Source organism: Gavia stellata, chromosome 5, assembly GCF_030936135.1.
Source record: "Gavia stellata isolate bGavSte3 chromosome 5, bGavSte3.hap2, whole genome shotgun sequence".
Classification (NCBI taxonomy): domain Eukaryota; kingdom Metazoa; phylum Chordata; class Aves; order Gaviiformes; family Gaviidae; genus Gavia; species Gavia stellata.
Genome location: NC_082598.1, coordinates 20,561,636 through 20,688,370, shown reverse-complemented (window position 1 = coordinate 20,688,370; position 126,735 = coordinate 20,561,636). Strand labels below are relative to the sequence as shown.

The 126,735-nt window shown below is 42.0% G+C and overlaps 3 protein-coding genes across 3 annotated transcripts; 2 read left to right on the top strand and 1 right to left on the bottom strand.

Annotated features, from left to right (window-relative positions):
- The first annotated feature begins 10,904 nt into the window (after window positions 1-10,904).
- LGI2 (leucine rich repeat LGI family member 2) lies at window positions 10,905-29,664 on the top strand. Its single transcript, XM_059817557.1, has 8 exons — window positions 10,905-11,098; window positions 11,193-11,264; window positions 14,152-14,223; window positions 17,463-17,534; window positions 18,323-18,394; window positions 19,512-19,681; window positions 24,876-25,040; window positions 27,643-29,664. Exons 1-8 carry the CDS (start codon window positions 10,905-10,907, stop codon window positions 28,458-28,460), a joined length of 1,635 nt encoding a protein of 544 aa, XP_059673540.1. The 3' UTR covers window positions 28,461-29,664.
- A 36,464-nt stretch (window positions 29,665-66,128) lies between these two features.
- Window positions 66,129-121,584, top strand: CCDC149 (coiled-coil domain containing 149). Its single transcript, XM_059817573.1, has 14 exons — window positions 66,129-66,197; window positions 75,219-75,380; window positions 75,924-75,962; window positions 86,676-86,783; window positions 92,353-92,469; window positions 93,959-94,131; window positions 95,613-95,685; window positions 97,015-97,099; window positions 98,360-98,504; window positions 107,611-107,687; window positions 109,045-109,077; window positions 112,771-112,878; window positions 117,457-118,050; window positions 118,666-121,584. The coding sequence occupies exons 1-13, from the start codon at window positions 66,150-66,152 to the stop codon at window positions 118,047-118,049; spliced, it is 1,761 nt and encodes a 586-aa protein (XP_059673556.1). The 5' UTR covers window positions 66,129-66,149; the 3' UTR covers window position 118,050; window positions 118,666-121,584.
- Window positions 121,585-122,501: 917 nt separating this feature from the next.
- SOD3 (superoxide dismutase 3) lies at window positions 122,502-123,892 on the bottom strand. The gene is made up of 2 exons (XM_009818940.2): window positions 123,830-123,892; window positions 122,502-123,379 (listed from the first exon to the last, which is right to left on the bottom strand). The coding sequence occupies exon 2, from the start codon at window positions 123,361-123,363 to the stop codon at window positions 122,650-122,652; it is 714 nt and encodes a 237-aa protein (XP_009817242.2). The 5' UTR covers window positions 123,364-123,379; window positions 123,830-123,892; the 3' UTR covers window positions 122,502-122,649.
- Between the last annotated feature and the right edge of the window lie 2,843 nt (window positions 123,893-126,735).

The window sequence follows — 126,735 nt, the reverse complement described above, 5'->3', positions numbered from 1 at the left end:
GCAGATATAATTCTTTCTCTCATAGCAGGCTGGGGATCCATGAGCAGGGTTCAGCCACCATGCTAAAATCCCATTCAAGCAGAAATGTCACGTTATTTAGTTACTAAAACAATGCTCTTATTACAAAGACGTGTTAGGAGTGAAAATATGACAGCGTCTATTTTAGGTTGTCATTGATCTTTAATTTGCTGTGACCTGAAGGTTTTCTATGTAGTCAGTGCTTTTTGGCCGAAATATATGACTGCAGGAAAATGAGTAAATGAGTGCCAGAGATGTTCTTTTTTTCCTATGAAAAGACTGAAATTGCTTTGTGTAAATGTGTGGAAAATGCTGATATTTTGTTTCTATAAATACTTCGCCTCCTGCGTGCTGTATTTCATTTGTGCTGTTTCCTAGGAGTATTTGGCTTCTTATCACTTTTACGCAGGGTGCTGCATACAAATGAGCTACGGTTTACCCAGCAACCAAGCTGTGGAGCATTTGTGACTCTTGTGCATTTCCCGAGCAAGAGTAACTACTGAATGAAGCAGATTACCCTGTAGCTTTGCAAAACACTGAGGGTTATAAAACATGCATTTAGTGGATAAATATACAGAGGAAAATGCACAGACGCTCTCTGTTTCTATATATACAGATGTGCATGTATATGAATATATCTGGGTGATGTAAAAACCCCCCTGAAATAATTCATAATTTTTAATGAGAATTTAAATATAGGGAAGGCAAAAAAATTCAAAGTTGCATTTCTTATTCTCAGTGACACCACCTACAACCAGGCTCCTTGTTTATGGAGTCTATAAACAAGGCTCCATTACCACAGACTCATGAGATCACAGGGTGGTTCAGGTTGGAAGAAACCTCAGGATGTCGCCAGCCCAACCTCTGCTCAGAGCAGGGCCAGCTCTGAGGTCAGACCAGGTTTCTCAGGGCTTGACACACTTGTTCCTTGAAACCCCCAAGGGTGGAGACTGCACAGCCTCCCAGGGAAGCTGCCCCACTGTCTGATTGTTCCCTTGGGGAAAACCTTTTTCCATATATCCAGTCTGAAACTCTCTTGTTTCATCATCTGTTGTCTCTCTTTCCCCCACCATGCATCTCTGCGAGTGAAGACCCTGGCCCTGCCTCCTCGATGACCTCCCTGTTGATGTTGGGGGGCTGCTGTTAGGTGCCTCCAAGGCCATCCCTTCTCCAGGCTGGACAAGCCCAGTTTCCTTCAGCCTGTCCTCACAGGGAAGTGCTCCAGACCCTGGCCAGCCTGGGAGCCCGCTGCTGAATTCAACCCAGCTGATCATCCTCTTTCTTTTATTTGAAGGGGGCAAAACTGGACGCAGGACTGCAGGCGTGGTCTCGCTACTGCTGAGGAAAGGGGTTTAGTTACTCCCTTGGACCTCCTGGCCATGCTCCTGTTAGTACAGCCCTGGTTGCTCTTGGCCGCTGTTGCTGCCAGGGCGCACAGCTGGCTCAAGCTCAGCTCGGCCCCAGTTGTGTCATTGCAAGGGACTCTTCCTTCCCGAGTTCGGGACATGGCATTTGTCCTTGTTGAATTTCAGGAGATGCCTGGCCCACTCCTCCAGCCTGCCCAGGTCCCTCTGGATGGCAGACCTGCCCTCCAGTGTACTGACTGGTCCCCTCCGTTCGGTGTCATCCATGGGCTTGACGAGAGTGCACTCATGGTGTCATTGATAAAGATGTTAAACTGGACAGGTCGCAGGCACCAAAGTTAGGCCGACTGGCTCGTGTTCCCCAGGCTGTGCTTTTGGCTTTTTCCAAAGATAGGTGCAAGATTTGCCTTCCTCCAGTTTCTGGGGACCTCCCCTGCTTTCCAAGCCCTTTCAAAGGTGACACTGGCCTTACAAGGGCAGCAGCCAGCACTGTGAGCCGCCGTGGATGCAGCCCGTCAGGTCCCACAGACACCTGTGGGCTGAGTTCTCTCGAGGTCCCTGCCTTGATCGTAACCCACTGCTGGTCATCTCCTCCTCCAACCCTGCCTCTCAGCGCCAAGGCTGGCGTGATGGCGGCAGCGGGGGAGTGCCAGGGCTGGTCTGGATACGCTTTGTGGGAGCAAAGGGAGGAGTAGGCAGATTGAGGTAACTCCTGGCGCGTTCCGGCAGTGGGGTGAACGGAGAGGGCAGGCTCCCTTTGCTGGCCAGGGGACAGGCTAGGCGAGCCGAGAGGAAAATCTCAAATCTTGTCAAGAACATTTTGGGTGAAAAGCCTGGACAGCTTTTAAAAAACTTTTTGAACAACGTCAGGAAGCTTTCCTGAGTTGGGTAATTAGCCATGGGCAGAACAGGGGTGGGAAAAGTGCACTTGGAGTTACGCACCTGAAGTCATCACCCAAGTCAGTTTTAGCTTTCGCTCACTCAAAGCCCGAGTGAGGACTTTGCGTTACCTTCAGAGGGGAACGGCAGTGTAAGCGCTGAGCTCCTCAGCCCTTCCCATGCGTGTGCCACTTCTTTGATTGCTAAAATACACACATGGATATGCCCAATCTTGTTACACGGGAATGTTTGTACTGCCTCTAATCCATTTAAATGAGTCTTGCTCAGCCGTTTGACATAGGTAATATAGACGGACTTGGCAATTTTATCCTTTGCTTAAATTAAACTTTAGTCTGTGATACAGTTTGCCAAATTAGGCAAAATGATGTTATGATTATTGTAAGCTAGTGGTCTCCATATCATGATTTCCACCTACTTCAAACTTGCAGTTTTAAACCTGCTGCCTTTGCTGTCTATCATACATTGGGATAAGCTTTTCAGTGCACTGGATGAGGTTGTATGTTGTAGTAAAATATAAATAGATTTTATAAATATAAAACATATTTTAACATAATGTAACATCATTAAACACAGAATATACTTAGTAAAAATACTACTTACACCCTGTAGCACAGTGGTTACCACACACGATTTTCATGGGACTGGGATAAGAGAAAATGAAGGCAGGGACTCTTGCATGGAAATGAGCATAAACAGCACTGGAAGAGCTTCCTTCCATGCTGATGCTCTCCACGTGGGCAAGACAAGTGGGAGGGCATCCAGCGATGAGCAACCCACCTTCAGGTAGTTGCTTTATGAAGACAGAGCTGGCGAAGGGGCAGAAACATCTACAAGTATTCCAGTGTACAAATATTGTGGTGGAAATGGAGCAGGACAGACTTAAAAGAGAGAGAGAAGAGCAGGCAGGGCTTGACAAGGCCCCTTCCCCTTCAGTCAGCACTGCCCCCTTCACGCTTCCAGCAGCATTTAGCATGCCCAGGCTGCACAATGGCCCAAAACCACACAGAAATTAGAAGGAAGATGAGAAAAATCTAGCAAAGATGGCACCAAATGCTATGCTGCCAATATACCCAAGCTGCTCTGCATCTCTTTGGGTATTCTTGGAGTGTTCTGCCTGTCCTCCTTTGTTGAGAAAATCTGGTTTGACTTTCCTGAAATTGAGAAAATATCACAGCACTTTCTATGATAAATAAAGCTGTGTCAGACTAAGTCTGACTACTTCGAATAAACCTGGTGTTTACAACTACAAGCTGAGCAATGTCTGTTGTGTGACAGACAAAATCTTCAGCTTCATCTCAAACGTGCAGAAGCCAATGTGGGGTCATCTTCAGGGAACTAGGACTGCAGAGAACTGGTCCTCTTCTAAAACCGAGTGACTTTTTTCCGTAAGGGTGCTGTACCCAGCAATGCTGGTTTGAATGGCAAGGTTTGAAGTAGTTCAGTGCACATGAAATCAACAAGCGGAACTGGGGTGAAATGGTCAGGCAACTGCAGCTGATTAAATGGCACTAAAATTTGTTAGCTGATTGTACAATTTGTCAGTAAACAGGTATATACAAGGCAAAATCTAGCCGCCTTCATCTTAATAGTCACCTGACATGATTGCCACAAAGCCTGCTTTCCTTCTCCCACAGCCTCCCTGTCTCTTTTTGAGGGCTATTTGAAATTATGGGTTATGTATGGATTTCTTTTCTAAGTGGCTATGCTTTTGAGCATAGGTTACCTGAGGTTACCTGCAGGTTACCTGAGCTTTGTCCGTACATTGAAAAAAATACAGTAATTCTGTTTCATTGATTTCAAAGGACATAATCCACCCAAAAGTGGACCACTTTTTCTATAGCCAATGCTGTAGATATTCTGTCCTTAAGAGCATAAAGGATGAATCTTACTTTCATTTACAAGTCCAATTTAGAAATATTTTTTTCTGAGTTTAAGGTGGAAAGAGAAAAATTAAAATTCCTTATTGATTTTTTGGGGGGTTAGGTGGTCAAATAGCATACCAAATTTCACATAGCAAAATAGTGAAATGCCATTATCCTGCAAATATAAAAATCTCTTGTTCTCGCAGAATTGTCATCCTCTCTGTAGGGTTTTTCTTTTGCCTGGTGTCCTAAAGAAATGAGACTTCTGTTATTGCACTATCTGTTTGCATTCGGGTCTGTTTCCCAGAACCCTCTGATAACTTTGAGCTCATTCGGTTTGGAGAGAAGGATGGAGGACGCAGAGGCTGTTCCCACTGACAGCCGGTGGGAAGAAGAGATGAGGGGCAGGCAAGGAGCACTCGACGGCTCCCCGTTCTGCTCACCCTTCGCAGTACCCAGCGCTCGGCGGCAGTTCAGCACACCCAGAGCACTGCTCCAGCTGGAGGTACTTCCCAAATTCTCGCCCACCTGGCAGGCACAGCGATGGGGCACATGGATCTTAGGAAGGAGGCCAACCATTGCACGAGGTCGCTGAAACTGGGGTAGCGGGAAAGTGCAGATCCCAGGTGGGCGAGGATGCTGCAGTGAGGGGTGGCACGGGGCAGGGATGTGGATATACAGCCTTAGGGCAGACTCCATTCATTTTGCTCTTCAAGGAACAACTTGCAGCTCCTTTAGTGTCTCAGGCATTCACAAGTGAAGAAAGAGAAAGGCATGTGGATTGTTATGTCTGTTAGGTTTTTATTCCATACATGGTGCTAATATACTACTAATACCTTTTCTCAAGAAGACTTACTGCAGGGTAGGACCGTAGGTGAAGCTACATGTGAAAACCTCTGGGGCACCCCAATTTATTCTGCCTGTTCCTCTTTCCATAGCGAGTCCTTTCCAGATCTGGGGGTTTGGAGCCACCATGAATCCCTGCTTAGGGGCCTTTTGGAAAACATGAAAGCGAGGACAGTATGTGTGACCAAGTCTTCTTTTTCTTGTGTAATGTGAGAAACACCTCCACCACACATGGCACACAGCACACCTCTGGTGTAAGAGATCGGGGCTGGTGAGCAGGGTGTCACTGCAGAGGACTTGCCAGCTCCCCCAAAGTAGGATTTGGCAAGCTGTACTTTTGTTTGATTTCTGAGAACATTTTTTTAACATAGTTTTCATGAAAGCCTATCTTGCAGGGCTACATTTCAGCAAAGAAAACTGCTTTTGCGCTTCTTTAAAGGAAAACTGCAGTAACATACCAGGTGTGCGATCTGGAATAGAAATCTTCAGAAGTCAAATGCAAAGGACATTTAATCCTGACGAAGCAGACTAAACATTTGGTACAAAAGCTGGAGAACATTCAAGATAATAATAAAGTACTCTGCATGTTTCAGTACATCTCCTCTAGCAGTTGGAGTCCAAAAAGGTCACATCAACCATGAGCGAAGAAAGAAGGAAAAACACTCAGCAAGATGAATATTGCTCAGAGCATTAATTTTCCCATACCTTCTTCCACAGCAGGGTCACAAGCAATTAAGAGTCCTCATAGTGGGAACACTTCTACTGACATACTTTCCTCTCACCCACCGTTTTTTTCAAATTTCTTACTTTGGGCAGGTGGTCGGTTGTGATCCAACAAAACTCATTTTTATTTGCAAATTAACCTAGAAATTAAATTTTCTCAGACAAAAGGTTGAAGTGTTCTTCCCTTCTACACTTCTCATTTTGTATGAGGTGAGCTGATGAGCAGCTTTCTGTCCACTTCTGTCAAACTCCTGGAAAAATACATTGATATATTACATTACATTACATTGCATTTACATTAATATTATACTCAATAAAGCAGGGGTTTTATGAAAAAAGTTTGAGAAGCAAAAATGAGACTATGTGAGAAATACCTTCCTGATCTTGAAGAAAGAGAGCTGACAACTTTCACATCAGTGTATTTATTTTAATATTTCTGTGCTCCTAAATGTTTGTCTGATTCCATTTCTCTTCGCAATTCAAGATAAATATCCGAGATTTTGGAAAAGAGAGTCATCATGTTAGCAGGAATGATGGTGTTAATGTAATACATCAAAGTGACAAGATGTCTGAACCGTAGTCACCTGGGAATCAGAATATTTTCCATTTAACGTCCACTTGGAGGATCACGTGCACTGTTGTACATATCTGCACTGGAGTACATGCGGTGTCCCAGGGGACCCGCGTGTTCCCCTGCACGCTTGGTTTTGGTGACTGTTTAAAGACACGGCATATCCTTGCACCTCACGTATCTGTTGGGATTTTTACATCATGCTGTCTGAGTGCTTCTTTGATTGTGTTACCCATTTGAAATGCCATTTTATCTATGGGTATCTGATAGCACAATCATTCATATGCAGTTGACTGCATTTATTTGTGGCATGACTTAAATGGATGCACCTGCAAGTCTACATAAAAAATCACCTGAGTCTATGAACTGAAATTTGAAGGAAAGCAACAGAATGCACATTTCAGTGTTATTTCTCGTTATTTGGCGCTCTATTTCAATGCCTTTTTTCTTCTCGAAGAAGAGAGAGGATTTCATTTTTATCCGGGGCTGTGTGGATACAATAGACATTGCTTTTTAAAACAAGCAAATTTTTGATGTTCTTTTAAGGAAGCATATACATGTGTATGTATATGCATATTTGTATTTCTAACCCCCCCACACACCTGTTTTCTGTCATTTGAATGTTCTGAAACAATTATTCATTTTTAGTTTCAGCAAGACAGGGCCGTCTGCTGCGTCCTGCTGGCGCCCCAGGCTCTCTCCTCAGCCTCTGACGAAGCCTTCGCTCTCCACGCCAGCTCCCTCCTGCGCAGTACCCTGGCCCTGCCGCACCTGCCTCCTCTTCCACCTCATCCTCCTCTGGCTCACGAGGAAGGCTCCTTGACGTCTCCGAGACCCCGGCGAGTGCGGTCTGTGCCTGGCTGCCCCTCACTGAGTGAAACAGGGCTGCTGCAGGCGAAGCTGTATGGAATGCCCCAGGTGGGGAGAACGAGAGAAAACCCTCCTTCCTCTTCCCCAGGGAGGGGGAGATGATTGCCAAGTAAATGGCAGTTAAATAAGAAAACACCCTGTCTGCAAAATTAATTGTGGGCAGTGATATCAGGCAAAGAGGCTTCCCTTCTGAAAAGTGCCCTGAGATTTTTAAAGGTCTGCACGAAACAGCTCACCACAAGTAAAAGTTGCAGAATCGAGTCACGGAATTGGGATCCTAAAGGCTTCGGGGTGAAATACATGTGTATATTTTAGAGAAGGTGCTTTGCATACCAATATGGCATCTGCAGACATTTAAAACCTTGTAGCAATACCAAACCCCAGACTGCGTTTCCTGACAGTGTGTTGAGTGCCACTTGAAAAGGGTGGATGCATTAAAGGCTTTCCAAAGTGACATCCCTGGGTGGCCACAGCAGCCATGCCTCATGGAGAAATGTCTTGTCTGGTTCATGGGAACATCACAACTTTGCTGCCGTTTTGGGTAATTATTTTTGTTCCTTTTTTATTTCATAGAATCATAGAATATCTCAAGTTGGAAGGGACCCACAGGATCATCGAGTCCAACTCCCTCCTCCTCGCAGGACTACCGAAAACTAAGCCATATGACTAAGAACGTTGTCCAGATGCTCCTTGAACTCTGACAGGCTTGGTGCCATGACCACTTTCCCTGGGGAGCCTGTTCCAGTGACTGACCATGTTCTCGGTGAAGAACCTTTTCCTAATGTCCAATCTGAACTTCCCCTGATGCAGCTTCATTCCATTTTCTTGTGTCCTGTCATGGGTCACCAGAGAGAGCAGATCAGCACCTCCCCCTCCTCTGCCCCCCTTGAGGAAGTTGTAGACTGCCATGAGGTCACCCCTCAGCCTTCTCTTCTCCAAGCTGAACAACCAAGTGACCTCAGCCGCTCCTCGTAAGTCTTGTCCTCGAGGCCCTTCACAGAATCACAGAATCACTAAGGTTGGAAAAGACCTGTAAGATCATCAAGTCCAACCATCAACCAACAAACACCACCATGCCCATTAAACCATGTCCCACAATGCCTTGTCCATACGTTCCTTGAACATCTCCAGGGATGGTGACTCTACCACTTCCCTGGGCAGTTTATTCCAGTGTCTCACCACTCTCTCAATAAAGGAATTTTTCCTAATATTCAGCCTAAACCTCCCCTGGCACAACTTGAGGCCATTTCCTCTTGTCCTATCACTCGTCACTTGGGAGAAGAGACCAACACCCACCTCTCTGCAACCCCCTTCCAGGTAACTGTAGAGGGTGATGAGGTCTCCCCTCAGCCTCCTCTTCTCCAGACTGAACAACCCCAGCTCCCTCAGCCGATCCTCATAAGACTTGTGCTCCAGACCCCTCACCAGCTTCCTCGCCCTCCCCTGGACACACTCTAATAGTTTGATGCCCTTCTTATATTGAGGCACCCAAAACTGCACACATTACTCAAGGTGGGGCCACACCAGGGCAGTGTAGAGTGGGACAGTCAGCTCCCTCGACCAGCTAGCTATGCTGTGCTTGATGCACCTCAGGACACGGCTGGCCCTTTTTGCTTCCAGGTCACACTGTTGGCTCATATTCAACTTGCCATCAACCCAAACCCCCAGATCTCTTTCTCCAGGGCTGCTCTCCAGACTCTCGTTCCCCAATTTGTATGTATAACCAAGATGACCCCATCCCAGGTGGAGAATCCTGCACTTGCTCTTGTTAAATTTCATACGGTTGGTGATTGCCCAGCTCTCTAGTCTATCCAGATCTCTCTGTAAGGCCTCTCTACCCTCAAGGGACTCCACAGCTCCTCCTAGTTCAGTATCATCGGCAAACTTACTTAATGTACATTCGATTCCTGCGTCCAGATCATTTATAAAACCATTGAAGAGCACTGGCCCTGGGGAATACCACTGGTGACTGGCCGCCAGCCTGATATAATCCTATTAACTCTTTGAGCCCAACCTGTCAGCCAATTGCTCACCCATCGTGTTACGGACTTGCCTAGCTGTGTGCTGGACAGTTTATCCAGAAGAATACTCTGAGAGTATTCTGATAGTATCAAAAGTTTTTGATTTCTGGTTATGTTCTTGTATTTATTTTTGGGGGGTTTACAGTGACCTCAGGATAAAGCACCCGTGACCCAGCTGGGAGAGACTGACAGGAAAATCCAACTGGGCTCACGGTTCACAACAATTTCTGTCTGCTTGCCAACAAAATAAACATCCTGAGACTACTGTGGTTGTTGAATTAAGATGCAGATGTGGTGTGTAATAGTTCCTGCAAAGAGGTGTATTACATGAATCATTAAAATCACTGAAAAGATAAAACCAAGCAAAGAAAACTGGGAGTAACACTGACCACAAACCATTTCTCTGTCTTGCTTCTACCTAATCAGGCGATAAAGAAATGAACCCGCTAACTCAGGTGTTGCTCATGCTTTCCGAATTTTTGCCTCCCAGGGGGATTATGTATGGGTGGAGACGATGAGAATTGGGTCTGCTCAGCGTGAAGAAGAGGAGTCTCGCTGCTGTCTTCAACTACCTAACGGGAGGCTCTGCTGCAGCTGCGCAGTAAACGGTGCGAGCCAGCAGACACAGGCTGCAGCAGTGGAAATTGTCACAAAAACTTCACAACTGGCCTGCCCCGACCAAGGAGAGAGGCTCGGATGCAAAGGATAGCCATACAAGGGTAATGTTTTTGTTCTTGCGCATGAGGTGTCCCATTCAAATTGGGGCAGCCTGAATGCGGTTTTACACACAGTTCTTATACCTTTCAGGCATTCAGATACAACATGATTTGATCAATCGCTACTTAACACACACGCACTACTCTTTTGCAAAGCAACTATAATTCTACGGTGTCATCATCCATCTGCTTCTTTCTTGACCTAGACATCCCTGGAGCTGGTCTTGCTACAGTTACTTGTTTACGACAGCAGATAATCGGAGGGTATCACAGAGGTGTTAGGGGGGCTGAGGGTGCTGGTGTTATCTCAGTAGTCCAGGGGGTATCCTTTTTCTTCAGGGTGGGGGCTGTCATCCTCCTCCTTGCAATGAGCAAGGGGTCCTTTAGTCATGCTTACTTAGGCATGACTATGCAGTATACAATATATATCTCTCTCTCTCAAGAAAGTTAATACAATTTCACACTATAAAGACTAATAGGGAATGGGATTTTCCTAACGAAATTCAGGCTAGCTAGGAGGAAGATAACTCACCCCAGTGACAGTGCGCAACCATGAGCACAGGCTGCCCTGAGAAGCTGTACCATTTCAGCTGGGTTTTTTTCCTTTTTTTTTTTTTATTTTTAAAGTAAATTTTGAATCCCTGCGTAAATACCTGTCCTGAAGTTAAGGTGCGCGTTGATCAAGTGATTCTTCTACCCCCAATTTTTGGGTTTTGGTTTTTTTTTGGATGATTCTGCAAGAAAATAATTGCTGGGGCAGCATCCCTCGGGAGGCAGCAGCGGGGGGCCGCCGACGCGCTCTGCCTCCCGGCGGGGCTTTGCCCGGGAGGCAGAGCGCGTCGGCGGCCCCCCGCTTCGCGCCGCCCCTCGCACCGCCCGGCCGGCGGCGGGACCCCCCGCCCCGCCCGCCCCCGGCCCGGCCCCGCAGCGCGGCGGCGGGGCGGCGCCGCGCTGATGTCAGGGCGCGGGAGGCGGCGGGGAGCGGCCGCCGGCCGGCGGGCAGCGGCGCCGCTATGGCGGTCCCGTTGCGGCTGTCGGCTCTCTGCGCCGCCGCCGCCATGCTGCTGCTGCTGCTGCCGCTGCCGTCGCCCGCCGCTCCGCGGAGGCCGCCGCGCTGCGCGCCGCCCTGCAGCTGCTGGCGGGAGTCGGCGCTGTGCGTAGGGGCGGCCGGGCCGCCGCGCAGCCTGCCCGCCGGCCTGGGCTCCCTGTGAGTGCGGGGGATCGGCGGTGCGGGGGGGAGGCGGCGGTGCGGGGGGTGATGCGGGGCCGTCCCGCTTGACGGGTGGCTTCTCTTTTTGCAGGAGCCTGGTAAACGGGACCTTCTCCGAAGTCAAGGACAGGATGTTCTCCCACCTGCCCTCCCTGCAGCTGCTGTAAGTATGGCACTGAAGAAGCCGACGGCCAGTTAGCGCTTCGCCCGGTCCTCCTCCGTGGAGTTACGGGTGCCCTTGCAGAAGGGGAGGTAACGGGTAACTGCCCCGCTAGTGCGGCCCCGCTGATAGAGCAGCTGTTTCGTCACGGAGGGATGCGTTTTCCGCCCATAAACCACTTCACAAATCGTGCACTGAGTTACTGAAGGAAGACACAATGTTTTCCGATGCCCTAAGTTCCTTTTTTAAAAATTGCAGCTCTTACAAGGTTAGGGCAGAGTTTTCCTCCAGAACCATGTGGCCACTCTCACTCGCGCTCACCTTGCGCCCTGCTGTCTCGCGTTGGCTTTGGGACGTCGTGGGCGCGACGGGGGGTGAGCAGAGGCTGCCGGGACGCACCTCGGAGGAAAGCCTCTGGGCGTGAAGCGCTGGTGTTGTCTGCAGCATGACTGTGCTTCAGCATCCGCCTTGGAGGGCGGCCCTTCGGATGCCTTCTGACCTGATGGACCTACAGACCATCCCGGTCCTCTGTCCCAGGGGAGAGCCGTCCAGCTCCCGGCACTCTGCAGCCCTCCCTCCTTCCTGACCTCGGGCAAATCGCTTGGTTGTGCCCGTGTTGCAGTCAGGTGCGTGCCTGCAGCTCCGGTAGCTTACCCAAACTTGCTTTAATTTGGCTGTCCTGGGAGGCAGTAGCAGGGAAGACACAGAGATACGGGGTGCGGTACAGCCCCCCTGGGGAGCCCGGGTACTCATTTCTCTGGTAGGCTGCAGAGAAGCCATGCCGCTGCCTGTGCCCTGGCTAGCCCAGCGCAGCCTGCCTGTAACGCCTAATACCAAGCAGACCCTCCACACCTCCCCCTGTAAGGACCGGGCTGCCCACAAAGCAAAGACACGCTGCAGAGAAAAATTCGGCAAGAAGATGTGAGGCATGCCAGAAGCCCAGGCTAAGCGCTTGCCACAGAGCTAGGTGTTAAAATTGGTCTTAGCAGGAGATAGTCCCTAAAATCATTTGGTAGCACGATGGCCAGCCTCCTCGCCTTGGGCACCCCTACCTCATTCTCAAAGGCTTGTCTCGCTATCTGGGGGGAGCAGCACCCCATGGAAAACGCTGGGGAGCAGTGGGCAAAGCAAGGGGTGGAGGCTTTTACCTTCTTTAGCGTTGCACCGGTCCCAAACCCAAGTTTTTGTGGGACTTGGGGGCCAGCACAGAGCCCAGGGCAGAGGGCAGGGGGACTTGGTCCACCGATGAATGGGGGCAAACAGCAGGCCTGTGCCAGCTGGGAAGGAAAGGGATGAATCCAAGGGTGGGTTGAGAGAAACCATGGGTGGAAAATTAGAGATGGGGGGAATCTGGCTTGTTTTAGGTACTGGTACTGGGAAGAGGGAGGAAGAGCAGGTGAAGGTTATCCCTTTCCCTTAGCTGTAGTAGGTTTCCAGGAGGAGATGTTGGGGTGTGTGGGGTGGTGGGGCAGCGGTCAATTGTTGAGAAAGTCAGAAGTTGCCCATGTCACTTTATGCGGTAGATCAGACGTGGGAGCGAGAGGGGTTTGTCAGCACCACCACCACCTTGGGCCCTGACGAATTGTGGTGGTTAGTGTAATTTGTGACTTTTCCCTTCAAACATGAGAAAAAAGAATGATTAAATGGCAGAAGAGATACATGCATAATTGAGCACTTGGGTACCTCAGGACTATGTCTAATGTGGCAGTAGCTGTGGTAAAATAGTAACGCAAGGATTTATTTTTGATGGCAGTCTGCATCTTTGTCAGATTTCTTTGGGATAATTTAAGGAGCATTTGTCTAGTATTAGCATAATAACCAAGGATCACAGGGGAAGTTTGCGTTTCATGTTCATTAGTCTTCGAAATTAATTTTAGTAAAATGCCTAAAACCATACAAAAAGAGGATTAATAAGTTACTGTAATAAAGCAATTAGTGCAGACATACTCACTCATAACGGAAAATTCTGGGATGTTCCAAAAATTATTTCTTTTGAGTAACGTTCGATTTTTAGACCAAATAAGTTTAGCTCTTTTCTTAAAAGGAGATCGCTCTCTGTGCTTTTGAACATCAACACTGGAGATCGTCCGCTGTTGTGCTTTGATACAGCAAAGAAGGAACTTTGCTGGCAAAGCCTTTCCGTAGCATCCTTCTCCCTGACCGCCTTGTCCTGCCTCAGGTGACAGCCGCTCCAGTGCAGCTCTAACACGTTTTGTCCCTGAGGTTCACGCGGGAGGGCAAGGCAGTGCCCGGAGCAGGCAGCACCGCCACTCTTCCTTGCTGCCTGCGGACACAGGGCTTTGCAAGGACAGCAGGACTGTCTGTCTCTGGCGCTTTGGGCACGTCTGTGTTTCCAGCTGACGAACTGTCCTCCCACGCCACGGGCCATAGCCCTTCTGCAGGTCAGGCTTGGAGCATGCCCCTGGGAGTGCAGAATGAGCGAGCACTGACCCACTGCGACTGCATAAATGAGAGCTGGTGCTGGTGCTTGGGAGCTCAGGAGCGGTGCTGAGATAGTGTCTTGAAAATTGTCGGTGTGGCTGCAGGGGTGGTGGGCAACTGGGGTCCACACTCAGCAGACCTGCCCTCTAAAGACGGCTTGTCCTGCTCAGGGCACCAGAGAGCCGAGGGCCAGGTTGCATTTAACCGAGGTGAATGGCATGGCGAGCATTTCTCCTGGGGAGCAGTGAACGTTAACTAGCATCACATTATGCCTTTGATTTTTTTTTTTTTATAGACCATCCCACAGTATTTTATGTTTGCTGCATTGGTGGGGCAATATGGGCTCAAGTCAGTAAGATTGGTTTGGTCATGTGCAACAAACACAACGGGCATAATCCAGTGTGTCAAGTTTTAATGTGCTTTCCTAATGCCTGCTCTCCATTTTTAGTTTGCTGAACTCCAACTCCTTCACTGTTATACGAGATGATGCCTTTGCTGGTCTCTTCCATCTAGAATACCTGTAAGTTTGGTATTTTATGTCTTCCCCTGTCCTCTATAAATCAAGATGTTTTGATAAGTTGCCAAGACTCCTGATGTGGAGTCTTAGTCTTTACTGTGATTCCCAGGAGCAGGGGAGACGAAGGATTTATGTTCCTCTCCTGTGCAAATGTTCTTTACAGTGGCTCACCATTTTTCAGAGGTTGCAGAGGATTTTTAAAATATGCTGTAAATGCAAGGTGGCTCTGTGCAATTACAGTACACCAAAAAGGCATTGCTTAGCAAGAGCTTGTCCTGGCTTTCCAGAACAGTGCCACCACTGTCGAGGGGCTTTGAGAAGGAGGTGGGGGAGCCTCTCCTGGCCTGCTGGCAGCCTGAAGAGGACTTGCAGAGGATCCATGTACTTCCCAGAACAACCCTGATTACCAAACTGGTTCGCTTCCCCCAACTTTCCTCTCCAACTTCACCTTTTTTCTGATATCTCATTTATTGCCCGTGGCATTTATCTTTATATTATAAATACTTATGAATATATGAATATATAAATATATATTTCATATTATATAAATAATTGTAATTATTTATATTATTATTTAAATTTATTTAACTTTCCTTTTCTTTACTTAGTTCACTCAGTTGATTTTTACATTACCTTCATTTCCCGATTTTTTTTTTTTTTTTTTTTTAGGTCACCCTTTTTTCTTTTAAAAAAAAGTATTAGCCCTGGTACCAGGTTGTCCTCACTTCATACTCCAAAGGACTGCCATTTCTCTGTGTTTCTCGGACATGAGCTGGTATGTTTGAAACTCTGATATGGTCTGAAAAAATTCCTCTTTCCACCTACCTTCCTGTGCTGAAAGGTAGCTGCGGAAAACATTTCTGTCTTTTTCTAAAGGAAGAACAATGCTCATAAAACTGACTCTTGCTAAAGTCTTGCACGCAAATAGGTATTAAGGTGGGGTACATTGAGGATTGATAGTCTGATACGTGCTGAGCAGCCAACAATGGAATTTGCAGACCAAGAAATAGAGGATAATGGTAAATGGTATATGCTAAAATCCATGATTCAGCTACATCTGGATTTTTCAGAGATAGCGAGTTATCTAATCATTCTCTTTTCCATGCATCCACAGGAAAAAAAGTAATTCGCAATATGTTTGTAAAAAGGAAGAAAAACATTTTATTATTGTTTCATTAATGACTTGCTTTCAAGTGCTGATGAGCTTGTCCCAGCAGCATATGCAGCGGCAGTGGTTGCATTGGTGACTGCAGCCAGACCCCTGTCGAAGAAAAAAAATCCTGCCCCTCCTCAGCTGGTCAAAGGAGACATCTCTGTCCCTGGTTGCCAGCTGCAAGCCAGGGAACAGGATGAAGACTGGTAAAGCCTTACAGTTTCAATTTCCTTTAGCAGCAGCTGAACAAGTGGTCTCAGTTAATGGTTGTGGTCGCCCTCCCTGCCACGTCCACAGAGCTCTTCCTCTTCCCAGCAAACCGCACCTCCACCTTTTGGGAACCAGGTGCGAGCGGCCTTTCTCTGGGTATTTATTTGGCCACGCAGCCAGTAACACCATTACAGCTTCGATAGCTCATGTCTCTCAGTTACCAGTGATGAGACCTTACGGAGAACAAGAAAACCTCACTGGCAAACAAGAGTGACGAGTTTCTTTGTGTACAAAGCAAAGTTTCTGGATGAAGAGCAGATGGGGAGCACCCACAGCAGATACCTATACATATATCTCCAGCTGTGTCCTGCTGTTCTTGCAGCACTGATAATGGCATTCAATGCACCCTTAAACTAACTGGCTCCGTGTGGAGTCTGGGTAAGACAGGTCTGATAAAGATGGGAGCTTTGCTGGTGAACAGAGTGGCATTCTCAGGGTAGCATCCCTTTGAGGCCAGGTTTGGTGACTTGGGAATCTGGCAAATTACTGAGACTTAGGCCAAATTTGCATCTTCTTGCTGCAGCGTGTGCAGTGAAGCTGTGTTTATTTGCATGGGCCGGTGAGCTGGCACTGTGCAGGGATACCAGGTGCTGGTGAGGGTGTCAGGAGGCAGCTTGGCTCTCTGCTCTGCGGATTGAATTCCTGTCCCCAGGCAGCCTTGTAATGGCTGACCGTCTTCTGACGTCTTCCATGTAGACACAATGCTTTCTCATCCGCACCCTTTGCATGCAATCAGGATCCCGGTCACTTTGTGAAGGACTACGTCTAAACTGCAGAACCCAGAGCACTTGGCATCTCCTGCATCCCCATCTTGACTCTCTCAAGAAGAGACCTTCGCTCATAGCATTTTTCCTCTATTTCCCTGGAAGGCAAACAAGGATGTGTAGGAGCAAGGGAGACACTTTTATCTCATAAAACCTTTTATACAGTCAGCATGCAGTTGTCTTCATCCAGGTGCAGCTGTACCATGCAATATCTTGATGGCCACCTGGCTGCGATCGCTTTGCAGGGCTGACGGTGTATTTAGGGATGCGTCCTCGAGTGCTCAGGGGTCAAGATGCTCAAATATCAGCTCTTCCTTTAAATGCTGATGTGCAATCAGGAGAAGCAGCATGTTCCTGAAATCGATACGTGCCTATCGTTATTCCCCCAGCGCACGGGGCCGTGATTTGCCCTCAGCTGGGCACCCTGCAGAGGTGGTGTCTCAGCTGGAGAGAGCTGAACGGCGGCAGCAAGAAGAAAAACAAGGCACAGTGGTCTTGCCATTTATGCAGACTTCGGATGTCTGCAGTTCTCGTCACGGCTCTGTGGGTGCGGAGGAGGCACTGTGCGTGCAGCCACGGGAGCTCCCCGTCAGAGCGTCTGTCTGCAACCTGGGCAGCCCTGGCACCGCTGTGCTGCCCCGTGCTTTTAAGATGCAGGTGGTTTGTGAGAGGAAGGTAGGACTTCGGCTTCTGAAGTCCATCTCAGAAGCCTTTCCTACGCAGGTCTCTTGCCTCACACAACACACCCAGAGGAGATTAACCAACAGAGGAATACTGGTTTTTGCTTTGTTGATTTTGTTCCTCTTTTGCTGGATGTTTGTGTCACGTGCTTTCCCTTGTGCTGCCCCGCACCTGCATCGTTCTTTGTGGTCCACCTGAGGAAAGGGAAAAAAGGAATGTCAGCAGCTCCACCGAGACTTCCCTGCCTTTAAGTCTAAAGGGACTGCCCAGGAACCTGCTGAATTTGGAGACCATAGCTTAAAGCACTGGTGATGCTAATAATAATGTTAATTAAAGTCTTTTAAAATACTTTTTTTGTTTGTTTGTTTGTCCAGATTCATTGAAGGAAACAAAATTGAAACCATTTCAAGAAATGCATTTCGTGGCCTTCGAGACCTGACTCACCTGTAAGTTATTTAACACTTGGTAGTAATTTGTACTTGAAGAAAACTCTTCTAGGGGACTGCTGGTTTTCCTGCCCCACAGAAAACCTCCCTTCCCCTCCGTGTGTCAGCTTCCTCCCACTGTCAGTAACGTGCCTGCCACAAATTAAAAAATGGCCTTTAAAAAATTCTTGCTTGGGCAGCACTGCGGCATGTTCGGCTGCCTGCGCACACCCGCAGCTCATGCTGGGGTGCAGCTGTGACCTGTGGGTGCTGCGCCGGTACGACCGTGATACTACCGACTCGTGATTAACATTCCTGGTTCTTTTCAGTATGCCCAGTGATTGCTCTGTGTGTTACATTTGCACCTGAGCAATAAAAAAGCTTTATATATTTTACCTTTACGTGAGCTTCAAGCAATCTCTGTCTTGAATGAGAATAATTAATATGTGCCTGTTCCTCATAACTATTAACAATGCCAGCGGCTGGACAGTGCCAGGTAATTAACAACCTGTAAGTGAGCTCAGACTTAGTAAGAGTCAGCCAGACAAGAGACAGCAGGGGAAGTTTAGACTGGATATTAGCAAAAATTTTTTCACTGAAAGGGTTGTCAGACACTGGAACAGGCTGCCCAGGGAGGTGGTTGAGTCACCGTCCCTGGAGGTTTTTAAAATAGGTGTGGATGAGGCACTTAGGGATGTGGGTTAGTGGTGGACTTAGCAGGGTTAGGTTTAGGGTTGGACTTGATGATCTTAAAGGTCTTTTCCAATCTAAATGATTCTATGATACTAAGCTTTAACTTTCTTTTCTAGTTCTTTGGCCAATAACCATCTCAAAGCTCTACCAAGGGATGTCTTCAGTGATTTAGATTCTTTAATTGAACTGTAAGTAATGAGAATCTTTCTGTTGACTGCCTGCTTCTGTCACTCTGTTACTCTGAGTTTTAAGTTCTGGGTTTGTGTGGTGCTGTATCTGATATCTGCACAGAAAAGAAACGTGCATTTTGTTGTTCTAGCTTTTCTCATTTTAAAGTTGTTTATTTGGTAGACTCCTCTAAAATAACTGCTGTTTCTCAAATCATTGTTGCTTTTCATGACGCTGTACATAGCTTGCATTATTGTGCTTCTTTCTGATGTTTCATGTAAATTGTTTTTTAGGGAAAGGGAGACAATGAATTTTAAAACTACAATTTCTCTGAACATTTTTTCCTGTTATTGTTGCATGTATTCCCTGAGATTATTTTAGTAAAAGGCATTAATTAAAAAAAAAAAAAGGTTTTTTTTTTTCCTTGTTTTTGTACAGTGGTAGCACATTGCTGACTTACTTACTGTCAGAGTTTTCTTGTATAACTGAGCTGCTAATCAACTTTCCCTATTTTTGGCCTGGCTCTCCCAAACAGCAAAGTGTAGTTGCAAGCCAAACAAATTGCCAAGGAATCGAAGGTACAGTGCTGAAATTGCACATACAGTAGTAGAGGGAGGTTAAATTGACTCCACATCAGCAGCAACTCTAAAAATACAAGCCTTACATCTGTATTTTAATGTAATAGAGAAATGGTACCAGCAAGGCCACTCTGTCAACCAGCAGTACTGGAGTAGTTTAGTGAATGAATGGGATTTATCTGTGTCAGTGGTAGATGGTGGGAAGGAGGCTTGCAGCAGACAACCAGACTGTCAGGATTCATTATGTTACAGTCCTAATCCGATGAAAACTTATAAACATGAGCAACTTTACACGTGAATCACAGTGCTCTATTCGTATGATAATATGTGAGCATATTTCCTAGATCAAAACAGTTTTTCCAAAGACAGCACTCAATGAAGGAGAGTCCATAGTAAGAGAATCCAAATAAAACTTAAATAACTTCCCTGTTCTCAGTTCAAAAACAATTCAAGGCTACTCATATATTTTTAAATTCAGCATGTCAAGGTGATAACAGTTCTGTAGTATTCATATTGCTATCAACCTTTTCAAATATGTTTATTTCTGTGTGTTTTTTAGAGATTTAAGGGGAAATAAATTTGAGTGTGACTGCAAAGCCAAGTGGTTGTTTTTGTGGTTAAAGATGACAAATTCCACTGTTTCTGATGTCCTGTGTATTGGTCCAGCAGAATATCAGGATAAGAAGTTAAATGATGTGACAAGTTTTGATTATGAATGCACCACTACAGGTATTCAGAATGTATATTTCTAAGCGCACTACAAATGGTTAAATATCAGAAGCTTAGACTATACCCTTTCGCTTCTGTGAGCATGACCTGGGGGGAGGAAAGGGTTACATACAAAGCACTTCCGAATACTAGAACAAGCATAAAATGGGAAAATTACATTTCTAAGCCAAAGCAAGTACTGAGTTTTTTATTTGGATTAAGTGATAATGGGAGAAGAGCTGTAACTATTCATATTCCAAAAGACTTGATTATGACTCACTTTGTGACTTAATTTTCATCACAGAATGCTTTCTATTATGTGGAATAAGGCCATATACTTATGGCAGATGAGCTTCCCAAAATCTCTGTATTTCCCAGAAAGCAATGAAAAGAAGTTCAAATAATGTGGCTATATCTGTTATCTTTATTCAATAGGCCACGATTTAATAGCATCAAATGTGGTGGCAATACTGCCAGCAGTTCTTTATGGAACTCCATTAAGTTGGAAAGAAATGTCCAATAATATTCTGACTACTGTCTTGTTTAGGATCTTGATTTTTATTTTAGGTAATGTAAAGCATGCTGAAGGAAGTGAAGAGAAACTTGCATGTGGTTATGCTTATATTTTATGGCCGAACAGCTGCAGTTACCTATCTTTAAATGTAGTCACATCATATAACTGAGAATATCAGCTGCGAGTACTGTTTTTCATCTTCCATGTATATGATGTCAGCACTCTGCATTTTTTCTATACAGTAGTATCAGAAGTGTTTGGTTTCTCATCTGTCATCAAGTCAGCCATCATCGTTAAGAGACAATAGAAAAGTTGATTCCTAGTAATGTAAAATAAAGTTTCAGGACAAGGTATGAAAGGTAATCCAAGGGCAATATGTAAAGGTAAAGAGAATTAACTCAGAATTCAAAAATATGTCAGAAGAGCAGCAGAGGTAAAGCGTGATAATGTGCTAGATGAAGGGATGTCAAAAGCAGGAGAGCAACATAGCTTAGAACAGTACCAAAGGTATGTTCCCATGTCTGCAAATCCACCAAGATGCAAAAGTACAAAGTAAAAGTGGGCTTCACTTCATTTTAATGTGGTTTAAGCAATTGTGCAGCACTAACAGTGTGCGAGAACAAGACTTATCTACCTGCTCCTCAGACCTATACTGACCTACCTGCCCTCTGTCATCTCTTTGTACCTAGAAACCTAACTATAAAGTTGCTACAGCCAAAATTCACCCTTAATGTTAGACTCTTTGTCTGCTGTAAGCGAAATTACACCAAGCATAAATCTAATTTCACATGCTGTAGAGTTTGCTGGGGAGCTAAGGCATTACATGGTGCAAGAATTGCCTAGCTTAGTATTTGTTCAAACGCCATCTCGCAGCACAGCATACAGCTGTAATATACTCTTCAGATAGTAAAGGACGTTTTCAAACCAGTCATACGCTGGCTGCTGCGAGGGAAGGCTGTGTGCCTGACCCTGGGGGAGGGCAGCAGGAGGCTTCCCAGGGCTCCAGTGCGTAGTGAAGTGGAGGGCGCAGAAGACGTGGCGCGCTGTCGTCCTTACAAAGTGTCCGAGAGGGACAGACCATATGAAGAAATGACCCATAAGAGGCAAGCCAGAGATAAGTAGAGTAGAAATGCAAATCTTCAGGAGTGTGTCACCCCTGAGACAGCGTCATGTCCCCGGCACCGAACTGGACTTCCCTTGCTCGAGCTGTAACTCTCTGGTGGCCTTGGCCATCTGCGGCGTCAGGCCACAGCTGCTTTTTCCTTCGCTGCCATTGCCTCCCCCAGATCCAAAGGGAGTGTAAATATGCCCATCTTCATTCCCTGAGGATTGATTAGTCACAGGCTCAGGCTTGTACCATATTTTGAAGTAAAGCAACATACCCTGTAGCTGTATTCTCCTTTCTGACTCAGTGACGGGCAGTGCTCTGCAAACCTCTTTCATTCACCTTAGTCTTTAGTACCATATTTCTCTCCTTTGCCAGGTGTGATCAGACTGTCCACCATTTCTGGTTTCTGGTACTGTGTCGAGCATGACTGGATGTAGGATGTGGTAACAAAGCAGTTTGCTTGGTAAAACGTACATCTCGGTGGCTCCATCGGTTCATTGCGTCCTCTGAACTGATACAATGGTAACGGGAGGAGAGATGTAAAGAGGTGCTGCCATGTTAAAAAAAAAAGCCAAAGAACAAAACACTCGTGTTGCTTATTCACAGAGAAAGTGATTCACAGTGTCAGTGATCTGCACTTTTAACTCTTTCTGTGATAGTATCTCTTTTCCATTCCTCACGGCTTGCATCATGGAAGCAGATTAAGCCATTTCACTTTGTTTCTCATCTTTCTCCCACAACAGCGTGCGAGGGGGCTATGCCGTGGCTGTAAGCACGGCAGGGGAACGTGTACTTCCTTTCAGGAGACTGGAAAACAGGCCTTGCACTCCCACAGGCATTGGAAACAGGCTGTGTGTGTGCCTGGGACCTGCTTTGCTCAGACCTGCCGGCAGGGATCATCTTGCCAAGCTTTGGAAGCTTGGCTTCCTCTTCCTTTACCTAGCTGGGACTGTCTTCTGGAGGTGGTCCTCTCTTTCCCTGCTGGCTGGAGGGAAGGTAGTTTGCAAATTAAGAGTTACCTACTCTGTACTTGCTCCTGTGCTGGAGATCACCTGTGCCGCCATGGTGGCAGACAGGAAAGGATGTCTAATGCTCCCTGACAGCACCTCCAGGTGCTCACCTGGAGTAGAAGTCTCCACCACGGGGAAGAAGGGCCGTGAGGAGAGGGGGACCGACTGGTGGCCAAGTCGCAGGATGCAGTTAAGGAGCTGCTGCCCAAAGAGGTCATTGCTCCCCGTTCTCTTTAGTGTCCTCCAGCGTTCCCCACATACTCCCCCTCTGCCTCTGTGCTCCTGTGTACTGGGATCAGCCAGAGCAGGGGCTGCCGGGAGGGAAATCAGCCCAACAGCAAAAGCGTTGTGTCCCTTATCCGTGGCAGCTTGCGCCAGTTCAACAGCCGAAGGAGCAGAGGCGGAGCGGGCGGCTGGAGGACGGGGGGGACCACCCCAGCCCTCAGCCGGCAGAAAGCAGTGTTAAAACCATGTGTCTTGAGAGAGGGAGAGTGAAACTGTGCATCGGGACGAGAGGCAGAGAGCGACAGGGGCAGCCAGTGGCACAGGGGGGAAGTGAGGGCCGCGTCCTCTTCCCTCTCCCGTGCAGGCTGATCCAGCTTAAAAGAGAAAAATGTTGGGAAACACTCCCCTCAACCCCATATTTACTGTATGAGCTCTTTCTAGCGTTAAAGCAAGGCATGTGGACCTGCCTGTAAAACTAAACCAAGCCCCCAAGACCTAAATTTTTGGCAAGCCTGATGTGGCAGCATCTCTTTACTGTGTAACCGTGTTCCACATTAGAGTCTGGTATTTCCAGCTGGTGCTAAAAACAATGTTTATTGCTTTTTACTGATTACGACTGATTTTGTTACCCATTTTTATGCATCCAGTGACATAAAGAGCCCGACGACAAGTACAAGTAAAAATAGCTGTGTTAACACTGAGTGATTTCTGAACGGGCAGTGGGTTATAACACACAGACTGGTTTGTTTTAATTCACAGATTCCCTCAAAGTGTTTCACAACTGTTCAGATTTCAAGAGATGTCTTCTTCAGCATTAGTTTTTTTGTTTCTTTCTCAAGATTTAAAAAATATTTTGATTTTCTGTGACTGTATCCGTTATTGTTCCATCCTTAGCTACCTTTCATGATTTATCACTTACTTTTACTTTCTGCATACTTCAGTGTCAGTTTTCTCCAGTCCTTTTATTTTCCCAGTGAGGATGAAGATAACTTTCTTGTTTTCCTACCAGCATTTATGAATCAAGCCTAAACTCTATTTATAATAGTCCCTCGAAGAATGGAGACTGCAATTTCTTTTGCAGCTGTAGAATCCGCTCTGTTTGTTTAATGGTAGTCATCTATCTTTATTCTCCAGAAGTGTAACTCCTCAAGGGCAAGGCTTTCAAGCATGCAGAGACGGAGAGTTCTTCATTCAAAAACAATTATTTCATAATGCACCAAAATGAGGGACTCGAGTGAGGACTTAATTACGATTTCACCAAAATCCCTGGATGCTCAGGCCCTTTGAGTGTAGGAGTGCATGGTGAAGGCATGTAGCAAATGGAGCTTGAAACAGAGCAGTGCGAGGTTCTGCAGAGAAACTCCATCATAGCGGAAGATGCATTTCCTTTTCTATATATCTATATCCATACATAACTTCAGTGCAGGCCTTCTGCCACATTCTAGACCCAAGTGCTGGCTTTTCTTTGTCAACTCTGCTATACTGGTTTCTTTTTCTGATAACAATGACCTTGCCCAGCTGTCAGGCCAAAGATCAAATTCAGACCCAAGTCTCCTCGCTTTGCCCCAGATTGGCTTTATGCTGACTGCTGACTTAGCCCAGGGTGAATTTTAGAGTTAAATCTACAAAGACACTTGGATTTTGAGAAGAAATCTTTAATTTTGGAGTGACACTCTTAGTCTTTACAGGTTGCTCCAACTCCTCAGTCTTAGTATCCAGAATAAGTTTCCCATTGGATAGTAATTTGCAGGTTGGTTGTATTTTATGCCTGAACTACTTTACAATGCCCCATAAAACGTTATGTTAACTGAGTTTTTGATTACACCATTTTGTCTATGGTCTAGCCAAAATGGGGTTATCCCCAGGCAAACTTCAGATTATCATTTCACTTTCTGCCTGGTTTAGCATAACACAAATTGCTAGTGATTAAATTTGCATGACTTAAGAAGTTATTGGACTTCAGCTGGAAGTTGCTGTCTCTCAGCTTGAAAGTGATTCTAGCAAGGCCATTTCACTTGACGGGAAAGCAGCTTCCAGCTGTGAGGAAAGAGACTTCTCTCTCGATACCCTGATTTCATTGATACCAGCCAGCTTAGCTGGAAAATCTGATTTCTGCCACTCTTTACCTATTTGATCTCCTTGGCGACTATACTTCCAGAGGACAGTTTATGAAGCCTAAAGCAGGAGAAGCTTTCCCGTTGCTGCATGCCTAACATGGGCACTGACACTTCCATGGTAGTGTTATACAAAATCCAGAGTATTTCACTCATTTTTCTGTGTAAATTGTTATAATCAGCGACCACTTACTCCGTGTTCCAGCAAGGATGTATCCTAACTGTGGTAAATGTATGTTTCTAGATTTTGTTGTTCACCAGATTTTGCCTTACCAGTCAGTTTCAGTGGATACGTTCAACTCAAAGAATGATGTGTTCGTAGCCATTGCACAGCCCAGCATGGAGAACTGCATGGTGCTGGAGTGGGATCACATTGAAATGAATTTCAGGAGTTATGACAATATCACAGGTATATGAACACTGGGATTCCAGTCATTGATGAACTGTTGGTGTTTCACAAGGAGGAGGTTCGTAGATGGGTACCAGTTGATGGGTTTTGTCCCAAATCTCTGTTGGATTGTGCAGATCAAAGTGTGTAATGTTTGGACATGAGTGACTTCATGGAGTAGCACATCTTGTTAATACATGCACATTTAACCTCACTGTAGCACACAAACTAGGCTTTTTTTGTCTGATCTTGTAAATTGTTCTGAAGGCACAAACACTTGCTGTGAATGCCACACCGTGGCCCAGCTTAGCACTCACTGCCTGAATCACACTACAAGTTGAAGTGTAAGTTAAAGGAGCCCTCACTCTTGCCAAAGTGCCTGCAAAATAGAATATAAAAATACTCTACCGCATGTAGAAGCAAATAGGTCTGAAGGATGCTTCTAGGGTGGGCTGGCCAGGAAAGCATGTTTCACAGCTGAAGCTGACGTAGAAATATTTAAACCGTGGTTGTTACCTAAAGAGATGTGCTGTAAAGCTTTCACGTTTACTTTCCATTTACAAACATGCTGAATTAGCATCCTGGCCAGATTACTCATCAAACAAAAAGCCCATGTGGATGCCAGGTGATTTTCTAATGCTAACAACCATTCTGTCCCTAACTGACATAGAGAGCTCAGTCACACCATGACAGCAGGCACAGAATCTTTAGATCTGTTATACACTGCCCAATTTCCCAGATACTTTAAGCTACTGGTTCTGAGGTCTCAGGAGCTAAATTTATCCATGGAGCACCTTTCCCTCCTGTTCCTTGTTACGTGTGAGAGATTATTTTTTTTACCTTGCATTTTGGGAAAAAAAGAGTATGCTGCATCTTCTTCTGGTGTTGTGGGAAGTCTACAAAGGCAGCAAGCACCTACCTCCTCAGATCAGCTGTGTGTGTCCCTAATGAAAGTTTACAAGTTACTACCCCTCTTGTCAGGAAATTTTGGAAATGAAAAATTTTGCTTTTTTAGGTTTCATTGTGTTTTGGTAGATTAGGAGAAAATATGTACCAGTGGATGTAGATTGAGAAGCAGATGGCCCAAAGAGAGCTAGCAGAGCTCTAGAAATCTCTGGAAATGAAGTTGAGAGTTTAGGTCATTTCCAAAGACAGCTGTCTCCCAGGTGTATTTTACTTTCCTGTGAATGACGTGACAAGGAGACACTTCTGCTAGGGACTTACATCCTAGCTCCACACCCAGCATACATGCCCAGACTCATTTCTCAAATGACCGCCATGTGTTCCTGGAAGGCCCGAGTTTAAGCTCCAGACTCTGAAATGTAAGTGAGCAAAAGACTTTTGCCAGGGGACACAGGCATGTCAAAAGTCTTTTGCAGAGCCTAAAAAGTGTTTTGTAGAGCTCAGGAGCCACCTTTGCGCTCCATGGGGAGTTTCATTACTAACTGTAAGCTTGACATTTGAATGTCCGAATTCAGCCCTTTACAACATGGGCTTATGGACCTGAACTAGTTGTCAAGATTGCCTTTAGAGTCAACATGCAGAGAATAGGCGTTGCTGTCCTCTGCAAAAGGGGACATTTACAGGCCAGGTGAAATCTTTTCTAGGGTGCTTTTTGACTAAGTTAGACCAGAAAGAGCCTGGATGATCACCTTGAGCATTGATGTCTACGCTGCAGATACAGTACTTGAGATGAATCCTACCCCTCCTACACTGGAAGGGTGGTAGATCATCCGAGGCTGGCTGTGAAACAACTACGGATAGAGGGCCAGGAGAGGTGTCAGGGCAAGACTCCTGTAGTGACTGTGACCAAGCACGCATAGGGGAATCTGTGCAGTTACAGCTCTACTTAAACTGTGCACTTCGGAGAGGAATTCCTCTCTTCTTCCAACAAAACTTTTTGTAAATAGTCTGGTTGTTACTTTTTTGATGTGGTTCTTGTTTAGTGACTTGACATTCTCAAAACGGACCATAACCCAATCTGATCTAATCTGGCAACTGCAATATTCCTAAATATTTCTAGTTTAATGTAATCCCAAGAATACTTAACAGAAACAACAGAGTTAGATTTATCTTTTTCATCCTGCTGTCAGGTGATATAGCCATAAGATGCATCAATATTTCTATTTACAGTAGCAAAAAGCTGACTCTGGCCCTCTTGGAGCAAGAAAAATAGACTATATTTCATTCTTCTAGTTAAGCTGGAAAGATAGATATTCCAAGAATAAGGGATTTTCAGATTCCTGCTGAGTCATGAGATAACAACTCTCGTTATTTTGGAATAATAAAATTTGGCTTAAATGATTGTTTTGGATATTAGGGGGCATGTGTTTGAACAAAGAAAGAAAGAAAAAATATTCTGGATATAAAGGAATGAGCATTTTAGGGTGCATCATACTTGCACACCTTGAGGGGTGTGACATTTCCAACATTTGAAGTTATCTTTCAAGTTACTGGGGAGAAAAACGCATGAAAAGAAGCTCTGACAGCATGTAGCAGAAGACAAAATTATGAGATGGTGCAGATTTAAAAAAGGGGAGGGGTGATTTGCTAATCTTTCCGTGGTTTAAAGGGTACTTCATACTGTGCTAATATATGTGTTTTTTTTCCCTTTGGGCAATAGGTCAGTCCATAGTGGGATGTAAAGCCATTCTTGTTGGTGACCAAGTGTTTGTGGTGGTGGCACAGCTCTTTGGTGGCTCACACATTTACAAGTATGATGAAAGCTGGACAAAGTTTGTCAAATTCCAGGATATCGAAGTATCTCGCATTTCCAAGCCAAATGATATAGAGCTTTTTGAGATAGACAGTGAAATGTTTTTTGTCATAGCAGATAGCTCTAAAGCAGGTTTGTCAACAGTGTACAAGTGGAATAACAAAGGGTTTTACTCCTACCAGTCCCTTCACGAGTGGTTCAGGGACACCGATGCTGAGTTTCTTGATATAGATGGAAAATCACATTTAATCCTCTCTAGCCGCTCCCAGGTTCCTATTATACTCCAGTGGAACAAAGTTTCTAAAAAGTTTGTCCCACACAGTGAAATCCCCAACATGGAAGATGTCTTGGCTGTGAAGAGTTTCAGGATGCAAGATAACCTATACATCACGCTCACGAGATTCATTGGTGACTCCAGAGTTATGAAATGGAATAGCAAACAGTTTGTGGAGATACAGGCTCTTCCATCCCGAGGAGCCATGACGCTGCAGCCTTTCTCCTTCAAGAACAATTACTACCTAGCCTTGGGAAGTGACTATACCTTCTCCCAGATTTACCAGTGGGATGGTGAAATGAAGATCTTCAGATTATTTAAAGAAATCTATGTGCAAGCACCACGGTCTTTCACAGCTGTGTCAACAGATCGAAGAGATTTTTTCTTTGCCTCTAGTTTTAAAGGAAACACTCAAATATTTGAACATATCATCATTGACTTGAGTTTATGAAATGCTGCTGGAGTGAAATTCATGTAGAATGACATTTATACACAAACAAAACAAAAAGAGACCTTTCCAAAACCAGGGTGCACCTATGGAGTATGATGACATTTTCTGAACTTTTCAAACTTGCATATTAATCAGGGATTGCATTTACTGCATGACATGTCCGTTTTATCCTTTTTCAAAGACACTTTGCAATCTGCAGTCATTCAGAAAAGAGTGCAGTGCATTAGGATTAATCTAAGAGACTGATGTAAATTTTATCCAGAAAACTACCTTGAAATGAACACCTCATAAGGAAAGTAGACTAAGCTATACATAGAAATTATCTTGACTCTTAAACTAACATGTTAGTAATGATTTTAAGATTAGAGCCAGTTCTTCATGGTTGCTGATGAATTGTAAAAGTGAACAGTAATGTTCCAGAATACACTTTACTTTGGTTTCTTGAGGTCTGTCTTCAGAATCTCTCTTTGTGGTTTATAGTAAGATTGAGACATCATTTTAATTCATTGTAGATTAAAGGGAAAGTCAAAATCTATTGCCATTTTTCTTCCATTAATCACTATTTCAGCAACAAATTGGGCATAACAAATAGCTCAGCCCACAGTAACTGGGTAGCCAGGAAAAGAAGGGTATGTCACTTCTAGACTGAGAGAGCTTAACAAGTTAATGTAGACAGATAATAACAGAGGTCTGTTGGGTGCCATGAATGAATTGACTACAAATTCTGTCCGCTTTCTGTTTTAATAGGTATTCCAGAAATCCACCCCATTTTGTCCTAATTCACACTCTTCCTGATGATCCCAGTAGACTCTGGGATGTTTTAACAAGTAAATGTTGTGATCTCTCATTCTAGAAGGCACAGCTTAAATTTAGCCTGAAACACACATCTACAGTCATGTTTTCCGTGCTGTAGCTCGTCTGTACACAATGAGATGATGTATTCTCCAGCGTTCTCCCCTCAGCGCAGCACACGAGCAATAAATTCAGGTTTTGGTCATCACAAGCTGTATTTGGGGAAGCCTCCTTCTGGCTGAGGTCTGAATATGACTTCGGTATCACCGAGTCTTTTGAAACCATGGCAGCTGGAGCTGTTTCAGGCTAGAGCTAACCCTGGCTCCAAGCAGAAGGGTTTCCTCTTGGTAGTTCCAGGCTTTTGCCAGGTTGCCAAGCCATTGAAGGTTAGACAAGAGGATGTGATCAGACAGTGCCACATTGGTGTTTGGGTGGCTACAGACTAAGACACTCAGTCATCCTAAATAGGGCACTCCTGGCACGCAGAGACTCTGTCAGGAAAACAGCAAGGGACCATTTTCCTGGAAAGGCTGTCCACCATCCTTGCCCAGCAATGTTGTGTATCAGGGCCCTTTTTTGTTTACTTACACAATATGTTTCTTTAAGTTTTCACACCACTTAGCATACCACGTTGTTTTATCATGTCTTGCTGCTGCATTTCCACCTTGGATAACAGGGAGGCTTTGCGTAAAGCAGGCAGAGCAAAGGAAACTGCCTTTTATTCCTTCATACTCAGGAGTATCTCACCATCTCTGTGCTGAGTGAGCTTCACATTTTTTCCCTGGACACATAAAACATGGTCTATTATCACAAATAGAGGTGTTCTCATAGGCTTTCTGACATCCAAGATGTGAATAGCGCTGCAGAAGAGGATTATGCACAAGGAGACCCGTGAGGAGTCATAACCTACCAGTGACCTGCCGTATCACAGCCTTCCCCAAATTTTGCCTTGCTGCTATGACATAAAATTATTACTGGTCTGTCAGAGATGTAACTAATTTTATTCTGTTTTTAAATTATGTGTTATTTTTTCTCCTATAGAGGTGCTCATCCTGGTTTTATTTTTAATTACATTGGCAACTTAGCCCATCCAGCCATCTGAAGTATTGAGCGCTGCCCTCCACATTCCAATGTGGGGTCAGTCCTGGTGGTTCAGTCAGACCGGCAGATGCTTTCTCCCTTCACCTTACGAACCAACCCTCTGCAGTAGGTTTTAGCAATACCTCTCCTTGGATTAAGCTAACAAATCCAACAAAACGAAGAGATGATTCATATGTCTGCCAGTGAATGCAATTTCTTACCCTGTTCCCAGTTTATTTTTTAAAGCAGGTATGGCTGGCAAGCAATGTTCCTTTAACCTGTATTGTGGGAAGGCATTTTTTTATTGCTTTTCTGCCAAGTGCACGTGTTTAAATAGAGTCAGATACTCTGATGAGGAGTGGCATTTCTCAGTGCGCCAGCACTTTCTTTTAGGGGTCACTGTGAGTACCATTCACTCAGCAAGGGGCATCAGTCAGAGCTAAAAGCTAGTTTAGAGAAACTGGATCTTGACTTTTTTTACTTGAAGGGCTGCAAGAGGAGGGAGGAAAAGGGCTTGTGTGTCAAATACCAGGAGATTGTACTGTTTCGAGAGCCAAGGGGATTTTGAGACTTGGCTATCAAGTTGAATTAAATTAAAATGGTCTCTGCAGAGACAGGCTTAATAAAGACAATAAAGTGATCCACAGGAGTCTAGCTCATTCACACGGGACCAGAAGAAGAAAGCGAGGGAAATGAATTCTGCGGGCAGGCTGCCGCTTCTGCTGAGTAGCTGTGTTGGTCAGAAAGCCCAGCTCAGCATCCCTCCCGGCTTGAGGAGGAGCCTGGAGTCAGACGCCGGCCCGCCTGTTCTGCTGAGTTAGTGCATAGGAGGTCAAAGCAGCTAAGAGGGAGGGCAAAAAGCACCAGTTGATGAAGAAAAGGTTACGGTACATTTCTCAGGATTAAAGAAAGGCAGTGCCTCAAAAAGAGCCTTGTTCTGCTCTTCCTGCTCCCAAGGAAAAGCTGCAGGATGCAGCCATAACAACAGAAATCACTAAGCTTCAAAAATACTTTCTGCCTTTCCAAATGCAACAACAGTTTTGTCTCCATGGCCTATATTCTGTAATAGAAATTGTTTTGAGTAATAAATAAACTATGCATATCCATAATTTACTGCAAATGTTAGACCATCAGGACAGTGAGAAAGGATAACAGAACATGCCACCTGCTAATTTTTAATGTATTCTAAAATACATACAACTATGTAATTTTTAATGTATTCTAAAATACATACAACTATGTAAAGAACAGTAGTTTATATAAGCATAAATTTAATATAGTGTGCTAGCTACAGTGGGAGCATTTTAAGGCTGTATATACACTGAGCTTTTTTTAGTAAAGAGGAGCTGATGCAATCTATGCTACTGACACATGTATGTACTCTTTCCATGTATGAATAAAATGTAGTTAATAAGACTAATAGTGGTGTGTCGTGCGTGTTAAAATATCCACACTGTAAAGATCCACGCTGCCAGAGAGAACGACAAGGTGGACAAATGAGTCCTTGTCCATTTATGATCGGGTTTGGCTTTTGAAAATGTGAAGGAAGCCATGCTCAGCTTAGTTAAACTCAGTTTCTGTGCCTGAGGTAGCTCGGACCTCCAAGGTTTTGCAGTTCCCTGGCTTTCCCCTTCACTCTTTCCTTACACCCCATCTAGCGCTAACAAGTATGTAATGCAGCCATTACTACGATATTTGGTTCATATTAAACTCAGTTGTTTCCTTTCTTTCTTTCTTACCACAAAACCAAGAGATCTTAATTTTCAAAATAATTTTCAAAAGATGCTTAAGAAACTTAAGCGGGTTTCTTGCATGCAGAGTGGATAGGAACCAAGCCCTAAAATTAATCCCTAGACTTTCAGATCTTCGCTGTGGGGGTCTCTTAAGAATTGCTAAATTTTACTGAATCATTGGCATTTACTCTGAAATTGCAAAAATAAACATAAATCTATCAACAGTGAATACATTTTATTTAAAGCAATCCTTGAGCATTATCCACTGATCCTGCTAGTCACTAATGCAGGGAATAATTCTTTTTGTTTCCTCTTCTTTCTTCAGAAACAGCACAATTCTCTGTAACTAATTATAGGCTTCTGCAATCAAAGACATGTCTGACATACCATAATGGGATGCAATTGCTCCGGGATCATTGCTTTCCTTTTGGGTATTCCACCTTTTTATGAGTCAGCAGCCCTTGTGGTGTGGTTCACTGAAACTCCATCGTAGCTCAAACATCAGCTTCAAATCAGCACCATTTCCCCACCTGCCCTCCCCCAGTTTCTTTGCCCTTGCTAGGTGAACATTTTTTTTTCCACCCATTACCACCTTGTTCAAATCTTCCTCAGAAAGTTTCTATTCCTCCTTGAAAGTCACAGCAAGATACCAAGAGAAAAGCATTCCCAAAGAGCAATGCGGGGATGGTTACTCGTCTGAAAATTTCAAGGGGAAGACAGAGGAGGGTCTTTTTAAAAGGTCAAGCTGAAGGCAGATGTGTAAGAAACACCTGTAAGAGTCCCACTCACCCCCTCTAAGTCCCATTCACTCCTGGCCTACAGACCTGAGCTGCTACCACCACTCCCTCTTGGCGGCAATGCTCAGAGCCAAAAATTACTGAGACTTTTTTTTCACACCCTAACCCAGAAGAAATGGAGCCAAGCTGGTAACACTGTTTTTCTCCCCTAGTACCTGGAAACAACCCTCTTGCATTCCCCATACAGTGCAGTCTACTTTTTGAGAAACTGCAGGCTAGATGATCTAAAGGGCTTCAAAACTGACCTTCAAAATCTGACAAAACCAGGTGGCCACATGGTCATAGAATCAAAGAATCATAGAATCATTTAGGTTGGAAAAGACCTTTAAGATCATCAAGTCCAACTGTAAACCTAACACTGCTAAGTCCACCACTAAACCACATCCCTAAGTGCCTCATCCACACGTATTTTAAAAACCTCCAGGGATGGTGACTCAACCACCTCCCTGGGCAGCCTGTTCCAGTGTCTGACAACCCTCTCAGTGAAGAAGCTTTTCCTAATATCCAATCTAAACCTCCCCTGGTGCAACTTGTGGCCATTTCCTCTTGTCCTATCCCTTGTCACTTGGGAGAAGAGACCAGCACCCACCGCTCTACAACCCCCTTTCAGGTGTTAGATCCTTCACAAAATAAGAGACTGATACTGTGAAAGCATCTCAAATGACAGCTACAAAAACTTAATTCACCCCCCAGCACCACTTCCCCATAAGCCCTTGCCATTCTTGCCACAGAGCTGCGTGATGATTTGCAGAGCTGTTTTGCAAAACCTTGAATGGGAGGAAAGTTGCTGGAAGATGAGGTCCATGTTATGAAGCACTAGACAAATTCTGTTATCTTTAAGTCTGAGTGGATGTCTTGAAGCCATCCACCTACATGGTGGGTAGCTGCATACACTGCAAGTTGGACATAATTCCTTACAAAGCCATGCACAGCAAAATCAAAGTCAAACTGAACCTAACATCATGGCTCCAGGTGAAGAAAATGTTGAAGGGAAGCATCTGGAGTTGCACAGTGCCACCCTGGAATGATTAACAGAGGGGTGTGATGCACTTCAACAGGCAGGGAAGGGAGATATATTTTTTACAATCTGTAGGTTGGGTTGAGAGAGACGATATGGGTCTTCATAGAATCATAGAATAATTTGGGTTGGAAGGCACCTTTAAAGGTCATCTAGTCCAACCCCCTCTGCAATGAGCAGGGACATCTTCAACTAGATCAGGTTGCTCAGAGCCCTGTCCAGCCTGACCTTGAATGTTTCCAGGGATGGGGCATCTACCACCTCTCTGGGCAACCTGTTCCAGTGTCTCACCACCCTCATTGTAAAACATTTCTTCCTTATATCTATTCTGAATCTGCCCTCTTTTAGTTTAAAACCATTACACCTTGTCCTATCACAACAGGTCCTGCTAAAAAGTCTGTCCCCATCTTTCTTATAAGCTCCCTTTAAACATTGAAAGGCCACTATAAGGTGTCCCCAGAGCCTTCTCCAGGCTGAATAACCCCAACTCTCTCAGCCTTTCTTCACAGGAGAGGTGTCCACCCCTCTGACCATTTTCTTGGCCCTCCTCTGGACCTGCTCCAACAGGTCCATGTCTTGTCTGTGCTGAGGACCCCAGAGCTGGACGCAGTACTCCAGGTGGGGTCTCACCAGAGTGGAGTAGAGGGAGAGAATCACCTCCCTTGACCTGCTGGCCACACTTATTTTCATGCAGCCCAGGATACGGTTGGCTTTCTGGGCTGCAAGCACACATTGCCGGCTCATGTCCAGCTTTCCATCCACCAGTATCCCCAAGTCTTTCTCTGCAGGGCTGCTCTCAATCTCTTCATCCCCCAGCCTGTATTGATACTGGGGGTTGCCCCCACCCACGTGCAGGACCTTGCACTTGGCCTTGTTGAACCTCATGAGGTTCACATGGGCCCACTTCTCGAGCTTGTTCAGGACCCTCTGGATGGCATCCCGTCCCTCAGGCATGTCAACCGCACCACTCAGCTTGGTGTCATCTGCAAACTTGCTGAGGGTGCAGTCGATCCCACTGTCTATGTCACTGATGAGGATATTAAACAGTACTGGTCCCAGTACGGACCCCTGAGGGACACTACTTGTCACTGATCTCCATCTGCTCATTGAGTCATGGACCATTACCCTCTGGATGCGACCATCCAACCAATTCCTTATCCACCAGACAGTACATCCACCAAATCCATATCTCTCCAATTTAGAGATCAGGATGTTGTGGGGGACCATGTCAAAGGCCTTACAGAAGTCCAGATAGATGACATCTATAGCTCTTCCCTTGTCCACTGCTGTAGTCACTCCATCATAGAAGGCCACTAGGTTGGTCTTGGGAAGATTGCGTGAGAAATTTCTATAGGCATATCCTTATTCCAGTTTTTTCATGTCAGTGAGGTAGCTTAGATGGAGTTTGGTGAAAAGCAAGTGCCAGAAGTTTAATGTAAGTAATATTGAAGTAGAGATGGTGAGGTTGTAGACAAACGTTTAGTTACCTTGAGGGAAACAAATCGCATTTTCTAAGCACAGAGATAAATCAATGTGAGATCAGGGAATCATGGAGAACAAATAAAGGAAATAAGTAAAGGAAATAAAGGAAAGGAATAGGAGTGACAGCATATGAAGTGTGAGTTTACTTAATTGCTGTGTAGAGAAAGTATCTAAGTGCCTTTCCAAGGTCATTCAGAGAATGCAATCCACATCATTTTCCTTTCCAGAGTCACCCTAGTTTATGCTTAATTAAACTATGCAAGCTCTGCACACTCTAGAAAATGCCCTTTTTATTACATTGTAGGCAATCTGCATTTCTGAAGGGCATTTGGGAACCATTACATCACCAGAATGAAGGGCATCTGGTAGCATTGCTCCCATTTTTATTCATTTGCAATTGTTGACTTTTGTTCCACAGTTCATTTCTATTTCCTGCTTGGACATTAGCACTGGATTGTACAAGAATGCTTATTTTCCAGCTTCAGTGGCTGTTTCAGTTCTTCTGACTCAGCAGCCCTTTGGGGCTGACTCATCCTCCAGCTGCAGGTGTGCCCTGGCAATTAATTCTCCATTTTAGTCCCGTGAATGGGAGGCCAGTGGGTCAAGAAAGTACTCACCACCCACTGCTGGTGGGGTCAATGTGGATGGAGCCTGGGCTGGCACACAGAAGGAGGGAGCAGCACTGCTGTCTGCAGGTTGATTACTTGCTCTCTTCCATTTCTTTCTCTTCTGGTCTTGCCAGTATGGTTAATGGTTTTAACAGAGTTTTACAGAAAGCAAAGTACCAGTGAGGCCAGGATGGTGCAGATTTACTTGGGATGCTTCTGAAGGCAAGCTAGAAATAGAAAGGGGAAAGAGAAGTGAAATCAGCAACTCTGCTTAATGGCATCTGCCTACTATTTGTTTGCAAACTCTGTAGCCCAGGGGTCTCCTTGGATCCCCAGCTTCTCTTGGTTCCTGCTGACAGCATTTTCTGACTCCGCTTTGTACCATTAGCGTCTGGGGAGAAAACTGCAGGCCTTTCATTTTGGAGGAAGGTTCATTACAATGATCTGTGCCTCTGTCACCTCAGGATCTGATTACGGTGCTGGGGTTGAACCTTGAAATCGTTACAATTAAGACTTAATGAAGTGAGTAACTACAGAGTCCTGCAGTTACTCCCCACCAACTTATTGCATCTGCCTCTATCACAGGAATAGCTACCACCTGATTTTTACAATGTTTAAAAAGTGAAACCTCGTATTTGGAGTTTGTCCTATAAAATCCCACATGACTGGGACCCTGAGAGTCTGGGCAGCTCTCCCTCCCCATCACAACACAGGCTGGATGAGCTAGGAGCACGCTGCTGGCTGAAAATGGCTGCAGGTAGGAGAAAAAAAAATGCTCACTACTTTTTGGGCTGGAAAATAATAAGGAAATCCTGGCTGACAACTGTGTGGAGAGGACGGTGCTCACGTCCATGCTGAATCCCAGTCTCACTCTGTGCAGCAGCGCAGGTACAGAGATGCAGGCAGCCGATGTGCCTAAGCCAGCCCACTCCAGCACTGCGGGAGCTCCATGGCTCCCACTTGGTTTATCCCAGTGTGCATTAAGGATGTACTTGGCCTAAGCCAAGAGAATAAAGTGAAATACAAAACTAACTGGCACTTTAATGCCTTCTTGCCACCCTTGGCTTGAAATGGAGTGTACATCTGTGCAGATGCACTTCACAATCCTATGCTGCCCCACTAGTAACAAATAGTGATTGGTTCCTTTGCTTCTCTGAGATACGGATGAAGACAGATTTGGGGCTAGAATGGAAGGTAATAGAAAGTTTATCTCCTTTCAATTTTCTTTCTTTCCCCTTTGCCCCCCATTTATTTGCCTCTGTCTTCCTAATCGCTGGGAGATTATTATGTCTGAATCATCAGACTTGAAGAACCGTATGCCATTTTCCCATAAATGACAGCTGAGATACTTATCTTTATTGTTGTAGGGAGACTCATATCAACATCTGCAGGTCAGATGAGGATAATTTGCCTTTTGATATTTTTGATGGACTATCAGTAAGGGCCAACTGGTGCAAATCCTGGCCCTTTGGTGTGGTGGGCAGAGGAGGACAAAGAAGTTCTTGTAGCCTGTCATCAGGCAGCTCCAGGACCCTTCTTCTCAGTAAAGAGAGCAGCTTCCCCATGGAAGGTGTAGAGGGAAATGCTAAACTACCTATCCATGAAAGTAATGAACTAAAAAGCCTCTTTTAAAAAGATGTTGACTTCAGTGTCCTGCTCCACTCTGGCACATTTTGGCAAATGTGACCAGGAGTTTGAACATGGTACTGATAGCCTCTATGATGTTGCCTGGTACAGGAGTTGCAGGAAGTATTTCTAAAATGCCTTGAGCTTTAGGATAGGCAGAGATTTAGTAGCAAGGGGCAGGAGGGGGATACAGATGGCAATAGGTTACTTGCTGCTGTGTTAACAGCCGCAGGGGTAGGGGATGAGAATTACCATTTCAGTTTGAGAGCTCATGAAGGTGCTGAAAGCTCCAGGCTGCCAAGCGGAGCTGTACACATGCCTTTGTCACCTAACCATAGGCACTGGGCCTTTTGGGGAGATCCTGTTCAGTAAGCACTGGGAGGGAAGAATCCACTCGTGGACAATAAAGAGAGCTGTGCAATTCAAGAAGAGCTCTCTGCAGTGAGAAATGCCGCACCTTTGCTGCAGTCATCACTAGAGGCATGCTAGATTCCTTAGGAAACATTGCAGTTTTTTAGGAAACATGTTCAGTTTTCAGCAGTTATTCAATTCCTTATTGCTGTTGTCTTTAGTGTTTGCTTTCCTCAGACTCCTTCTCCAGGTTTTATTTAGTGAGATGAATACTAATTGTGTTTTCTATGTTTGTTTCTATTCTGTCCATGTTGGTCAGGCCTATGATAGGAAGGATCAGCAGAGACAAGGCATTCAGGTATCGGAAAGGCTGTCAGATCATGACCTGAGCCAAACCAGAAAAAGTCACAGAATCACAGAATGGCTGAGGTGGAAAGGGACCTCCAGAGGTCTTCTGGTTCCGCACCCACTGCTCAAGCAGGGTCACCTAGAGCCAGTTGCTCAGGACCATGTCCGGACAGCTTTTGAGTATCTCCAAGGAGAGAGACTCCACAAGCTCTCTGGGCAACATGTGCCAGTGCTCGGTCACCCTCACAGTGAAAGTTTTTCCTTTTGTTCTTTTTTTTTCCTTATGTTCAAGTCCTCCCTATGGAAGGGGAGCAAAGCATATACCGCTTATAATCACTTGCATAGAAAATCCAGCCATTCTAAGAATATTTAATTCTCAGTTCCTCTCATCCTCGTCAAAATGCGTATAGATGAAATCACTTCCATGTCATTTGCAGCACCGAAGTGTTCCTAAGTATAGACTTAGCTTAGTGACCTTGTAGTGAATGTCAGCAGTCAGTTAAGTCACCACTTAGCACTGACACTGAAGCTATTTAGAAAGTAATGAGTTGGCACAGCATACTAACTTCTGGAATAACTGGGAGCTTGCTAATGTCTGAGGCATGCCCCACGCAGTGGTATAATTTAGGGAAGAGAGTGAGTCACTCCTACTGCTCCCAACTGCAGCCCAAGGCATTAAGTTTGTCTTCACTAAAAACACCTCAGGCTCATCCATGGGTTTCTTCCCTGCTGTACTTCACCTTCATTTGTCTACACTGACAAGTGGCTCAGGATCTTCTCTTTTAACCCAAGAAGACCAACCATCTGTAGTTATCCATGAATACTGTGACATTGAGGTAAACACTGTAAAAATTATCTAGACTCATAACAATGATAACAAAATGGTCTTCCACAAGCCTTCTGATCTGAAGTGGGTCATGAGTTGCTCCCAGGGTCTCCCCGTGGGAGTGGGCTAAGGAGAATGCTTATTGGACCCTCTCTTATTTGTAAGAGCTTGGGTGGCAGGAAAAATCAACCCTCCCCTATCCTGACGGGAGACAGGGTCTGGTATCCCAGTCCTGGGGCTCACCAGAACCCACACTTGGAAATAAGAATAGATAAGCAACCTGCTTTGTTCCCCAGAAATGATGTGTTGTTGTTGGGCACAGGCATTATCCGAGGGTGTGCAGGTCTTTGGGCAAAAGACAGAGTGTTACAAGCACCAGCTCTGAATTTCTTTGAGCAACAGAAAATGGGGACGGGAACTCCTCAGGGAGCAGCTCCTGCCACCTGGAGAGGGCACAGTGTGTGGGAACTGCTCCTGCAGTTTATTTTGTACCAAGCAAGTTTTAGTCAGAAGCACCTGATTGACGTGAACAATTCAGCAGGAGAAACTGGGAGGAGGTTTGCTCCAATTCATAATGGTGAGGTTTGGGCCTTCCCTTCCCTTATTTGGTAAAAACTGATAATTGTTGTCACTAAGAAACAAAGGCACAGCACAAGTTACAAACCCTTTTGTGTGGGAAAGCAGAAAGGACGCCTGGGCGCTCACACCGGCTTTCAGCACTCCCTTCTTTTTGCAACATGAGTAGGTACTTTTTGTGCTTCGAGTAGGTACTCAAATGTGCCTCCTTGGTGTGCTGGCTGGTGAGACTCCAGTTATGGGCACTACCTCCAGTAGGTATCACCCCTGCATAATTCCATATTTTTGTTTCATGTTCTCAAATCAAGACCAGTCTTCCAACTGGTTCCTCTATGGAGATACAGATAGACTCCTGTGAGGAGTACACAGCTTTAATCTGAGGCAGCTTCTGAGCAAGACAGACTACCTCTTCCACTGAGTTTGTTCTCTAGTGCCAACAAATCAAATCTGAATTTGCTCAGTTTAAATATATTTTCAGAAAAATCCACCATCAGATACAACCTATTACACAAGTGTATGAAAATCAAAGGAAAAATTATTAGGAAAGGTTTCTATAGTCTTTTTTTTTTTTTTAGTCTTCTCTCTGAAATCTTTCACATGCAGATCTTGATGGTTTGTCAAGCACACGAAAAACAGCTCAGTTTCTGCAGATGCAAGGAAATAGAATATCTAAGGAAATGGCAAAGAGTAGAGCAAATGAAAGATCTTTTTCAATAACATGCAAGGTTATGGAAAACAAGGATATTCATGAACCTTCTATAATGGAATGCAAAGCAATGAGATTGTATTTACTTTAACAAGAGAGCTTTCTTTTGTCTCTTTGTATTTAACCCCAAATTATTTGCATTGCCTCCCATGGCAACAAATTCAATCTTTTGAAAATGTATTTGCCTTTTGCTAGTAATATCTATTACAATAAAACATATGACATTCACTGTCAAGAGATACAGATGGAAATTCAAGAAAGGTAAAAAAAAGCTATTATACCATGTGTTCAGCACACCAAACTACTTAACCTCTTGTCTCTAGTCTTTCCCTCTTCAGGTCAGCAGACATTTGAAGTGTTGCCAAGATAACATACTCCTTTTGCATGGACTGGAGATTGCTCAGTAGTGACCTCTCTGCCCAGTTAAAGGCTGGACTGAAAAAAGACTGCGTGTCTCTAGGGATTTCTGCCTCGTCCTGCTTGGCTGCATACTGAGGAAGACCCTGCAGGTAGTGATTACCAGCAGGTTGTTAGATGCCTTTCAAGAAATAGCATGAAAGAACGATTTCAGTTGGTGCAAATTCTGTTTGGTTTACTTCTCAGCAGATGGCTAGGTAGATAAACGGAACACCAAGAGCGACGTGTTTGATCCCTGCGATTGCAGCACCGCTGGGGTCCAGGACGAACAGGCGGGCAGGGAGGTTTGCCCATCCAACAGGGGTAGATGGCTGAGGCAAAGTACTGCACCAACATAACACTTCTGGGCTGGTAGACCCTCAGGTGTCCGCACTGCACATGGGTTTATTGCACTGGGCATCATTGCGCTGTGCGCCACTGGAGGTGTGCCACTGTGCTTCAGTGGCTATAAATTTGGTGTCCTTGCCAGAAGCTTCAGAGATAAAGCAGTCCTCCTTTTTGCTTCTGACTCCCTTTGTGATGAAATGGAAAAGGCTACTTCAAAGATCTTTCCTTGCACAGACCACCTATCCTCAATTCCTCTGTTGGCACCTGAGCTTTATGATAAGTGACATGGGGTCATGAGCAGCTCAGGGAGTGGAAAGAGCCTTGCTCTGGAGAGAGAGCTGGTTTCTGACGAGGAAGACCACACGTTGAACTGAGCCCTCTCAGTTCCTCTCCTTGATGCAATCCATGGCCAGAGACAGGACGGAGCAACGATGCAGACCTGTGCCTCTGCAGTGAGAGATGGTGCTGGCTGGGGAGGGCAGCAGAGCAGAGGGGACTTCAGTGAGTGCTCCTCTGTTTAACTTCCTAATAAACTGCATCATTACAGTAGGCCAAGCAGTGACTTGGCACCCTTGAAACCTTGAGACCTGCAAAAGCCGAAGGACTACTGATGCAAATTGCAAGGAGGGAAGAGTGGATGGGGAGGCAGAGTGGCCAAAGAGCTATTATCTACCTGCATGGGAAGGAACTCAAACCAACTACCAAAGAGGGGGAAAGGATGTTTTCCTCTTTATTTGTACATGTTTTCTGCTGTGTTCTGAGCTTCTGATTGCATTTGCTTCCCTCAGGCAAGATATCCCTCTTCATACACAGCTTCAGGGAATGCAGTCAGATGTTCTGGATACCCAGGGTGGGTGCATTCAGTTTTCTGGGGTTTCAGGATGCAGATTTAGTCCATTCTATTATTTCTTAGGTGGCTCTAAGTATCCTGAACTGTAACCATCTGATAGCATAGCAATGTATTCAAACATTCCCAAGACAGTAGTGGAATACACAATAGATTTAGTGGAAACCTCTGTGAAGTTCAGGCATCTAATATTTCCACCTAAAACTTGCATCTTATTTCATTGTGTGGTTGAAGACAATGGAAATTTGAGACAATGTTTTCAGGTAGTTTCTGTTCTCATACTGTTGTTCAGTCCTGAGAGGGTTTTTTACTCTGAACCCTGCATAATCTATGCCCCCAGAGCTGCAAGAAAAATACGCTTAAGAAAAGCCACAAAACTTAGTAAACATGATTTTCCCATGTGATTTTCCTGACTATCGGTCTAGTTTCCAAAGAGCACCCAGGAGGAGTCCTGGCTGTTAAAGCTCCTTTTCTCTTTTGTTCCCTCTTCCTACTGCTCTTTCACCCTACAGCTAGTGTCAGCAGCTAGGCTGAAAGAAAGAGAAAATGGATGGAAGAGAAAAAGATGATAGGCCTCCACCAGGAATCTCTAGCTGATGGAAATTCGAGGTATCTCTGTGGTAAGAGGGTAAGAAGGTGTTTACAGAGGTCTTCCCTTCTTTGTCTTTATTGTCTGTCATGCGTATTACTTGCAGGTGAGTGAAGCAGAACTAAAGTGTTAGTCTGAAATCATTCCTGGGACTAAATCCCTCAAACCGTCACGGGGTGGTAGCATTTCAAAAGGGGCTCACTTTGCCCAGTCTCTGCCAGCCCCACCTCTAGTCCCATTCCCAACACCACTCTGAGCCACATGAGCACTTCTCAGCAAAGTAACCCCCACAGGCACTTATTGCCTGCTCTCTGTTAATTTGATTAATAGGTGGGATTGAGCAGCATCTTCTTCTCAGAGCAACCTCACATCACCAGGAGGGTGCAATGGCTAGTTTCCAAACCACGCAGCGTGGAGCGCTAGGGCTCAAGAGAAGGCTTACAGAATTGTCCTGATAGGCAATGACGAAGGAAGCAGGGACATTAGTCACAAGGAGTCTGGGGCTTTGACAGTGACAGCTGATGATGTACAGCACCTGCATTTGGTTTGCAATCAGTTCATGCTACACTTCAGATGTTTAGGTGTCTTTTTGGTTTTTTTGTTTTGTCTTTTTTTTAGCATATCCACAGAATTATGCACATTGCTCCAGTTGCTGTGTATGTGCCAGACTGAAAAAGTGTTGTCTTTCAAATCCCCGGTGGCCTGCTAAAGCCCCAAAACAAGCAGCAAGGATTAATTCCTCCCCAGATAAGATTTTCCTAAATCCTAACAGATAATTTGTTTGAAGTTTAATTTTAGTCTGTTATTACACACACAGGCCTTATCTTCATTCAGAGTCGTTAGCAAAATTAAACAAGCCTCTTCAAACAGGAAAGGGAAGCGTAGCAAGAGCCCGAGCAAACGAACAAAACGCAGGGCTAATGGCATTAACGGCAGGCTTACGCAGTGCTGGCAAGCCCAAGCCCTCAAGGAACCTCCAATTTGTCATGTTTTCGCATGTGTGACCCATGCGGTAGGGGTACACCCTGCCCTCTGGGATCCCATGATGCTCAAGCCACCTCTGCTGTGATCCATGTTAGGGTACCTATACCCTGCCCCTCCTTCTAGTTAACAGGATGCCTCACTCCATGGTTCCCCAACTCTTGCCCATCTCCCTACATTGCAGCAGCTCTGGGTTTGTTTCCTTAGGCGCCAGAAGAAGTTACAGCAGCAGTGCTCAGTGGAACAAAGAAGAGAAGAAAAACAAGGCCACGTCATATCTTGTGTGATCCTTTAAAATGTGCACTGTACCAGTGGTACCACTGGCTGAAGTCTATCCCAATTGCTTTGCATGGTGAATCCATATCTCCACCAGTGGGCTGAACTCTTGCCCTCTAGCCACCGTGACATAGGAGCCTGGGGAGGACGTCGTCTCCTCATGCACCACTCCGTAAATAGGATTTGGGCCCTCAGGTTCAAGGCGTAGAAGAGTGGCTGAACATGTTAGCACTGCAGTGTGCTCCTGGTCGGGGTGATGTTTAAGGGAACAGCTGCCATTTTTATGCTATTTGACGTCAGTCAACAATGTTTGGACAAGAGCTCAGCTGACCATGTTAGTATTTGATGTATTCTCTTGTCTTTATAAAATACAAGATTCTCTTCAGACAGTGCTCTGAAAGTCTCCCCTCCCCAACTGCAGTTTGTATAAAAATCCCATATCTAGAGAAGAGAGAAAGGGACTAAGATTGCTAGCAACTTAAACCAAGTTGAGAAAAGAGCAATGCTGCTGGTGTCTGCCTTGAGACCAGTTTCCTTCTTCTTTAGCTCTGCTGGGGCCACATGGGCTCCCTCTAGTGAGTACGGGACAAATTCTTCTGCACTGAAGCTGTGAAGGTTACCTGGAGCTTATCAACTTTGGCATACGAAACTGCAGGTGATATAAGGTAGTTAGGACATGGTATCTATAAGATTAGACCTCAGGACAGGATGCTGAAGACCTAAGATGCATTTTCTGCTCTGCCTCCAGTCCATATGGCCACGATCAAGTCACTTAGGGCTAGACTGATGGGAATGTCAAGGGGATGCCAATGCGTCCCTTGGGCATCCAGCCAAACAGCCTGGGGGCTACCCCCAACTCCTTGCACAGCTCGTAGGTAGAGGCAGGCACGTCAGAAGAGAGTAGAAAATGTGGTGGCCATCCACAAACCACTCTGTGGGGTTTTCCCCTTTCAGGATTTAAGCATTTAACCCTGGCCTCCCTGCAATATGCAGATCCCTATTATCAGGAGGTAGGGTTTCACAGCCCAAGCCTCTCCTGGAGCTGGATCAGTGATGAACCCTATGGGCAAGTTTTTGTGGGATGAGCTAGATGAGTGTCGGCACCGCTCCAGAGCACCTTCATGGGTGCTTGCTCATACCCTGCAATAAATGCAGGATTACGCAGGGTAGCTTGCACCTCCAGGAAAGCGAGGAACTGTATGCATCTGGGGACCTATCAAAGGTAAAATGACTTGCTGCAGAGCTGCACCCTGCATCAGCCCATGAGAAATGTGTGTGATTGCTCATCAGCGTTCGGGCTTTTAGGTGGAGCAGAGGTCATCCTTATCTTTAGTAGCTTCTCCTCCAGCACTGCTTTTAAAGAAAAGTGGTTGTGATCACTGTAGATATATCAATTTTGCTCTGAGACACAGTGGATCAAGTCTAGGGGCTTAAATAGAGGAAAGCCATCTGGAAGTTTTTGAACAGACTTAATCATGAGACAGATATGGAGTTCTTCGGTCCAAATGGAAAGGTGGTTCTGACCACATGCACAAGCATAAATGCAGGGGCCCAGCAAACTTCACCTGCAAAACTTACAGTGTCAGCTAGGGCATGGGGGATTGCAGCCCTAGGCAGAACATAGTGCTTGCACTGGACCTTGGGCTGAGACACCTAAGTGTGGATTTTGGCATTAGTCTCACTCTACCTCAGTTCCTAACCTTAACCTTTGATAATCGTATTTCCTAATCTTCCAGATATATTACAGAGGTAGCCACCTAATTTATTATTTACCTATGGGTATAAAAATCATTATGATGAATACAATTATTAATTTTTAAATCAAAGATTATAAGTCAGATTCTCTCTTTAACACAGCTAAACAAAAATTAAGTAAACCAGTCTAGATTAAGGATGTACAATAATCTCCCTTCCACATAGTCTACCTATAAGTTCACTAATATAAATACATTTGTCACTATTAACTAGCAACCTCAGTGGTTACAGGTCTGCCACAGATGTTTTAAGGACAAAGTAGAAGAGTAAGTGAATAACACTAGTTCCTCATATTTCTCATAATCATGAAAAATCTACTTCTACCATAGAAATGAAGACTTGTTAATCCTTGTAAAGGCAGCCTTGAGGCATGGGAAATCCCATATCTGAACACCAATGTTATGCATCCATAAAAAACATTGAATTCAACCATTACCTTCTGGTAATGGAGAATTGACTGTATAATTTAATTTAGGACAGCCTGCAAAAAGAAACTGTAATAGCCAGAAAACATCTTCATTCTCCCTGCCTTGTAATATGGGTAGGTCCGTGTAGAGTTAGATGGAACAGAGAATAATTTTTCTTCTAAGTTTAAGTATTGCACAGCAAAAGGACAAGAGGCAACAGATACAAGTTGCTGTAAGGGACATTCTGGTTAGATACAAGAAAAGACATTCTTCTCAATGAGTATGGTCAAACATTGCACCGTGTTGCCCAGGGAGGCTGTGGGATCTCCATCCTCGGAGATACTCAGAACTTGACTGCACACAGCCTCAGTAACCTGGCCTAACTTTGACGTTTGCCCTGCTTTGAGCAAGGTGTTGGACCAAATGACCTCCAGAGGTCCCTTTGGCCTCAATTATTCTATGATTTTATGATAGATACCAAAGTTCTTTTGACGCATTAATTTACAAGTTTTATTATATAACCAAGAGGGGGTAACACGTTTTAGTTCACACACACATATACACACATATTCTGGAAGGAGGCAGGTTGAGTTCTAAAGGCAGGACAAAAAACACCATCTAGGCTTTAAATACCTACATATAATTTCACAACTTCAGAGAGCAGCCTTCTGCTGCCAGTCTCAAAGACAAATTTTGAGGTCTGCAAGTCTGGCTGTTCCTTAGAGGTCGGACCACATCTTTGTAAAGTGGCTCACAGATGGAGTTGTATAGGTACAAGTGGAATTGAAAATAATTTGACCAAAATGCCATTTTCAGGCTTTCTACTTGCACTGATCTGAAGCCTTTTTTTTCTGGAAAGAATACTACCTCCAAATAGACTAGGTAATATTACGTTCCTCTAAGAGGTCACTAAAATTAGGCCACTTCTTAAGAAGTTATTAACAGCAGGTCATATTTTCAAGTTACTTCTTTCACGATATTTTCCACAAATTCATTTTGAGCTTTTTTTCTTTTCCTTTACAAAATGACCCATTTTGATACCAAAACTATTTAAAAATTGTATATATTCAAGTTTCTGTGAAAACACTGCAGCAAATATGCCAGTGCACGTATGTTCCTCCTCAGCTTGCATAGTCATGCTAGCCTATCTGCTGTAAACAGTAACAGCATGTTGTACCTTCACAATGGGAAGAGGAAAAAACCATTTTCAACAGCAGCCTGAGTAGGATTGTAAACAACATAACAAGCTGTAGAAAGACTAAAATGATGCTCTCTTGCTGAACAAAGACCTCTAAAGACAGATAAGCGAGGTTAAGGTACCTGGGTACCAATATGGCTAGTGCAGATACAGGCTGAATTTGAATTCCTCTGCTAGGGAACTAGGCATCCCCCGTGAGATGCAAAGCATGTCTTTCATAGACTGAAAGCCCTTCTGATTCAGACTAAACATTGTAAATCACTCTCATTAGAAGTGAGTTAGCTAATTTAGATAAGTCTTAGGTAATTTAGATCTCCAAATCCAAGGTTCAAGTGACCAAGCAAAAATCTTCCTTCTTGTCATCACCTTGCTTTCGTACCGTCTCCAAACAGTTTGAAAGTGTGACCTAGTGGAAACTCAGCATCCAGAGACAAGGAGACCAAAAAAACCCCAATGTTGTGACTCTGATGAGCAGATGACAAGGCAGCAGGTAAATTCCAGATATTTGGATTGCCAATGGTCTTGATATCAAGAGTGATTTCTCTTTATTGTGATTACTTTTTATGTCATTGAAACTTTGATTATTTTTTTTTTTAACTTCTGTACTAGTTTAAATTTTGGTATTTTTTCAGTGTTTGGAGATTTGCACATACTCAGGAATGGAATTATGGGGAGTATTCCCGCTAATAGTTCAACTTTACACATTGTTTAGGGTTATAGCTAAGCGGAAGAAGTTTTGTTAGTTTTTGTGGGGAATGGTGCTAGCTGTCATGGTGGTAGGGTTGAACAGTCAACTACGTTTTCTGAAAGCACACTTGGTAAGTCTCTATGCCAACAGAGCTTGGAGATCAATCAAAACTTACATGCTCTCCAAATGAACTGTATTTGCAGACCTTTCAGTTTTATGCAGCGACGGGCACAATCCAAAAGAAAAACTGTGTTGCAAACACCTCAGACATTTTGGGAGGTAAGTTTGAAATTCTAACCCTAATATGGGGTCACCTTTAACAACTTCATTTATGGAAGAAGCAAAATTCTCTCTGATTGAGACCATGGTCCTGAAATCTATAATGGGATCTGATTTGTGTGGTTTGATTTCATCTGGGGTTTTAAGACTGACTGTTCATATTTCTTCATGTGCCATTAATTTGTGTTCCCTGACAGAATAAGCACAAGATTTATTTACATTAATAACCCCTGAGGGTTGAAATGCCTCAATACTGTAACAGAATACCCCACTTCTATTTATTTTTTGTGGCAGTGTTTTTCTCCCTGCTGGTTACTAACTGCTTTTATCCTAATATTATGCCAGTGTAAAATCTGGGAGCTGATTTAAATCCTTTCCCTAACAAAAAAGAAAAATGGTAGCTGTAGTGGCAGGCATGAACCCAACAGACAATGCAACGGGGCGGGGGGGCTGTGTGTTTGCTCGCACATTGGCTTTTGCCGGCGAGATACACATGGTCCAGGTGACAGAAGCAGCTACACAGTCCTATTGACAACGAGGAGGCTGTGGGGAAACATCTCTGGTGCAGCCTGCATGAGGGAGCTCTTTGCCTCTTATGCAGGTAAGCCCCAGGGCAAACACTGTCCTGTGGACGGCTCAAATTCCCGAAGTTTTTCCCTCCTTTTACCACAAATCACCTTTTCCAGTATCATTTGCTAATAAGCTTAGTTATTGTAAAATTCAGTAAAAGTAAGGTATATGTGGACTGGATCCTTGAGCAAAGTATGTATTATGGAACTGCTTCTACTACTGCTGGTTGCCCAAAGCCAAAAAATCATGAGTCAGACCCAAAAGTCACAAAAACCTGCCATTTTTACTTGAAGGTAGGATCACATAACACTGCTGATTTTCTGTGTAGTTTGCACATTGTGCAACTCTGCTTGGGCTGGGAGCTGAGCAGCTTGGTGTCCATTGCCCTCCCAAGATCTGCCTCTCCTCAGCTTTCCTGTACCTCCTTCTCCTGTTGCTTGGGGAGTTGGTTACTGCCTGCAGCCAGACTTGCTCGCTGGTGGGTAGTAGCCTGGTGCTTTGACTCTGCTGTGGGAACACATTTTCAGCCCAGCTTGGTGTTGCCCAAGTTGCTCCTGCGCCCTTTGTAATTTGTTCAGGTGCCGATTCTCTCCCCCATCCCACCTGGGGGGAGTGAGTGAGCAGCTGTGCGGTGCTTAGTTCCCGGCTGGGACTAAACCACGACAGGCACATAAAGAGCTACTATTTTAGGTCTCAGTGACTATCTTGATCTTGCAGCCCTAGGGATAATATTTGCTGTATTACTTATGGGTTATCTCTACAGCACTCAATTCTGATGTAACCATGCCACAGCATGCCAAAACTTTTATACCTCCTGTCTCAAAAAGAAGGATTGAAACGTTGGCCTTTCTAACGTCAATGAAAAAAACTTTATTTCACTTCAGTGTGAATTCAGGATTTCATCTCAAACATGGAGTTTGTTCAATACTGAGAACTCTGTGAACTTAAGGTCATCAGCAAAGCCGAATCTTGGGAGTTCAGGTATATTTTCCCAGAAACTAATGTAAGTTGGCAGGAGTTTCTCCCATTCCTTGTAAGTAGAGAGGCTGTCCCAGAGTTAGTATAAAATAAGCTGCAATTCTTCTTACTTTGAAGAGGAATTGCTCTGTGTGGTATAGCAGGGGCAGGTTTCACAAAGGTGATTAGAAAACAAGCATTTGCACACAGGACTTTCATCGAGGACATTATCTCCCTCTAATCCAAGAATTCTCTCTTTTTTTCCTGGCTTGGGATGTGCAGCACTTTACAGGCAAACACAAGGCAAAACAGCCATGTGCTCTGAATAACTTACATTCAAATTAGATTGACAACATAATGAAAGCTGAATAAAGTTATATTTGGAAGTCATTGATAGAAATCATCCCCAGCTCATATCTTGAGAGGACAGTAGGATGAGTGGTTATCTATGCCTCTGCTGCTCTGCTTCTTCTTTCACAGTCATTTTCTTTTCTCATCTTGCCTGGCACTCTTCAAAAATAGCCTCTTTAAGATATGAAATTTATCTTTATTCTTCTAAAAAAATATCCTCCTAACTTTCTGGATGGACTGCTATAATGCTCCGATTATGTTTTAGAGTTGGTGTACTCAAATCCTCACTGATTTCCAGGATGGGTCTTAAATCACACATTATATACCCTTATCCCCCAGTACTCTGCTTTGGATTTACAGTTCCAGTTAAAGTTAGATCTGTGAAGGAAGATGACATCTTGCTGCTCCCTATCCTTTTAAAATACCAAATCGATTTAAGGGCTTAACTTATTGTTATAGTTTATCCTGAACCTTCTGCATCAGTTCATTGAATTTTAGCTGTAGCTACATAAAATTCTATACAGTGAAATTATTTGGCCATACTGAGAATGGCTATGCCATGATCCATCAATGCCACTAACTGCCACCAATAAAGAAATCCTCCTTTATTCTCCATTCATTTCAGTGAATTTCTAAAACTACTATTGAACACCAGGAGTATGTTTTACTAGGTTTTAATTTTTTTTCTTCTTTTAAGGAGCATATCAATTATATTTACCTGAAATGCACTCCACCATTGAGTGGCTTCAGTAGCTGTCAAAAAGAGACACTGGGAAGACCCAACGAAATACAGACTTGTAAGACTGACTGTAGTAGTGAGCAAGATAATGGAAACATTTATAAGGGAGAAGATTACAATTCAGTTAGAGATGTGATTTAGTAAAGGGAAAGCTGCATGGTTCTGTTAAAAGAAGATCATGTATGACAAATGTATTAGGGTCATTTCAATGCATTGTTGAATTGATAAAGATGAAATTGTTGACATAATTCATCCAGATTTCAGGAAAGTATTTGTTACAGAGTGTACAGAAGATCGATTTACAAGGTCAGAAAGCTGAGCATAGGGGACAACTCTTGAAATGGAATACAAATTGGTTTAGGCACAAGAAACAGATGGTGTCAGTAAAATGAAACAATTCAGGGTGCGATGAGGTACAGATAGCCCTGAATGCGAATACTGAATACCACATGATTCAGGTCCCAAATAATTTGTTGCGCTAGGAATGTGGACATGGGCAGGTCTTCACAGCTTTGGAATGAGAAGATTTGCAAACCTCTCTGGGGTGATTGATTGAAAACAACCATGAAATGCAAATCATGGTGGAGAAACCCATGCACTAAATGCACTTCTGAAGTCCTCTATGGACAGCAGAAAAATGCCTAAAATTCACAGGTGATTAACCACTTCTACCTGCTTTTTAACACCATCTGTGCACCTTGTTAAATACCAAATTGAAACAGATACATTTTCCTGGTGTGTCAGAATCTGCCCAACCACGAAAGCTGAGAAAAATTACAGTGTGCTGTTAGTGAAACCCATGAACAATGCAGAACTGGAGGGCTGGAAAGTGCAGAGTGCACTCTCCATCAGAAGAATGTCCAAGGAAGTGCCTTAACCAGGCTTTGAATTCTCTGTTCTTATTGTGTGGATTTTTTACCTTTATTTTAGGAATAGACTGAGAACAGTCTAGAATTGAGAACAACTATGACTGAGCAAAGCAAGTTCATAGGAGGGTCCTAAAAACTAGCAATGTTCCACCAAAGTCTCATTCTTTGTGTACACAAATTGGCTGCCATCCTACTCGAACATGGAAACACCGAGGTCTTACAGAACATCTTGAAATACAAGGTCAAAAATAAGTGAAAAAGAATGGAAAGAATGGCAAGAAGATACTTTGTAATGAATGCACCTGATATTTAGACATATTAAAGATAAAAACTGTCTCCACTAACTTTCCACTAACTAACACTAATGATTAACAGAAGGACGGATTCTAGAAAAATAGAATAGAGTGCTAAAACAGTGTCCTAAGGTTGACCTGCCTCATTAGAATCTCATTGTAATGTGAAAACCACACCTCCTAGCTAGAAAACACCCCCAACCCAAATAAGCCCCCTACTCTCTGGGCATGCATAGTGAATTAAAAGAGAGCTGTATCTTTAAGATGAAGTAAGAAAGGTACCAACCAATAGTTAGTTAAGGGGTGGGACCTGTAGGCATAACTAACTTTGTTAACTGTTTTAAATACCTGTCATGATTTTAACCCGGTGTGCATGCTAGGAGGAGAAATCCCACACACACCCAGCGCTGCAATAAACCAATGTCGGCTTTCTGAACTATCATTTGGTTTGGAGAGTTTTCTTCGTTACGATTGTCGGTAACAGAATTTGGCAACTCATATGGGACAAGCTCTCCGGAATCTTGACAGACCAGAGGAATCGTGAGGACTCCTGTGCGCACTGGAGTATTTTCAGGGAGGCCCTCCAATTCCCTGGTTGGGTGAGTTTCCGCGACAGCTATCTGGGAGATTAACATTGGTCATAAGTATTGGTATTGGTTGCTTACAAGTAAGTCGTATCTGAATTAAGTACGTGTTGTTGAGCTATTGGTATTGGTAGTGCACTATTGTGTAATCTGTATGCTACTACGGGGATGCCCAGAGTCCAAATTTTGGTTTGGTTTGGGTACACGTATGTGGTAACTTTGTATAATCCTGGGAAATGTACCTTGTGTAAGGTTACATTTGGATTTTTTTTCCACACTCTGGTCTGGTTTCTGGTCTGTTGAGCATATGCAACATTAAAAATTAGTGTGGAGACACTGGTTTGATTTTTGGTACTACAAGAGTAACTTTGAAAAATTGTATAATGGGAGCCAGACAATGAAGGGGCTCGAGGAATTTGAGATAAAGATAGTAATTGGGAGAGGTAATGGGCAAAATATGGACTGAACACAGCTAGAGAGTGGAATGATTGTGGGGAATTTCTGTTGTTGTAATTGTGGTGAAAGGACGAGGGGTGGATTGTGTGTAAATTGTCTACTTCCGTTCAGTGTTGTGATGATGTTACTCGATCTTGGTGTGGGGAATTCTTTTTGTTGCTGTGAGTGAAGTTTGTGAAGATTGTGTGATGAATGCGGATTTTAATGATAATTCTTAAATATGTGATTCACAGAGGCGAGGGGTATGGTGGTAGCACCTCTGTGATAACAGATTTAAGAAGGGGAAAAGGTTTCCCTGTAAAGCACAAAGGGCCGAAACATCCTTGGAGAAAGATCAGTGTGCTTTCCGTAAGCAGAAAGGACACTGGAGAATGGAGTGTCCACAGTTAAGAGGACAAGGCCTGGAGGAAATGCCGAGCTGTTAACGTGATGACATTAGATTCAGATTGAGGAGGATCTGGGGAAGAATCAGAACCCTCCCCAACAGAACCCCTGCTTATAGTAATGTTGGGGAACAAGAAAGTAAAATTTTTAGTAGATACAGGGGCTACTTATTCACTATTGAATACATGCAAGGGTAATTTGAGTAGTCAAAGCATGTCAATTATTGGTGCCACAGGGCGGAAAGAAAATCAGCCGCTTTTCCAGCCTTTGAAGTTTGGAATTGGGAAAAGGGTGTTAACTCATCAATTTCTCTATATTCCAGATTGCCCTATGCCACTATTAAGACGAGATACATTAAGTAAATTGAATGCACAAATTACTTTTGAAAAAGGGAAAATCCAAATCCATATTCCTAAAAATAAAGTTTTAGATGCCCAAGTTTTTATGTTATAGAAGGAAATCAAGTTACAGGAGATACCAGAAGAAGTTGAAAATGCTGTAACACCTCTTGTATGGGCTTCAGGAACACCAGGACAATCCTGAGCGGCAGAACCAGAAATCACCCAGTTGAAACTGGACACCAGACTGGTAAGACGGAAGCAGTACCCAATTAAATTAGAAGCAAGAAAAGGATCAAAACCATTAGTAGAACAATTTGTAAATTTTGGATTATTAAAAGAATGCCAATCAGAATACAACACCCCAATCTCACCAATTAAAAAGCCGCATTCAGAAGAGTATAGATTGGTTCAGGACTTAAGGGCTATAAATCAAATTGTACAGGACGTCCACCCAATAGTGGCAAACCTGTATACTCTCTTGACCACCCTGAAAGAAACAGACAAATGGTTTACTGTATTGGATCTGAAAGATGCGTTCTTTTGCCTTCCGCTAGCAGCTGAGAGTCAGGAACTGTTCGCTTTCGAATGAGAAAGGCCTAAGACCGGCAGAAAAACTCAATTGTGCTGGACAGTATTACTGCAAGGATTTAAGAATAGCCCTACAATCTTTGGAAATCAATTAGCCAAAGAATTAGAAGACTGCCAAAAGATGCATAAAAATATCACCTTGCTGCAGTACGTAGATGACATCCTGCTAGCAGTGAGTAACAAGAAGGATTCCATACAAATGACAATACACCTCCTAAACTTTTTGGGGCTGGCAGGGTACAAGGTATGCTGGAAAAAGGCACAGATCACCCAGCAGGAAGTAACATATTTGGGGTACACAATTTCCCAGGGCCAGCGTAGTCTTGGAACTGAAAGGAAAGAGGCTATTTGTCAAATCCCTGAACCCAAATCAAAACAAGAGCTCAGAGCATTTCCTGGAATGGCCGGATGGTGTGCATATTGCCTTAGGGGTATTTGCGCAGAGACTGGGATCATGGAAAAGACCTGTGGGGTATTTTTCAAAACAAGTAGGCAATGTTAGCAAAGGATAGACAGCGTGCCTCCGAGCAGTGGCAGCTACAGTACTACTGATCCAAGAGGCCTGAAAATTGACGCTTCGGCAAAAGCTAGCTGTATTTGTGTCCCATGCAGTTACAGCAGTGCTAGAATAAAAAGGAGGACACTGGTTGTTACCAAGCCGGATGCTGAAATATCAAGCCGTTCTTCTGGAACAAGATGATGTGGAGTTGAAAGTAACCACGATCCTGAATCCAGCAACCTTTCTAACTATTGACCCTGGTGGAGAAGAATTAACTCATGACTGTTTGCAAACGATGGAACAGATGTACCCCAGCGGAGTAGACCTGAAAGACATGCCAATGGAAAATGCGAACTGGGACCTGTTTGTAGATGGTAGCAGCTTTATGCAGAATGGAACTCAGAAAGCAGGTTACACAGTGGTAACCATTAAGGAAGTAATTGACGCCAAAGCTCTGCCATCCAGCACTTCGGCCCAGAAAGCAGAGCTCATAGCCTTGCTGAGAGCACTAGAACTTTCAAAAGGCAAAACTGTTAATATATGGACAGATTCAAAATTTGCCTTCGGAGTGGTCCATGCCCATGGAGATATTTGGAAAGAAAGGGGACTCCTAACATCTCAAGGATCCCCAGTTAAATATGGGCCAATGATCCAAAAATCATTACAAGCAATTAATCTACCCCGATTAGTGGCAATTACATATTTCAAGGCACATCAATTTGCAAATAGCCCAATGCATATAGGAAACCATATGGCAGATAAAGCTGCAAGAGAAGCAGCTGAAGGTCAAATATTGCTAGTCTTGCCAGAAGAGGTTCAGAGGTTGGGACCTAAGAGTCCACAGTATACCCAGAAGACAACCAATTGGCTAATCTACTGAATGCAAATAAAACCCAAGAAGGGTGGTGGGTAACTCCTTCACATCAAGTAATAGTTACACAGGAAATGATGCGTGAATTGGCTAATAGGCAACACCAAGAAACTCACTGGGAAATTGAAACAATGGTGGAAGCATTAAAAACACAAGTCCTAAGTGTATGAATGCCTGGAATAATCAAAAGCATAGTGAACAAATGTGAGTTATGCCTGAAGAACAATCCTCACGTACCCTGACGACCTTTACCAGGGATGACAAAGAGAGGAAACAGGCCAGGACACTATTGGCAAATAGACTTTTCCAAATTACCGTGGCAAAATGGACACCGGTATCTTTTAGTAATGTTAGATACTTTTTCAGGCTGGCTGGAAGCTTTCCCTTATCACACCAACAAGGTAAAAGAAGTAGCAAAAGTGTTACTTAAGGAAATAATACCTAGATTTGGGGTACTCATAGGACTATCTTCGGATAGGGGTAAACACTTCATAGCAGAAGCTCTTCAAAGTTTAGCTAAAGCATTAGGGGTAAAATGGGATCTCCATACACCATGGAGACCTCAATCAAGTGGGAAAGTAGAAAGAATGAATCAAAGCCTAAAAAGGCAGATAAGTAAAATTTGCCAGGTGGCTGGATGCTTTACCCTTAGCTTTGCTACGGATACATATCCAGCCTAGAACTAAAGAAAAGGTTAGTCCTTTTGACATCATATACAGTAAACCTTATCAGATGACAGAAACAGGAGTTAATCCTGAAATCATAGGAAAACATTACCTGAAAGAGTATCTCTAGGAAAGGTTCTGCCCTCTCTCCACAGGTATGCCACTGAGCGCACCACTATCCCTGGACGTGCCTGTGCATCAATACCAACCTGGAGACTGGGTGTATCTGAGGACATGGTAAGATAAACCGCTGAAGGAGAAGTGGAAAAGACCTCTCCACATTTTACTCACCACCTACACAGCTGTCAAGCTGGAAGAAGTCACTCTGTGGATACGTCACAGCAGAATCAAGCCAGCCACATCACCAGAATGGACTGTCAAACAGGAAGGACCTTTACACTTAAAATTAACTTGGGAATCATGCCTTAGAAAATCGAATATTAATAGAAAATCTGACTTGGCAAGTAGAAACTTTGTCAAGAGCCACTCAAAAAGGATTCCATATTATTAATAAACAGGTCCAAGCTAATACTAAAATGACTTTACAAAATAGGCTAGCCTTAGACTTGCTATTAGATAAAGAACAAGGGGTCTGTGGATATCTTAAGTTAGACAAAGAACACTGCTGTATCCAGATCCCAAATATCACTGATAACCTGCAAGAACAATTAGATAAAATGAGAAAAGTAGAAGAAGACAGCAGAGCGATCAGGGAGGCAGCGGAAAAGAATTGGCTCAACAAAATCCTCCAAGAATTAGGTGGAATGTCTCTAAAAGGATGGTTCGCCATGTTGTTGGAAGGAATAATTTATGTGGTCGTGATTGTGGTTATTATAGGAATCTGCATAAGTTATACGAAGAGAACCATTGAGAATAATATATGGAAGTAGTAAGAAAACCTAACTACTTCAAAAGGGGGGATTGATATCAATGACTCAAACAATTTAGCTAGTACATAAAATACAAACCCTTTTCTATAAACTTTATACAGGAATGGAAGCTGCCAAACCTTAAGTTGTGATCATGTATGAGCTATTAACGAGCCTAACTACATCACTGAATTGATACAATGATAATACCAGAACACAGACAGAACTCATGTCTAAACTACTGTAAAGGTCCTGGATCTACTACGCATGAGTTAAACCAACTCCTCCGTCAGAGTTTGAAGACAAGAGGAGAGCCATTTCAGCAGGACTCTTAAAGACTGTACTATTGTGTAATCGGCTTAAAATTGAAGTATTATCTCTTTCTGTTTCTTTTCCAGGTTGTAAGAAGATGGGACAGATCTGAGAATGTGTGAAAAGGCCTAGTCAGAAAAGTGACAAATACCACCACCTTCTGTCTAACTGGTGGAACCTAAGTAAAGGAAGATTGAGACTTATGGGAATTATAAAATATATCCATAAATCTCAAAAGGGGGAAATGTTACAGAACATCTTGAAATACAAGGTCAAAAATAAGTGAAAAAGAATAGAAAGAATGGAAAGAAGATACTTTGTAATGAATGCACCTGGTATTTAGACATATTAAAGATAAAAAACAGACTCCACTAACTTTCCACTAACTAACACTAATGATTAACAGAAGGATGAATTTTAGAAAAATAGAATAGAGTGCTAAAACAGTGTCCTAAGGTTGACCTGCCTCATTAGAATCTCATTATAATGTGAAAACCACACCTCCTAGCTAGAAAACACCCCCAACCCAAATAAGCCCCCTACTCTCTGGGCATGCATAGTGAATTAAAAGAGAGCTGTATCTTTAAGATGAAGTAAGAAAGGTACCAACCAATAGTTAGTTAAGGGGTGGGACCTGTAGGCATAACTAACTTTGTTAACTGTTTTATATACCTGTCATGATTTTAACCCGGTGTGCATGCTAGGAGGAGAAATCCCACACACACCCAGCGCTGCAATAAACCAATGTCGGCTTTCTGAACTATCATTTGGTTTGGAGAGTTTTCTTCGTTACGATTTTTTGTAACAAAGGGGTCACATTACCCACTACGCTATATTAGACAATAGTGTTATTGATTCTTTTAAAGCAGAAAGGCCAGACGTCTTAAAGTTTGGATCAGAATTAGGCTCCTCGTAGCATTTAAAGTTCCACCACGGGTCTCTCCACAGCTTCTAGCCCTGAAGTTGCTTAAACGGCGTTGTCCTCTTGGACCCCACATCCAGTGGCGAAAGCACTAGTTAATTTTATTTATTCCAGCCTTTAAATGTATATATTTCTGTAAAGCAAAGATGCTTCTACTTAACAAGAATCTTCATATAGAATCATAGAAACATTTAGGTTGGAAAGACCCTAAGATCATTGAGTCCAACTGTAAACCTAACACTGCCAAGTCCACCACTAAACCATGTCCCTAAGCTCCACACAAATACCTCCAGGGATGGTGACTCAACCACTTCCCTGGGCAGCCTGTTCCAATGCTTGATAACCCTTTCAGTGAAGTTACAAAACTTTTAAGTCCATGATGGAGAAAACCCTTCATGGAGAAAATATTTCTGGCAAAACCATGTAGGGTCTGACCTATTCAGCAGAGATCTGAATGTCTTTGGCTCCTTATCTCTGCATACAGCTAACCACAACAAATTGCTAGCACACACACTCCAAAACACCCCTTGTGCCTTGTTGGCAGGTTTCAGGAATCTCACTTGCAGAAGAAAGCATATATAAAACAGATGACTAAAGAAAGTACCATAGATATGCATGATATATGCAAATTAATTGAAATCCATTTTCATTCATTTCAGTAAGCTTGGCTTAAAATTGTGATTCAGAAGCTGTTTCACAATTTTCATTTGCTGCCTCTGGAGGACAAGGCAAGGGCCAGGGAGAACCCCCACTTCAGCCTGTGATTTCTGCCCACTGCTGAATGCCAGTCAGAGCCCTCAGCCCTTATCTTAGCCCTTATCAGCTGTGCCTGTCTGAGTCACTTGACAAAATATTTTCTCTGATCTTATATTGCACTTTTAGTTACATCAATAGCAAGATATTTTAAGGGAAATAATAATAATGCGGAAGAAGGGCAGTGAGAGACCTTCCAGCCTCTCTCTCGAGACTGTCTTGACAGGAGGAGTTTTATGGGGTTCTGCTTGGTACTGACTGTTTGGTGCCTCCACCATTTGTCAGAGTAAATAAATAAACATACAGTCCACATATGACCTCTCATTAGGACCAGGAGATTATATTTTAAATTGATTCAGTGACCAACAAGCATGAAGAAAAAACCCTTTCTTGGTGAAAGAGTTTATTTTAAAAAGAAACAGTTAGGAACTGAGAATAAAAAGGTATGAAATTCAAAGGTAAAGCAAGCAGCAATGAAAAAATTAAAGGTATAGATCTACTTTCACTGGAATAATAATTTAATAGGATCATAATCTCATCAGTAAAATTATCACCAATACAAGAAAGCAGCAGGGGCAAAGAAAAGAGGCCGTCACTCTGCATCAGCATCTACTCCAATGGCTCCTGTGATAGAGGATTTACGGAGTTTAATTTCTTTGCATCTGATTCAAACCTGGAGCATAGAAACAGATCTTTTAATTTCTTCTGTTAAAGCTGTTGCACTTCTATAACTAAGTATTTATGTGAAGAGATGGAGGTTGTATCCCACCAGTTGTGGCTTTATCTGGGATGTAGAAACCCAAGCTTCAGCTCCTTGATCCAATTAACATTTAACTGCTTTTACCAACTGGAGAAGCTTCCATGGAGATAAAAGAATGCTCACCAAACTTCACTTATGCTCAGTGTCTCTGTATGGTGTCATTGCCCATTCTAAGGTGTGCAGTCAGGGTTTGATGAGAAATTTCCTCACTAATCCAGAAAAACTGCATACCAAAGCAGACACATTTTGGTTTTTTCCAGATAGACATTTTCAAATAGAAGATTATTTTGCTGTGATATTCTCAACAAGTTCTGTTTCAATTTAATTTTTGTGCTTTCAGTGAGCTTTCTTTCTTTATTCAAACTACATTGACTAGGAAGCACAGGATCAGGCCGGTTGTCCTTCATGTTCCTCACCTCATTCCTTGCTTACAGTCTGCCGAGTATTGACCACATATGTAAAGTGATGATCTTTGTGCCAAAGCGTCTGGTGTGGTCACAGCAATAAATGTCTCCGCAATGGTCAGACAGCTTTCAGGGATTTGATACACCCCACCAGTTGAAAAATGAACTTAGAAGTCTGAAAAGCCAGTCATATGTCAGATCTGATGACAGTACTAGGTCACTCTTCAATTTCATAGTAGCAAAAAGTAGTCTGAATTCCCCACCTGGATTTCTTAGTAAAATGAACTATTTCTTATATTTTTCTAATACACTCAGAGGAACACAAAATGCAGTACACGTTTCCTTAGTAACCATCAGTTGTGCCTGTCTGAGTCACTTGACAAAATATTTTCTCTGATCTTATATTTCACTTTTAGTTACATCAATAGCAAGATATTTTAAGGGAAATAATAATAATGCAGAAGGAGGGCAGTGAGAGACTTTCCAATCTCTCTCTCGAGACTGTCTTGACAGGAGGAGTTTGATGCCTCTGGGAAAACAGAATTCATTACAGTAACTCTCTATTCAACTGTAATATCAAGACCTTAAAACAGGCTCTGAGATTTTGTACTTTTTTTCTTTGCTGCTATCTTCTAGTTCCTACTGAGTTGTCCTTATTCTTAGGGTGAGGGGAAGGAGAGCCATTAATTCTTCTGGTGAACATAAAATAACTTATTCATAATCCCTACACAGTTGTCTACTATCATTAGCAGAGACAGCAGTGCCAAACTTTTCCAATACAGCCTAGATCAAACCAATTAATTTCACAGATGCTCTTAAAGAACTTAGAGCCTTTTTGGCCGAGTTGGATTTGAACTCCCCCCAGCATCTTCCAGAGCCTCATCCACAGCCTGGTGGTCTTGGGGGACTTCACTGAAGTCCATGCTTGGTGACAGGCTGAGTACGTCCACACACGAGTGTGTCTGAACCGAGCAGTTCTGTATAATGGGTGTTTACTAGCAATATCTAAGGGCTGGCGACCTGCTCAAACACCTGTGCCCCCCATCCGACCTATTTTCTGAGCACTTCAGCCATAGCTAGCTAGGAAGCACCCAAACAGCTGTTTTCCAATGAAACCTTCCATACTACCTGAGGCTGAAGATTTCTCTAGACAGAAGTGTGCCTAAGAGTTAGATGCTGTAACATCAGAGGGCCTTGGAGAAACCAGCCTTTAAAACAAGATTGTTGAAAGCACTTACATATGAAGTTAGATGTAATATAATACTCCTAGAAAATCTATACAACAGAATACTATTGACTTTGGATTCTCAATCACTCAGAAAACCTCAGAGTCTGGATTGTTCTCTTGCTTATATCCATTCATTAATTTTCAAAATAATTTTTTTTCCAAACTTGCAGTCTCTCCTCTGCCCCCGCCCCCTTACAGCTTTCCCCTCAATTCTTTCCACGAGCATCCCACCCACTACCTTCACTCTTCCTTCTCGGCTGCTGCTTTGCATAGTTTTTCCCTTCCCTCCTTTGGCCAGACCTCACCGCATAGCTCCTTCCCAGAGCTGGCTTGTGCAGGCCAGTCTGTTCCTGTCTATTCCCTCAAATACTCTTTTTTCCACTCTCTCTCTAGAGGAGAGAGCTACTCTACTCTGAACTCCAGTATCCAGTCGCACCAGCTAACAGGCATACAATAGCTTTTTTTAAAAAAAAAAAGAAAATAAAGACTGTCTCCAATTTTAATGCTACATGCAGCATCTAGTACACAAAGGAATACAATACATTGAAGATCCAAAACTGTTGAAGAGGAAAAAAGAAACACCATCACTTTAAAGATCTTTGTTGTTTGCCTAAGATGTGTCCTTCACGGACTTGACTGGGCACAAAAGGATTCCACATAAATGAATAACTGCTAAACTGCTTCTGATCTGCAGATCATATTGTCCTGCTGACAGATCATGCATGTGAAGTAGAAGAGCTGATACAGGATAGTGAAACCAGCAATGAACCTGAGAAAATTGAGAAGGTGCAGCTGGAATATAAATGGACAAAAAGCAGCGTCTGACAAGGAGAGGCAAAAGCAAAGGAAGGAAAACAAACAGGGGAACAGATAAATGCTAAAAGTAATAGTACCCCCCACAAACACAGGATGCTTCCTCCAAAATGTGTGCATGAGGGTTTGAGTGTGTATTTATCTATCACCAGATTAGCAAGAACATGAACTAGAATAATGCTGATATAAATTACAAAAGGTACTAAAGTGGATGTTTTATCTGGGATAGGTTATATCCTTATTCAGAGATATTTAAACCCTGATTAAATGGAACCCTGAAACATCTGCGGAGAGTCAGATTGAACCATCCTTCAGGGGACAAGCACTACATGTTTTCATTACATTTCAATTATGTACACTGTCCAGATCTTAAGGATTTACACTGTTTTTTAATGATATATTTCTTTAGAGTTGAACATGGATGTAATGATGATGTTAGTGCAGTAGACAAATGCTGACAAAAATAAGCAGCAAAATTTGAAGCGATCCATTCATTGGCTTACCTACGGATAAAAACCTGTTGTTTTCTTTCTTAGTGTCTGACAAAGACACCGATTTCTGAAAGCTGTGTTTTAGAACTGTTGATTAAATCTCCTACAAGTGAAAACTGTTGGTTAAATCTCCTACATATGTTTACCTGAGTAGTTGCATCAAAGAGCCACAGTAGCTTGGATCTGATTCTGAATGTGTAATTTGTCCAAGCAAAAAAAAAACAAAAAAGGTTTTTTTAGAAAGTCTGGAGCCTTCTTAATGAAATGTAGAAAATGCTTAGAGAAGCAGAGGGTAATCTGGTGAAAAGACAGACAAACTCAAGATACTGAGGGAAAGATTGATCACAAAGCAGAATTGCAGAGAAGGGAGATGAAACACTAGAAGCAGATAAGTTTATCTAGTGAATGTATAGAGGAAGAAAGCAAAGAAGATAACGGATCTAGAGACGAAGACAACGGGATGGTAGCTAAAGAGGAAGGTTGAGAGATGATTTTTTTTCTCAGACATTCAGTGACAATACTGTATTCTTCTGATGTTGGCAAGGTGACGGTGCAAAAGCAGTTACTGCAGCAGGTGGGAGAAGAATCAAGACACCTCGTTAGTTTTGCAATGAGAGCAGTGCCTTGGTACTCCTGAAACCCGCCATTTCGCTTCCTGGATATGTTTGAAACTTCAGTTTTCTTGAGCAAGGCAATTGATTCTCTCTTCAGTTTCCTATTTATAAACTAGGGTGATAGAACTTCTTTTCTGTCATCTTCTTCTTGACTTGCTTGTCTGAGTTAAGGCAGGAACCGTATCTCAAGACATGTCTGCCTAGAGGCTAGCAGAGTAACCTGGTCCCAACCAGGACCGTTCCATAGGACTGTTGCAGTGACCACTGGTAAGTAAGACAGAGAAGATCAGGAAAGCTGAAGAAGCTGCCAAAAGGCTTGATATCAGGCACTAGAAGTGATTATTTAAAAATACGTATTTGGATTCTTTTATTTCCTTTCTGATCCTATCAAGCGTAGTCAAGGCACATTTCAGCTTATTTTTTATTTATTCCCTTGAATCTTTCTTTTATTTCAAAAGAAAGTGGTTATTGTCATCCAAGAGCTTGGGCTTTCTGAAAAACACCAGTTCTCATTAGACTTGATAAAATCATAAGGGCTGGAAACATTGAGAGTTCCTTTTGTTTTAATAACCTCTCTTTCATGAATATTTACTTCTCATTTAAATAACTATCATAAAAATTAAAACCTTATGTTTGTGGGGACTGCAAGCAGTGTTAGGATTAAAATGAGTGATATCCCTCAAAAAATGAGGGCTATTAGAGGGTTATCTTTCTTACAAGCGGAGCTCTTTTTGCAACAGCATTCTGAGTCTGGAGTACTACAAGATCAAGAAAACGGAGGAGAGAAATTCTGCAAATGAGAAGCAGAACTGGGAAAAAGATTATGTTTGGTTCATCTACCCTTGCAGTTTTATAACTTTAACTATTAACAATACTATGAAAATGAGTTTCTAATATCATTAATGATTCTTTTAATCAGTGGGTTTAAATTATAGTTCTTGTTCATTTAATTTTCATTATTTACTACTTGCCTGTGCAAACAAGATGCTGTTTTCAGCAGTGGTTTGCCGAAAAGCCTGCGAGGACATGCAGGATTGTGATATATCACACACATGACAATGTAAACCACAGAAAAATATGATCAAAGAGGAAAGACAAATGTACCCTCCAGAGCACTAAAGTTACAGAATGCCTAGAGATGAGGAACACGTAATTTAGGAGGAAATGGGCTATAATTTGGTGAAAATGTCTAAGTTTGGTTTATAATTTGCGGGTAAAATGTATGAACTCTGTATCTATCTTTATCAAACTAAAGTTCCATAATAAAGCTAGCTGCTCTTCTAGTCTTTTTTTTTATATATAGAGAGATAACTATTTATTAAACTTGATAATCCTACATTCAAAGAAATCTCTTGCTGGGTTTAGATGTGGCCTACGTTTCTTCCCATATAAGCTGTTAATTAGGCACCTGGAACAGAAATGTTGTCAGTGGTGAGGCCGAGGCATCACCTGCTCGAAGGGAGGTGAAGTTGTCAAAGGAGGATCTCTCAGCCATTTTAGAGAACAGAAAGATGCTGTGCCTAGATGCCAAACCACAAACAAATCTTAACAGTGGGGAAACTGTGGTAAGGAATGATACAGACATCTTTATTGTGTTGTCTTGTGCTGTTTGTTGTGTTATTCGAAAGAAAGAGTAATTGTGGGTTAAACTGCTCGAATTCTCCATGCAATTGCACTCAGACTCTGCCTGGAAAACATAAGACCTGGGAGCACTTGCCATGTTAGGAGTGTAACAAAGATCACATGTGATGTGCCTCAAGGTAGACCTGGTCCATGGGGATGTACTATGCAGCGGCTCTGGCTGCAGAGCTGCGGAGGGTACAGCTGAAGCAGAGGCATCTGGAAGGCTGTGGAGGGCTGTGTGGACAGTGTGCTTGGGTTTCAGTACTGATGGAGGAGCGCCTGCGCTAACAGGGAGAACAAGAAGCCAGACCAGGTCCTGGGTCATTACACTATTTACACCTCCATGAACTGAGTGACAGTAGAGACCTGTGCCTGAAGTGGGCAGTGTTCTTGTATCATGTTTTGAGAAAATGGCTTTCTACCTCTTTGTCCTCCTGCTGTGTCTTACTTTACACATACAAGAGGAGTGCATACATAATTTGTAAGGGTTTTGTTACATACATATAATATTAAAGCCTCTACTGCAGTACAGACCCCTCATGCCCGTCCCCTCATGGACCACTCTACAGCTATGTCTGCCTGTCCAGTCGCCTGGCACGGCAGCAGAGCCCAGCCGTTATTTAGGAGGAGCACGTAAGGAGACGAGGGCCATTCTCTGGGCAACGCGTCTCAGACAACGCTTCTGCCCCCGCCACGCTGTCTGTGGTGTGACCCCTGCTCTCCCTTGCGCATCGGCTCTCCTGCCCGGGCACCGCGGCCCTACCCGACTCTATGGCGGAACTTCGCCGTGTGGAGGCGGCCTAGGACCCGGCACCGCTCCGCGGGCAGGGCCGCGCTAGGCCGCGGGCGGTGAGGCGCCGCCGCAGGCCCGGCTCCCGCAGGCCCGTGCCCGGGACGCCGCTGGGCGGCCCCGGCCGGCCGGCAAGGGGCGGCCCCAGGCCCCGCCTCTCCCCGCAGGCTCCTCAGCGGAAGGCCGGGGCGGGCGGAGGCGCTCGCCGTCGCATGCCGCCACGGCCCGCTGGAGCCATGAGCTCCCACCGCAGCGAGAGCGACTGGCAGGGGCTGGTGAGCGAGGTGAGGTGGCGGGGCGGGGGCAGCCGCGGGCCGGGGCGCACTGCCTCCCGCGGCGCGGCCTGGGCGCCGGGCGCTGGCCCTCCCGGGGCGGCCGGGGGAGAGGGGCGGGGGGTCCCGCCCCGCCGCGGTGCCCGGCTGCTTCCCGGCTGCTGCCCCGCTCCTCGGGGCAATTTTGCCGTGACGAGGGGCGCAGCCGGCGGGAGGGGCCCCCGGCCCGGCCCGGGGCTGAGAGGGACCCCGGCCCGCGCGGCTGGGGCGGCAGCAGGAGGAGCCGGCGCGGGGCACTGAAGTGTAGCCTGGCAAGGCTGAGCTGTACGGCCACGACTGCCGTGTGGCACAGCCCCCCTGCCACGAACCGCCCTCGCGCCGCCGGCCCCGACCCGCTGCACAGCTGCGAAATAGCGGGGTCGAGTGTCTGCGAACCTCTCGCGGGTGTTAACTGCCGTGTGGCTGCCCGAGAACAGGGGTTTAGGCGCTGAGCCTGCTCTCGGCTTGAAACCGCCGAGGACTCACCTGTGGCGGCGGCCCGTGGGGCTGAGGCCTCGGGCCTCGCCCTGCTGCCAGCGCGGAGGGAGGTCCGGCAGCAGCGCAGCCCTGCTGCGGCAGCCAGCGCGGGTGGGGGCTCTGCCTCTCTGAGGTCGCTCCTCTGGCAGGTGCTCTGTTGTCTTCCTTCACCTGAATCACGAATGAAAGGGGTTTGAGACCCATGGTGTCATTTATGAAGTGGGAGAAAAATCGGTAATAGCGCAGTGGCCACGAGCTTCAACAGGTGGAGGATTTTCAGAATACAAGAGTAGAATATTTTACTATCTACTACGTCCACATTAAAAGATCCACGATGCTTACTGGTACGCTTTTTCATGTAGGGCAAGTTACCAAACGCAGAACAACTTGAGGTCAGTATAATTTAAAGGATTATCATCAGTCGAGTCTGTTTAATAGGCAAAACCATGAAGTTTGAAGTAGGTTGGCATGCTCATTTTTACATTGCATTTTGCATTGCATTAATTTTGCATAACTATAAAAATAGTATTTGTATGTTTACAGCTAGCAAACAAAACTTCTGTGCAAATGGCATGGGCCTAGATCAACCTGCCTGAGTCTGCTGTCCTAGAGGACACATGAATTCCTCTGGTTTCAGGAGGGCTTTGCCTCCATTATATTATGTAAGCATGGCTTAAGGCCCTGACCTGTCAAAAAGATGCGTGAGTTCAGGGTCCTGAACCTGTCACTTCTCCCAGCGATTTCAGGGGGAGTTTGTGTGGGCCCAGATCTCTGCTAGTACAATACATCCAGAATTGGAGTCTACCTACAGACACAGTGCTTGCAAACACACAAAATAATCCAGAAGAAAGTGAAAAGTGTATTTTCAGTAGTATCCTGATTGTGCATCTGACATCTCATTTCCCAAATGGGGTTTTGTTTGGGGGTGGGGATGGTGTCACATGTCAGGGAAGGGTAAGAGAGAGAGACAGTGCACACGGTGTGTTTAAAGGAAGTGTCCCCATTCTTGGCTTTAAAAAGTAATTCAGAATTACTTTGGAACTTTTTACTTTTGGTATGATTTAACCCAAAAACTCAATCGTGAAATTGAACACGTATTTCTGGTTTAAGGGCTCCTTGATTGTAGCGAAGTTTAATGACTGTGCTAAGCTACATTCTTGCACATACTTAAGCATACATATAATTTCTTTTTTTCAGGAATAATTAGAGGCCTAGTGATTTATATTCCACTTTTCCTTCCTTCTTCTCTGTTCCCACAGCAGGCTTACAGCCTGTTTTTCTGTGTGAAGTCTGTAGCACATGCTGTCAGGGTATAGGCTTCCCTCTTTTGCCTTCCTCTTCCTTTGGCTATTGTGATTAACTTTGTGCAATTTACCCATTAAGTCCAACATTTTAATGGGTCTGTGAGAAAGTGGCTCTAACTTCTGAAGTAACTTGTTTCAAGTTTTTCCAGTTTACTGTATCCCTTAGTGGTACAGAGCTTCTCCAGGCCTCTTAGCTTCAGTGTCTGCTAGGTAATTTAAGTTTTGCTCCCTACGCATTTCGTAAACATTTTGAAGTGCTTTCAAAATGTAAGATAACATTTAATAATTCTGTATTTACTCTTTTCCCCTTTGACTTTTGTTTCATTTCAGTGCCTTTTGCTCTGTACCCTTTCACATCTCTTTCTTTGCTTTTATTATGCTCATCACCAACTTGTTGCTTGTTCTTTTGCCTTCATGTTTATGTATTTTTCCACTTACTCTACAGCCACATGCATTTCAGGCCTAGTGTGCACCTGGCACTCTGAACAGTATTTGCACCACATGTACCTTGAACATTCTTGAAACTAACTCTGAATAGGATGACGTAGGAAGGAATACTGGGACAAAGCCAACTTAGCAAATACTGAAGGAGTAGAAAGAGTCGTTATTTCCGTTGATAATCTCGCAAACTGAATGCAAAAGAACAAGCTTCAGGAGTAAGAATCCACATAAATTTTGCCCGTTCTTTAGCTGAGTTCAAATATTGATGGTGGATCAATATATAAAAAAGGTACTCTGTTGTGTTACCACATAATTTTTGCTTGGAGCCTGGGTTTTTGTCTAACATTTACTTCACTGAATGACCCATGTTTAGGATATTTAAAAGCCTGTGTAAAGCTGTAGGATGAAGATCTGTAGCAAGAACTTTCTTGGACTGAGATGGTGGCTTAAGCCCTCCAGAAACAAGTGATCTTCATAAATCTCCAAGTACTATCTCAAGAGTATGGCCCATTCCTTTGAACATGCCTTCAAATATCTTATTTAAAAAAAAAACAAATCCTTGTTGCAAACAAAATATGTCTCCCACCTGGAAGAGGATGAAAACAGGAAGGTGTGACAGTTATTAGTTGCTTTGCTGAGTGCATTGCTAGAAAGCAATCACAGAAAGGTGGTCATACTGTACTCTTCACTGAAGAGAATAGAATTCTTGAAAATAATTTTGGTCACCAAAATCTTGGTTGCAGAGTTTTGTTTGTTTGCTTTTAAGTGTTTTTAAATGTCCATACTTACTACTTAGCCAGACAGCCATGTTTATGGATATGCTAAGCTGTTGACTTACACAAACTCATGTGAATCAAATCCTTAGTGGCTCAGTTTTCCTGTCTCTATAAGGGAGATGAAACATAACTAAATCCCATGAATATGAATGAAAACCACAATATATGAACTTTGTTCGAGGATCCTTGGGGTCTTCTTTTTGAAAGGTTATAGAAGCTTCCAACTCTATGTTCTACTGTGGAGAAGGGTGTGATTTCAGGTTTTGCCTGAATTCCATGTAATCTGTCTTGGAATCATTTGATCTAAGGATGATGACAGGATCAGTGATGAAGAAAGGAGTAGGTGGTAGCATGATCTTGGGGTGGTAGGATGAGTTGAACAGTACTGGGAGATCATGTGTGGTAGGGAAAAAGCACTTTTACATAATCTGCAAGACCGCCTCTGTCCTTGCTTTAGAGAGCTGGCTTCTACAAGTTCTGTCTCCTTTCTGCTGAAGTCAGTGAGTGTGCTTCCATTCACTTCACTGAGAGTTGGCACTAGTCCTAATTTAATACTGCTTGGAGAACGTGTACTTTTGGCGGTGTTTTCCACTGGAAGCAAGAAAGGTTTCCTAGGAAACCCATAAGACTAGAGTGGTTGTCCTCTGTCCTTTCTGCTAGCTTCTCCCTCGGATTTGCCAACTTTAAGAATTAAATCCAATGTCAAAATGCTTCTCTTTTCCTTGTCACCTCCCACACATTAGAACACTTACTGTATGCTATTTACAGCTACTCATATGTGACTGTGCCTCCTAAAATTAGTTTGAAGAAATTTAGTCTCCATTTAATTTGTCATTCTCAAGAGGCTATTTCATGATTATTAACTGTGTATTGTCTTCAGCACCACAGAGGGAAGTGATATGCTTGTGCTCGTGAGCTCCCTTGCCTAGTAATTGCCAATTTAAAACTTGGAGAAAGAGTTTTGGGGAATTATTTATCAAATGCACAACTATTGAGCAGTAGTTCTAGTTGAAATAGCTAAATGTTCCAGACATGAATTCTGAATAAGAGTGAGAAACCTAACCTGCTTGTAATTGGCATACATTTCCCATTCGTTGCACAATTTTTTTATGTGGACAAGAGGGAAGAGGAAGGAAAATTAGTGAGATTTTCATGTTTATAATATCCGTCTAACTTTCTGTCAAGTTGCCTTTTCAAACAGAGCGTGACATGTAATTCACCAAACCTATACAAGGGGACTCGACAGGCTTTGGAGCCACTAATTTCAGAGCTTTTCTAAACGCAGGCAAATGCCAGTGGCTGTAGGGAAGAACAAAGTGGAGTGGATGATCTGAGGTCTCTAGGTGATTGCGTCAGCATTGTAATGGCTTTGTCATTTGGAAAAGGAAGTGGAAACGCTACAAGAGCTGGCACTGTGACCTACTGCTCTCCCGAAGTTCTCGGGAGCTAGGGGAGAGATGCTGCGGAGACCTGCAGGCTGGGCTTTCAGGCAACAAAACGAGTGTTTGCTTCTCATGTTTCCATGTTCCAGGTTGGACTAAGATACCCACAGGGATGTTGAGGAACAAACACGGAGGAAATTAGTAATGTAATCTGATGCAGAGCACACAAAACTTTTAAGGGCTGGGCCACATCACAAAATAGTGTTATTTTGACTAATCTAATCAAATGATGGTAATTCCTAAATGACCAGTGAAGATGATGTGGTGTAATATTGTCATCAAGACAAGACATAGTGTTCTGGGGAGCTGCTTATAGCAGTTACATCTTTGGTGAATGATACCAGCCTGCTTTGTGTTTCAGCAATCAGGAGGTCGTGAGTGAAGCAAGCGCTGGGAGCAGGAAAAGCAGAGTTGATATTGTGGGATAAAACCAAGGACACGGCATTGTCTCAGGTTTTATCAGAGATGAGGACATGAGATGAGAGGCAAATGACCAGTAACTGTGTATTTCTCTGGTTTGAGTGCTTGATTCTTTCAGATAAGTTGAACAGTTTAATCTGAAGTCAAGGGCAGCAAAGTTACTGAAACACAGTCAACAAACACCCCAAATAGTGACACTGCAATGCATTTTGGGACTCTTCAGTTTGTCATTTCCACAACAAAATTGCCTCCAAGAGTACAGTGAGGAGAAATTTGATAAAAACTTCAGGCAGTTCAATGGCAGTTGGATCTCTTGTCCAAAAGATGGTGAGTAGAGTTCATGGTTTCTCTGAGAGCATGGTGGACGATAGGTTTCCAGGCCCACGTACAATGTGGTGGCCCATAGGCATTTGGGAGGACGCTAGGTCCTGGAGTGTTGAGAGAACACAGAATATGATCCACAGTGATTCCAAAGCAAAGTTTGGAGATAGGATCTCTACTTTTACCCTCAGAAAATTGGGTATTTTCCTTCTTGGCACTAATTGCCATTAAATACACAAGTATAGGCCAGTAATTTGTACAAATTTAAAAGAAATTATTTTGTGATAGGAATTCGGTGTGTTTGTTGGTTTAAAAAAAGAAAGTCTAAAACCTTGACAGTGTCCCAGCTTCATCAGATTATTAGACCATGTCTGTGGCGTCGTTAATGAGATCTATCCAGATTTGTCACTAAAAATAGCAATGGACAAATAGTAAGTGTTCGATGTAGAGGGTCACCTTGGAGCAGTTACACTCGCCTGTGATGTCAGTCTCTTTTTACTCAATTTCACTAAAGTAGTTATCTGGCTGTAAAACAGTTCAGACAGTAATGTAGGATGTCATATATATGCCTTTAATTATTATGATCTTCCTTGTCACAATTATAATTTGCTTTATTGCCGATAACAGCGAATTGGTAGATAAAAGTCACTAGACAGATACGAAAAGTTGTACGTTGTAGCTTTTAGATTCAAAGTATAGCAGCTGCTTCTTGGTTAACTTTGTTTTTTAAACTCAAAGATTATTTTGGAACATCAATTAGAAACAAAAGACAGTAAGAATATTTTGTAGTAACTATAGTGCATAACAGAATTCACTTGTTTGTCTCACTGATAGACAGTATGTGAGATGTAGGCTTTCCTTAATTGCAGAGGAAGAAATCTCTACATGAATGCCAGAAGTATCTATTGAATGCTTTTTCTCAGACTATATGAGAAAACTTTCCTTATTGCTTGCATTGCTCCAAAAAGACTGTTAAACTCCTCTGTTCCTTTTGCCAGCATACCAATTTTGCTGCACTTATTTGTCCATATATGGGAAATTGTTGGTGGGACTCAGTTGTTGCCCTGAGCAGAATCCATTTCTGGTGTCCAGTTGTTAGGTCAGTTTGTGGCCATTATTAGTACTTTTTTTTTAACACTCAGAAGCATATATATTGCATAACCTCTTTGAGGTCTGTCTTTTTGTAATGTGTTTTTCCTTCAAAAATGGTAATGGGAATTGGAAACATAGCTCTGTTGAACAATCAAATTCCACAGAAATGCTGTGGCTTTATTGTTTCTTGTAGCATAAGGCCAAGGAAACAAATTACTATACATTATTACTATTTTTATCCCATTTATTTGGGAAAGTCAATATATGCAAAAGGCAAAAATGTCTTCAAAAAGTCTTCTAGGTGGTCATTTTTATAGTAAAATCCGAGCAGTACATTGATCAGAGATGCCAAGCCCCTTCGTTCCGTATGGCACATCATCAGTATATAATTCATCAAGTTAAAACATACTTTAAATAAGGACGAAATCATTATTCCTTTTCATTTAGACCCCGAACACAACTGTCCCCACAATACGGTTCATTATCCTCAACCTAATAGATAATGGAGAATTCCCTTGCCCCCTCCAGTGCTGCTGTGAAAGTGAAGCCTTCTTCTATGCTTTGAGTGTGTCCTTTGTCGAGGGCTGTGACTCATGTCAAAAGCAAGGTTTGTTTAGCACTAGGTTTGTGTTTCCCACCTGATAAGCATTACTCTTCATAGTCTTATCTATATGCTCCCGTTAGCTTCTGACTCTTGTACACTGTTTCAAATACCAGCACTCGTGGCAAGGCTTGGAGGCACCTGCTGGTGGTGTGGTTGTCCTAAGGCGAGATGTTTAGCTTTGCTTCCCCTCCCACTGTGTACCTTGTCTAGGCTGTTCTGCTTCAGGTAGGCGTTGGCTGGATGGGCCAGCTTCCTTCTTCCTGGTAGTTAAAGGAACAGGACAGGCTGCTTGGTTCAGGGGTTTGGGCTGTTGGGTTTTTCTAAAGTGATTGTGAGGTTTGCTTTTACTTGTTTTTATTTGCAATTACTGTATCAGATTGTTCGTATTTAAAAACAATTTAGTGAAGGCATGTTTGAGGATTGACTAAGACATGAGATGAAACTGGGAAAAAAGAAGATTGTCAGAGGCAAATATTTCACTCTAAAGGAAGGAATTATTTTACCGAGTTTGAAGCAGTTTACCATGTCACTATAATCACTTGCTGACAATATTAAAGTTTAGCTTCTTATACCTTTCAGGGCTTTATCAGGGGAGTTGACATTTGTGTAAGGTATCAGTAAGGACATAAGTACATAGGTACAGTTGCCTTTGTTGATGCCAAGGCATCACAATCCAGAAAATTTATGGCAGGATTTCAACTTCAGTATTGCCAGAAATAAAATTAATCCAAGGTGGAAGTGTCCTTTTTGAGAGTTCAAATCCTTCTTGGAATTGCTTTTCTCATTCCCGTCCTGCTTTTTTGCAACTAAGCGTTTACCCTATTTGGAAAACTTTGGCTGTACTCATGTACCAAACTCGCTTTTCCCTTTCTCATTGACTTGAAATTGAGGTTAACAAAGTCAATTCCAAGCAAGTAGTACATATGAGTAATGATTTTTTCCCAAAGAACAGCACTGACTTGAACAGTATGGAAGTGCTGATGCTCTTGCTTTGTGCAAGAGCCCATAATGACAAAATATTCTTGTCAGAGTATATAATGAAACTATAAATTGTTTTCATGACTGCTGTGATATTTGGTCTCTTGCAGAGCACATTCAGAAAATATTTAGTGCCATGTCTTATGTGAGTAACATCAGAAATAGAAATACATGCTTTAGCATGAGCAGTGTCAAGTGGTGGGTAAGAAGAATCTGCTGATTGAACACATTAAGTGAAAAAAGCTGCCTGAAACTTCTGATAGGTAACATTCAGCCACTGCAGGAAAGGATGACATACACGTTACTCTCTCTTCGTCTCAGTGGGTAAAGGCAATGAAGCAGATGAGACTAATGCAGGACAGCTAAGATTTGCAAGTTCTGCTTTGCTCTGTGTATGAGCCCTGTGCATAAGAGCTGGTGGCTGGAGGAGAAGACTCACCTCTGCCTTCCCTCCCCATTCAGGTGTTTGCAGTATTTCCTGCATTATTTCCCATTCTTTTGACGCAGCAAGCACATGCGTATAGTATCACAGCTGAATTAGTTTCTTTTACCTGTGTTGATAGGGTATCACGCTGTAATTGTTTCAGACTCAAGATAAATTTTTTGGTTGCCAGTCATGCTACCCTTTCTGCTCTAACATGGTCTTGTTTCATTGTCCAGGTGGATGGCTGAGCCCAGAGGACATTGCTGGTAGTGGGGGGGGAGGAGGAGGCAAGGGGGAATGAGGTGGGAAATGCTGGTTGCTAACTGAGAGCTGGGTATTCTGGACATAAGTAGAAAAGGGAGTTTGCAAAGGCTTGTTTCTTCCAGCAGCCTTCCCAGGGCTGTGGGTCAAATTGTGAGGTTCCTGATACTGTTGCGTATGAGGGAAAAGAGAAGAAACTTGAATTACTGAAATTTTCTAACTCGCAGTGGTCAGGTGAGCATGTGGCCTTAACAAATGGATTTCAGGCTTCTGATGCAACAGATTTCTTTCCCATGATTGTTACTAATAAGCTAGAGACGACTTGTGGCAGACTTTGATCTTGTGCAGAGAGTCTTCCTCCACCTTTTCAGAGAAAAACTTTGAGCCTCTTGAATCCAGTACCGGCTGGGGTAGAAATGGCTTGTTACAATTATGTTTTTTTTCTCTTCTGCAGTATCTGGTGTGCAAAAGGAAGCTCGAAAGTAAAAAGGAAGCATTGCTAATCCTTTCCAAAGAGCTGGACACCTGTCAACAAGAAAGAGACCAGTACAAGCTTATGGCCAACCAGTTGCGGGAACGACATCAGTCTCTGAAAAAGAAGTATCGGGAGCTGATTGTAGGTTGTTCTTTATGAATACTGTATAATTGGGGGACAAGAATCAACCTCAAAAAAAAAAAAATGGAAAGAAGTCCATAATGAGTGCTGTAAAAATGTTTAGGTACTTGTTTACAGTAGTCCTGCAGTTGTACAGCCCTGATCATGTTATTACTCATTTGTTCCGCATTGATGAGGTAGTGCCTGTTATATAAGACACAGAAAGACAGTGCATGCTCTGAGGAAATTAGTTTCAGTCATAATTCCATTTAAAAACTGACTGCAGTATTATTATTCCACAGCAACTTAATGTACTGTTATGAAAAATAATGCAACATAAATTTGTAATGACCTGCTGTTCTAGAAATGTAAACAAATCTCCAGCCTTTGACAATTTTTTGAGATGAAATTAATATTACTGGTATTAATCATGATGCAATATTTTAAAAACTATTTTGTTAACATTTTACTTAAAATACATGTTTTAAAATTTGATCCACAAAGTTAATATAGTTGCTGGCTTCAAAAATAAGTTGCCAATGAAGTATGTTCGTTTATTTGTAGGATGGGGATCCATCCCTTCCACCTGAAAAGAGGAAACAGGTAGGATTTATTTTTCAGTTGACGTTCTTTATCTGCTACAAAAGTAGTTTGCGAAAGTGTGAAAATACTAAGAAATCTGGTAAAAAGCAAGCATTTCTGTGTATTGAAAAGCTCAGTCTTTAAACTGTGGCTTCTTATGCTTTCATCTAAACATGTTTCACTCTAAAATATCTGAACTATCATTAATTAGAATGTATAACTACTGCTTTTATGTTCACCTGAGACTGAAATTGGTTAGTGTACATAGGTTTGAGATTGTTCTCCTTGGTGTTTATCCTTCTAGTATTGAGTCCTAAAATGGATTTGTGACAGGACTTCTCATACTTAAAAGCAATTTGGGAATGCGTTGTCTGCATCCCATAGTTGTTAATTTATTGTTGTGAGTACTGTTTTCCATTAGGTACTCTCCCAGGTCATTTGGGCTCTATGAGCTATAAATGGTAAGAACAATGGTTCCCCTGAAAAACTTTTTGCCTGCTCACTTCCCCCCCCCCCCCCCCCCATCCCCCCCCCGGAAATCCACATATTGTCTCCCTGTTGCAGAGTGTTGGTTGTCACGTCTTAAAATTATCTTAATTTTTAAAGAAAAATGGCACCCAAAACAAAACGTGTGAGCGGGGAGAGGAGGAAAACCCAAAAGAACAAAAATTGTTACTGTAATTGCTAGTTTGAAAGTCTCAGACTTGGACTGTTTAAAATATGGTTATTGCATTCTCTTAATGGGTCAGAAGTTTTACTCATCATCTTTTCCCTGGGAGTTTGCATGTAATTCTTGCTATTTTCCTAAAATTTTAGGTGCTTAGGGTTTTGGTTGTTTGAAACTAAACTTTCAGAGGCAATATAATTACTCCTTCAGGCACTTAAACAAATAGCTGACAAGAAGTCAGTGTCTCAGTGTAGAATCATTTAACTTCCTCATTATTTAGCATAATTTATTTTAAATTCTGTTATTTCAACAGAATTCTAATAAAAGTTTATGACCAGATAGGTTTGTGCATTCTGACTACTAAAATTGGAGCTGAAGAATATGCAATTAAAAGGAAAAAAAACAATGCAGTATATAGGTCATTACAGAGATAAGTAGGAAGGGAGATTTGCCATTCCATGGATATTGTTATAATTCCTCTTCCATCTTTCAAAACAAATAAATCTGACACTTGTTTCCAAACTACTAGCAAAATTTAGTCTAAAGTCAGAAGTTGCAATTATCTTAAGTTTTGGCAAATCTTACCATGGTAAGTGCCTGGAAAGCCATTTAGTAATCTAGGTAGGAGTCTTTTTTTCTGAGGAAGTTATGTATTCATGCTAGGTAACAGTGAAAGAAAGAAAACCTTGTTCTCAAATGGGGTCGTTTATAGGTCTCCCCCAAGGCCAATATATACTTCAGGTTGTACAGTAATAGGCTGTTATCACGCTTTTTGAGTTTTCATTTTCCCGAGAAGTGTGTCTGTAAGCATACAAGGTGGATAATCTGAGGTAGTTAGCGCAACCTTTCTGAAGAAGAGTCTAGTTTTGCTCTGAGAAATGCATCAAAGAATAATAAAATAAAGTTATCAATATTTTTCCATTTTTACTGTGCGTATATTTCTTAGCATTGTCTCATCTAAGAGAGTCAAATTCTCTGTGCTCTTTTGGACCTTTTCGATCCCCTTTTTGCCCAGAAGCCTAGTTGCCTGCTGGAAGAAGTTTGTGACCTCAGTCACTTCATAAAAACAGAGACCCTGATCCTATAATGAATTTTGTATGACACAAAAGTGCATCTTTTTTCTCATGGTCAGAAATGAGATGAAAACATGATATGCTGAACAATTTGCTATCTGTTATGTTTCTTTACCGCAACTGAGAAATTATTGTGGAAATTGCAATCTAGAACCTTAAATGTAATAGGTTGGTTGGAATTGCTACTTCCTTCTCCTTCATCTCATCGTTTTTCATCTTTATTATCCATTATACTTTGTGACTTCTTAAAATATCTTGTTTTCCACACGGTGCCTTCTCTCCCTGTTCTGCAACACAGAATTTTCATGTTTTATATGGAAATATCATGTAATCAGGCGATTTCTTATCAGCAAGCAGTTAACTCGGAGTGTGTTTCTGTAAAATTGGTCTTACTTAAAGGTACCTTAATGTCCAGTGCTCTGCAGTGTTTTCCCTCTCAAAGCTGTGTGTGCAGTGGTACACATCTCTGACATAATCCAAAGATTATTCCATGTATGTTGCCTTCTGACAACCAAAAAAAGCAGGAAATGAGAAACGGTGCTACTGAAATCTCTTTTCCTGCAATTGGTGTTTTAACATTACCGTTGTTATCACAGCCTGTGAGCGGTCAGTGCTTTCCTGGCCCCTCTTATCAAATATTCAAAATTAAATGCTGTGGTTGAAGGTAGTTTTATAATGTCATGTGGTGTCAGGTGTAGGGTAATTTTTGGAAAAGTAATGGAGGGGTGAAATATTTCAGGAGGATAGGAATAATGAAGACTTGATTTTGATGTTAAAATTCACCAGATGGTAAACAATAGACACTCCCCATTTTGAAAGGCGTGTTAAAATGTTGCTCTGTCTACAGAGCCTCTGTTGTGCATCCTACATAAATAGAAATTCTACCATTCTGCAGTGGTATACATTTATATGCATTTGCTGTGATACAGAACATTTCTATGACATTGGCAAACAAATACTGGATATCTGTTGGACAGTGTTGCCATGCTGGGAAACTTAAAGAAAAAAAACATTGATGGGATTTCTAGCTTGATTTATACTGATTATTATTTTCATCTACATTGCTTAAATTTTCAGTATAACTTCAGTCTGGGAGAAGGTTTGTCATTGAAATAACAGATTAGTGAATCCTTTGACCTTCTATATGAAACGGAAGTTCTTTTAATACAAATGAGATCCTTTGCATAAACAAAGGTGAAGTAAAACACGTGGTTAGGAAAATGGCTGTGCTGGGCCACAGTCCTAAATATGCTTTGCTTAATTTGATCTCAGTGAGACCACTCAGTTGGACATAGTGGGTCTGCAGTGGGGCTGTGTGTCAAGAATAAACCAGCAATGCATATGTTCACTGGCAAGGGCTTATATTTGTATTTTAAATGTATGAGGAATCGAATTAAATGGAGCTAAACATCACAGGATCACAGAATGGCTGAGGTGGGAAGGCAGCTCTTGAGAACAATTAGTCCAATCCCCCCGCTCAAGCGGGGCCACTAGAGCAAGTTGCCCAGGATCGTGTCCAGTCAGATTCTGAACATTTGCAAGTGTGGAGACTCCACAGCCTCTCTGGGCAACCTGTTCCAGCATTTGACCACTCTTACAGTAAAAAAGTGTTGGGGTTTTTTTTGTGTGTGCAGATACCTGCAGGTATTGGGGTGACTAGAATCCCGCATGAAGATCATAGCCTGTGAACATGAAGCTTCTTCTAGTTGTGTGAAGAAGGCCTCATCTACTCCTCCTTCCTGATCGGGAGATCTATAGCAGATACCCAATACGAGAGCATCCATGTTGATCTGCCGGCTAATCTTGACCCAAAAGCTCTCATCTGACTCCTGACCTCTCCCAAGGCAGGGCTCCATGCAGTCCAGCTGCTCTCTGACATAAAGGGCAACACCCCCTCCTCTCCTTGCCAGCTGTCCTTCCTAAAGAGCCTGTATGCCTCCATTGCAGGACTCCAGTCATGTGAGCTATCCCACCAATTCTGCATGATCCCAATGAGACTGTAGCCCTGTAACTGCACACAGACTTCGAACTCTTCCGCTGTAGTAGAGGCCTCTGAGTGGCATCCAAGTGTGCCGGTTCTGCAGTACAGGCTGGAGAGCTTTCCCCACAAGGCTGTTCTGCAGGCACTTCCCAGGCTCTTGGCTTGCCTACCCTGTCCCAAACCTCCTTGTTTCTTCCTCTATCATTTCTAGTTTAAAGCTCTCCTTACGAGGTTGGCCAGCCTGTTGGCAAAGATGCTTTTGCCTCATGTAGTCCAGCGCATCCTGTGTCTTCCAAGCAGCTGTTGAGCCTTAGGGAGGATCCCATGGTCATAGACCCCTCTTTGAGGCTCCTAATAATGAGCCTCATAACATAATGGTTACATAGTCCTAATATAGAGCACAGCTTGATAGTTACTCTTTTTGCCAGGCAAAAAGTCTCATCAGAGAACCTGTGTGTGTCTTTCCTGAAAGTCGTGGTCCTTAACTCTGTTATAGTTATCCACAAGTGTCCCAAGGTGATTCATTCAAGCCAAGACTCTGACTGCTTCAGCGATCATTGGTTCCAGACAGAACTGTGTTGTGACATACCACAAATGGACCCATTTTGATCTCTTCCACTTCCAGCCTAACCTGCTCAGCTGTCACAATTCACTTTCGAAACAAACTTCAGGGATTACCTTATGACCGTTTTTGACATCATCAGAAAAAATGACTAGTGTGACTATAGTGTGACTATTTCTGGTTAATTAATGAATTTGGGAAATTTTGCTAGTCTTGTGCTAAGGTGCAAAAGCTGCATTCAGGGTCCTGTGGGATAAAATCTTCAGATAAAGTTCTCTACAGGGTAAGCAATTGTTTTGTATTTATCTCACAAGGGTGCTGTGAAGATTAATGTGATTTCCTCCTCTCTTCAGAGGGTTTGAAGATGAAAAACATGATGTATGTGCCAAACTGAGGCCTGTGCGCTTTGCTCTGGTTTGTAGGTGCATGTGTTTGACTCTCACAGTGTGAGGTAGCAGATGGAAAACAGTGAGAACAATATTCTCGTGGATTTCAGAATATGCCTGCTCTAAGAGCATAGCTGGTGGAGAGATTTTGGGTTCTGTAAACTGTAATTTGCTGTTCCATTGATAGGAATAGGTGACAGTATGCAAAAGCTAGAACTTCTTAGCCACACTATGAATCATGTGTTGTGAAGTGACACTGCTGTTTCTTCAACATGTAGGTTCTGCGGTAAACATGAGGCTAGGAGAGATGAAATGCTGATTCTAATGGATGTGACTGTCCCTTTCTGAAATTTGGAGCGCTGTTCGGACCTGACATGTACAACACCCTCTGCTCCGGTTGCTGTGTCTTACCTTGATGGAATAGAGAGGCACTTGTCCACACCCCTGCAGCTGAATGCTGCCGATAAATACTCTGTTAACTAGTCACTACACTTAAAATGTTTAAGGGATTTTGATTCTTTCTTTTTCTGCATTATTTCAAAGTTTAAGTTGTCCTTAAAATCTCAAAGCAGCTAAAATATTTCTGATCAAACAAGCCAATGAAACAGTCTTTTCTTCTGTCATAGTATAGTAGTCTTTTTATAAGTACAAATTAATAATTTCTCTTAGACTACGTTCATGTGCTACGTTGATGCCTACATGGAGCATGGGAGGGCTGAAGTTCATAATTGAACCTTCACAGTGAAGGAATTTCTGCCCAGTAACTTCTCATGATACTGGCAGTTCATACCGATGCCCTCGGTTGCTGCTTATGATGTATGTTAACAAGTTGCTTTGCAAAAACTGGCCTCTTAAAAGAGTCTGTAGTTGATGCTAACTTTATTTTGTTCGTCAGCCTTTGGCAAATGCTCTAGGTCTGGCTGGGCGGTGTTTGGTCCTGTACAACACTATGCTAAGCTAATACACAGAAGACTGGTTGAAAAGGAGGGAAAAAATATTAATTTTATATGTCTATTGCTAAAATGGCTTTTTGGTTCTATTAATCAGCTCTATAAAAATTGTGATTGCTGAGTGTCTTGAAGGTATGTGAGCACGAGCGAGTCTTTCTTGTTTTGCAGAGCCTTGTCAGGTTTTGGCTGGTGTGCTTCTGTGGTGCTTCCTGGTTCTCAGAGCTGCATATACTCAGAGGAGGAGAGGATTTTCTTCTTGTTTTATGTCAAGTGACTGCTTGGCAAGGCTTTTGATTTTTGCTGTTGTTTTTCTGTGGGGAAATATGACCCTTATTAAGTATATTTTGTTTAGTATGCCCAGGACCTATAATTTCAGAAGTGTTCTCTACATGGCTTTTCAACTTAAAGAGAAAAATGCAATAATTTTTGCTTTTTATTGTAAGAAACCTAGTGCTAGGGGAGGTCGTCGGTTCTTCTACCTTGGAGTGAACAGTGGTAGTTGGTAAGCAGAGCAGGTTTTTCTGTATTAATTCAGCCATTGCAATCATATGAATGCATTGGAGGAGAAACTGCAATTAAGTTTGCTATCAGTCACACCCATCAAGTGTACTTAATGTTTCATCAAACTTCTTTTTCTGTCAGCCCTATAATTCAGTGTTCTTTGTTTGAAGGTGTGGCTGAAAGAAACATAAGAGACTGTAAACTGCAGTATAGAAATGCTTGTTTGTATTTAAAAATATTTTTAAACTGTAAAGATATGTTGGAAGTTTCCTCCTCTTCCCCCTTGCCAAATTACTTTTTCAGGCAGTATCTAAAGGCAGAAAGTCTTTTTTTTTTTTAAATCTATTTTTTTTAAGTGTCTGATAAGATTTATGTGCAAGAGAATTGAGAGCTATATTAAAGACTATGTTACTATCCATCATTTTTAAAGTGGTGTGAAGAAAAATAACACTGTATGTATGTGTGGCTAGATTTGCAGAATTGTTAAAGGAGCCAAATTCAAGTGTAGTGCACAATTCCAGGGATGACTATTTGGAGTTACTGGGGCTTTTTTCCCCTTCTTCTTGGGTTATTGGTCAGTAGTGACCAAAGATCTGTTGCTGTCTGACAGGTATTCACTGGCTTATGTTAATAAATATTTATAGGTATTTTTGTCAGTAGTTTCAGAGGCTTATATGTAGCTAAAAGTAAGGCTCTCTTCCACCTTCTATCCCAAAAATGTTCTTCCAAATTTTAACAAAGTCTAAGTGGAAAAGGGTGAGGTCTGTGATCCCATCCCATTGAATCTTTCACTCTCTGGTCTGTTCTGATTTATGGTGCTTTTTTTCCCCCTATGTAATAAAGGTAGGTACTTCCCACTTCTCACTCTCACATCAATCTTTTTCACCTTTCATCTTACCTTCTGGTGGGATCATTGTCAGTAGTCGTGTTTGCTTTTGGTCAGAGGAAAAAGGAATGTGGGGACAATTTCTTATGTCTATGGGGGTTTGGACTGTGCTCAAATCATACATGCACGCTTCCCTGTGACAGATGGACATAAAACAAGTAGCTTGTCGTGCTGCAGAGACTCAAGAATACCTACTAGACACTGGACGTCACCAGAGGTGGACAGAGCTCCAGGAAGATTCTCTGATATTGGGCAGTCAGTTAAAGACTTGAATGAAGCACTATCTGTTATTTAGTATTACAAATAGTTGCATTGAGAGAGGGTAGGAGAAACCAAGAGTTTCCACTGCTGCGCGTTGTTGCAGAGGCAACACAAGATGAGGCAGTAGAAAGGTATAGACCTCTGCGTCTTTCCCTTCTGTTACCCACGGCTCAGAAATCTCTCTTCATCAGTACTTTGGAGTTAGTTTTGAATAGTGTGAGTGAAGGAAGTAAAGTCTCTGGCAGTTACAGGAGGCTTTTTAAGGCTTCACCTAGAATCAAAAGAAACTGTCAAAGAAATTCAGTCTAGAGAAGCTGAATTTGGCTAATTTTCAGAGAGTTGTTCCGTGTTGCACAGCTAAATGATATGAGCTTTATAGTCTGCTGAAGTAACTTGTCTTGAATTTCTAAGTGAATTCTGTGTTTGTTCTATGAATATTGAAAAGAAGTTGCCAGGTGGAAAAATGAATCGCCTTTCTCCTTGCATAGATTTCTCCCCTTTCCTCAAAAAATATATGCTTACAGGTTCACAAAGCCAGTCCTCCATTGTTAGTTTTATCATCGTTCAACCATATGGTATGTTTTCTTATATATGCCAAAGAAATGGTACCAAGTCCAGGTGTCGTTCAATGTATCCTCTTGGCTGGCTCTCTTTAAGCCCAGTAGAGCACTTTTGAAAATCAAATGTTTCTCCTTCTATCCACATTTAACTGAGAGCTTTAATGAGGTCTTGCCAAAACCTTTAAAACTGGGAACAATCTAAATTATACATTGTATGGAACCTCTAAGCCAGGGAAATGAATAATTGCTGGAGACTACTTCTGTGACATAGCTTGGTTGTTTTAGTTTAACAGAAGTATAATGGAAGCTTTGCATTAAGAAGCAAGTCTATACTTAGCTCATTGTAATGCTCTTAGTATGCTTAAACGAGGCTGTTTTATTTTGGTGTCTAAAATTCTTCGTTTAAAGTTTCTTCCAAAATCTCTGTCTCAAGTGTAAAGGTTTTTGTCACGTTAAGTCATTTATATGACTGACAAATAAAATTCACCATAGAATTGCAATCTCAGAGAAATGGTCTTAAAGGAAATAAATCTGAGCAGGAAAATTTAGTATAGGCATGGTAATGCCTTTTCTGCAGTTACTGGGAGCTGGGTTTTGACTACAGACGGCTAGAATCCTGGTCTTGTGGCTGTAAACACTGATTAGTGAGATTGAGTTCTTCCCAGGTGTTGAAATTACATGTGGCATTGCAGTGTTAGGAGTTGTTCAAATTCATCATATAAAGGGACTTTATAAATAGAAGTGTTTCAGAGAGGTTTGTGCAAATCATGTTCCTTTTAACTGAGTCTGGTGGTTGGATGGCCTCTACTGAAAGTCAGCTTTCTTCAAAAAAAAAAAAAAAAAAAGGCAGCTGAGCAGTACCCATAGATACTTCAGTTTAAATACAATTTCCTGCAAACATGGGTTGTTTTCTTTCTTTTAAACAGCCATTAAGAAGTACCTCTCAAAACCATTGGCTGAATGTGTTCTGAAGCTCCTTGATTCATTCAGTATACGAATGACTATTACACATTCATTTAATGTGTAGAAAGAAAAAAGTCATTCTACCAAAGCATACTTGAGGGACCTTTTGCGTTGCTTGAATGGTTGCTGTCTTGAAAATAAAATTAAAGGCAGCTTAATTTCGGCACTACAACTGGCTATTTACGTTTTTTGCTATTACACTTTTTTCCCAAATTATTTATTTGCAGTCTTCAGGTTTATCAGTAGTTTAAAAAATGCTTTACTCTCTTCCAAAACTCTGGGAAACTTACCTTACTTTCTTCTGAACCTGTGATCGCAGAGCACCAGAATTACAGAAGCTGTAGCAGTGAATCAGGCTTGTTCATCAAGTAGGATATATCAGTTTCTTGAGTTATTTTTCCTGTTTAAAAGTTTGAAGCTATTGCTATTTTAGACCAATTGGAGTTTGCAGCCAGCTTCTGCATATAGTAGCGTACAAAAGTTCCAACTGATGGTAGTTTAATAGTCTAATCCTGCAACTGGTCAGATGCATGTGTAGCTATATTCATGTTAACAGTTCTCTTAAATATGAAACAGGATGTGTGGAATTAGCAGTTTTTGGTGAACAAGGGGAAAGATAGCAGGAATGGCTATCAGATGCCTTGTTGATTTGATAGTGTATGCATTTTAAAGATAAAACTCACAAAAACATCCTACGAGACGTCAAGCGATAGTGAGAATGACTGGGTAAAAGAGCAGGACTGAAAAAGAGAGAGATCAAAATAGAGAAATGGGGGAGTTGAAAGAGAAGGCGCAGCAGGTAGGGAAGCTAAACCTAAACCTAAAATACCAAGAGAGAACTAGGAACAGTCAGTTGATGTGTTGGCCTCAAACCCAGGGAGTACATGTAAGGGTAGCTAGGAAATACAGATTCATGGGGCTTTACCAAGTCATGATCTGAAAATTCTTTTTTTATTTCTTTTTATACTCTTCAGATTTATGGCAATGGATGACGCACCTATCAATGTCTTGAAAGCCTGCATATTAGCCACTATGATTATAGCTCTCTTAGAAGAGATGCCATTGGTAGGCTTTTCTTGTGCTGGATCGATGTTTGTGTATTCGTGAGATATTTTTAGGGTAAAAATACAATAAATTTATCTGTAGTATTTGCTCATTTTCAGATATCATAGATAGGAAAGGAGGAGATTGCATTATTTTTGGTTAGTGATCAAGACGATGGAATTTAATTGTAAAATTATAGACCAGACTGCTTGCCCTGCTAACTTAGTAGGTTAATGTGAATGATAACTTTTGACCTGGATTATTTGGGGATGGAAGGTGTGTTTGGTTTTAATCTCTAGTTTTCACCTCTATTTTTCTAGAAGTCTACATACTAGCTGACAACACAAGTCAGGTCACATTTGAAATTTTGTGCTACTAGGTATCCATGGTACAGCTCCGTATAGGGGCAGGGACTCTGACTGGCATCCTCTTTACTGGCTAGGAATCTCCTCTAAACACTATTAGGGAATATAATTACATCATCGTTATTTCTCAGCTGTGCCTTTTGTCTAATTATATGCAAGTTTATTAACTATTAATTTAACTATTATTTAGGCAACTTTGTATAAACATTGTTAAAGTACTCTGCACTTCGCTCTTCCCACCAGCCAAGATACCAGAGCTAGCGGAGATGTTTTCTATTTGTCTTGTTTGGGGCTTGTGTGCTGTTCTGGCACTGTGTGTGCATACATGATCTATGTATTTCCTACCATTAAAGATAACGGAACCCTGGTGACTTCTCTTGTTCTCTCTCTAATGAAGCATGAAGTCTGGGTACCAACAACAATAAAAGTAAAGATTGTTGGCAGACAAGGAGTAAGTTTAGGGTTTCTTTTCAGTCACCACTTAAACTTCTCTCCATAGGCACTAACTTATGACTGATATTTACTCCTTTTCTAGGCAAATCTTGCACAACTACTGAGTGAGGCTCAAGATCGAAATAAACATCTTGGAGAAGAGATTAGAGAGCTTCAGCAGAGACTGGGAGAAGTACAAGGTGACAATAAGGTATTAGAAATTTTTGTTACCAAAATGTGTAAACTGGGCTGGAGTTTTGCATTTACTTCTTAGGAAAACAAATAAAACAATGGGTTACAAGAACTTCTAGAATACTTTGATTACAGTAAATGCTCAAAACAGTAGAACAAAAGAAGCTTGTGCAGGATACCAGTAAGTGCAGCTTATTATATATTTTTGTGTGCTGCTTTTGCTCTGTTGTCTTTAACTATGTATTTTGCACCTAGCTTTGCTTTAATGATCTCAGACTTTCTCTCTTTCTCTGTCTTTCTCTCTTTCTCTGTCTTTCTCTCTTTCTCTGTCTTTCTCTCTTTCTCTGTCTTTCTCTCTTTCTCTCTTATTTGTTAGTGGTATTTCCTCTTACAAATAAGTATGGATAAGCATGTATTCTTCATCATGTGATAATTTTCAATTTTTTTGCAATGAAAATGCAAAATTTTAGTAGATGATAAAACCAGGGGAGGCATAATTTTTCCCTTCAGAAATATAGAGCAGTTGATCACAAATATATATAGTGAGCTTTGTATTAAGCCCTTATCCTATTACCCTTACATAACCAATTTATTTTATTGCTAAATTTAGCAAGTTATATGGAACATTGCTCAAAATCTGCCATTTGGTATTAATCAAACTCCTGTTGTCTCTGTTAATTGAAATATTTAAACTCAAGCCAAATGTGTGTAACATTCACAGCTGGAGCTGTATGCAAAAGTACGTTCAGAGATCAAACTAGTGAGAGGTTGAATTTGAGAGTTGAGGTGGTTAACGAAGTAAAAAATGAAACAAATAATGAATGATAACTTCCCTCCCTCAACTATAGTTTTAAACTTAAGGGATTTAAAACTGTGAATAAAAATGATGTGGCTTTTAATTATTCAAGTGGAGTTTTTCTTCCCATTTAAGTTCATTTTCTTTTATTTATTTTATTTTAAACATTAGTATAGTGTGATAATGCAGTTTTTTTCATTGTTTATCCCAAAGGACTTCCTTGAAGGTGTTCAGGGAGCTGAGAGAGGGTCAAGTGAGACCTGGATTTGTAGTATGCATAGCATTCGGTGTAACTTGCTCAAGTCTTCAAAGACCAGCTTTCCTAGTGTTTCTTTTCATTTGCATATTATTGTTTGAACTATATTACAGTGCCTTGCAGTTCTCCAGTACCAATATTATGCCATACAGCCTTTCCCAAGCCAGTCCTGAACAGGTAGCAAGGGTTTGTAAGTAAAAACAGAACACAAAGGTAGTAAAACTACGTCATATTTAATATCCAGGTTATGTACTTATTCTAATTCCTTATAACAATATGATCTTGGTAACACAGAGCCTACTGCTTTGTGCTTGAACTGGCTTTGTTTAGATTTGCCTTCGGGGGTTAACTTGGTATTAGCTGGTCATCTTTGTGACATCTGTATTCTCAGCATGAATTTAAATTCATGATCCTCATAACGAATGGAAAAATACAGAAAGAGTTATTCTGCCCACTGTGCCCCTCTTGAAAAGGTGCAAAATAGTGCATTACTAAATAAAGAGGGGGAGGAAAGAACTGCATCAGACAGGGATTAATTTAGACTAGGATTTTCATTTTTGGAACACATTCTTCACTTTCCTAGTAAATGAGAAATATAGCTTATTTTAGAGTCAGGTTGCTGTTTTTTGAAGCGCCTAAAAAAGCATTGCCATCTCTCTGAGGGATTTAACACTCTCCTCCTGTGTCAGATTTTGCTCCCTCCTAGCTTTGGTGATAAAATTCTAGGATTTTTCCCAAAGCCATTCTGTTCTGCTCATCAGTTCTCCTGTACCGGCAGCTGGGTTACTTCAGGCACTGGAGTCCAGATAATGTATGGTATATACAAAAACAAAGAACTATAATAATTTGCTTGTTCTTACATTTTTCCCCTGCATTCTTCTCTTTGCTTTTTCCAAAGCGAGGGAGGGCATCCTGCCCAGCTGGTCTACGTCAACCTTACTTCTGGCAAGAGATGAACAAACAGCTGCTTTTGCAGCAAGTGAAGCTGCTTATGGATGAACAATTCTGCCTGTGTCTGAGCAGGGGTGACTCATGCAGGCTTTGTCACTGAGTGGCAAGAGCTTTGTAGGACTAAAAAAGAAAAAAAACTCTTTAAATATCACATATTAGCTCTATTGATAAAGAATTGTTTTGATAGCTTGACTTGTTTTTCACCGCTTTAATGTTTGCTACTAGCAGGATACAGTCACTTGGATTAGCAAGACCTTAAACTGGTGACATTTTACTTGTTGTTGAAATCATGTTAAGTACGTCATCAGTTAGGCAATAACAAATTACTTGCATTTGGTTTAACTGGACTAATTTTTTCCTTTGATTTCAGCTACAATTCTGTTGGCACGAATAATAAAACTTCTTCAGGCAGTCTCTGGAAGGATTTGTTGCTGCAGTTTCAGAAATACAGCAATAGTTAGACTGCAGTGCTCCAGCAACAGATATCTAAGACTATTTATTTTTATGACTGATCACAATCTCTTATCAGCTCTGACACATGAAAACTATTCTATGTTTATGATAGTTATTTGTAAATCTTTTTCCTTCCTAACATTCTGGCAGCAATACTTGGAGAACAGTTACTGAAACTTAGAGGAGGATAGTTAGGAAATACAATTCTCTCTTGTATAAGGGTGAAAATGGAAAGCATAGGAGAATCTGGAGGCTTCTGGAAGACGAGATGACTCAGTTGCCTTCACTTGAATTCCTACCTACGCAAAGAAATGGTTTTGTAAGCTGTTGAGGGCAGGGCTAAGTGAGAGGAAGATGCATGGAAAACAATGGCTGGGGTATTACCGACAGTTTGTTATTATAAGGCAGACAATCATTCATGCAGCAACAGTGGAAAAATGTTAAATGTGGTGCATGTGTTTTGGCAGAACTGGGACTTAAGGTAGCAAATTTGCATAGTTCTGGTCCACTTCTTAAGATTTTTGTAGGCAACGTAGTGAAGACAGTTGCTGTCGGTGATTGTGGCTAAACAGGATGGTTTCTGCCTTCCATGAAGAATTTACTGGTTGTGCTTGTTTCCCTTTTCCTTCTGCATGTTTTATCGATAATCAGGAATGTACAACTTTGGCACCGGCATTGTCTGTGGACTCCTAGCCTGCACAGCAGCTATTGCAGTGAAGCCTGTTTGGGGCGTTGTGGGGCTGCTACAGAGTTGCTACTTTATAAATAATTATTTTAGCTGACACTGATTAAGAAAAAGCTGTGATATTAAAATAATAAAGAGTAGTGGCTTGCGGCACTGGATTGTTTTGGTGAACACTCTATGGGTTCTTCACAAACAGGAGCTACCTCTGGTAAGGTGCCATTAATTTAAATCCACTCTGCTGTGGATGCTGTTCACAGAATCCTGAGGGGTAGCGTTAACCTATTCTCTAGCTGCAAAATGAAGTTGAACAGTCCTTTCCTCGGTGATTTCTGAATGACAGAAATAAAAATACAGCAGCCAGAGGGCAGGTGTATAAAGGTTATAAGAAAGCACTAATATATGAAATAAACCCTTAACCCTCTGGCATAACACTTAGTGTCTCTTTGGGTCACAGCATTTTCAAGGAAGAATTTTATAGCAGGTGGTGGTGCCTCATGAGACATTCGCAATGCAGAATTAAAGGACTTGGCCTGTTCTGCCCTGTCAACTCTCTGATTGGCCAACTGTTTGGAAGAAGCACTCTGTCGTTTTATGGATTGGTATTTTGCTTTATTTTATGTATGTTTATAATGCTGCTTTTACTGGCTGAATTTGGATTTCTGAAACATTCTTTTCGTAAGAGTTCATACGTTTTTGTTTTCACCTCAAAATTAGTAGTAAATAGAGTTTTCCTTTTATTGGCAGACTGTTTGACCTTGCAAGTAATAATTGCTTGCAGTTATAATTGCATCTTACGTGTCACCCCCTCCCAGGCTGGAGAAGAGCTGGTCATAGTGCGTGAGTCACAGCTCTGATCCAGTTCCCAGCCTGGTGCCGAGCATTATAGAGAAGTTTTGCTCTGCTCCAGGCATTAGAAGTATTGGTAAAGTGAGATTTCCCTGTCCCGTTTCCAGTTTTTCTGAACAAGATTGAGTCCTCAAAATGTTATTACATTTGCTTCTTGCTGCCTTTCTCACTAGTGAGAGATTCTAGAAATTGATTGAATCTAACTGAATTAAATCATGTTACCATACATTTTGTTCATCAGCCTTTTAGCATTTAAAAAAACCAGTCCCATAGCTATGAAGCCATTCCAAGATTTGCTAGTTGCCTTTTTGACTGACTTGTTTTGATAAAGAAATTAATAGGTATTATATCTCCTAGGATCCATTCAGCCTTAGTAACTGTGCAGTGGTTTGTACTTTCCCCGTGGGGATAGGGAAATGTGGTTTGCCAAAACCAGTTACTTTTGGGGGCACAGATTCCCCTGAACAAGTAAACTGCTTATCAGAACAAGTTGTACTGGCTTCAGTGACTTGCTCTGAACGGGAGCTGAAATAAGTGGCGAGGATGATTTTGGTGGTCTGTCTTGCATCAGCAGGATTTTAATTGGCACATTGCAGCTATGGTGACTGGCAGCCCATAAATACCAAAGATAGATTTTTAATGTACAATCTTCTACTTCAGAAGATTGATTTTTTTTTTTTTTTTCCCTAACTCTGCAATATAATGATGTACATTAATTCCTTGGTGCAGTCAGAGATATGGCGAAAGTCAGGCTGGTAATTGTGGTGGGTTTCTCTAGTCTCTGTGGACCTACTACAAATGAGACCATGGAGAGGCAACACTTTTGCCTAGCTGTACTCAGTATAAGCACCTGCAAATGCTGAATGCCTTATAGATGGTTATTTTAATACTCCATGATTCTTGAAAGGTAGTTGCTTTTTGCTTTGGATATTGAATATAACTGTGTATTAGTTCAAGTCAGACTGTTTTCAGCAGTCACAAAGCTCATTATTTCATTAGCTGTTTAAGCATTTTGGCCAAGTTTTTTTGGTTTTGGCCCGTTTTTTGTTTTTAACATGAATTAACTTTTGTGAGTAGATGAAAAAAATAAATGCATAAGAAAATGTATTAGCACCTGTTAATGCAAATTCTGCACTGATGTAGTGCAGTGGGATTTTAAAAGGTATCAGTAAAATGGAGCTGGGCAAGCCACTTCGTGCCTTTTTATTCTTAACTAGGAAGATAACTTTAAGATTTACATGTGAAATAGGCTTTCTGAGAATTCTCTAGTTTTAGTCTGACCGGAATTAGTTCCTGTCACTACTAAAAAGCATTGACCACGTGTCTGTGTTTACTTGGTCTTTCATCATTTGTATACCCTGGTGACTATTGTTGCAGGGTCTAATTCAGCTCCTGTTGATGCTTTGAGTGTTCGACTGGAATTTTTCGCTGAGAACAGGATTGAGCCCTCAGCTCAGAAAATTCCCTCTGGTTTAAATAATACCAGCTGTTTGGCCTGAAAGAGATGAAATCTATGACAGCTTTACTCTTTCCGATGCAGATGTACTCTGATGCTACAGCCTGTGTTCTCTTGCTTACCGAATCTGGTTTTGTAATTGCAGCTCCTTCGAATGACAATAGCAAAGCAAAGACTTGGAGATGATGAAGTTGGGGCTCGCCACTTTGCAGCACATGAACGGGAGGACCTTGTTCAACAATTGGAGAAGGCTCGAGAGCAAGTAATAACTAAATGGGCACATACTGTCACGTTTTACAGAGCTAGTGCAGTTGCAAGTAAATGACTGCTTCTATTGTGTTTGGAGGGCTGGTAGCTGATTAACATTGCAAATAGTCGTGAAGGTGTTGGGATTTTTACTGAAATCGTTCTTATTAAGCACTAACTTAAACATGCATACATGGTTAGAGTGATTTTCCTAATCTCAGGAATCCTTCTCTAGATTATTGATTCTTCTCATTTTATAATGTACAGCAACAACTTGTGACAATTGAATATTGTCAATTAATGTCAATGAAAGAGAATCCTTAGTGAAAGCTGTTACAAGTATTCAACACAATATGTGGTGGCTGATGTATCTCCTAAAGATATTCTCTAAATCAATTTTTCTGTAGAAGTGTTGTTAGTCTTCTCTTCCTCCTGCCTCTTAGGTATTTCTTTCCCTCTTTTGAAAAATTCTTGCTTCAGACGTTTTTTCCCTACTTCAAGTCTGTAGGGAATACTATGTACCATGCAGCATCCAATTCATCAGGCTCTTTCACTAATACTGATACATAGCTTTCTGGAACATTTTGGGGGTTTGTGTTCTCTGTTATTCCCACACTCATTCCTACCAATGTCAGTTCTACCCTGAATGAGCCATTCTGTGATCCAGAAAGAGATGCATATTTCTTGTTTTTCAGTCTTCACTCAAGTGCAGCACTACTTTAGCTTACCAGAAGGTCTGTTGGCTGCACTTGGTCTTCTTCCAGTGTGATTCTCTCTGGTATCTCTGTTCCGAAGCTTGCGCTCTGTCTGTTCATCACCTGGCCTCTTTTCACATGGTCTTCTGTTGTCCTTCCTGGCTTATCAGTGTTTTCTGAGGTGCCAGTGGAGACTCCGCAACTCATTGCAAACTTTTCTCACACTCGCCATTTCCTTTCCTTGGCAGTTTGAAGCTCTTTGTCCTTGAGTGTCTTTCATATGGACTCCTTCACCCTTTTGCTTAATAGCAAAGCTCACCCTGTCAACTCCATGCTGGCTTATTTTGTACTTTTCTCAGTTCTTCTTTCTATTCTGTGGAACTTCATTGCTGAAAGTCTTGTAATTAATATAAATTCCCCCTTACAGACTTTATCTTCATCCTCCAAGTTTGCCAAATTCTTACTCAGTTAAGATCATTCCTGAAGTTCTAGAAATTACATGCTAAAATCATCTTAATATAGTTGTAGCAGAATTACAGTATGGATTAAGGTTTCTTTTGCTGTTACATTTTAGTTGTTTTCTAGAAATTTTGTAAAACAATTCTAATTGCTGAAGTTACTTAACTTCAAATTAATGAAACAATACCAAAATAGAGTAAAAGTACTGGGGATTATGAGCTTTGGAAAGACTTTTGACTGTCCAAAATCAATCCTGTTCAGACATGCAGTGCTTGTTGCTGTTTTCAGTTTGGGCGCTACATAATCTTTTGTTTAAACTTCAAAATAGTCATACAGCTCTCTTCTTCTCAGATCGAGACTCTGAGATGTGATCTTCAGGCTACACTGGATGAGTTACAGGATGTGAAAGAGGAACGTTCTTTTTACCAAGATAAGTCTGACAGACTAAACCAAGAACTTAATCATGTCTTAGGAGGGCATGAAAACCGTATCATCGATGTAGATGCTCTATGTATGGAGAACAGGTGAGTGCATTGCAAACCTTACTGTTTCCCTAGAACAAGCAGTGTATTGATTTCACAGAAGCCTCAGGAAGTCAGTCACAACAAAACTTCAAAGAAAATATATCCAAGAGTAAAAGTTAAGACATTTTGGTAATTTGGTTTTTGTTTTGTTTGTACTGTAGCTAACCATCAAATAATATTGAGAAAGTTAGGCTGCAGGAAATTACCAGTGTTTCATTTGGCTACAGAGGCATCAGTGATATTCCCAAATAGAGGTAAACAAGGAAAAGGAAGACAAGTGCAGACCTTTATGTTCCCATTGCTGTATGGCACCAAAAGCAAGAATATTAAAAATCAGTGTCTTCAGAAACTCATAGTGAGCTGTAATGGGCTGATCTTGGATTGGAAACAGGGACTTTGAGTACCCTGAGTTAACAGTTTTGGACATAATTCTCACCACAGGGAGAGGCTGTCAACATGGAGTGATTTGCCAACAAAACTTGCTGGTGAAATCACCCATGTAGGTATTCTTGCCAATTCCTAGGGAAAAGAATGTGTTTTATGGTCTCTTCTAAGGACGACAGAGAGGAGTCTCTGACAGAGCCATAGCCATAGCAGGTACCTCCCTTAATGTCAACAATTACCTTAAACTGAAATAGATCTTGTAAGACACTTTCCATTTACACTTATGCTTCAGGTAGGAAAGTGTAATACCAAAGGCATTACTTCCTCCCAGCAACTCCAGGGTTTTTTTCTGTTTTGCATGGCCTACAGAGTTCTGTATCAATTTAAGCCCTCTGCTCCCCTGACAGTGATACGATTTTTTTTCTCTAAAATAGTTAAATTGTCACAAACCCTAATACAGCTGAAGTTGCACGACATGAAAGAGGATATTTTATAAACACGTTATAGATGAAAAAGGTATTTTCCTATGTGGAAACAGCCATCTAATCCAAGTGCATAAACTCTGTTAGGGGGAACTGTACTGTTTCAGTTAACTGTAAACCATTTTTCAACTATACTGTTAAATTTTCTACTTTGTGATTGCTAATGAGAAGTGCCATGTAAGTGATGGATATTGAAATGCAAAAGTTCTGCATAGTTGAGTCTTGTGTTGATGTATACACAAATCTTCATGTGTCCATCTCACAAACCTTCAAGTACAGAGGACATATGTAAGTGCTTCCTGACTATTTCCTCTAGACATAAATATATCCTTTTAGCTTCCCTCCCCAAAAACCTGAGAACCAATATAAAATGGTTGTACAGCATACTTGACAAATCTAACAGAAGGGCAGCCTCCTTTTCTGATGCAATTTGTTTCCCTACTTAAAGTTTTATGGGGTCAAGAGCAGTAAGATTTTGTTATTTTATCTCTCACAAAACTGTAGAGGGAAAAGAACTCTCAGTAGTTCAAGAGAGGACATGCCAAATAGTAAAGAGGAGTGCTCGAGGCAGAACTTGAACATAACATGAAGTAAAGGATTACATTCCTTTTTCAGGTATCTTCAAGAGAGATTAAAACAACTTCAAGAGGAAGTCAACCTTCTTAAATCTAATATTACTAAATATAAGGTAAGATCCTCTCAATGTATCATCTAAACTGTGCTTTGTTGTTCATGGAGGTTATTGTTCATTCTCTTGTTCACATGCATTTAAAGAACAAAACTGTGTCTTCAAAGAAAAATCCACCATTAACATTCTGACAGTATTAGTATGTATACATATTACATGCTCGGTCTTCCTTTTAGGCTTCTTAGCTGATGTATTACAAAGGGATACCCATTAAGAGTATTTTGAAAAATGAATTAACTACCTTTCCTTAAGTTCTGTGGGAGAACACTCCACCTGCTGGGGAGGGTGATGAGCCTTCCAGCCCACTGGTAGCTGAAAAGTAGCAGGTCACACAGTGCGTGGTGAATGACTGCAGCTGTGTTGCTGTCACAAGTAGGTCTTGTCTCCCTCTTCCCTAATGGCCGCCATGTTTCTTCACGTGTCTAAATGATTGCTAAGTCTTCCTTGTTCTTCCATTCCTGGGTTAAGATATATGCTGTTTTGCATGAAACCTTCACAACTGAATCTTGAGGGCAAAATATTCTTGCTCTTCCCTGAGGTCAAGCACTCTATTTTCTTCCGCAAGTGATTTTGGGGTGTGGGAGGGGAAGGCTGCTTGTCAGGGCATGAGAAGGGTTGTCTTAGGACTGTCAATAGGACTTCTTAACCACTTAGGTCACTATGAAGCAGTGACAGCACTAATTGCTTTTTGTGCATGAGCAAAGCTCCTCAAAGTACCAAGTTCATTTCAGCATCTGTTCACGCTTATGACTTGGGTCTGTTGGAGTGTGAGTTAGTTTATTGGTGAGAACTAGGCATCTTGGTGGTCTGGTGGGTTTCTCAGAACTGTAATTGTTTTGGAAGAGCTGGACTTCTGTAGCAGGATCATTCTGCTGCTAATTCCTGAAAGTCAGTATTTGCTATTAAAAGGGCTTCTAGAAACTATGGTATAGAGGAGCTTGAGCTTTCCCTTTGAAGCCTATCCAAAGAAATGCTGTGGAAAGTCTGATTTTTGTTCCCAGCTGATAACTCTCTACAGGATACTGCAGTATCTTCACTGGCACTCAGCAGATTATTAAAAAATAGACAAGTCTTAAAAATGCATTGAGGGGAGTGGGTGGGAGAGACTACTATAAAGTGATTGCAATGAGACAGAATAAGTCTTTGTAACATTGCAAACACTGTTTTTGGCTGGAGATTAATACTCCAGGAGTAGGTTACTATGGGTATAAGCTCCAGGCCCTGCAGAGTTATTCTGAGACCAAAATCCAAAGTTCCAGATTCTTTACTCCTAAAGAAAGGATTTGTTGGCCACTGTTTTTCTAAATAAGATATTTGTTGTTTCCTTAGAATGCACTAGAGAGACGAAAAAATTCAAAGACTCATAGTAGATCCAGTAGCAGTGCTCTGACTGGAGTCCTGTCTGCAAAGCAAGGTATTACATAAATGCAGCATGGTGTTGCACATGTCATTGAATTCCTTCCATCTTACCTCTTAATTTCAGTAACCCTTTCCTCACCAACCAAACCAAAATCTTTCTTCTCCTTCCTGTTTATTATCATGTGCTAATTTTTGTCCTTTTCTCAGCTGACTTGATAATATAAAATTTGCCTTGAGTACTGATTCTCCTTTTGTTGCTCTTTTGCCATTCATTCTCTCCCCCGTCAGTTTTATCAAATTTTTTTTTTTTAAATCTCTAAACCCCTCTGCAACTTTGACCCTGACAAATCACTTCGTTATTTATTTCTTTGCTCTTGTGATTTGTGGCAATCACAATTCATATTCCAATGAAAAATAGACTGGGTGGTAGAGGAGGTAGAGTCAGGTTTTCTGCTGATGTTCTTGGAAGCTTTTACATTTAGATGTTTTGCAAGAAATCCTTTTGTCCCACGTTTCTTCATGGGATTGCAAAATGGAGAAATCTCTTTTTCCCCCTTCAGAGAAAATAACAAGATTAGGAAAGAAAGGAGAACAGAAAATACTTTGAGACAAACAGTATACCTGGTACCCAGCTGTTTAGGTGTTGGTGTATTCATACACAGACATGAGATCTGTAGTATTTGTCATGGAAGGTTGAAACTTGCTTTTTTTGGTTTTGACTTGCTTCTGTCCTCCATGTACTTACATACATATATATATGTAAAAAAAGAGGCAGAGCCAGATTCTAGTTACAGATGTTAATGATACTAGTGAACTTCCTGATGTGGTTGAGAGGTACAGGCTCTAAGCTGCAGAGGAAGAGTTCATGGGTGACTATATTTTCACATCAGTCTTAAATAACCTGAAGGAAATAATAATTCTAAAAAGTAATAGAAAAGCTTCCTTGTGGGTTTATGTTTTAATGTAAGTGGGAGAAAAATGACCAATTTTTTACCAATCTGTAGGCCTGTAGAAGAATGAGTTTGTTTCCTTCTGAACAAAAATAATTTCCCAAAAGCAGAATTAAGTTAACATAAGATGCATCTGCCTATACTGGTTCTGGCATCTGCTGTGGAGTAACTATCAGCTTAGATAGCCACCATCTTTATGCCAGCTAGAGATTATATTTCTGGTCTTTTGGCTTTGTTTGTTAATTGAAGGAAAAAAAATATGTATTCATTTAAGTAATGAAAGTAGTTTTTAATGCTAAGTAATTGTTTGTGTCGCATGTCTGTGCATGAGAAGCCAAAACTCATTTGTGTTTTTAACATTGTAGTCCAAGAGTTGTTGTCGGAGGATCATGGATGTAGCCTACCAGCCACACCACAGTCCATTTCAGATCTCAAATCACTGGCCACTGCATTGCTGGAAACCATCCATGAAAAAAACATGGTCATACAACACCAAAGGCAAACCAACAAGTAGGTAGCATGACTTCTAAGTATAATAGAATTTACCAAGCTGTGGAAGAGGCATAGTTTTGGGGAATTTTCAGGAAAATGGGAAGGAAGGTCCATTTTCACAGAAAATTTGTTGTCATTGTTAACTGGTGGGTTCTTTTAGTTTTTAAGATCAGGTATGTGTTTAGAGAAAAATTATGTTTTCAAAGTAAAGTCTGGGGTTGACAGAGACCTGTCTGCCTCTGCTAGGCAAGGATTGGTTTGCTGCTTAGGTTTAAGACAAACCATAATAACTCAGGGGGGACTGCTAGCAGGTAGTCTGTAGGGAGGGCTAAAGAAAAGCTGCCGGGAGGAAGGACGCTCTTGAACTGGAGGAGAAGATATGTGATAATTGGTTGTTAAATGTAGGAATTCACTAATGGACACTGGTGGGAATAGTAAACGTGCCACGGAAAGGGTCTGAAAAGATTTAGTGTAACATTTGTCACAGGTTAGCAGCCTATGCTGTTGCTCCTATAGTTACTTTGCCAAAAGTTACAGGAGATAAATACAGTTGGATTGCTACTATATGATTTTTTAAAAATCTGAACTGAACTTTCAAGGAGAATTTGTTTACTCTTAGCTGTTCTACTCATCAGTAGAATTCTTTGTGTCTCACACAGCTCCTATCATGGCAGAATGTAATAATTTTTGACACATTTTCTGACATTCTGATATTATTGTCCTTATACAGTGTATGAAAATCAGAGCTAGGAAGTGTTCCTTGATTCTGTGCTCAGGTTTTTTTTCCCTTTTTTTTTTTTTTTTAACACTGAGTCACTACTGGTAATCAGAGATTATTCAGGCTTCTCAAAAGCACATCAGGACCAGATGCCAGAAACAGGCAGACATCTTTCATGAAAGGAAGGAGTAGTACTGAAGTAAACTGTATTGCACTAGAATAGATGATTCATTTTGAAAATTGATAACTCTGATACTAGGCAAACTCCATTGCATAATTCTTAGTGATGCGGCAACAGAATTGGAAGAGCAGTTTATAGCCACTCTTAATACTCTTGAGAAAGCAAATGCCTAATCAGCTAAAGGGAGACTAAAGCTGTGAAAATGTAGCCCAGATCTAACTGATGGCAGCTCAGTCAATTCATGTCTGTAAGTGTGTCATGTAATGCAAGAGGAATTCCTGCACTGAGCAGTGCTAATGAAGGGATAACATCAGCTTAGTCCCTTCTTACTGCTAATGTAACATCAGAAGGAAAACATCCAGAGAATAACTTTTGTTATTCCAGGTATAACCAATCTTTGCCTTTTACATCCTGATACTGTATCATTACCTGATGTTCTAGTTTGCATACTCTTGCCTATAACCACAGCAAACTTCTTCCTTAATTTTGTATCTCTCTTTGATCACATGCAGTCTCTTGCATCTCTCAAATGTATCATTGCGAGGATGGCTTTGCTTATGGTACCACTGTCTCTGCTTTCAACTCTTGAGTATGGGTTTTCTTGAGATAAGCCTTCACAAGGACATAAGATTCTTTTATCTGTGTGCCCAACTGGTCGTATATAGCCACTGGTCACATACAGAGATTGGATGTGTGCACAAACTAATATTGTGTGCCCAATAGAAGATCAGATCTCAGAGGGAGGTGACAATCCATATCTCTCCCAGCTCAGGAGTGTGCTCAGAGCTGTAGTGTTGTGTTCAGTTCAGGATGCTTCAGGGGAAAAAAAAAAAGACAGACAAATCCTGGGCAAGTTGAGTGAAGAGCATTAGCAATGCACCTGTGTGATATGGTCATTCTTTTTGTCACCTTGGGAAGCTTTTAAGAAGCTAGAGGGAGTGGGAACTACTTCAAGCAGAAACACCTAAGACAAAAAAGGGTTAAAGTGTAAAAGGGAAATGCAGGTAGGACATCAGGGAGAAACATCCTTTATTTGAGGTGCATTAGCTGGTTGTTGGGGACACTTATTTGCCGTGTAAAAAGTTACAAGACTGCTAACTTCTGAAAATGAGGAAGAAACTGCCCACCTGTTGGAGAAGGTTAGAGGTGAGAGAGAGGTCAGTGCACAAGTAAAACGGACAGGTCCATAAACTGGTACTAGTAGAAGATGCATTCTTTTGTTGAAGACATTTCTCCATTCAAAGTAGGAAGTTGAGAAGGATGGGAGACTAGAGAGAATTGTAATGACAAAAGGTTTTACATAAATCAGAAGGTAGAAGTCTTCTTCATCCCTCTGTCCTGTTTGCCTGGCTTTCCCTGCACAAAGAGCATGTTTGGAGGACACAGTTACTCTTTCAGATTGTTGTGTGAAGAAGGTGAGATTCTGTTGGGTAAAGAACGTGAGATTTTGGGGTGGTTGTTTCATTCAGGGAAGAAGTTCTGCTTTTGATATTTGATAGATGATTCACCTATTAGTGATTCTATTATCAGTAAACTAGACTTTTCAGACTGTGTGAACTTATTTTCCTCCAAACAGTTAACCTACTCTAAAGTCAAAACCTCTTTTGTTGCTTGCAGATTGAGATATGGCTATCTAAGTTTACAATGGCAGAATGGTAGATTTGCTTTCTGATTAACTGAAGCAAAAACAAGACAGTGGGTTTTTTTACATAGATTAGAATTTGGATGTGCTGTTGAAGTTGACTTTCTGCTGTTATACTGTTGTTAAAAACATCCGTTGCCACTTGCTTTTGGAACAGACACACTATTATTATTGCCTCTTCTAAATATGTGGCATGATAAAAGGAGCTGTGGGAGTATGTGCCTAGGAATGAGTGGGCTAAATCCAGGCTTCAATTTTTTCAGCCCCACTTTTAAGAAAAAAAGAAGTTGTTTGGGAAGAAAACAGGTCGTTTTCCCCAGGTGATTGGTAGCTACTACTGCTAAGTTTAAGTAACGTCCTATGTTTTTTCTCAGAAGCGCATTAGCTTAATTTGAAAAGGCAGTTGTAAATGAATTCTGTATGCCGTAACGTGTTGCAAGATTAAATACTTACATAAATGCAAAAATAAACAGTCCTAACCCTGCATAGCAAGCGGATAAAAATCTTTTTTTTCTTCCTCCAGCAATAAACCATTTGTTCGATGTTCTTTTTTGTGCAATTTGTTCCTGAAATTGCCAGCACCCATGCAAGCCAGATCAGCATAGAAGCTGCTCTGCTGCTTAGACATGTTGTACTAATTTTAACATTTCTAACTTGGGCAAGCTCAGTCATGACCAAAATTACAAAAAGGATTGTGTCAGTCTGTCACACTAGGTATGTGACTGTGACAGACCCTGTTCATAGACATTTTGGGTGATTGTATCTGTATGAGGGTATATGCCTTCTGTAGCAAGATCTAAATTGAAAATGAGGTGAACGGAGCTCAGGTGCTGTAAATCAGCACAGCTCCCCTCAGATTATGGCAATTTATGTTGGGAAGCATGGGAGAGCTAGAAGGGAGCTTCTGAATTCAAGTGGGAACATTTCTGCTGTTATGTGAACAACAGATTTCTGTAAAACCTTCTCCTGGAGGGAGGTTTAGACTAACTCTCTCGTTGCATTAGACACATAACCAGAGGACAACAGAAATAGCTATCAGCACGTTTGCCCATGACATGATCCTTCTTTTTTAGTCGAAAGATCTGGTCCACTATGGCTAGAGAGAAAAAAATAATTAGGGAATTTGATGCTACGAACCCATGCAGCCCCTTTAAAAATACCTGCTGTTCCAGGCCACCACAGCTCAGTCTTTCCACAGCACATATGGAAGTGGGAAATTATCTGGAGGTCACAGGGGAAAGGAAGGAATGGGATAAACCATGCTGTGTTCAGGAATGCTTACACATTTATTTTTCAAAAAATGTTTCTACAAGAACTTGCAGCTTTATGTAGGGTTCCTTTCTCCCATCCTGTCTTCAGATAATGTGGTTTGGAGCAAACTAGAATCATACTCATCACTGAATGTATTTTGCTGTTATCCTGAGTGAAAGGAGCATGGTTAAGTATTGTCCTCTCTTCTTGCCAACCATTGTTCAGAGCCGCAGAATGATCCTTCTATGTGAGAACCTAAAACAAAGGTTAAAAAATAGCTCAGCGCCTCTTCTGAGGATCCAGTAGGAATTATCAGGATCTATTTGCTCCAAAACCTTTAGAAATAGTGTGGTACAGCTGATAAATTAATTATAAAATTTAAGAGAAGCAAGAGAAAAGTGTCTTTGCTATTGTTGTCTGAATAAAAGAGCAATAGCAATAACTGAACTTCATGCAGAGGGTTGAGTTTCCTTCTGTGATACAGCTAGCTGACAGGGAGGGCAGTTATCTTTCCCCCCTTTTCTGCCCTGGACCTACTGGTGAACTACTTACGAAAGTAACACGGATTTTTTTCTTTTCCTGGCTGAAGTGCTAAACTTGTGACCTGTTTGTAGTGAAAATCATTAGCCACATCAACGTTGTTTTGTCAACTCCCTGGCTGAGCTAACATGATGTGGAAGAGGTCTTGCATCATCTCTGTCTGTTCCCTGCCCCTCTAAGCCAGGGGAACTCCATGTCCTTTGGCTGACCTTTGGTGGGGCTTTAGACAGGGAGATGGGAGTGGGCTCCCTGTGCGCAAGGTAGAGCTTCTTGTAAGTTGCTCTATGCCTTTCTCTGTCCCCTGTTGCTTTGTATGGCAGAGCACAGTTACTGGATGTCAGGCCATACACTGGGATGTGAAAATAGAGTTCTTAAGGCTGAGTCTCTCATACCAGACAGAAGCATTCTGAAAGCGAAATCTAGACTTGAACAATTTTGACTGTAATTGGAGAGGACAGTAATAGATCCATCATAACCTTGGTAACATATTTGGTTACTGAGTTTCAATGGGGAAATAAACATAACTGCTCCCAAATGTCTTCTCTCCTCTGCTTGTAAATGTGATGGACTGTTTGCTTTTTAGTTGATATGCACCCCTGTACCTCTCAGTGCTTTCTTTGATATTTATTATAAGCTTTCTTGTTCTCTTTTACATTCTCTGTCTCATCTTGATATTTCTGTAATCTTTAAAATACTTACAGGCTTTTATTGTGTCATTGCAGAGCCCTCACAGTAGAGATTTCAAAAATACTTAGTCCTTGTTAATAAATTTTTCTAGCCCCTTTGATATTTGCTGGGTTTGCTATTCTTCACATCCTTCCCAGATTCTGCCATCTTGTCAGTAATAACATTCCCAGTATGCTCAAATGTCTGCAGCATAAAACCCTCTGTGGAGAGCACACAGTGCAGTATTACACAGCTCTGGTGAGCATGGGAAGGTATTACTGCCTTGCTGTGTTGTAATATGCTGCTTCTCAGCATTCAGTTCAAATTTAACTGACTTATCCTCTTGCTGTAATTTGATGAGTAAAACTTGATGTCCATTATCTCTGCTGTCATGTTTAGAATTGCTGCCTCATCTAGGTTTCTCACTCTGTTGAGTATTGTTTGGATTCACTTAAGGACTTTTAACTCCAGGAAACTTGCTGTGCCTGTGAGAGAAACACTTTCAAAAATTCGTTGGAAAAAAGAGCTCTCTTTGCAATATAGAAATCTTTCATTTGATCCTGGGAGAGAATTAAGACTAAAATTTAAATCCTGCAGGAGAGCTAACTGCAAATAGTATTTGTGTAGGAATCAGATACAAACGAAGAGATGACCCAAGAAATGCAGTGAAAACTAAGAGTGGGTGGTAAAGGCACTAAAGAGCTTGAAGCTTTTTAGTAAAGTAGAAAACAGAGTTCAGCACCTGGTCTGCTAGGAGCTGATGGGATCCATCTGTCAGAGAAGGGGAAGAGGATCTTCAATCATAGGCTTGCCAAGCTGGTGAAGGGGGCTTTAAACTAAAGTTGCTGGGGGAGGGGAACCTCAATCCACCCCACTCCTACCAATTTGATGCCAGGACCAGCAGCAGATGCCCAGAGCCTGGAGAAGGATGACAGGTCAGCAGGAGAGCACCTCAAGAGCAGCACAAAGGAATTCCAGCCACTCCAGCCAGTAAGTCAGCTTCAACAGGGGCCCAACTTAAATGCCTCTATACAAACGAACGTAGCATGGGGCATAAACAAGACTAGTTAGAGATGTGTGCACGCCTGCAGGGTTATGATCTTATTGGCATCACGGAGACATGGTGGGACGGCTGCTATAACTGGGGTGTCGGAATGGAAGGATACAGGCTCTTTAGGAAGGACAGGCAGAGGAGATGAGGAGGGGGTGTCGCCCTCTATGTCAAGGACCAGCTGGAGTGCATGGAGCCCTGCCTGGGGATGGATGAGAAGCAGACCGAGAGCTCATGGGTCAGGATTAAAGGGAGGGCAGGGACAGGTGACATTATAGTGGGTGTCTGCTACAGGCCACCTGACCAGGAGGACTGAGCAGATGAGGGCCTCTACAAACAGATAGGAGCAGCCTCACGTTCACAAGCTCTGGTCCTCATGGGGGACTTCAACCACCCCAATATCTGTTGGAGAACAACACAGCAGGGCATAAGCAATCTGGGAGGTTCCTGGAATGCGTTGATGATAAATTCCTTCTCGAAGTGATAGAGGAGCCAGCAAGGAGAGGAGCTGTGCTGGACCTTGTTCTCACCAGCCAGGAGGGGCTGGAATGTGAAGCTCAAGGGCAGCCTTGGCTGCAGTGACCATGAAATGGTGGAGTACAAGATCCTTAGGGCAGTGAGGAGGGCGCACAGCAAGCTCATTACCCTGGACTTCAGGAGGGAAGACTTTGGCTTCTTCAGGGGTCTGCTTGGTGGAGTACCATGGGATAAAGCCCTGGAGGGAAGAGGGGCCCAAGAAAGCTGGTTAATATTCAAGGATCACCTTCTCCAAGCTCAGGAGCGATGCATCCCAACAAAGCAGAAGTCACACAAAAATGCCAGGAGGCCTTCATGGATGAACAACGAGCTCCTGGACAAACTCAAACACAAAAAGGAAGCCTATGGAGGGTGGAAGCAAGGACAAGTAGCCTGGGAGCAATACAGAGAAATTGTCTGTGCAGCCAGGGATCAGGTAAGAAAAGCTAAAGCCCTGATAGAATTAAATCTGGCCAGGGACATCAAGGGCAACAAGAAAAGCTTCTATAGGTACGTCGGTGATAAAAGGAAGACTAGGGAAAATGTGGGCCCTCTTCAGAAGAAAACGGGAGGCCTGGTTACCTGAGATATAGAGAAGGCTGAGGTACTCAATGACTTTTTTTGCCTCAGTCTTCACTAGCAAGTGCTCAAGCCACACCACCCAAGTCACAGAAGGCAAAGGCAGGGACTGGGAGAATGAAGAACCGCCCACTGTAGGAGTAGATAAGGTTCGAGACTACCTAAGGAACCTGAAGGTGCACAAGTCCATGGGACCTGATGAGATGCTTCCATGTGTCCTGATGGAACTGGCGGATGAAATTGCTAAGCCACTATCTATCACATTTCAGAAGTTGTGGCAGTCTGGTGAAGTTCCCACTGACTGGAAAAAGGGAAACATAACCCCCATTTTTAAAAAGGGGAAAAAAGGAAGACCCAGGGAACTAGAGGCCAGTCAGTTTCACCTCTGTGCCTGGCAAGATCATGGAGCAGATCCTTCTGGAAACTAAGCTAAGGCATATGGAAAACAAAGAGGTGATAGGTGACAGCCAACACGGCTTCACTAAGGGCAAATTGTGCCTGACAAATTTGGTGGCCTTCTGCAACAGGGTTACAGCGTTGGTGGATAAGGGAAGAGCAACTGACGTCATCTACCTGGACTGGTGCAAAGCATCTGACACTGTCCCACGTGACATTCTTGTCTCTAAATTGGAGAGACATGGATTTGACGAATGGACCGCTCGGTGGATAAGGAATTGGCTGGATGGTTGCACTCAAAGAGTTGAGGTCAATGGCTCGATGTCCAAGTGGAGACCAGTTATGAGTGGCATTCCTCAGGGGTCGGTACTGGGACCAGCGCTGTGTAACTTCGTCAGCGACACGGACAGTGGGACCGAACGCACCCTCAGCAAGTTTGCCAACGACACCAAGCTGTGTCGTGCGGTCAATACGCTGGAGGGAAGAGATCCCATCCACCAGAGGGACCTTGACAGGCTCGAGAGGTGGGCCTATGCAAACCTCATGAAGTTTAGCAAGGCCAAGTGCAAGGTCCTGCACGTGGGTCGGGGCAATCCCAAGCACAGATACAGGCTGGGTGGAGAATGGATTGAGAGCAGCCCCGAGGAGAAGGACTTGGGGGTATCAGTTGATGCGAAGCTCAATGTGAGCTGGCGGCGTGCGCTTGCAGCCCAAAAAGTCAACTGTATGCACCGCTCCTATGAAGACAGGCTGAGAGAGTTGGGCTTGTTCAGCCTGGAGAAGAGAAGGCTCCGGGGAGACCTCCGAGCAGCTTTCCAGCACCTGAAGAGGGCCTACAAGAAAGCTGGAGAGGGACTTTTTACAAGGCCATGTAGTGACAGGACAAGGGGGAATGGCCTTAAACTGCCAGAGGGTAGATTTAGATTAGCTATGAGTAAGAAATTCTTCACCATGAGGGTGGTGAGGCACTGGAACAGGCTGCCCCGAGAAGTTGTGGATGCCCCAACCCTGGAAGTGTTCCAGGCCAGGTTGGACAGGGCTTTGAGCAGTTTGGTCTAGTGGAAGGTGTCCCTGCCCATGGCAGGGGACTTGGAACTAGATGGTCTTTAAGGTCCCTTCCAACCCAAACCATTCTTTGAGAAGAAAAGATGTAGTGGAAAAGATATTCCTTGGCTTTTTAAGCAATCTTAGTGATAGAGAAACCTCTGAACAAAGGACTAGGCCAAAATTGTGTCTTAGAACTTCAAAATCAACCTAGATGTTGTCTTGAGTTTTCCATATTTTGTCTGCATAGCTTTTACCTTCTGGTTTTAGCTGTAGAGAAATTAAAAGTACCCGGGAAGAGGGTATCCATGGGATAGATTAGACAACTATATTTCATTTTCTTTTAACTCTGGGGGAGGTTGTCCATTGCTGTTAGTGAAGAGGGATGACTGTATACAGGTTTACTGCACTAGTAAAGTAACAAGTTAAAAATTCAACTGTAGTCATGTAAGCAGTTGGGCTTTGGTTACCTTAGGATAATAAGGAATCTCATCTCAGCTGACCAGCCCTGGCTTTTGTTTTTGTTTTCTGTTTCTGAAGAATTCTAGGTAATCGAGTGGCAGAACTAGAAAAGAAATTAAGAACTTTGGAAATTGCTGGCTTGTGGAGTCTTCCAGGTTAGTAAAAATTCAAGAGAACAGCTTGCATTATTTAGTTTTCGAGGGTATATTTGCATTTAAGAAAAGCTTGGCTACAATTTTTTTAATGACAGTTATTCTGCGAATGTGCTGTTCAGCACATTTGCGTAATTAGAAACCTCTAATAATTGTTAAGTTGAAACCAAAAATCACTAGACTCTTTAAACTCTAAATCAAATATGTATACTGGAAAAAAAAAAAGTTTTAAATACTAGAAATAATCAAATTGTCTCCATAGTCTGCAGGCAAAAAAAAAGGATTATTTTATTTAAACAGTTGTATAAAATGGTATACAGGATATTGGCCGTTACATTTTTCAACAGATTTTATTTATTAATTTTGTACTTCTTTTAACTTCCATGGATTTTATCGCCATATTTTTAATGTTTTTCTGTAAAATCATAAACTCAAAGAAATTGGAAATGTAAATGATCATAAATTTTCTAGTCCATCTCTCCAGAACAGGCTTATTCCCCATAGCATCTTAAGTATTGTATTTGGTTTTGAATTACTCGAGTAATGGGAGATTAATCTGCGTCTTAATAGACCTCATTGTTAGGAAAATGTGCAATATTTAATTTACATTTACTTTTTGCTTCTTTTCTTCCCATTACACCTAATTGTGTTTTCTTTAACCACTATAAATTATGCTACTCCATTGTTGGTGTTTGCATCATTAGGCTTTGTTGTTTACAGCTTCCTATCAGTGCTGCTGGGGGTGGGAGATAGTGTGGTTTAGGCTTCTAGTTTTTTGTCTCTGTGTTTTTTCCACCTAACCTTTCCATCTAGAAGAAAACATTTGACAAAGCTGAAGAGACCTTCTGACAAACCTACACTGTTCAACCATTTGGCCTGATGTGGTGTACTTCCACCTTAGCTTGCCCGTTGTACGCATTCTCAATCACCTTTCTGGAACTGGCTCTCTTATTGACGCTTTCCAGAACTGAAGGTCCCAAATTTGTTTCCGTTGATTACTCTTAGTCACCTAACATACACAGTGTACTTAGTGCATTTGTCCCTCCCCACATTCTCCAAAAGATGCAGGTGAAATACTTGTCTAAGACCCTCCTAATGCGGTTTTGTACATTAGTACAAATGTGTATCATAAACTCACCAGAATAAGATACTGCAGGTTTGGGGTTTTTTTTCCAAAAACAGCATTCCATGAAATTCATATACTAATAAATGCAGCGTTTCTAATCTTTGCAAAATGTATTTAAAAAAATGGAACAGTGGGAACTTCTTGCACCATTTTTGGTCTATGTGGGTAAGACATCAAATTAATGTTTATACAATAACAACTGTCTCTTTCCTTCCTTTCTTTTGCTGCCTGAAGGCCTGAGCTACAATGTCTCAGTGGGATTTGGGAGTAGGTTCTGCTTGACATATATTTTTAGTAACTGATTTTAGCAGTACGTTAAATATTGTCACTGCATGTAAATAAATGGAAATGTTATCTGAACGTTTTTATATCCGACAGATTAAGATGTTCAGTCAAGTGAGTTAGATGACCACAAGAGAAATAGAGACTGCTCTACAAGACAATTCCTTTAAATTGAGGAAAATAGTAAGAAAGGATGATCTTAAATAGTTGTAAAGGAATTTTACACTGGATTGCGAGTTCTCTTGAGCCCCAAGGTTTGTTGATTTGCTGCTTACCTTTTAGATCAAGAGTGCATTTTTGTTTCCAAGTGCACGCTAGTCCCAAGGTGATCAGAAAGAGCCTTGCAACACCTGGTGGGTCACCAGTTTTCTTTTCAGAGTGTGGAAAGCTTCCACTCTATAAAACAGCAGCGTGTAACAAATAGTGTGGGAACTACCACAGTGGACTCTGCAGCTGAATGTTGGTTTGGGTGAGGAGCAGAACATGGAGAGTGTCTCATCTAGTCAGTCTTAAATCCAGAGAGAAAAAAACATTGTTTGGTTGTGAGTTGAACTTTTTGTCATTGGAAAAAATACGCAGATCAAAGCTCATGTTCAGTCTAGTGCTGAAAGAAATGCACGTTATAAATTGCAGGTTTTTAATCTGAAGTTAATGTTCCTACTTAGGCATCATTGTCCATACAGCATATATAACATCCGCTGTCACCATGATATTAATATCTTCCAAATGGTGTTGGTAAATGATGTTAATAAACTTCATCCTATTGAAAAAAGAGCTTGACTGCTTCTAATTTTTTGGTAGGTGACATATTTGTCATATGCTTTTTGAACAATGCATGAAAGAACTACGGGGAAGCTAAATCAAGAGGAAGTGCATATTTAATTTTTGAAATGGTGAAACTGGTAGCATATTTCATTTTCTTTAGAAGTTCTGCCTGCCACAAACTTTAGCTTTCCCTGTTTGGAAAATGGGCTTTAATTAAATGACTCTCTTGCGAGGTTCATTGCTGAAAAGAAAGCAAGCTTGGGCATAGATTTGGCTCTGATTTTCTTTTTATGAGCGTACTTGCCTTGAGAATGTGATGTTCACAGAAGCATTTAATTCTTTGCTTCGTCTTAGGTACATTGTGGGTCAAATATGCATGCACAATATGTTAAATGTATTCAGTAATAGTATATAGGGAACACCATCTTGTTCCTTTCACAATTTGATGTCACTAGACATTCAGATAAGTAATTCTGTATTTTTAAAAATCTATCATTTCCTGAAAATTCCCAATTTCCACTGGAAAAAAGCCTAAGAAAAGAGCCAACTGTGACTCAGCTTTTTGCTGTCTGGAATGATAAGAAAGTTTCAGCACTGTCTCTTGCTCTGCAGTAATCAGTGTGAAGCAGAGGCAAGGTAGAATTAATGGGCTCAGCAGCTGCTGTGGGTATAGCCAGTTACAGCGGTGTAGGGTGCAGTGGCAGTTATAAGAGGATACCTAACCCTGGAGAAGAAAATGAAGAATTTACTGCTACTGAAAACTTATTTGTCTACTTATTCTGAGATCTGTATACTTTTCACTAAAGTCCTTGAAAAATTATTTAAATAGAGGAACACAAAGCTATATAAGTTATGAAATTGAGCTTACACAGCAGCTAATTGAAATTCCCTGTGTGTAATCCAGCTTCAGATCATGATTCATAAAATATAGTGCAGCAATACCCCCATGTCCCTCCTTCATGAATGGATGTGAGTCACTGTTAATAAATAAATATGCATCAGACTCTTTGGACCACATCTGTTGCTTAGATGTGTGGATACTGAACTTAGCTTTATTTTCTGTAACAAAGTTGGTTTTCAGAGAAAAATGTGAAAGTAAATGTGTTTACTGTGTAATTGCTGGCTGGAAGTCAAGAAGTTTCTTTTTTGAAGCTTGTCTTGTAATCCTTAGGGACTTTAGCTCAGGCTTTACTTTTTTTTCATTAAAAAAAAAAAGAATAAGACTCTGCTTTCTACTTTCCTGTTAAAGCCCCCCCCCCCCCCAATTTTTTTTATTCATCATCTTTGTGAATTTTACTTCCTCTGTTGGATTCTTTTGTATCTTGTTGGATACGTGGCTACTTTTGACTGCATGTGAGTATCTATTGGATGTTTTCATACCACTAGTTCCCTGAATGATTTGGTTCTCCCAACACAAAATTCCTTCACTGTTACACAAAAGTACATCCATCTAGGGGCTTCTGCATTTTGAAACAGCCATCAGATTTGTTTTGCTTTTTTTTTTTTTCATTTTAATTAATTTTGCCTTAGACTGGGGGTTCTCTACTTTGCTGTTAGTTAATAATATTTTTTTATTACTTGCTATGGTGAAGGCAGAATTCTGATGCATATTTGACAGGGGGATCAAAGCTGGACAAGATCCATGTTTCAAAAGCATTAATTGCATTCATATTGCTGCAGTATATACTCCAACATGTTAAGGCTATAAAAACGTCATTAATACCTTCAGGATCAAGGTATTTACCAGCCAGCACTTTGAAAAGTAGTTAGGGATTGGGGTAGTCCAGTTAGACTCCATGGGAACAGCTTGACTTTAATTATTTCTTAGTAGGTACCAGAACTTTCTCAGAGCTGGATTTATTCCAGGTATCTCCTGACCTGGTGCTCTTTAGAGAGTCTTTGTTGCTTAGGATGTTGCTTTAAGGTGAAACGTACAAACGGATTTAGAGGGGAGAAGTGGTTGTTACATAAATGTCCATTCTTATGGAGATAAATACAGCAGTAGCTTGCGGCCTCCCCAGCCATTACTTATCAGTTGGCAGTTGTTCTGGATGCCACACAAACACCATGCTTAGCTGATCTTGCACGTTTCCTGCCATTTCCCCTCTAGGTTTAAGGTAGTGTCAGTTACTAAAAACATGAGCATCCTGAATAGTGGAGGACTTCCTAAAGTGTCTGCAGGTGTTGCTTTCTGTATTGCTAAAATATGTAAAGGCATCTACAGCAGAGTCCTCGGCTGAAGAGTTTCTTGCACTTTTTTGTCTGCAAAAGAGCTGGAAAATTGCCATTTTCCATTTGGTTTAAAACTAAAATGCCCAGAAATGTTTTGGGAATTTTCAGATTAAAATCCCTCCTGTTCCCCAGCAATGTATACCTGTTTGCTCCCTCAGTTCTTAGTTATGCTAAGCTTTTAAATTTTTTTTAAGGGAGCATTGTAACATAATACATGTGTGAGTCTGTAGTGTAAAAACTCCATATATAATACAAGCAGGTTCATCACTGAGGCAGAGAAATAGAGAGTAAAGCATTAGTGCTGAACACTTGCTGGTAATAGCATGCAAATGATCCATTACTCCTTGTAAAACTTTTGGTATGATCTGATTATTGATACTCTGAATTGAATGCTAATTGCTAATACAATTTGCTGCATACAGCACCTGGTCTTCTTTCAAAATCTGTCCTTTTACTCAGTACTGCAGGTAAAAACACACGCCTTTTCTGTGTTTGACTCGCATGTTCCAGCTCCAGTACAGAGTATTTTTTTCCATGCTGTGTAAGGATCATTTGAGATGCTCTTCCTGTTCTGTACTTTTCAGTAACATTGCAAAAAAATTGTCGGATATGTTTGAATATCATTAGTGCACAATGGACATAATTGGTGAATTAATAGTTCTAACACTTTGATTGTTTCAGGTGGAAAGGATACCATAACATTCAGTGACCCAACTTTGCCTGTTATACAGCGGTCCAGGTCACCATTGTTAGCGTTTACTGATAAGCCGCAGAAAACTGAAGTACAAGGTGAGAGCCTGGAATGTAAGGAACATGATTAGAGCTGAGCTCTCATTTCTTTCCAAATAAAAAGTAATAAATTTTCATGCTGGGATAGCAGAAGGCAAAGTTTCAGTGGTCACAGAGATTGACTAAATCACCCACAAGTAAAATGGATAGATGGTCCCAGTACAAATAGCAAAGAAACAACTGAAAAATGACTGTTGAATAGATTGCACGGGGCTAGGGATCAGGTCTTGCACCTCAAAGAATTTCCCTGCCAGATAACTTGATACTGTGAGTAGTTATTCATGCCATCTATGTTACGGTTAACTGCCTCCTGCTCTTTTTCCCTCGGTTAAAATGTGCAGTAGGAAAGCAGTCTGTGGAACTGGCTTAGCACTTTCCTGCATTATAGCTGATACCTAGATGAAAGGCTTCCTGATTGCGCCCGGTAAATTGAAATACCTGACTCGTTTTCCCAGAGAAATTGACTGCTTTTTTTTATAGTCTTGCATGTGTTTTGTTAAAAATCCTTCTCCAATAGCAAGCTTTAACATCTCTCCAAAGTCAAGCTTAACTTTATTTGACAGTAGCTGAAGATAGTGTTTTGCTGATAACCTTGATTTTTTTTTTTTTTTTTCCCCTTACTTTTTCATAACGGATGGGAGATGGATTATTATGCTTGCCTATCGGCATTTGGATAAGCTTTTTAATGGGCCTAAAATTTTGGTATGCCCAGATCTTACTCAGCTAACCTTCTAGCATCATAAACAATTTATTTGTTAGTCCTGAAACTAAATATATTGTGGCTTAATTTTGACTTTATTATCCATGTCATCATCTGATAAAACTTGACAGCCAGACTGATCATTTTTTATAATCTTGATCAGCTGATATTTTTGCTAAAAATAAGAAACTATAGTGAATAGTTGAGCAATAATAACTCATAAATATTCATATTTTTGCCTGCTTATTCACTGATTTTTAATTAAATCTGCAGTTACCAAAAGTATTTACTTGGTAACATTATGCTCTTTCCTTTACATATTTTGTCCTAGGTGAGGTTGGTATTACAGTTTTGATTAAAGCTGCCTGTCAAATCTCATCAGCCCCTGTTTCTGTTGCTTTGTAACACTGCCAAACTTTAGCTCTGGGCTGAAGCTTTCCATGCTGTGTTTTCTACTTCAGCTGATTTTTTTAAGGTCAGCCAAATCACTTTTTTGGTGTTAAATTCTGATGACCACATGCTTTTTTTTGGTTTTGTTTTTTTTTTTTTTTTTTTTCTTTGTGTTTTTTGTTTTTGGGGTTTTTTTTTTTTTTTAGACATGCAAGCATTTAGTATATCTATAATTGAAAGGAATTTGAAATCTGGGGAAAAGGTTTCCACCCTGAGAAAACAGACTGGAGTTTCCACCCCATTCTAAACCATTCACTTTCAGATCTCATCTGCCAAAAACAATGAAAACCAAACTAATGATTCTGTTGAGCTTGCTTTCTGCCGTCAACACTGGTAAAACTCTGCATATGCACCATTCCTTCAAGATAATGTAAACCTGGAGGGGAAAAAAATTGGAGCAGAGAGGAAAGGGAGGCAGAGATCAGGACTCTCAAGTGATGGGAAGACTAGAGTAGATGGAGATTGATGGAGTTAAAGGAAGTCTGAGTGAGGGGGGACTTGTATCTGGCTGAGCGGAGGTCAGAGCACAGGAGCGAGGAATCAAAATGATGACAGTGAAAGCAAGGTGTGATTAAAAAAGATTGAAAGGTGGATGAGAAATGGGCAGAGTGAGTGTAGGGACTGGATAAACAAAGGGATATAGGGCAGGAGCAAAGAGCTAGGCAGGGGAAGAGAAGAGTAGAATAAAACAGCCTTGGAGAGGAGAAGGCAGACTAGGATTAGGTTTGTGGCAGTCATGGGAGGAATCTGCTCCCAGTAGGTTGTCAACCTCTTTCCCCCTCCCCATCCTATAACCGTAAGAGAGCCATGATCAAGCACAGAAATCCTGTCATTAAACTGGAGTAGGTTAAGAAATTACTGGTCTGCCTGCACAAACAGCTTGGTTTTTTCCTTTGCACGTGGCTCAGTATACCTGATAACCCGCAGTGAGAACTCAGACAAAACTCACCTCTGTGATAGCTTATTTAAACTGGTCCAACTTTTCAATGGCACAGATGAGCACATATATACTTCCAGCTGTGCGGGGGACGCTGTAGCTTCTAGCAGTAGGTGGAGCAGCAATAACTTCTTACGTTGCTCCAGATCCTTTTTCTGAAGGATGTTTAGGGCTGCCATCTTCCCTTCGAAGCCTGGAAAGGAAGCAGCGTGTTTTCAGCTGTAGGGCATGTCCCTGCACTTGGAGTCACACAGCTCCTCTGCAGTCAGCAGCTATAAGGGAGTGATACACTGCATCACCTTTTGTGCCACTCTGCATGGAGAATGACTGTCTGTTGTTGAGTTTTAGGAGCTTGGTGCATATTGCAATTTTTCATCTATACAGTGTACTTCCAAAATCTGGGGGAGCTTGGCAGCTGGGAAGAATATAGGAATGTGTTCATCTGCCTGCGTTTACCAAGCAAGTATGCCCTTGATTTAAAAGTATTCCAGAAATAAAAACAAAACCATTTTTATTTTCCTATTAGTTGAACGATCAGTTGAGTGAAAACAGTTGATAAGCAGAATAGCAATGAATTTCTTACGTATCTTTAAATACTAGGTCTGATGTCACATCGGTCAGCTATGGTCCTTTAAATAGTACCATTGGTATTTGATGCCTGTTTGGCCCAGGAAACATTTTTAGCTTTTGCACTAACATACATTCTTTATCAGAACATTCTATAATACATGAAATGTTGCACTAGCTAGATCTACAGTTAATCAGAGGGCTTTTTCAGGCTTTTTTTTAACTAACCTATCTGCTTACCCTGATCTCATCAAGGCGTGTTTTAGTCTGTACTTGTTATCATTGTTTCAGTTAAGCTGGATGTAAGTCTGTAGGATATAGTGCGCAGTTCCTGTGTGAAAATGCATAATGACATAGTACAATCGTATGAATTAAAGACTGTCTTGTGCCGCCAAATCTCACTTTGTCCAATGCACAGGATGGATAGTGCAGTGGGATAGATGGTGCTTGAACATCACAGCTGCTAATGAACAGCTATTCAGGTTTTTTTCCTCTTCATTGTTGAGCGCATTGTTCCTGCTGTATTGCTTGTGTGCTATTTCAAGCATTCCCTGAAGATGAAAGTACTGTTTTTCTGTGAACTTTTCTCTGGTGTTCTAGTGCTTTGAAACAATTTATCTTCAGAAAATTGCAGCAAGGTGATGGGATGGTGTTACCTACTGTAGAGGGAGGAAACTGAGGCACGCGAAGCATAAGATAGAATCCCTGCTAATTTCAAGTGCCAATTTGAGGTACATAAGTTTTGACTCTTTTTGGAGCACTTTGAGCATGTGTTCAGATATGCATGAACAGAGTGGTATTGCAAATCAAGCTCCTAGGTTTCCAGCTGAGCAGTCAGATAATGAGGATTAGATCCAGTGGATGATCATCTTTTGAAAGTTAATTTATCCTTGCCTTTTCCACAGACTTAAATTCCAGCTCTTCAGAGTAGCATTCCTAACTTCCTTAATTGGTAGTAAGAGTGTCTGTTCCCTTCATGCCAACCCTTGTCTCACTCACTCAGCAGCTCCCAAATTATAAGTGAGGCGGGTCTGATAAAGACGGTAGGCTCCTGTATTGCGTAGCTCTGATACCTCCCGGCAGCCAGCCTGTCCTGTGCAGTGCATGAGGAAGGATTCCTGCAGGGAAAAATAGAGTAAATGCTCATAACTAAAAGGTAATGCATATGCATGACAAGAGTCATTTTAAGCTGTCAATGCAGCCATACTTCTGGCATTTCCTAATTTTTCTTACTTGACTTCGCAAGCTTATTTTCAGTGAGGCTTTTTGTCCTTAACTGACACGAGGACAAATCCTCTCTCGTTTGCAAAGCTGTTTGTTTACACATTGCTGTTTTCTCTATTCTGACACTTTGTTCAGTGTTTGCCTTTTGGTATAATGGTGTATTTAAAATTCTTTCGCTGCTGCTTTGTTTTATGCTGTTACTTGAATTAGAATAATCTTTTATGTTAGGAGAAATGTTGCAGGACCAATAACGAAACTTCATTATTGGATGAAAGCCTGTAAAAAGCTCCAAATAAATGGAGCTTGTGTTAACCCCTGAAAGTGGTAGTGATGTGGGGATTAATGTTGAGCTGTGCCAAAAATTTCTGTGGCTGAGTGCCTTGCTTAGAGTTGATACTCATTTGAAAAAGTTCGCCAGACCCTGCTGTTCTACGGTATGGTATCGACTATGACTCTTTAACAGTTGTCGGTGTCAGGGAAAGACAGGCTCCAAAACAGGGCTAGATCAGCAAGAAATTTAGTGTTGATTGCTTATCATCTAAGAAATGGGCCTGGGATGGGATAGGGAATCACTCTTAGAAATTACTTACTGAGGTAAAAATCTCTGTGTCCTCGCACTGGTGGTCATGGTCTTCAGGTCAGATATATAATACATACCTGCAACCGAGTAGAGCATCTCACTGTTCCATTTCTCTTTCAGCAGAACAGAGGGGAGAACATGATGAAACTTGTGCTGTTGCAAGCGAGTCCCTGGCTCCAGAGGGAACAAACTTAAATAACAGAAACCAAAATAAACATTTTTATCCTTCATTACCCCAGCTACCTTCTGAGGAAGAAGAAATAAACAAGCTTGGAAGTCAGATAATTGAACTGACAGAGCAGGCAGTTGCAGAACTGGAAGGGAAAAAAGCAGGCGCTTCCGCAGGGGAGCAGAACACGGTGGTTGGAGCAGAGCTTAATGGTTCATCTGAGGGAGAGTTTCCACTTTTCAGCCCTGACCCATCTGACCCCACAGATCCCTCAAACTCAGAGAACGAACAAACAGCTGAAACTGAGGCCCTGAAAGACAATGAGGAAACCTCAGAGAGCGATTGCGAAATTCCAAATGAAAGAGGGGATCGAAATAGCAGCACCATGGATGTGATGCAGACTGAGGACCCTGGAAGGCATGGAGGGCTCAGTGTTACAACTGCACACACAAATAACAGCTTTGAGGAGCTCCCTGAATCTGAAAGGAAGAAACCATCTGATCCTGCTGAAAACTGTGAATACTTGGATAGCAGTTTGGCTTGAGGTATGAAATCCAGGCCCTCAAGCATCTCACTGTAATCCTTTTGCAGTGTCTGTGCCACTGCGAATATGATCGGTGAAACAGTGTGCCATAGGGTTGATTTTTACATTGAACTGTTAATACTTGTCTAATAAAGGTGTTTTTCTGTTAGTTTTAGCTACAGTGTACCAAAAATGTAAATTACCTAAGGGAAAGAATTAGTGATGAGGTTTAATCATGTTGGTTTTTTTGTAATGATGTGAAGTTTCTACATAGATTGATGTAATTTACATTAGTGTAGCAAAGAGACCAATGATAATGATTTATAATGTTATTGCTAGGCTCTGTAACGTGTATGGTCCTAGTGCTGGCCTGTATTTTAATGGTTAGAAGTGTCTTGCAAGGATGAAAAATTTGGAGTGATAAATTGAGAAGCATCTTAAGGCTACAGGCTTTTGCTTGTTTCTTAGTCTGCGTTCTATTTCTCTTTATATATAGTGACTCTAAGTACATCCTTAGAATAAAATCACTATTTCCTTACATGAAGTTTCTGAAAGCCATCCCTTCATGTATATAGTTCTCTCATTACAAACCTTTATATCTTCTCAACTGTACAAAATTTTTCCTTCCCTCTCCCAGCTCATCTCATGAAAATGCAGGGAGTTATTTCACCACATACTGAGAAGCCGATTTAATGAAGCTCTGAAGGAAACATCATCAGAGAAGCCAGAAGTCGTTCTGTGAGAAACGGCAATGCTGTTCCAACGCAAAGAGAACAGCAAGAGGAAACCAGTGATGCCCTGTCCACCTACTTGGCTCTCTCAGTTACTGGAATTGCATTCTTCAACCTACAGGAGCTGGAACAGCCCTCAGGCTGAGTAATGGGTAGTAGATTTCAGCCTACTCCATCTGTGCCCTCCTTTCTAAAGGAATCTGTGTCTTTTTTATTTTCTTATGTTTTGGAATTAAGGATAACTTTTCCTTTCCTCATCGTTTAACCAGTCTGTGTTGTGGTAGGTTTATTTGCATTGTTGCCACTTAAACTTCTTCCTTTGTTGATGTTTAGTCATAGGAAAACATTCCTATAATAACTGGGGAAAAGGGAGGCTGCTGTCGTTCCCTAGCTTGCTCCTGATGCTGGAGCTGTGCCACTCTGCTCCTAGGAAGGCAGCAACAAGGGAATACTTAACACTGAAGTTAGCAGCTGTTGGAGAAGGGGAGGCACGTCCTTCCTCTCCTGTTTGTAGCATAAGGAATAGTCTCTGCAGCTGTGGAGCTTCTATGGGCCAGCAGCCGTCAAGGCAATTTTTCTGCTGGCTTGGGACCTAATTGTCTGTAAATGTTCATTTCTCACTCCTAGAACTTGAAACCAATCAGAGAGAATTAAACCAAATTTAATAAAATACTACTAATAAAAAGGAAAATCCCTCCCAGATTGAGTCCTTCTTTGACAAATAACTGCCAGCTGCAAATTTTTACAGCCCACTTGTCAGCTACTGAATAAACAGAGTTTATATTAGCAATACTGACAAACTCTTCTTTATATGGAAGATGAGCTAGCAGGTGCTGCCATAATCAAGGTGTCAGAGTCCATGAACAGTTTGCGTTCAGCAGCAGAAAGGCTGTATGTGAATTATTACATATAAATACAAGGAATGATAGTGGGAAGGTGAAAAATGTGGCTTGTCTCTGTTCTCATGTGTTTTCCCTAGCAGGTGCATTCATGTAACCCTTTCAGTGTCTGTCTGCAGGCAGTAAAGCCATACTCACAATTCTCCTCAAATATGTTTCCTTTCTCTTTAAAGGTAATTGCAGCATTTCACTGATATTAAGCAGCAGCCCTTAGGAACAAAAATCATCTATATATTTAAGCATATTAGGGACATGAAGCAGTAAAAAGTTTTTCTTTCATTATGCTGATCACCATTTAAGTTCCTCATCACCTGAAAAACTAAGAAGAGTTTAAGTATTTGAAAGATTGTTATGCTGTTTCCATTAATTGTAACTGACTGCATTATTGACTCATTTATATAACAGTACTGACAAGTTGGAAGAGAAATAGCTGCAGAAACTGAAATCTCTAGGAGAATGTGGCAGGATTTTTCCCTTTAATGCTTGAATGTCACACAAAGTAGCATTTTAGTCAAGATGTATTCTTTTCCATCTTTCACAGACTAATCCTGCGCAGAGCTAAATATCAATGCAGTCAGAGCTGAGGCAAGCGAGTAAGAAGGTCAAGATTTCATGTAGCTGAGCTCAGAAATGTTGAGGGTTTTAGATTGTCTCCCTGTCCTGTGTATTTCCTCACCCACAGTTGTGTGAGTTAGCATTTTGCTCCTGGTCCCTTAACAGCCAGTTAATGCAATTAATTAATGAAGAGCTTGGTGCAAAAATTTGAGCAGGTAGAAGCAGTGCTGGACCAACAGCTTTTTAGTGCCTCATTTGTTGATTATTTTTTTTTTTTTTAGTATGTTTTTTCCATGAGAACATAGTGATGCACAAACCAACAATTAGGACATCTTGGTAATTATCCTCACACCATTCTCCCTCTTTGATGCCATTTTTATATATTTGCAATCATTAAATTCCAGTGAGATATCTAGATCTCTGGAAACCTCATTTTTAGTGCTACGTCACTGCTGCAATTCTGTCCCTCTCCTTTTTGCCCTAGTGAATGTGTATTCTAGCTACCTTCTTAGCCTTCTCCCAGGACTTCAAAGCCAGGAGATTGGTAAAAGTAAGACATCTTTGCTGCACTATGTGATAACTAATTGAATATTCTTGTCAGTATCTTCCTTGGATATTGCTTTAATTGATGTTGTTGTGCTACTAGAATGATGATTTTTTTCCCCCCAGTAAATAAATTAGTGTTTTGTTGTGGAATCAACACTACTTCAGGTTTTTTGGGGGTGGGGGTGGTGGTTTTGTTTGGGTAGTTTTGGTTCTTTTTAGACGTGTTCCCTTTGTCTAGGACTTTAGAAATGCAGAAATTGCATCCAGAGGTATAAGCCTTTTTGGTGCTGGGCTCTGGGGAAGCAAACTGGGAAGGGAATGTTGTGGAAGGGGTATGGAGAAAGATGCATTTTGCAAACTGATTTTAAGGAGATTGTCTCACCTGAAAGTGAGTGAATGCATTATCTGTTAGAAGGCTTTAATTTGAAAGTACAACGTTTGTGGTTATTTGAAAAACAATGTTCACTGAACTTGTAAAATAAGTGTGTGAAAATGACAGATTAAGAAGCATCTTTTAGAATGCTGTTTCTTTTCTCAGTGAGACTATTTTTAAGCATATGGGAATTTGTATAATAAAGACAGTGGAATTTCTTTAATCCATATGAGCTCAGGAATGTATTTCAAAATCTTAACTGAGATTAAGTTGAAAGTCTGCTACATTTCTAAAAGATAGGATTTTGTTTACCAGCTTCTGTTTTGTAGTTTTACTTTTTAAATTATACAGTTTAATTTATTTGCAAGCCTCTCTTTTGTTGCTGCCTGGATTAACTGCACAACATGGTTCAACTATATTAATACATTTTGTCATCTTTAATAAAAACATCTCCTGATACGCTTGTTATACCTGCTTGTTTCCTTTTCTCTTCTCAGTATCAGATGAATGATAGTCATGAGGTAGTGTACCAGTATTTTCAGTAAGTTGTGTTAGATTAAAAAAGTAAAGCTTTATTGAGTGAGAGTTTTAAGTCTGAAAATTATCTGACTTAAATCTTTTCAGTGTCACTTCTCCCAGTCTAAATTGACTGATTGACTTCCTACATTTTTGTATGAAGAAACACGCTCGGTATTTTTTTGGCTTTGAAAATAATATTTATCTCTGATCTGCTAACTTGATCATTATTGTCTAAGCAGCATTAAAACTTTTCTATATAACTTCGTTACTAACAGGCACAAACTGGAGGCTTTAGGGAATTTTTGCTGGGGAGTAATGGTAAACTGGAATGTTTCTTTTAAGTCTGCTTTCAGATGTAAACAGTGTGACTTAGCTATAGCCATGTGGACAATTTAAAATAGTTAAGAAGCTTATACATGCTTGTGAATAACACCTGAAAATACAAGTAGAATAACGTAATGGATCTAAAGTTTAAGACAGAAATGTCTGTACTTTCCCTTGTTTTTAGGGGAAGTCCGTTATCCAGGTCTTGCAACATAACACCCAACACTGTTGAAAGCATAGAGATTTTTTTGCCTTTCAGATTTGCAACTAAATACAGGATAGCATCTACTGAGAGGCAATTTCTTATTTATTAGTATTAACTTTTTTTCCTTTGGTATTTAACTTACGATCCCTTAAGAGCCCCTTAAAGCGCACAGACTCTTTACAGACTATGAACCATATCCATTAGCACTCTTACTTACATGCATTCAACTCCCAAACTGCATAAAAGGGAATCTTTTCAAGAAAATACGTAACAATGTTGAATTGATGCTGTTTTTATTGATGGGCTTACAGAAAGGAGGCTCTATAAAGTGATACACATTTCTTAGAGGAGCAAGCAAATGGAAATGGGAACCCTTCAGCCATGTATCTCAGTGGCCAGTGGCACACCCTAAGGTACTTTGTGTTGCCCAGGCTGTAGCCGGCTTATTGGTCTTCACTTAAGCCTGGTTCTATGTTCGTTTGTTGAGCCCTCTCTTCTTCTTGTCTGTAACCTCAGACAGTTTCTCTTCCCACAAGTTCTTGTTGCATATCCCAATCACACAGCAAGCCAGACGTTTCCCAGCATTTCCATTTTCCAAACTGGCCTTATTGTTGCCCTTGCCCATGTCGTCTTCCTGCTCGTGGATCACAACGGATCTGCCCATGATGGAATAGGGACCAAACATAGTGGCAAAGAGATTTGTTTTATATTTTCTTATGTTGCCTTCTTTAGGAAGAAAGTTGCCGAAATCCCCTGGGTGACGGGGATGGTTCACACTGAAAGGGTTATAGTGTCCTCCTGTAGAATCACAGCCGTTGCTGAGATCCCCAAGCTCGTGGATGTGTATAGCTCTACCAGACTGATTATTATCCAACGGAAACCCATCCAAGTAAAAAATGGCTTCTAATCTTCCGTATGAGTAATACTGTCTGAATAAGACTTGTCCAGTCACTCGTGGCTTGTCAGCATCTATTTTGGAGCTGGGCTTCATTTCACATGTGGCGTAAATCATCCCATCAGTCTCATTACCAGGCATTACCGGATAGAGCAAATTCTGCCAGAGGTCGTTCACTTTTTTCTGCATGTCATGGAATGACTCTTGGCTTGGATCAGTTTCTTTGTCTGTCATGACACCAGAGGCAGACAGTGCAAGCCCAGTGACCAGAGAAAGAAGCAGAAGCATCTTGGCAATTCAGAGCCTGCAAAAGGTACAAGATGCTACAAAGAATTACGGGCTTTTTGCAGCAGTATGGCAGGAGAGAAAGGCATGCAGCCTGTGATGGGGCTGAGCAAAAAAGCTGGAGCATGGTCCCGGTGGACTGCTGCTTTCTAAATCTGTCTAATGTGATGAATTGAAACTAAATCAGAATGCATAGACATGTTTAAACACATTCAACTGACACCCATGACTAAAAGAAGTACTAGTGATTTTATATTTTACACTAGATCTTGATCTTAACTGCCTCTTTTTCCTTACAGGAAGCAAGTAAGTGAAAGCGTTGTTTAATCTGTTTTTGAGTTTGTATTGAGACTTTTCTCCTACTACAAATTCCAGCAAGACAGTTTGCCAGGAGGCTTTTTTGGTCCATCTACTTAACCACTAGTTAGGCATTACAAATGAAAAGTAAAAATCTTAACAAGTTGATTACCTTGCAGAGCTGCTGCGGAACCCCTCAGTAGTAGCTCTTTGCCTCCGTTCCCCTAAACCGAGATGTGATCAGGCAGAAAGCCAGAGCTGTTTGAAGTTGATGCTTATGGGAACTGCGTGTTTGTGTAAAAGTTAGGTAACGCTGGCTCAGGGGAGGCGTCACAGGGAGAACCGTGGGAGGGGAGGGGGGGGGGAAGGAGGGAGGAAAAGTTTTAGGCATTTTTGTTTTGGGCAGGGTGAACACTTTGTCCTTTCTTGGTTAGTTTGTTAATCTGGCTCTCGGTCCTCACCGTTGTTCCAAAAGAAAGGAAAAAAATTATGAAGCTTTTAAATTAATCTTCCTTTTGATGACTTCATGTGCTTATCTGAAACAAGTGACCTTCAACATGCAGTGAGGGGAGAAGAAGGAGCTTTATTAAGGCACAGTTGGGCAGTTTGCTCACTTACGTGCTGATTGTCATGGAGCTGGTTTGCATTTTTATTTATTTATTAGACAAAATTCAAAGTGGTGCTTGAGCAACATAAACTGGTGTTGGATGTATACCAAAGTTTCTGTGGTTTTAAAACCTGAATTCAAACTGTAGATGTTGAGGTACAGTTCAGCAATATTTCTCTGTGAAATTTTAGGGCTACTTAGTGTCTGCTGCTTTACTCGCCAAGTTATCTGCTCCACTAAAGCCGTTTTTTCTTCTTTTTTTGAGACAGCAGTGATTTCTTTCCAAAGAGAAATAAGCAGTACTGAGGCAGTGCAACATCAGACTGAGGCACAGAGAAACTGTTTCCCAGAAGCTGGCTGGAACACGGAGAGTTGCATGTGTTTCATCATCCCGTGAACTGAGAAATGCTCTCCTCTTGGGGGCATTGCCCTGCCTGCAGCGCTTCCCACTGTGGTAGCTGAAATGTGGATTCAGCCGTCACACGAGCAATTTAACAGGCTGAGATTTCTGTAGAGAGAAAAGAGTTGCTCTTTTACTGCTCAGGAACAATTCTCAACACAAGACAATTGCAAAGAAAATCCTTCTTCCCAGTTCATGTTTACTGCCAGCTGGGTAAGGAATGGGACTGTCAGCTTCTGGAACGGTAAAATTGTGTGTGTTAATCTTACCGCTATCATATTCTACATCAGATCTGAGATACTGAGTTATCTGAGAGCTGATTTTTTTTTTTTTTTTTTTTTCCCCCTGTATGAGGGAGAGTAGAGCTAAAGGGGTGTCCGCTTCTTGGATCATTAGCCAGAGTTAACTTCTGCTTGGGATACTAGGATATTGAATGTGTTACTTTAGCCCTGGGCTTCGGTTCCTAATCTATGTATTAGAACGACTAGTATTTATTTTCTTCAGGGTATTTATGAGTTGTTCAGATTACTGTGCTCGTGGGAAACATGCAGTGTTCAGTGGAAGCTGAACTCGTAAGACCAAGAGCCAGGATTGCCCGTCGCCCCAAGCCTAACGCTACCTCCTTTGCAGCTTTTCCCAAGTTCATTCACTGGCAGTCTCCGAGCTGGGGAAATCCACACTTGCGACATGGTAATACTATGAAATTGCTCAGTTTTAAAGCATTTGAAAGAAGTAAAATGTTTTATGATCCAGTTTTATAAACATACGCAAAAAATGTTCAGCTAACAACTGGCGAAGTGCAAAGGGGGATGGTTTAAGTTTGTAAAATGCAAGAAGCAACTGTCCAGTCTAGGTACTATTAGGAAAAGCTATTTCTTAGCATCATAAACCATTTTTTAAGGGGACATGATGAATGGAAGGAAGAAAGGAGCATCATTTATGGTTTACTCCTTGAGTCACAAAGTAATGGACTGCAATTGAGTTTAACACTTCTGCAAGGAAATTTCCAAGCCAGCAGTCAGCACTCCAGGAAAAGAATTTTAAAGCTTTAGTTGAATTATAAGGCATTTTGAAATAGGAACTAGGGTCAGAATTTTAGCTGTTTTAAATACAGAAATGCTGCTGACTTCACTGGTGTTGGTGCTGTTTTACACCAGCTGGTATTCTGACCCTGAAAAAAACCACACTGAAAAGCCCAAAGTACTTGCTGCAAAGCTCTTTTTTGATGTACTGCACATGCGGGAACGGAGCACAAAATGCAGAAGGGTGTAAAGAAGATGATCAAAGGGACAGAAGGGACTGCAGCAAAGCTAAATGATGTATTTGTAGTGCTCTGCACTTCAGAGAATGAAAAGGACATACTAGCTGTGGGCTGCTGTCAGAAAGATGTATTTTAAAAAGGAGAAGGGCTGATAACTACAAGAAATGCAATTGCCAGGGCGATTTGGCATTCAGTCTGGGTCTGAAAGATGGTTGCTAAGTACTAACCAGGTGTATCGTTAAAGTCTATTGTTACCCACTGCCTATGTTTCAGTTTTCTGGTTAAAAAGGATGAGCCGAATAATGGGCTAACAGCCTTTAAAGCAGACAGCAGTTAATGGGAGGAAAGCCCACAGTGACCTGACCATGCACTTGTACTTGTGTTACAATCCCTGTTTAAAAAAATAGACCTCTGCTTTTAGATCCTCTGTCTGCAATAGGTCCTTCCAGTTGTACAAGATCTATCGTATCCTGAATTTCATGCAATGTTCTAGAGTCTCCTGGGCTATACAAGACAGAGTTGTCAAAACAACTTCTTCAGGGCTCTCTAGACCACGTGGAAAAAAACAGACTTAGCTTTACTCATGGGCTTTACAAGGGACTTCATACCAGGCTTTGCTCATGAACTCTCAATCCATGCTATGACCTTCAGGGTTGATTGGTTGGTGGGTTTGTGTTGCAGTGACATCGTCCTATTCCATCACCCTGCTCTTCAACTTAACATCATTTGGCTTGTCCAGCATAGAGTTACACATGATGAAGAAACGCTGCGTAGGAGAGCATCCTTTTGTAGCAAGCGGTAGCCTTGTTT

Coding starts and splice junctions, on each gene's coding strand:
- LGI2 (XM_059817557.1), top strand. CDS start 10,905: ATGGCGGTCCCGTTGCGGCTGTCGGCTCTCTGCGCCGCCGCCGCCATG. Junction 11,099..11,192: donor CCCGCCGGCCTGGGCTCCCT/GTGAGTGCGGGG, acceptor CTCTTTTTGCAG/GAGCCTGGTAAACGGGACCT. Junction 14,224..17,462: donor CTCTTCCATCTAGAATACCT/GTAAGTTTGGTA, acceptor TTGTTTGTCCAG/ATTCATTGAAGGAAACAAAA.
- SOD3 (XM_009818940.2), bottom strand. CDS start 123,363: ATGCTTCTGCTTCTTTCTCTGGTCACTGGGCTTGCACTGTCTGCCTCT.
- CCDC149 (XM_059817573.1), top strand. CDS start 66,150: ATGAGCTCCCACCGCAGCGAGAGCGACTGGCAGGGGCTGGTGAGCGAG. Junction 75,381..75,923: donor AGAAGTATCGGGAGCTGATT/GTAGGTTGTTCT, acceptor GTTTATTTGTAG/GATGGGGATCCATCCCTTCC. Junction 86,784..92,352: donor AAGTACAAGGTGACAATAAG/GTATTAGAAATT, acceptor TTGTAATTGCAG/CTCCTTCGAATGACAATAGC.